The sequence below is a fragment of the Chroicocephalus ridibundus genome, chromosome 5 (assembly GCF_963924245.1).
Source record: "Chroicocephalus ridibundus chromosome 5, bChrRid1.1, whole genome shotgun sequence".
NCBI lineage: Eukaryota > Metazoa > Chordata > Aves > Charadriiformes > Laridae > Chroicocephalus > Chroicocephalus ridibundus.
The window spans coordinates 17,451,067-17,595,245 of record NC_086288.1 but is presented as its reverse complement, the minus strand read 5'-3'; the positions used below and the strand labels follow the sequence as shown (position 1 = coordinate 17,595,245).

Below are 144,179 nucleotides of genomic sequence, written 5' to 3'. Positions count from 1 at the left end.
CCAAACTAGCCTAAGTTGTTTTAAGGCAAAGTCTAATTCCTTTACTTACTCGTCAACAGAATAGCACCTCATGAGGTTTTCTGCCTGCATAGTATGAATGTTTCTCCCCAGCACAAAGACCAACAAGTTATCTTAAGATATATGTGCTTTAATCTGATGCATTTAATTCTGAAGTGAAACAGAGTAAAAACCAGGCATTTCTCTCAGATTTTGTGTCCAGTTCACTGGTCATACTGCAGGTAGAATTGCTCAGGCTTCCCCAGGACTGCTGTCCCTAACATTCCCCTCACAGGTTGATACCTAGAGCTAGAAAGTTTGTCTGAATGATATGCAAGTTAGAACTCAAATACGAGGTCCGAGGGTGCTTTATGCATTGAGACCTAATGTGTAAGATAGGAACTTTTTTGAGAAGGATGAAGTTCAATTTCTTTGAAGTTGACATCACTTCAGTCTCTCAGCTTGAGCCTACTACCACTGAACTCAAGAGAAGGATGATGGCCCTAGTGATACAAAATTGTTGGTCATGATATTGTTAGCATCATCTCCAAAGACTTAGATTTAAAATATTTCTAGTAGTGATGGATGAAAGCCACTGACTTTAATGTAATTTTGAATTTATTCTACACTTGATTTTTTTACTTGCTACTAATAATAAGAAGCAAAAAGGGGAGAATTACCACAGAATACGTCACCACACTAACATAAGAAGGAATATTTACTAAGACATTGTGGCGCACTTGTAGAGTGTCTAATTTATAAATTTAAAATAAATTTGTAATCTGAAAATAATACAAAAAAGTAAAGTAAGAATCGTTAGTTATTTATTATATATATATAATCATTAGTTATTTATTATATATTAATCGTTAGTTATATTATTGTTATAAAGTTTGTTTTCACCAACAGGTGGAGCCATCAATTCTGAATTCATTATCTGTTTGTGATCTAAAACAACATAAACATTTACTAAACAGTAAAAGAAAATACATTTCATACCCTGGCTGACGCGAAAACAAGAAAAGCTACGCAGAGTAAAAAGGACTAAGTATTACGCCAAAACAGAGACATTAGTTTAAATAAGGGACTGTGCCAAATAGAAATAGTGTTTCAGTATCATCATAACTACTTGAAAATATAGACTATTTTTAATCTAAGCCGGCCTAAAAGACTCTTTCTTTATTAAAGATTTTCTGGTGCAAAATTTTCTCTAGCTAGTATGAGCAACTTTTAAAAATGGCTAAATTATCATAAAGTTTAATTACAGAAAAGGTAAACAAGACAGACACATTTCAGAAGTTTAGACATAGGGATCACACTGGAAGAAGCTTTTGTTTATTCTCAACTACAGCACTATAATTTCTAAATTTTGGACAAATTATTAAAGTTTAGCGATGAATTCTACTTCTGGATAAGTGTGACTTCCATTAACTTCTTAGAATAACCACTCCCCAAATGTTACAGAAAATAACATTCACAGGGAACTTCAAATTCATCATGCCATTATTTTCAGTCTACTTAATAACAAACTTTCTCTCTGCTGAAGTATCAAATTAAGACTTCCGTACTGGAATACATTAAGCCTGAATGATACTTCACATACAAATAAGCAGAAACCACTTACTTGCTGAGGTTTTGGTTTTACTTCTGTTTATAAATTGAGTAAAATAACATACTTTCAGGCAACATGTGAGGGGAAAAATAGAAATAATTACTCATTACAGTATTGCATAGGTCAAAATATTATCGCACCATTTATAGTGTGATATATATTGCAAGGAGCAAAATACTGAAGTAATATCAGTTAATGTTCACTGGGAAACTATGTATACAATCCAACATAGAACCAGCTGTTCACACTGGCCAATGCCTAGTTAATTAATAAGCTAGCAGGTTGAGGCAAGTAATTCTTCCCATCTGGATCAAAAAACACTTTTTGCATGGTATCACTGTATGGCAAGCCATGTGACAGTATAGTCATGACACTATTGGGTAGATCATAGTGAAAATAAGAATTTGGTTGGTACTAAGGTTCACTGAGATAGTATCTTTACAGAACCTATTTTTAAAAGCACTTTGGGAATTCAAAAAACACTCAGAGAAGGGGAGTATAAGGATACAGGCAGGATACAACTTATCACATAATTTGTGTTAAAAGCAGATGAATGGAATGATGACAATATAAGCTGAACAATAGAAATATACTCCCAAATCTCTTTCCCAAGTGATAAAGCAAAAGTCAAACCCTTTGATGATCTTATATGTGACTTAAGAATGGGGATATTTTAACAGTCCATTCTACTCCCCCCTGAAAATGGCATCTATGACAGTTTCTTTTAGTGTCTTGTGAGTGAAGAAACCCACCCTGAAAAAAATCCAAATACAGTATAAGCATTTTTGCAGTCAGTGGCATGCCAGCAAGAGGTTTTCCTGAATCTGCTATTGTTGAGGTCTGTGTTCTTAAGTAACAGATGCCAGAAAAAACAAAATTTAATAAATGAGCTGAGACGACAAAGCTAAATTTAAGTGAGGAAATGAACTGGCAAAACCTTTCATTGACATATGATTCTGAACATAGTGTAATTTATTTTTACTTTGTTAATTATCCCAATCTATTTAATTTGCTATTTTATCTGCCTCTATTATACATTACGTATTCCTGAAGAGAAACATTTACAAATTTTTAAAGACAACTTTGAAATTCATTTCTCTTGCTCATAAGCCCTGTTTAAATGCTAGTGATAAAATATTTATTAAATTTCAGGAGTATAATGAACGCATAATAAAATCTGTTGCATGATAGGAGAAAAAAAGGGGAACGAATTTATGAAGGTCAGATATACAAAAGCTTGGGAGGAGATTAAAGTCATGCTGATGATATTTTGTTGGTTCTTAAGCAGAATCTTCTACAAACATTTAATTAACAATACTTTCAACATGCTGCACATAAATTACTGGGAAAATTTACTATTTAAATCAGAAGAGTTGAAATCAAAGAGAAATCCAACTATTCCCATCAGGTTTGTAATGTTTGAAATTCAAGACGCTATCTTCAGTGCTATGCAGACTGATCCAGGGAATACACTTTAATTCTCAAGTTCAGCAGATGGAAAGAGCTGTAGTACAAACTAATATTAATTCAATTAATGACATTGTTAATCTGTGATAAAAATATGAATACTACACCAACGAATACTATACCAATTTTCAGTAGGCTACCTAAAGCAAAATGACTGAACTGGATAAATGATAGGTGAGCAGATCCTTGAGCACACAGCTACCCATTTCCTATTGAATTTTCCTATAGAATTATATTTGTAAGATATTTGTGTATCATGCAGTGATATTAGAAAACTGTATGGCATCAGAAAAGCCATGGGATCAGAACTTGTTCTAGATAAGGGAGGGACACTACCTGGTTTGTCAGGCTATTGAGAAGCTTAAAGGAGCTCTCCTCTAATTCAAAGGAACAAATTGAAATAAAACCGATCTGCATGAATGGTGACTAGTAGCTAGGCATTATTTTGCTGAACAACCCTCAGAATTTTGCTGACAGAGATATCTAATAATTTCATACAGTAGATACCTCTTCTGTCACTTGGTTTGTCTTTATTTTATTGGTTATGTTCATCAACGTCTTTCAATATCCAAAACCACCTTCTCTGCCTTTCAAGCTGATAACTGAAAATAATCCCCCATCAAGACCTGGCAGGTCACAAGCGCTGGACAAATTCCTCTCACAGACCCTTGACCAAAGCAATCAGATTTTTTATAAAACTGCTGTAATGTAATTTTTTTTAACTTTTAATTTTCTGATTTGCATTCTGTGAATCACATTACCAGGAAAGAGAGGCTACAACATAGCAGCAGTCTCCTGAGTGTTGCAGAGGCTGCAAATAGTTGCTGGAGTAGAGTTTTGGCTTGTGCCATGTGCTCTGATGCCTGATTAGAAACAGTTTTATTGCTGGGGATTCATGTGCTCTTTGGGATATTTGTTTTATGGTAGACATTTCACTGGCTTCTAGTTCACCAAAAAAGAATTTTGATGGTCTCTGTTGACAAACAATTTTGTTTAACACAAACAGAACAAGAACCTTTCATAAGTACATCAATTTTTTCTTTAATATGAAATACTGCGATATAAAAATTCTACAGGAGTACAGAAAACTACTTAGTTTCAAAGCATTTGATATGTCAAAAAAAGTTATACTTAGCTTGCAGACTGAGACTTAAAATGCAGAAGCTACCGTATTACTTTGGAGTAGAGTGAATGTGTATTACTGGCTCTGCTGTCAGTTCAAGTGTCTGTGTGTATCTTGGATGCGCCACATGGCAGGGAACTCACTCTTCTGGTTATTACCTGTGGAGGCGGGAAACCCGAACCTTCAACTGGAAATAACTGTAATTGTGATCCACCTTGGCAGCAAGCCTGGACCGTATATTGTCTCTCTGTGGGCTTCTGTCCACTCCCACAGATGCCATAGTGGTTTGTCAATACAGACAAGGAAGGAAGAATGAGACTATAAAATTAAAGGCAGTCTGAGAAAGGAATATATAAATAAATGACATTCAGTCCATTACGCATGGCTGTAGGCCAATACTTAGCACTTGAGTGTAAAGTGAGTGCAAACATACTTAAGTTCCCTGGTTATGCTTCCCTACACTTATTTGCTTATGCCCTCAGCTACTTCATTACCTCCTGAAGATGACTGCCTTCCACATAGCTGGCTTAAGAGGCAAAAATATTATTTTTAAAATGTCAAGAGGATACCATTAGTGTGTTGAGTGTCAGTTCTCTGTGTTTCCTATTCATTTTGTGCAAGTCAAGTTGTCCAAAAGGCAGAAAAGAGACAGAAACATTGTTGAAGGGACTTCTCTGGTAGATGGGAATCTTCAAGAGATAGAGATGGAGTTCCTACCCCTAATTTCACACCAGTTCAAGCACATACTAAAAGGAGAATGGAGCTGTTTATTCTTGGAAAAAATATGACTGGAGCACAAGAAAAGGCACATAAATGAAATTGTTGCAAGTGACAACAATGGTTTAAATCACGTTGAATAAAGGTGAGAAGGCAAGGATAAGTACACAGAAATAAAAGGAGAACATGAGGCTTTCCAGTGTCAGCCTAAATTATGCTTCAAAAGCAATCCAGCACTATAGCAATTCCCTGATGGTTCACACAGCCTGGCATTTCTTTACTTTTTTCTCTAAGTAGAACACACTGATAAGCAAAAAGCAGCAGTGAACATTGACTTTTACATTTCCATTTGGACATATTATCTATTTTTCTACAGAAATGTAACTTATTTACTTATTGCCCTAATAATTTATTATGTAAAATAAAGTAATCCTTGCCTCTCAAGCAATATAAGTTTTAGGTTTTCTGTTCCTTTTTTTTTTCCCCTGGTGAATTTTTTTAGTGAATAGATACACTGATGAAAAGCAACCAGAAAAATCACAGCTAATAATAGGGTCAGCAGATACTGTAAACTGTTATATGCAAAATAAGGGCAAATCTATTAACATTTGTTTCAGCAACAACAAAACTGAAAACACTTTAATATTTCCCAGTATTATATTTAGGATACACACTGCCTCTACATCGAGAGGTTTATCTTGAAGGAATCTGAGTACAGACCACAGAAGTCTCAATATTTTTCATATCCTAATTCTTAAAAATATATGCAAACTGCTCAAACATAAACACCAAAAGCTGAATATGTAACAGAAATTAGCACCTTTCAAGTCCTAGTAATTTCAGTAAATGAACATATAAGCAAGCAGGGTCATTTTGTTAAGATGAAATTGTAAAAATAAAACGGGAAAACATGACTTCTTCTCAGTGTACAGTCAGTATATGTGGACTACTCTACAAAGACCTCTAAGTTGACACACAAGCGATACTACCCTTTAAACATAAATCTTGGTCTTTGATGAACACCTTTTGATTAACATGAGTGAAGCTTCAAATTCTTATGCAAAATCTGTTCCAGTGATATCAGTGCACAGAACAATGAAGAATAAGCCATAGTGACTGCAACATCATTAGTTTGGAGAAGGAAACAAGGGGAATGGAGCTGTCAGAACACAATGTATGCTTGGAGTTTAAATAATTAAATGAACTGAAGTTTAAAATCAGCATAAAAATGCTTTATGATTCACTGCAGCTCTGAGGCTTGCAGAAAAAAATAATAGTAACTATATAATTTGCAAGTAAAACAGTAAGTAGTGAAAGTAACCCAAATGTTATCAGCTTATCCTCTAAGAGCTAAATTCTTCCTACCTACGAAAATTCCATAGTAATTCTAAAGATTACCCTTCATTTAAATTGCTCTGTATTAAAGGCCAAATGGCTTTCTAATTTGTGATCTCAACTTTCAACAATCTGCCAGTGTATGCTATGTTACTACACTGAATTCAGATGGCATTGATATAAAACAACAAAGTCTCTAGTTCATCAATGCACTTCAGTAAATCAACTGGTTCAACGAACACCTTGATGGAGTCTTTTTTTTAAGAAGTACATTCGACACGATAACAATATTTCAAAGCAAATAGGCACGTTCCTTCTTCTGACTGGATCAAAACCAGTTACAAAGATTTAAATTTTTTTCCCAAAAATGGTCTAAAGAGTCCATTGTGGCAGTATTTTTGCTGGAGTCACCAAAGTTGAATGAAATCTGGAAGGTTAATTAAGGAATACTGACAGAATCGATCTGTGATTCTAAGTTCTTTTTAGGAGATTTAGGTAGTATACATGCCTTTATTCAGTGTGATCTAAAGTCCCCTGTACAGGTATGCATCTCTAGAATTTCAACTGATAAGCAGTTCTCCAGAGCACTTATAAATAATATTCTCTAGAACAGTGGCTTGGATCAAATTCTGCTCCCCTCTAACCCTTGATTCAGTTTCTGCAATCCAGTATTACTCACAGGCAAGGTAGGCAGTTCTCTTGCTGCTGAAGAAGGCAGTCTGCAGCCTTGTTCCTCACTTAACCTGCATTGGAGCCCTAGAAAGCCAGACTTGATGCTATTGACACCATTACAGGAGGGACTTGTTTCCTATGGGACAACAATTATTACAGTGAAGGGCTGCTTCTCCTAGTAGTAGCAGCAACTGATCTCCCTTTCTGTCGCCCTTCCTCAATCCCAGGGGTAGCAGAAGCAACTGTGGCTTTCTGGCCTTCCCTCATCCTCACAGGTACAAGAAACTCTGTAGAGCAGGAATGAAGTACAGTGGAGAAAAGGGAATTCTGGGTTTTGGGAAGAAAACGGATTGTGGAACACCCAAAAAAAGGAGCATGAATGCAAGGGGCAGGGAAGGCTGCATACTTTCAGGAAGGCAGGAGAGGGAAAAAAAAACGATTACACAGCCTTTCACAACCCCTTAAAACACCTCTGATTTCTTAGCCAGTTCAAATTCTTTACCAGTCCTCCCTCTCTCTCTCCCTCCCTCTTTCTCAAGTTCCCTGTTCTCTTTGGCACTCTTCTTATTTGCACCCTCCTTATCTGCTCCAGCTTCCATTGATCTTGATCCCATCCAACTGCTTTTCATCCAACAGGTTTTCACCACTCCTGCCAGAACCACATCTCCACAAAACTGAACTTTCCTTGCACTGTTCAGGAACCCTAACCCAGTTTTGCTTGTGCTATTGAGGTCTAACCCAGTTTTGCCTGTGCTATTGAGGATCTTTAATCTAGTTTTCAGTCTCCCAAATTTGGAAATGTTTAGCTGGTCTAGACTAGAATCACTCTGCTCCATACAAAAATATTTCTACCCAAATAGAAGTCTAAAGCCAGGCATTAGTATAGAGATTCACCCTAACAGAAAGCAGGTGAAGTTATAGATACCAGCTGGTTCCATAAGCCTTGCATTCCTTACTTTATTCTGTGTTTTTAAAATTTATCTTTGACCCTTCTGAATTTCTTTCTCGCATGGACACATATTTAGTCAAACCACTTAGTGGTTTACTTCGTTAAATAAACAAAAATAATAAATTGCTTTTAATTTAAATAAAATGCAGAAAGTTGATGCAGCATCTCTTTTTACCAGTTTTCAGACTACATATGAAATCATGTGCTTTCCCCTATCCCCAGTGACAATACTAGAGAGAAAACTTAATTTGCATTTTTCTTTTCATAAATGTATATGTAGATATTTAGACATTGATCAAACCTAGTGCTGTACAACAGATGTTACGAAGAATGAAAGCCAAAACACTGAAACTTTTGCATTCCTAATGAGCAAACTGTTCCCTTTTTATTGTCTTAGTTATGGTGTATTGCTAGATTCAGATAGCTCTGATAAATGTAATGATACAGAGATCCATGTAATAGTCAAACACTGTGCAGGTGTACCTCATTAATGTCAGATATGGAAAGATGGTTCCTTGGAGACTAAAGATTTATATAGCCGAATGCTTTGCATATTCTGTGCTGAAACAAGTTAGATTCTATGACTCTAGGCCAAAGCAAAGCCAAAGTTCACAGCTAGAATCTACAACATAACTAGCAATCAACTCTCTTAAAATGGAAAGCAGAACTTTTGCTTTAAAAGTATCATGGGACATAAACTCACATTTACTTTCAAGTTCTTCCGAAGCTTGAGGCAGAATCTTTTTTTTTTCATGTTTCTCACAGAAAAGGGTAAAAATATTATTGCAAGAAGAAAAAATGTAGTGCTTTCTCAGAGGAGGACATAATATGCCCTCTTCAGCTTTATTTGAACACCAGTTCACTGGAAGAGGGCAATGGGAGCTTTAGCCTCCCGTTGGTGCCAACTGGTATGGCCTGCAATTCCACATCACACGGTACAGTCCCAACCCCATGGTTTCCTCAGTCCTAGGGGTAATGGGTCCCAGTGTATGTGTATTTGCCTGTGTTCCTTTCCATTTAAATTGTAAAAGAAACATAAGAACAAGTTGCGCTTTTGAACTCGGACATTATGATTGTTCCTTCCATTATGGACGAGAATTCGCTGGTCTTACTCCTAAATTTTCCCATATGCTTCAAATCTGATGACTCGTGTATAAAGTGAATAGATCTGACAATGATTTAATAGAAATTACTTCATACATCACACATCATTAGTTCAATTTCTAAGTCACACACTAGTTCAATAGAACTTTCTTTTTAAAATTCTCTCACCTTCTCAAAGTCTTTAGCATATTTCAGTTTAAGAAAAACAAAATTTCCAAAAATTATTTCAGTTACTGCAAATAATTCAGTTGGACTCTTGGTGTTTAAAATATTCCTTATTCATTTTTGCATCCAATTTTTCGGCTTCCTATCAAACTTCCTCTTCTGTTTTTGAACTGACAGAAGTAACGGGCTAAGTCCCATGGAAATGAATGTTTCAGCAAGACATAAGCCAGTAAGAACTTTCATGGGCTGTCAGTACACAAAAGTATCAGCATATGTCCACATATTCTTCACTGCAGCAAGTGGGACACAGCAGAAAGGGAATGTGAGAGGTTTTGTGTACCATTTAATGTGGTACTGAGTGCTGAGGAACCTGTGAAAAAGTGGTATTAATCTGCAGCTGCTGCCAATCGAGTTACCACTTGTCTAGTGTAAGGGAGGGAATTGAGGATTCTTAAGCACTTCTGTGCAATTCTCTCCCTTCCCTGTCACAGGATATGACTTTTGACATAATCTAGCTGTTAGTATGAACTGAATTATTATGGATTATATTTTAATGCAAGCATCTGTAAGTACTCCTGTAAATATTAGAAATTTCACTGTACACATGTTCTAAAGTCTGACCTCTTCAAGGAGGAAAAAAGGGAGGCTAGATTCCAAATATAGAAGGTGTTTGTCAAAAATATGCAGTTTTTCACTTGAATGCATATGCATCCATTATGGCTATTTCAAGACACGCAGCAATGTGAATCACAAGTCCAACTTAAGGAGTAGACTGCAAGACTGAAATGTTATTGGTAATATAGAAGGACTCTTCCCCACTTAAAGAACAAAGCCCAGCAATTTTTCTGAAGTGTCGCTACATAAATTACAGAAGCCAGGCTCGTGCAAAGTCAACCAATTTAGGAAAGATGCCAGAGATTCATATAATTTTTAATTCACAGATTGATAAAATAATTCCTATAACAGTGTTCACAATCTGTTGGCTGTGTGACTTAGAACTATGACAGGCTCAAAGGAATCTGGGAGAAATGAATGGCGGATATGTTTCTCCAGGTCCACTTAAACCCTCAGGCCAAATGTTCAGTAGGGATTATAAATTGGTACATAGATCCTTGAAAATTACTGTGGACGAATCTGTTTTTGTTCACAGTTACTGTATGCTGTGTTACTTTCGAAGGCCGAGGCTGAGCAGCAGGAGAAAAGCTCCCTGTTCCCGTTGTACGGGCTCCTGCCCTTTTGGGTCAAGGAGAGACAGGAATGTCTCCCCCCCAGAGCAGATAAATCTGCTCAGCACAGAAAAGGTTCTGGAGTGCAGTCTGGGGCAGCCATAGAGAGGAAGTAACACACGCACAGTAAGTGAGAAGCCTGCTGCAAGAGCAAACGGTTGCTTCACTGTTACAAGCCTCAGAGGTGATGAAATCCTCCCATGCACTTTTTCCAACGACACACAGGATGCTCTGCAGAGGTCTCTGCAGCACAACAGGCCACGGCACTCTACTGGAAATAAGAGCAAACCTGCAGACACTTCATGCAAGGATAAAACATGCAGAGAAGATGACTCATATGTGTTACTCTGCAGATAGAGGTTTTTTTCTTCTTGGTAGAAGCTCATAGTTCTAGTTTGTGCTGCAATAAAATTAATTTATAGTTCAATGCCCTTTTTATATCTGAGGGGAGAGCTTCTTAACAAGAAAATGGATCACAGAGCCACCTTTAAATTCTAGATGCACTGGAGTCTCGTCCCAACCTTTCCTCCTTCTTTGCTTTGCTGTGTTTTTATGAGCTGCTAATACAGAAATAGAACCTTTGTACAAGAGTGCTGGCTCTAACACAACCTGAGAAACTATGCTGTATAATTATTTTCTGTTCACACCAAGACCAGCAACATTTCAAGAGTATTGGCATCAGCAGATCTTTGCCCATGTCAGGAAGCATGCAGCTTTGAAGTGAGAAGAAAGTGGAAGCAGATCAGTTAAAGGAAGAAAAATAACACAAGAAAGTAAAAGAAGAAAAGCAAAGGATAGAAGAAGAAAGTAACAGGCAAAAAAGAATTAGCTGGATATGCCACTAAAGAAAGAAAAAGACAGAGGGAAATTAATTAACTTGTCAACACCCTTCAGAACAAAAAGACTAGCAACCAGCATCCTGAAGAATAACACAGGTCTTCCCTACTGGTACCATCATCCAGTCATGTGGAAACCAGTCATGGATGTGGAAACCATGGGGGTATTGATACATTCAGTGATGTGGATCCATAAAGGAAACTGAAATTAATCTGATGATAAATACAGAGTGAGATTTTCAAAAGTGTTTATCTCAAGCCACAATAACTCTAGTGGGCATTTTACTACTTGTGTTCAGAGCAAATTACACCAAGATTTTCTGCAAGTCCCACATATAGGGCTTAACTTGGAACTCATTTACACTTATGTAAACCAGACATCCACTCAAGACAGCTAAATGATATTAAAACAGATTCGGATTCTTACAGCTTTGACTTCTGCCAAACATACCAGGTTCATTTGATAACAGAATCCATAGTAGATTGGGAACTTGGGAGCCTGTTTGATCCACCCCATTGCCAGCAGGCAGGATCAGATACACATAAACCATCACTCAGACATGTTTTTCTAACCTGTTCTTAAAAACTTCAGGCAGGCTCTCTCTGAGACCTGCTCCGTATTTATCTATCTTAGGTGCAGATTACCACTGAATATTTCATCTCATAAGAACATGGCCTCCAATTATTCCTACCTAAATGCAGTGGGTTTTACACATTGTGAGGGAATTGTATTTTTAAATGCTTCAAAACGTTGCTGTCATTGGTCAAGATACTCTAAAATTCTAATATTATCAGCTAATTCTAATATGAAATTATTAAATCTAAGATTACTTTCTCCACAGGAACTTTAATGAAATATTCTATTCCATCATTCAAGTTATTAATGAAACTATGAACGATAATGAACACTTAATTACCTGTTAGGTAACTGCAATTACCTAACAGTTGATTAGTTGATTCTTTGTTCTTTTATTTTTCTGAGAGTTTTAACTTGGGATGACTTGTGTATAATTTTTTTTTAACAATTTCATTGTAAAGACAGGCGAGTTTACCTTCCACAAATCTCATGTCTTCTTTATAAGTCCTCAAATACAGCCGCCAAAACTTTAATATTTATCCATTGATGTTGTATTTCTAAAACAATTTTATATTCAGAGAGAAACCATGAAGAGCTAAGGTACAGCTATATGAATAACGAAAGTCATGAGCTGTCATTTCTTAGCATAAAAAAATAGAATAAAAGCATATCTGACAGTGCATATTACAACTTGATGAACCCCTTTAAAATCTTCACTTTTACATGTCAGAAGATCTGTTGGGGTAGGATACTTATTTTTATGATGAGGAAATATAGGTTGCTCGTTTTTAATCTTTAGTTTTGTACACTGAAAGCGTCATACATATAATGATTCTGTCTAGTAATGTTTTACTTAGAGTGTATGTTATAGAATGACTGACAAGTATAAAACTCGGTACAAAAGTGGGTTTTAATCTTCTTTGCAAGCTGGAGTGTAGCTATTAGCCAAGCAACACAGCCTTTTAAGAAAACATGGAAAAACAATGTTCCAGGTGAAAGTCTCTCCATATCCCTGAAGTCTCACTCTATTTCTAAAACGAACTCCAAATGAAAACACATTAAGTCAAACTGGTGTGCTATAGCCACTTGCCAGATTTCAACGGAGAAGAGAATCCCGGGTCTTTACCCTGCGAGCCGCAGGCATCCTTACCCCACGGCACATTTGCTACAGCAAGGGCAAACACCAGAATGCCTCCTCTTTCTCCATGCCTTTTTGTATTTTGTACTAGACAAACAATTAGTCTAAAACTTAATAAAATGGCTTTTTGTCCCTTGGCTTGTAGATCAAACCCTCAAACTGCAGTCATCTTAATTTCAATTAAACAAACAATAGTAACGACAGTGAACACAAAAGTACTGCCAGTATCCTATAAAAGATTATCTGCCACAGCCTTTTGTGGGAACACAAGAAAAGAGTGTGGCTATTCTCTCAGTGCAATAACTTTGATCAAGAAAGTTAATAAATTATCTTTAATTGCAAAATTCTGCGCATTTATAACCTATTTTTGAATAAAGGGTGGGGACATGGACAATGAAGTTGAGTGTTACGGACAAACTTAGCCAGTCTCAAAATCAGAGTGTGGAAAGCCTGGCAAAACTGCTTTTAGGTTTCGTAACTAGTGAAAAGCCATTCCACCCAAAAGCACTATCAAAAAATTGAAATAAAAAGCATTAGTGCAGCAATTTCAAATTAAACTGGAGAGCAAATTTCAGGTATTATGTGACCTGAGTCCATCACAAGGCATCATGAATATGTCATTGTCTTTTTTGTGTGGCAATATCATAAGCATGATATAATTGCAGCTGGCTCCCAGAGAAATAAACCTACAGACCTGCTAAGAGACACTATGTGGGACTCTGTTAAAAAAAAACAAAACATGCCAAAGCAAGCATCAGTGCTTCAGATGCCTTTTTTCCTGGATAAAAATCAGAGAAAAAAATCGGTATAAAAGAAAGGACAGGGCAGTAAAAAATGGAGGTAAAAAGGCAAGAGGAAGTACGTGGATAATATTGCCAAAGAAGTTGAAGTGGTTGCTGAAAGAAGTAATAGTAAATCACTTAATCAGCTCAAAAAGGTTCCAGCTAGCCAGTTTACACTATCTGGAAAGGTTGCCAAGGATAAACAGAAAAAAACTTCAACACAGAGAAAAAACAAGAAGTGTCACTTTCCAAGGACTAACTCAACTAGCATCACAGGACACTTCAACAAAGAAAATACATTCCCAGAACTAAACGTTAAACATGTCACATCACAAAGGGAGGCCTGGAAGACCTACAAACAGTTAAAATTTTTGAAAGTGAAGGCAGTGGGGGAATGATACAGGACCAAAAAAACCCTTTAGAATAACAACACCTGAAATTGAGATACCAAAAAAAGTGTCTTACATGAATGTGACGTAGTGTTACCGTGATTGAGGCGATCAAAACTACTATGGACGTAAGTCAAATCATTGTAAGCACTTTTTTTCTTTTCTTCTTCTTTTTTTTTTTTAGAGCTGAAGTAAAGCAAGAACAAGCTGCATTTCATGTGCTGCCCAGATTTTTACCCTAAGTATAATCATCAAAGAGTGCATCAAATACTATTTACCGCTCAGCACAAATTTCATAGATTTCCCCAGCACATGGAGAGCTTCTATCACAAACCACTACAGAACATCTTGAATTGTTATTATATTCTAACAAAAATTATTTCCATCATTATAGTGGAGCTTGCATAGTTAAAGATAGGCTTGAAAGAATGGTTAATCATATAGACTGATATTAAATAATGATGTATTCTCTAAGCTATCATGTTTGGTATTGCTGTTAACTTCAGTATTAGAAAATATAGACATACAATATATGCATTCTATTCCACAGCAACATTAGATTTTGAATATCTAGACTTTGTTGATGACATAGCTTTACGCACTAGCTCAACAAAAGGACAAAGAAAAAAAGGAGTCTAATATTACCCAAAAAAAAAGATTTTTCTGTTATGACAAAAACCAAAATTAATGAAAATCAAAGTAAACTGCAACTCAAACACTTAATTAGAAAGACGAAGTACAACAGGAAGTCAGTCAATTTCCATACACTGTCAGTGATGAAAAAATCTACAGGATTTTCAGAAGGAAATCATTAATAAATGGGCAAGGTGGCAGGTGCATTTACCAATTTAAGCAAGATTTGATCACTAAAAATCTCTAACTTCAAGCCAAACCTGTAATGCACGTTATTTCCAGATGGATCTGCAAGTTAGACATCAACCAGGGGTACAGACATGTACACCTCACCTTTAAACTTATCAATAAAGAAAATGGAAATATTCAGGACATGTTAAAAGATGGTCAATCAAAATGATCAGAACTACCTTTTCATAAAACTCCCTGGAGGAAATAGAGTATGGGAACTAGGCCTCTCTTTCCATTGTAAGACATAATGCTGAAGCCCTTTTACAGCCAAACAAAACTCTGATATAACAAGAAGAATTGAGACTTTGCATAATCTAAAAAAGGTATAAACCAGGCATATTTGAAAAATATTTGTTTGGATTACATCCTATTTATAGTTCTTGCAAGAGAATCACTTGCTGAGAATTCAACATAATAAGAAAGTGCAGAAGTACAACATACTATATCATAAAGAGCGGGAGTCCATCTGGCAACCATGTTAACAGATATTAAAAGACTATTTATAAATGGAACTTAATTTAAAGTGTTTCTCAGATTTGAGCCTTCAAAAATTTTCAGTTTATTTCAATTGGGCCAAGTCAGCTTTATAGCATGTATGAAAATATGTAGAACTGCTTCAGGTTATTGCCCAGACATGCTGCCAAAGCCATGCATACTGTATCTGGGATTAAATTTTCCAATCATAGTAGGAAGCTCAGCTAACAAAAAAATCTTGACTTAAAATCCTTTTCTACTAACCTGCCGTGCCAGCAAGAGATACTGGAACAATCCAGGTGTCTGAAGCATGGCAACCAGTGGCATTTTGGGTATCTTACGACATCCAGGACTTTTGCCTGGCTAGGTCTGACACATGACAAATGGAAGAGCTGGAAAAGCTGCCCTTCTATAGCAGCAGCTGGAAATCAGATGAGATATCTCAAAGCACCTAAAATAACACTAGGTACCTACACTTGAGGTATCTGACTCATACTTATTGTTTTATTATTGTTTGTTTTATTAAAGTACCAAAAAAGGAATCTCAATCTGATTAGAATATCTGCACAAGAATGAGGTACAAATTATAGGCATAATTTAGTAACTTATGAGTTTAGCCCATGCACACATATCAAACAAACAAACTGATGAAGGGAGATAGTTTCATTTTCGTGTTGTTGCTGTTAATCAGTGTATCTGACTAATATTAGTTTATCTGCATTCATGGCACATAACATTGTTTAGATAAAAATATTTCATTTGGAGGAATATGCTTTTGAATAATTTTATCCAGATGTTGGTCAAAAGCTTCCAAAATAAAATAAGTGCCAGATCTTATGCCCCTTATTTATTATCACAGCTGAGAAGCAGGATGCTGTCACCCAAATACCCAGTGTGGGACCACCTGGTTTGACACAGAGAGATATGGAAGTACCAAGTTCTGTTATTGAAGAAGTACACACAAATGGGATTTAAAGTACAGTTCATCTTGTAGCCAAGATACTATTAGGCAAATAATGTGTATGAGCAGAGAATGACAACAAAAGCAAAGCATAAGGGCAAACAATCACATCATCTCCTGTGATTCTGACTTCTGTTAATACTTACGGGAACCCATTCATTCTTCAAGAATCTTCTATCCATCCTAAAAAATCCAAACTGTATTTCAGTCAACAAGCAACACAAAAGACTTCACAAAAATTATCATGCAATGTCTGATCAACAGTTTTGAAGCAAACTAAGCAAGATGCAAGGAGAAAACAGTGTTCACCTCTTCCCGTTTCCAGTATTCTCTTTGTCAAGTTGGCACTGTATTGCAATGACTCTCGCTGACAGTTTTGTATCAGTAGGGTAATCTGTATTTAGCCCATGGACTTTCCTATAACAGTTTATGCTGTCCATCAGAAAATGCTCTCGATGAATCTAAGCAATGACATGACCTTTTACAATCCAAGCCTTTCCTCTTCTGCCAAACCTCATAGTTTTTTATAGAACAACTGCCTCTCCAGCTTTGTGCCATCATGCCCTACAATTTCACAAGGCTTAGCACTGTACTGTAAAATCCTCAACAAAAATTTAATTAAACAAACAAGTAACTGTAACTAATTATTAAGAAAATCATAATGAACATCTGAGGAGAATCAGATACAATGCTTATTGCTCTTTACACATATGGTTGCTGGTCTGAGCACACATAAACAGTGCTGGAGCTGCTTTCCCACTTTCAAATCAGGAAAGACTCTCTTACCATATCATATAAGGATACAAAAACTCATTCATGAGGAATATATGCAAAGGTAAGTCAGTCCCCTCAGCCAGTATATACTACCATATCACAATGCAGTTTTAATAATATATATTCTTTTTATCAGTTCCACTTACACCAGCTTTGAAAATATTGTATAGCAAATGTATAATCTGATACACTATACCAAATAAACTAATAGAAGAAATGTAATTTTTCTGTACCTCTTTACTCCTACGACTCTGTAATTCTTCTAAAGATTCTAATTTTTTGAAGTCATAAAGACAAAGGCAGACTCCATTTCTGAAATTAATTCGTCTCTGTCTTGTCAGGTGACCGGTGAGGTGTTTTCAGAGTATTCAGTAATGTAAAATCTGGGAGTATTCTTAGCATCACATATGTATTTTACTTGCATATTGCATCCCAAGCTATCTTCACTGCAGAATTTGAGTCCAACTTTTTCTTCCTTAGGAGGACAGTAGCAAGATAAAATCACAGATAAGCACTACTCAGAATTTCCTTCTTATTACCACTGTCCACTCCTTCAGATTTTATATATTAAATACGATGATTTGGGGGAAAAATAGTATCTCATGTATCATCTTAAAATCTTCAGTAGAAATCGTGCTGCAAACTAAGACCACTGTATGTGAAGGATCGGGAAAGATACCTGTGAACAGCGTGGCAGAAATATCCAAAATCTACATTGGAGATTATAAAATAATTTACTGCACTCTTCTGATGGAAGTTAGATATCGTGTTTGTGCTTGCCAGATAAGGTTAAATCATAAGGTATACAGTTATAATAATTAGCTGTTGATGATAGTTCTATGAAGATGTGTGTCACTTGCTCCTACAACACAAGTTTACTTCTCAATGTCTTTTCCAGTTTGATGTAAAACAATGTGTTCTCATTTCTACCATTATAAATACCTGTGAATACTGCTTTGGCAATGGTGAAATTACAGCCCTAGGGTAAATGGCAAATTCTCATTAAAATACACCACTATTTCTTTAGTGTTAACTGAATCGCTCTATAGCCTTGCATTCCTCCTTCCTGCAACCTTCTGGATGTGTTGCTGGTCATTGCACTTGCATGTGGGAACAGTGTGGCCCCTGCTTGGCAGACATAGGTCCCACATAAGCAACTATACCAGCTCTCCAGTATCCTCTGTGTTCTGTGAAGTGGGACTAGATACAGGAACAATTAAAGCTTTTACAGGAGACCAGTCCAAAAAATTAAGATGCTGCGTGATAGCAGACACACAAAGGACACAATCAGACACATATATGTTACAGAAAAATCCTCAGAAATCTTTGTGCTCCAAGATAATTTTTCTTACTATCTTAATGACAAAAGACCATCTTTCCCTCTCAGTTACACACCTGCAGTCCCAGTGAAGCCACTGGTGTTAAAAAGGAGCGCACTTGACCTACTCTATTGAAAGAAACAATTAGCATGATCGTTATAAGAGCAAATGGACTAGGCTAAGGTGCTATGGGGAAATGGGAAAGGGGAGAGTGCCCTGGAATCAGCAGAGGGGGAAGCAGTGACTGAGGTGAGCCAGCTGTGCTGTTACACTGGAAGAGCTGCAAATGGGCTTAAAAACAACAGGTGCCCTTTGTCACACTCAGAGGCACTCCAGACACACAGTTGAGGGTGAATTTTAAGATGTATTATCAATATGTGATACATATATGTATGCTAAGAAGGCAAATTCTTATGAAAACTTGTTAAATGTGGTTTCTTTAAATAATTATTTCTGTAACTTCATGATGCTTTTCTTTTAAAAAATAAAAGTGAATGTTGCTATTCTTACATTTAATGCATTTCAAATAAAAATGGCATTGTTACTGACTTTTCTGTGTGCTACAAGGATGATGCAAATTGGCCTGCATATAAAAGAGACTCACTTCTGCTTTGTTGTACTTTTTAAAAGGAATTTCTCCAACAATGCTATTCAAAGAAAGAAACCTGTTTTTTTCCCCTGTTGTTGCAATTCAAATAGTTATAAAACCTGGTAAAGAGAATGCCTTGGAGTCTCTCATTTCGTCTCAGTCTGAAACAGGATTGCTGATTTTTAAATAGTTTCTTTCAGCTGCTTGTTCAGAATCCCTTACAGAACTAAATGTGCCAGCTTGTCTCTCACTAATCTGCTTGAGGCAGATCACTATGTTTTTAGAAAAAACAAATATTAAAATACATGTAGAATTCAGGTGAATGTTAAAAACAAGGCAGTGGACTCTGTTCACAGCTCATTGCAATGTTTTCACAACAAAAGGGACATTTTATTTCATTAAATTAATTTAAAGCTCTGTTTATCAGAGAATTTCTATTGTTGCCTTCTATCCAAAAGATGTAATCAAACCATCCTTAACTGATACAATGATAGTGTTAAAAGTCATATTTTAGCATTATCTTCTCCTGATATAAATCAATCTCATTTCTGGACTATGAAGGGACGTGTAGTACCATTTCACTGTATTTGCAAGAACGAGAATTGTGACGGAGTGTTTGACAGAGCAAAGCTGCGGCTCTGGTGCTTATAGCTTTTGTATACAAATCCATTTAGCAAAGAAGTGTGTATCTTTGAAAAGGGGAACATTTAATGTTAGGTAATTATTTTTTTTCTGCCCTGCATTTGAGCTGTTGGATACTAACCATTCTCAAGTTTTACTTTATTTTCTAAAAATATAAAAATCCATAAAAATATATATATTAATACACATATAATGCATAGAACAATTTTTCTGCTGATATTTGATAGGGTATTTGGTGCAGCACCCATTGTAGAGAAATTTGCAGGGAACACTAAAATTAGTCATGTTTTGCGCTTTCTTCAATAATAATTATTGACAGCTCAGTGATTCTTCCTATGAAATAGACCATTTATCAAAAAAAAGGTTTAGTCATTCTGAATTTCTCTATTGCCTATTTTTGCCAGAACACCTCACCTGGAAGTTTTTTAGGGGTAGGTGGAGAAAATGAAGAAGGATCCCTGAAAAACAAGGGGCCACAATAGTGTATTTTTACCCTCTTTCCCACTTGCCAGACTTCCCTGGGGGATTTCACTTCCTAAGGGGATTCTCCAGCTGCTGTTTCTTACAATATTCTAGATCTCCCTTGCCTCCTATTGAAATAGCTAACTGTATCAAATAGGGTTTAAAGAATCATTGGAACAGGAACTGGTTTGCTCATAAACCAAGGGTTCTAGTCACCAAGCCAGAGAATCATTCTCTCTCAGTCGTTCTGACTCAATGCACATTTAAGTATCTGACAAAAAATTACACATCTTCTACAGCAGTACTTTTACAGAGGTACAAGACTGCCACACTCAAGTGTAGTGCATGAGACATGATCTTGGGAGACAGATCATTCAGAGTCAAATACAGAGAGGGATAGAAATGTCTTCCATTTCTATTTGTATACTCCATTTGCTTCACTTCTAAGCTCCCTAGCCACAGGACTACTAATAAATATCACAAAATTCCTTGATCTGCAATACTTACAAGCTTCTACTCAAATGTTACTTGATACCATGTGATTGGGTCTTGAACAAGCAGTGACAAGTGAAGAGAGATGCTCTAAGTACATCAAAAGAGAGATTATTGTTAACTATAAATTTCAACAGAAAAACTGCTATTCCCATCCCTTTCACATCCTATTATTTCCTGATATAGACTTCCTGAAATGTAAACAGGTCATAGTAAGCAAACTAATGTGTTGGTGCCTATGTCATTCCTCTGAAACAGGCAGCTCTGGAAGAGTCAACTGAACTGACTGATTTCTTCTGGAGAACATTAAATGATCTCCACAATGTCAAATTAGGCCAAGCTAAATTGCAGGCCTTTCCTATTGGCAACAGTTAGTAAGAACATTGTCATTCTGGGCTTGTTGCTGAAGAAATACTTGAAAGAGAAAAAGATTAAAACCTCTGAGTTCTTTTTCTCCACAAGGGCACAGTACACTGTCACTTAAGTGGTGAAAGAACAAGACCCAAGGTTGCAGCTCTGAACAGGATAATGAGTTACAGCAGTTGACATTTTAAAGTCAATACAATTTTAGAGGTATACTTACATTTCTTTTTTTTAAGCCTGTTTAATATGATCAATTAATCTCTAAACTCGTAGGACTGATCTCAGGATTGACAGAGTCTCTTCAAAGGAACGTCTTTTGTTGTCTTGAGACACATTTGATAGATTTTTTACGCATCATGGCATAATAAAAGTAAGATATGTGCTGAAAATATTTTCCGAAGAGCGTAACTGAAAAGCAGTTATTTGAATGACCACTTTGCAGAGTTATTCTGAGTGAATGCTTTGTCTTCAGTCAGTAAACTGAAAACATCCATTGTTGCCATCACCCTTTGGGAATGCAGCTTGGTATTTAAAGCCCAGCAAGTTACAGTACTTTTATTTCTGGGTACTAACACAATGTAGTGGTGGTAGTATGGAGCTTTAAACAAGCTTTTAAAATTTGCTTCTCAGGAGGTCCAGTTCAGCATGGTTAGATCACTGCTAGTCTAGATTTGTTTTCTGCATATTGTAACAAAGTATGCATAACTGCATAACTAATATAAGCAGGTATATACATAAATGTAAATAATCGGTACAATAAGTACAGGATGTCTCAAACACTACATTTGGTATGTAGTTACACTAGTCTTACTCTTCCAATGCAGCTCAGTAAGAACTACCTTGTAGGATCCAGCACAGGTTTTATTCAAGACTTGCTGCATCTGAGCAAGGCCTTCAGAATTTGCTAGTCATAGCATATGTAAACATGATAGCCTGATAGGATTTGACTGAGAAAGCTGCTGGTTCTTTGCAACAATATCAAGCTTTAGTATGTTAATTCAAGGTTCTCAAATATCTAAGACAAGTTGTTTTTTCCTTAAACTTCCTTTTTGACCTCTTCACTGGCGTATCCTTTCACCTTACACTCTTTTGCAAATAATCTCAACTTTTTCTTGACTTGCATCCAAAATATTCTTTTTGAACTCTCTCAGCAACAATCCATTCTCTGCACAGTTTTGTGTTATCTGTGCAGTTTTTCTTGTTTTCTTTGACATTCAGTAATCAGCAGGCCTGGCCTGCGATCAAATAAGTGTTAGAGCTGAACACATGGAGTGGCTGCTGACATCATAGGGTCAACTGCAGGATAGATTTTTCTGGAGCCTTTGGTACAGGGTATCAAACAAATTGTTAGTTGCTGCTGTTCTGATAAGATATGTCCATTTTTGTGCTAGTAAATTCTCATAAGGTCCTGGAAAATTTTGTGGGCTGAAATTGATGGAGCAAAAATATTTACCAATGGAAGAAGTCACATTACTGAAAATTTAATTCCCTGATTCTTCATACTGGAGATGTTAGCAGGACAGATTGTGACTAGTTTTTATGCAATGGACAATATAGGGTCTTGACCCTTTATCCTCCACACCTGCCAACACCTGTACAGGCATAGTATTCATCATATAAATCTCTCGTTCACATTTCCTCTTAAGACTTGTCCCTGTCCAATTTTAAATATTCAAGAATCAGAAGGTATGATCAGTTCTAATTAGGAACAACTTGTATCTTAAAGTTATTTAAGGTCTCATTACTCTATATATACAAATCCAATAGCTCTCCGTGGTCAGTTTAGGAATGTCCAGAAAATCATCCAACCCAAACAGTCTGAGAGCCTAAAAATTTGTGAGCTAATGGTTTTCTCCTTTGTTTATCAGGAAATTAGGCTTATTTATACAATTTAAATTCAGACATGATCAGTCATTCTGTATACATAAAGAATTAGATCTGATATCCCAGTAGACCCCAAAGAGATCACATACATTTTGGAAAATAAATACACAGCCATTATATTTCCCTAATAATACAATTATGACAAGGTTTTTCTTTTACATATGCAGTAACCATAGCTCTTGGAGCTGCTTTCATGACAGTTCTATCATAAAAATAGTCTGACAAATTGAGAACTAAGGATATTGCCCTACAAGGAACATCACTGGGAAAGATTTTTTAAAAAAAAAAAAGTATTAAAAATAGTATTTAGAGTTTGGACAGATGTCTATGCATCCGTATTAGATACTGTAAACATCAAGGAAGGATAGGAATAGTTTAGCTTAATACAGGACACTATAAATTGGGGCAATGGGATTATTATTCTTTGTTTTATGTAATAGCACCTAACTGCCTTGAACTGTAGGAAGCTGAATTGCTACACATTATCCAAACACAGCAGGTCCTTGCCTTATTGAATCAGATTGGATGTTTGAAGAGGAGACAAAACAACTGAGAATAGCATGTGGTGGATGCTGGCAAAGAAAGGCAAGGGAAATGTTACAATAAGGCATGCTCCTGTGTTGGCTATATAGACATGCTTCTAAATCACATACAAATTCAGTGAAACACTGTCCCTTTTGTTAATAAATCTGGGTAGTAGCAACCCGCACTGACTCCTTCATCTTTTGAAACCAAAGAAGAGAAATGGGGATGGGATAGAGGAAATATTTTCCAACTGTGAGTTCTATTGGGCGATTAAATGCTCAAGGAAACAAAGCTGAGGATATTTTTATTCCTCTGGTCATTTTACAGAAACACTGTAAAATATTTAGCAGTGGACAATTGGGAAGAACACAGACCAAAATATTTAATCGGACCTGTTAATAGCCTGGTACTCTTAAACAGTCATCTTAACATGCAAGAAAGGGGAGCTCTAATGAAAGGTAAGATGAGAAGTGGGAAGAGCAAATACTGAATTTAGAGCAGCAACAAGGAATGAACGTGCCAGTATAGTACAAGAAGGGAACAGAATGGTTGCAGACGAGCTGTTAAAAACTCTGCGAGGGAAGTGACAGAAGACATAGAATCAATACCAAATCAATACCAAGCCTGGAAGAAGGGTCAAAAGAGAGAAAAAACAAAGGTAGCTTCTTTTTTTTTTTTTTTTTTTTTTTTTTTAGAAAGAAATATGTTCAAGGTTTGGGGAGGAGGGAATAATCTAGAATAGAAAGCTATAAAATTATTATTTATGGCTTGGAATTTCATCCGAGGTTTTGTGACTTGAGTTTCACTGTTAATAAATTAACTTAATAGACCCACCCACTATTCTGATAGAAAAATGGCCCCTCAGTTTATACTGAACTGTTTATTCTATATATTGAATACTCCCTGTAGGTGATGGAACACTTGAGACTGCTGACTGTCAACAGAGCAATCTGACACTTGGTATTAATGAGTCAATAAATATGCCCTTTTTGTTATGTATAAAGGTCCAAGATGTTTTTCTGTCTTTGATTTTTCCTATTCATTAAAAATACACGCCTTTCAAAGCATTCCCTGTCAAACAGAGATAATGGAGATTTCATTGGCCATTGCCTTACACATGCTGATATATCTTCTAAAAAAAAGTGCCAGAATGTTTACACAGGAGGAATCTGGCCAGCTGGAGGGCTTTCTTGAATAATAAAATATAAAATTAAAGCATTTGTAACTGTTGTATTTAATATAAAAATCTGCAAAAGGTAATGACCGGATGGGCAATTTAAAATAAAATCACCAGCAGTCAGAGAAACATAACTAAAAGTTAGCAAGGGGAATTATGTTCCAGATCTCTAGAGAGCACAGTTGGAATATGGCATGTATTTTTTTTCAATACAAAGCAATTATGGGCATCTCCAAATAACAAAAATCCATAAAATGTTCTGGTGTTCTTATTCAATTTTTTTTATTAGATAATGTTGAAAAGTTACAGGATCCCATTGCATGCTGACAGCTCTGCACATCTGATAGGAACACTGGGGGGATATAAATGCTTACGTAATCAAATGCTGTATATCTTTTTAAACATGTTTAGTACAGCATCATGAAAATGAATATATGAACCTGTAAAAATTGAGAACTGTATTTGTCCCTTAAAGAATCAAATTCAGTGCCTGTGTATATGCTGAAACAACTCAAAGTGAAGCCAGTACAAGATGTGAAACATCATGAAATACAATTTAGCCTGTAATAAATCATCTAAATTGACTTTTGCAACCTACTGCTGATGGTGACCATATCGCCACTGTGAGAAACTCATCAACCTTCTCATCAATCATCAATTTTCTTTGCATGCTGATGAAAATTTTAAATACTTAAAAGGATTTCCAGTTATTTTGAAAACCAGGATGTCCTGCTTCCAGACTCACTCTATAGAAGCTAATCCACAGGAAACTCTATTTTAAATTTTAAAAAGTTTCTTCCCATTCAAGTTAATCAAGATGGGTTAAGCTGTTCCTAATAAGAAATTATAAACATAAATGAGAAGTTGGTATCAGACTCAATTAATAAAAATTTCAAGTTATAAAGAATAGTACAGTAAAGAACATTTCTTTGGTTTACATTTGGCTTTGGACCACATTATAAATTGAATGGCAATATGTTTAGATTTTTAACTATAACTGAAAAAATTATTCTTTAAAATATTAGTAAAGCACATGTTAACTAGCTTAAAAATGGTTTATTTCTAGATCTCAAGGTAGATATCCATTAGAAATCTTCATTCAGTAAGACTGCCCCTGATAGGGTTTTCCTGGCATTAGTACTAAGGTTATTGGTATTCAACGTTTTTATCGATGATCTGGAAGTGAATATAAAATTACAATTGATAAAATGTGTGGAATCCATGAAGAGTGTCAGACTGGAAGGAAGAAAGCGATGTGATCTGAATCATTTAGCAAGCTTGGATCATTAAAATTTTATTTCACCATTGCCAAATTCAGAGCTATGTGTTTTATAGTAAAGAATACAGATTTTATTTATGAAATAGAGGTTTCATCCTGCAGAGTAATGATTAAAAAAGGTTCAGAGTCAGAATGGAGGGAACACTTGCATTCCTTCTGCTGTCAAGCTATGGCTAACAGAGAGAATATGACCTTTAGGTCTACAAATAAGGAGGACTGAATAGAAATAAATGGGTGTTATTATTTTGTGTAACATTAGTGAGACCAGGCATGCAATACTGCATACAGTTTTGATGCCAGTAGTTTCACTGTATTTGCAAATCTGCAGAAGGTAATGCAACAGACATTAAGATGATACAAAGAGAGGAGAACATGCCTTAGACTGAAAGACTGCACGTAGGTCAACCTGTTTATATATATTAAAAAAAAAAAGACTGAAAAGATGCTGTCTTCAGAAAAGCCAAAATTCTGTTTAACAAAAAAGGTGTGATATGGACAACAGCTGAAGCTGAATAAAGACAAAATTAAACTGGAAATAGCACACAGATTTTTAACTACGCTTAGCTACTTGAAGTGATTATCCAGGGAAATGGTGGGTTTTCTGTCCCCTGATATATTTACCCTAAGGCTGGAAGTGATGGTTTGGACAAACAAGTTATTTGGCTTGGCATAGCAGTGAGAGAAGTGAAAAGGACAGTGGTATACAAAGCAGACTAAAAGATGCAGAGATTTCTTCTAGCATTTAAAAAATATATAAATCCATTCCTCTGTCTGTACTTGTATTGAGAATGACTAAAACAATGAAAGATCATAACCAACATAGGGTATACAACCGCAGTCACTGCTAAATCACTGTGGGCCCAGGCTGTCCAATGTTCTCCAGGGTCTCAGTAGGGGTGAAATTACTAGAAGTATGGAGCTTAGGGGATATCCATCCAGGGAATTCCCTGCTCTAGCAGGGCTCCCTCAGCTCCTTTAGAGTACACAGCCGTTTTAAAAATCATTCCTGTGCAGTCAGAGATGTGTTGTTCTTCTCTCTGGCTGCTCCACATCCCAATACACAAACCAGTGTTGGGAGGAAATGGCTTAGCATGCCTCGACTTCAAAATAGAACTGCATCTGTTCCTCTCTGCCTTTCATCAGGTTTATTTCAGTGTTTTAATTTTTAATGGCTTCAGTAGTAAGTGCCAAAATACTTTTGTAGATTAGACTTTACTGCCTATCTCTGATCAGAAAGATATCTAGACCAAGGGAAAGGAGAACTTTCACAGTTCCTTAGGAAAAAATGGGGGAAAGGTTGAACATCTTAAAATATCTATAAAACCCTCACTGCAAGGAGGAATTAAAACACATGGCATAATGTAAGAGTTTGTCATTCTGCCCCACTGCTGTCTTTTTAATTTTTTTTTATATTTTGCTGGCTAACAATATCTCACATGCCTTGATTACAACATTTTGACTCTAATAGCTAAAGGAATATTTTATTACGATCTCATGATATTGAGCGAGCTGAACATAAAGGATGTCTGGGAGCAGTGAGATGCCATTCCTTAAAATTACTTGCTACATAATATGCAATCAGTTCTTCATCTGTACAGTTTGTATCATTTGTTCTGCCTCACTCAGCTTGTACCTCATTAGTTCAAAGAATTCGGATATAACTCTTCCCACTGGAAAAAGAAAGATTTTAATCATTTACTAGTATAAAATGTAATGCTTTCTATTTCCTTTGGTGGACAAAATACAGAAATTTTTATATGCACATCTGAGAACTTCTGCAGTCAATTATTTCATAAACACCTGACAGTACCCCTGCAACTTTCTAGTTTAAGAAAAAAGTACACGTATCATTCTTTCATAGAAAAAACTGAAAATAAATGTGAAAACAAATCAAATTATTTAAAATGGAAGTACAGATACCAATCACACACATAAATTGCACTAATTAATTGCAACTGTTAGTCCACTGATATCCCAAATATGGTCTGTATACCTAAAGTAATTAAAAAATTCATAATTTATTACTTTTCTGTATATTTTCTATTATCTTAAGTATCAAACACTTGAAGCTCCAATACACATTTTTGCATGCTAATTGATAACTCTTCTCTGATTAGACTACCAGTTAAATCATGTTTTCTTCATCCTTTTAGTTCTCAAGGAATTTTCTCATTGAGTTTAATGGAAATGATACATTTTCACTTTATTAGACAGACATTTACCCAAAAGGCCTAAGTGATTGGAGTTATGTATTTTATGTATGTATATTATGGAGGTATGTATTTTATGTTTTACCAAGGAAAAAGAGAGTATCTAAGCCCATGACTTAAAGGGGAAAGAGAACAAATTAAGAGGAGGCTGCCATATATGTTGCTTTCTCTAGTTACATTTTCATAAAATTAATTAAATTTCATAAGGTTACAGGTATGCATGTCAGTAGGAAAAGAAAAGGGGCTGCAAGCACTTTGCAGGATAGATTCAGAATCAAGAACTATCTCGTAAAATTTGAGTTATAATTCAAAATTATAGTAACAAAGGCAAATGCCAAGTGTCACAAATTAAAATAAATTAAAAAATGGGGAATAACTAGCAGATAGCAGATTGGGAAGTGAAGTGAATCCCAAATCATACCAGTCATACACAATGCTGCTGCAAAAAAGGGTCATTCAGTATAGAATATATTAACGTAACTGTCATGTCAAAATAATAAAAAATTGCTCTGTGATGAAACCTCAACTGAGTGCATGCACAGTTTCAGGCACTGTCGTGCAGGAAAGATATAGGCATGGGGGAAAGCATGTGGAGGAGAACAAAAAGGGAACACATTTAGAAAACATATCTCAGGGAAACTTGTAGGAATTTATTCTAGAAAAAAGGGTAAGAAATGTCTTTCAGTCTGTAAAGAGTGTTTGTAAAGAGTATAGCATTCAGCTATTCATCATGCTAACAGGAAAGTTCAACTTGCAAAAAAAAAACAAAAGTAAATTAAAATCCAGTTGGATATTAGGAAAAACCTTCCAAAACTGCCACCATCAGGAAATTCTGGAGCAGTTTACTACGAGACATCGTGTTTAGTTTATTAAGACCTGGTTAGACCAGCTGCTCCCTAATTAGGAGCCATGACCCCAGCTGGAGTCAGAGCTTTTCTTATCCGGTATGAAGAAGCCCAATGGGCGGTCAGCTGCCGCAGGGGAAGGCAAGGCAGAAGTCACACAGGGAAGCAGACTTACCAGCACAGAGCTCTGAGAACTGCTGTGTTAGACAAACATCTGCATTTTTAAGGATCTATCTGATTGCCTAAAGTACACTCTAGTCTGCTTCAATGAAGTGAGTTAGATTAGATCTGCAATATCTCCAAACAGATACTCCGTGAAACAGATGTCCTTGAGACCTCTGGTCACCCTACATGTTTAGGATTTTAAAAGTTCATGTGCATCAGTTATATTAGATTAGACAAAAAAGATAACTCTGCTAGCCTTTACAATGATGGTAGATTATATTTTTACATAATTGTGCAGAAAGAATATCTGAGCTGTAAAGTCAGTGGAAAGTACACCATGTTCTTTTCTAGTTTTGCTGAGGAGGAGAAACGTTGTCCTGTTGTATCATAGTAAAGAACCTTCTATTTTATCATTGCACCATTTATGAGCTTTGAAAATACCATTTCACCATACACAAAAAAAGCATCTGTGGCTAGAACTATAACATGTCCAACAGAAAATCTGAATCTTCCAAAATATAATTGCAAAGCTTCCTAGCTGCTTGTCCAGGTTTGTAAGCTTGTTTTTCTATTCCGCAGGCTGCCCATAGCCATTTACTAGTAGACAAAAATACTTGGGAATCTGCAAAATGACAAGTGTTATCACCAAATCATAGAATAAACCAGGTTGCAAAGGACTGCAGGACGTTAGCTGGTACAACACCTTGGTCAAAGCAAGGCTAACTACTCAGAGTCACATCCATTGAAGTTTTTAATATCTCTAGGAATGGAGAATCCACAGCCTCTTTATCTCTCTGTTCTACTGTCTCTAAAAAGTCCCTCTTCTAGAATAATGTCTCATTAAAATAAGGACACTGAACAATTACCAGTGTGTTTTACATGGGCTTTTTTTTTTTCCTTTTGCAGGGCTTGGATATTTGGTTCATCAGGAAGGTCGAAGAGATCCAACCTTGGTTTTTACAGTCATTCACTCCTGTGGGTTTACCCAACATATGTTTTTTGGGTATGATAATTAACAATCAAACAACTAAGGCATCTCCACAGGGCTGCTCATAATGATAATGGAGGAAGACCTTCATGACTCGACATAGTTAAGTCTATCCTTTTGTATTGTTGGGTTTAAATAAACCCAAATTCCTTAAAGGTAAAGCAGTGAATAAGCTGTGAATTTTGGATTAAGTGATATTCAGATATTAAAGGGAATCTTTTAAGTACTTTTTTTTTTTAATTATGTGCCACTAAATGCTATCAACCGCATTGTTATTATTTGTGAACCACATTGACCTTAATATGGCCATATATCAGAGTGATACAAATTGCAAATTTTGTCCAATTTGGAAGTCAAGCCACAATTGTACTAGATTTCATAAACTCAGGGTTGCTGTCCTAAAAATTTTCTACATGCCCTATTTCTAGGGTCCTGTTTTTGTAAATAATAATGGCACACACTGAGCTGTGTACTGAGTCAGCAGGAATATTCACATTGTACAAAGCTAAGCATGTGTCTTATAATTCACCATAGCATCTGGACCTAATTCAAAACAATGCACTGCATTTACTATATAATAGGGAAAGAGAGGGAGAGAGAAGAATCGTGCATGTTCTCAGAGTTTTAAGTGTCCACAATTCAATAGTTCAAAAAATAAATGTTTTTGTCTATGACTGTAAATAATTGTCTCTCACTTTTTTCTAATATATCCATTTTTGTTTGTCTAATAGATAGGTAGCATCGGATATGCACCTTGAGGAAGGATTTCAGAGATGGTAGTATTCCTGAACAATGAAATAGTTAGAATAAGAAACTATGTATCAGAGTTAGCTTTAAAAAAAAAAAGAAAAAGAAAAATTGAGGAAGAAATAAATGAGAAAAGTAGGTGCAGGGTGATTAACAGAGGAACAGACAGTGAAATACAGCGACTTAGAACAGGAAAGGCACTGTAACTGTTTTTTCATCTTAGGGAGCTTCTCAGTGAAACACAAGACAGAAAGGTATTGAACTGATACTGAAGTTTCTGCAAAATTGTGCTCACAGATTTCAACCCCGGATTTCCCTGAGAGAAAATGTGCTTGTGAAACAAGCAGATGGTCTGAGCCTGTGAAGTGGATCTGAAACGTTAGTGATGTTTCAAAAGTTACTGCATATGTGTAAAACAATAGTAGGACACAATAAAATGCATCCATGGCCTCCCAGACAAAATGTTGGAGAAACAGAAAATATCTTCAAAAGCTGGTCAGAATTTCTAATGGGAAAAAGTGAACCTATCCAGATATGGTAGCCATAACTAATGGCGAGAACATGAGAGTGGGAATCAGATCTCCTGCACTGTATTCCCTGGTATTTATCAGCATAAGCAAACATTTTTTTTCCTATAACTTCATTTATAGATCTGAAAACTGTGGAGATGGACCGTTTAATACAACTGAGGTATTTAAATAAAGGGAGCCCTATTCCAATTGCTTTCATCTGCAAATTTATTCTTTCTGTCCTATGTAGCACAAATGGCTTTTGATATATTAGGCATATTCCATTACTGAGGTCTGTGCTTGTGCTCCCAACACGTCACTGAAATAATAAAATACTAAATGATATGGGATTAGTCTACATCGTGTGACAGAAGTATTACACAGGCATTTTCCCTACTAACAAGCAGTCTGCTCTTCCAGGATGCTTATAATTTTTCATTCCAACCATGCTGGCATGAAGAGTCTTTGAAATAAGTGGATTTAGTTTGAAAAAACCTTCTCATTTTTAATTCACTGGTAGGCAAGAAAGACATATCTTCAGGTCATTTTACTAAAGTAAAATAATCTAGAGGTGAGAAGGAGGGTTAGGATATTTTAGGAGGGTTAAGATAGTTTTACATAATTACATAAAAAGACACGTCTTTTATGTTCTTTCAGAGGATACTGTCTTAGTACTGCTACCAGGCAGATAATTATTTCGTTTGCACAAAAAAAAACGGTCCATGCGACAGCGGTGAAAGTTGCTGTTTCAAAACTTGCTTAATGACCCATGGTATAGAGAAAAGGTTATCAGGAACTTGCTACTGTCATTTAGGGGAAGTATTGCAAAAATATACTATAACATATGAAGTGTAAAATAATTCCAGGCAATTCTTGCTGGATAATAATGTACAAAGTAATTTGCAGTCAGCTGTTACTTTGCCTCTCTCCTGGGCTCAGTACTTGAGCAAAGTTCCCATGATTTCTGGGGAAGAACTAGCTGGGACTGTTTTCAATGGTATCTGCAGATTAAGCGGAATTTACTCCATTAAATCCTGTACTTCACAAAAAACTTTAATATAGAGCATAAAGCATAAGCTAGAACTATTTCAGATAAAACCAGAAAAGCTTTCAAATACAGAAATATTATTTAAAGGTTAGCTATCCTGTAAATTGTCATTAGGTATAAAAATTTGTAAAATTAAAAATAATTTATTTCAATTGATGAAATAACTACTGGTTTTAAATGTTTGCTTTAATATATTTTCAAATTGTACAATATGAATTTTTTCCTTAGTCCTTTGTAAAATGGTATTTTCTGCATTTTCCAGCCTTTAATCAATAACACCCTGCTGTTACTGTTGGCCTCTTTTGTGGAGGAGATCAAATTGGGATTCCCTCCAGAAATATAATTCCTTAACCTTTACAGAATTCCTTAAATGTCAAGAGGGCAATTCTCAGTGTTCTCCCTTCACAGAGCTGAAAGAGCTGCCTCTGCTGCCCTGCAGAATGATGAAAGTCATCAGGGCACAACCACACCTCAAAAGGATTCCAAAAAGTAACGTGTTAGTATTTTTATGCTCTTCTAGGGGGCCAAAAGAACATCCTGCACTTGCTGTCTCACTCCGTTCCTCAATGCTTAGGATGAAATCGGAGAAATTGTTCTGTAAGTCCTGTTTCCTAGTCAGATTCTGACCTACTGATTAAAAAGAACTGAAGAAATATAAATTACAAAGTTTTATTTCTTTGTTCGTGGCAGACCTTAAAGCTGAGAATCCAATTTTTCAAGTTTAAGAATGTCTTTTTAATTGCACTGAGAGCTGCTGCTTTCATACATGGTTAGCTATTCCTCTCTGTTCCGAACATTCATAGTCAGAGAGATAAATAAAATAGGATATTTTAACACAAAATATCCAAAGGTATGCACAGCACCACTGTGGTACTTGTCAATGTAATAAAAGGTGCTAAAGCTGGTCTGATCAGTGAGCTATTAAATGACTTTTTTTTTAGAAATATTTTTTTTTAAATGTCCACATGTAATACAAGCAGAAATATTATAAATGCTTCAAAAATACTTCAGAAAAAATAGGTGTACTTTATATTTTACTATAAAATGGAAACTAGTCCATAATCTAAACAATGTGATTACACCTTACCCTTCCAGCAGTCTCCAGTAAGTTCATAGAATGACTTCATCAGTTACCAATCAGAAAACATACCCCTAAGCTACAGTATGAGTTTTATTCTATACCTTGCCACTGATTTATTATAATCATAAAGGCCTGTTATGCATCTTGACATAACTGGGCATTAATAAAAACAGAGCTGCATAAGTTCTGCCTTTATAGATGTTTCTGGAATGCATTGGTATTATTTTGGCATGCGGTTTTAAATTGAAGGTATGTGCTCTGCTGTAATGCAGTTGAATTTTTCTTCATCTAAACCACTTGTGCTTAAGAGAGCTCTAGGTAAACATAAGTTGAAGTGGTTTGTGCAGCAGGTACCAGATACTACAGACAGTTTTAAGTTAGTCTCTTTTATGTTCCAAATTAACAGAAAAAGATTTTTCTTTTTCACTGTATAGATCATGCCATTCTTCTTCAACACCCTGTGGAGTTTTGATATTGCTTTCCTGTTTGGCAATATGTTGATGTGGTTTCTCTCCTTAAAAGCTTCTGGATGAATCCTGGTTTTCTTCTTCAATAAACTACTGAATGCTACCAGGCAATCATTGAAGTATTTTGTGCACATTAAAGATGTACAAATAATTTGCAGATTCCAGCGTTAAAAGTCCTGTCTTAAGATTCTCCTGAGAAAGAAATGAGGCTTTATCTTAACCTACAAATGTTATTACATCTACTTTAAGTATACTATGATTTTAACGTTCAACTCATTATACATCTTTTCCTAGTGAAGACAAAGCTCTTATAATCAGGTTAGCAGCAAGAGTCAATATAAAAGGCTTTACTGTAATTCATTTTGGCTAGGTTCTGGTTATGCAACTGACTCTTCAACCTGGCTACAAATACTTGTTCCATGTTTTACTTGATGTGTGCCTGTAACACGCTAGAAACCCCACCACCAGTGTGGCATAGAGAGAGTAATGGTACATCTCAACTTACCACAATAGACCCTGAATGACAGTTACACTGTCTCCTGTTTTCCAGTGGTACAGTAGCTATTAAAATTTATGTTGTTTGGAATCTGGAAGTTGTAGATTAAGACAGGGGTCATTGTGGCAAATCCACTGCCAGAAGAAACCAAAATATTTTTCTGATTAACCATAGCTAGAAAAAAGGTTGTATCATTCATGACTACCTGAGATGGACAACAATTATGCACTAATAAGATGCACAAGTTCTTAACTACAGTTGATTATGAACCGAAAAATATTTAATTGGTAAAGCAAACAAGCTTTAAAGATAAATATAATGACAAAATGCAAGGTATTTCTGGTGCAGAAGGTGCAGATAATGTGTTTCAGTTCCTGAAGACCTCTCATTTAGTAACTTTGATCTCATCAGTTTGGGGCTTTAGCTCACGTGCCTGCATCTAAATTCCCAATTGTAAAAGCTGCTAGCAAAAATCAGAATCCACAGCATCTGAGACTCTGAACGGAAACATTTTCAAATCCCATGGTGTAATTGTTCTGGTGAAAACTATAGCTAGTGGCAACTCCAGCAGTTTGTCATAATGAAAAAAAAAAAAAGCTATTCACAAAAGCCTGAACTGACAGACACAAATCTGATGCTGCTCCACTGGGAAACACAACGGGAGTTCTGGTCATCATTTTGTAAGCTTCCTGCAGATTTTCTGTAATTTCTCAAAACATTTCTGTGTGACCTCAAGCCTTACAAATTTTTATTGATAACTTCTGAAGGATGCAATAAGATGTCTGTTATTTTTGTAAGCCCTAGAGCTTATGACAGGTAAAGAAAGTCCATTTAATGTTCTCCCTTGCTAAAAGTTGTTCTTTATTCTTGTTGTTACCTGATAAATCTACAATATAGCATAACCTTGCCACCAGCGTTCTCAGAAGTGGTTATATTTCACTTTGTGTTTATCTTTAATTTGGTCAGATTTTTTGAAAGTGAATGTGAAACACTAATCCAGTGATGAAAAAACTTCATTTCCCTTTCTTTTCCCCTACAAAACATACTTTTTTGAAAGCATCATCTGTGTTGTAGCCATAGTACATAATTCAAATCTTCAAATAATTTATTTGCTATTTGTTAAAGCACAATTTTAGTCACTGTTACTTTATATGCAACTCAAATACTGCATTCTACATTGGATTTCACACAAAAGCTTTAAAATAGCAATAAACAATGATTCCCACTTGAAAAAGAGGCGTGGTCTGCTTGTTTTCTTCTCGCAGAACATACTTCATATGATTCCTATCTAGTATGTGTCTTCATTCTCTAAAGGGAATACGCCTTTGTTGGGACTGGTTTAAAGTCATGGGATGCAACAGTTTCATTGGAGTTGGCTTTCTGTTTCTCCGCTTCACTGCAGTGATATCCCAGATAATGACATCAATGTGTGTATATATCATAGCTCTGTATAAAATATGCTTCATTTCCTCTGATTTTTCCAAAAGAAAACTCAGAGTCATAAAAATGAGTAACGTCTTTTTCTTGATCTGGAAATCTCTAAAATCCCTAAGAACAGTTCAGTTGTGACAGATGTTGTTAAATAGCTACATGGGCTGGGTAATTTAGCAGTATGCAAAACGACTAAGGAAAAAACATCCAGACTTAAACATTTTTTATTAAACACAGAACTCCATGCAAGAAAAACAGCAATAAATTCTGGTATTTTGGACCCCAGACTGTCATGGTGCACAACTTTGTGCAGGTTTGCAAAACTGATAGGAATCAGAGAAGCAGGAGGAGGCTGCCTTTCCTTGCACCACTTTGCATCACTCCCTCTGGCACTGGGGCAGCATTTGCACTTTTCAAAATAATACCCTCTTTGAAGTCTGCCATCTACAGACATATCAGACACGCATCTAAAGCAGATAGAGATAAGGGAAGGTCAGCAACCTTTTTCCTCAAAGGAAGACCTTCCCCTTTTATGTCCTGTATGTGCAGTTCTGTCTCAAGAACTCTTTGCATCCTTAGAATTTCTCCCCTGCATGATTATTTCCAGGAAAGAAGATCAGTGACGTATTATAGGACACAGAAGTTTCTGCATTTTTTTTGCAGGAAAATCAAAGAACCATCTTGCAAGTTCCACTCCTATCACTGAGAAATGACTTCTAAGCTACTAAAATCCCCTCTTTGTATATACTTGCTTTGTCTTTAATTTCCTTCTCTCTTTATGAGAACACATGCAGTTAGAACTCACTTAAAATAGACCCTAGTGAAGTTATCAGTATTTTTGTTAAATTTTGAACAGAATTTATACAACGCATGCAGGGGAAAAAATAATTCTATTTCTCAGACCAGAGATAGGCTGGAATATATAACTCTACCAGCTGCCGGTCACAAGTTATACAATTCCATTTTCAGAAATGGCTGTACCTAATATTGTTTTGCTTCCATTTTCAGAAAAATCCATGTGCAATTTCAATTATGTTGGTTTGCATTGCGTGTGCTACATGTGCTTGCTGACCAAAGCAATCATTGTACTTGTCATTTAAGTGCCAGAAGTTTGGGGTTTTTTCAGTCTGCACATGGCCTCCACAGCTTTTTCCATCATGTTAGTAATCTTTTATTTGTTAATCACATTGAGAAGACTGCTGTTAAAGTAGAGCACTGTGGAGTCACCAGATGTATGTGCACAGAACTTCCAATGCCCTCTAGTGTTTCTTGCTTGCAAATTAAAATTTATAGTCTGAAAATTTGTTAGCATGGTTGGTTAGTTGGATTTTTAAATCCCTCTGTGGATACTGAAAACAAACCCATTGTAAATACAGCCACATCATGAAACATAGAAGATTCAGAAAAACTGTCCTCAACTGAGATAGGCTGTAGAATGTTTTCAGTGTTTGAAATTAGAACAGTGAAAAGCAGGATTCTCAACATCTCTTGCAAACTGTAAGACCCCGTTTATTGGTAAACCCACGCATGCAGGACATGCCTGCACAAGAAACGTGATTTATCTACAGTGACACAGTAAGAAAGAAGCCATGACACTTGCTATAGCTAAGGAGTGAATCTTCCAGAGGTTTGGGACACAGGATTAGATAGCTCTGTCCCTGCAGTGCCACGGTCTCCTTTCAGCTGTGTGATCCTATGCACTAGATCAAAATCACCAAGTGCATCTGCTATAGGGAAGACATTGAGGAAGCTGGAGACTATGTCAGATCAAAGTGCCTTGATAAGATGGAAGGCAAACAAATACCTGAGATTTCAGAGACCAGAACAAAATAAAGTTGCATGATAGTTTGATTAGAATTGCATTATCTCAGTAAGAGAGAGCATCCTGTCCTAAATAACTCCATGGTTGTCCTGATTTTTATGTGTGTACACAGTGAGAAATAGCATGGATGCTGGAAGACAAGAGGAAATCAAGCCAAGACATGACACAATGTATTTACAAAGTTCTCTCACAAATTACAGAAACCATAAAGACTACATTAACATCAAGATTTCATCATCTAGCTAGCAGCTATCTAAGAAATAACAACTATTTTTAGAACTGTGAATACTTTGATTTCCTGATAGGTAGCACAGCAGTAGTAATGTATCATTACAGCACTGTGCCCAAGCTAACCAGCTTTGATCACACCTTTGATAGTTGCATCAAGCAACTATCTCATACCATATTACTCTTACTGTCTACGTTTTTGGCTTGGTAGTTGATAGATCTCTACCCTCCTGCTGTGTGCACTCATGAAGATATGCCCTTTGAATCTCTTTACATTAGCTTCCTGGTCAGCAATTTCTGAATATAAAGGTGCTTAGTTCTGCCTCATTTATCTGAAAAATACTATTTTTAGTGGTTTTTAATACTTCAAACATATAAAATTAAACAAAACAAAAATTCCAAAACAATGTTGTGACAAAACATCCCCTAATCATTTATGACAGTTTACCTAGTTATTGGCTTGTTTATTTTATGAGCATATTGGTGTTTATTGTATAAATGTATTGGGTTTATAAAAATAATTTTCTTACTTCACAAAAAATTATACACAAGTCATCTTTAAAAAGTAATGATCAAAACAGAGGCACACAAAGTGGTATTTATGGGACAAAGTGATCATAATGTTACTATCAGTCACTGAGGAAGAATGAATGGTAAACTGCAACACAGAAAAACAAAACATCAAGTAGAAATAAACCACCTTATTCTTTCGTGGTGTTCACAGTAAGTAACAGTCAACACCAGTTAATCCTTTTACCAATATATAAAGTTTTATGGCAGTTTGTCGTCTAATAGCTTCAGCATTCAGTAGTTTCAGCAGGGACAAAACTAGGCTCAGAGTTTTTTCCAAGTGGTTCTATTTACTTTTTAAGGGCAAGGTAGGTTAGGGGAGAGGCAGCTAAGCGTTGGAAGAAAGGTTTTCTTTTCAGTTTTAATGTTGAGGTGTTGGTTTCCTTTTATTGTTTCTGCAGTCTTCAGAATCAGAAAGCCTTAAGAGTGGCAGCACAGCTGGAGACTGAAATCTAAGCTATAATTCTAGGTAGCTTCAAAATGTAGCTGGAATTTAAGGTTCCTGCTGGGATGTGACATACAAATGATTTTTTTATACTTTTCATGGTCTTCAATTGAGGACTGTGTAAATATCAAGCAGGAAATAGATGACTTAAAAACAAGACGCTATCTTTAATTCTCTTATTTGCAGAAATAAATATATAATGCTGAGAAATTTAATTTTTAGGGATACATCCTCAGGCACTTAACTTCCCATTAATTTTGACAGGTTTGAGGAATTTGAAGTCCTTTGAGGATGTAGGTCTTAACCTCAATTATGCTTATAATTCTGCGCACCATGAGGAAGCCCAGAAATAACTAGAAACAACGAAAAAGAGTGGTGAAGTTCACTTTTAGCTGTAGTTCTTCATCATCCTCAAATCTACACCAGTTGAAGAAAAGCCTAGAAATCAGATTTTAATCAATAACTTTTTACACGTCCAGAATGTTTAAGCTATGAGAAGAACTTTTTTTAAAAGTCCCTAAAAGCTGGTAAGTAATGGATAACAATTTAGAGAAAAAAAAAAAAGGTGACTATAAGAAAGATGGGTCAGGACACGTTAAAATAGAGATAGTAATAAAGTTATGTCCCTAATCATTTTACCTGAAATTGTGACTGTGAAAGGCAGTAGTTTATCTGTACAGCAATAATCTCAAAAAAAGTAATTGGAATTGATCGTAAAAACTTTGATCAGCACCAGGTGGTGCTATTCTGCTTTTTTTAAAAATCTTGTGAGCTACTAAAATATTTACATTGTAAAAGAATAGCCTCCGATTAAAACTAAATGAGTGAGAAAAGTATTTGTTTTCTCAAGCTATACATCAGTTGTGTTTGCTTTCAGTGTTATGCATTTATATATTTAAGAAGCAGAGAATTCTACGTATTTGCTTGGAAATTTTTAAATTACAGACAGGGTGTCTAGTCAATATTCCGTAATTTTCCTTTCCTTCTCAGTTAAATAAGTTTAATACACAAACTTAACATTGCTGTTGTATGAATATATGACAGAATGCTTTTTGCTGTGGGTTACTGTCAACGATTGTGACATATACTGCATTGCCAGCCCCAAATATTAATTAGCATAAGTCAAATCATTAATCATTAATTTCTTTTTAATTATGAGATCTGAAAATAATAAAAGTATGGGGTTTTCTTCTTACTTAGTACCAATAAAGCTGAATTTTCACATTCTACTTTGAAACCACTAGGATTAGGTATAGGAATAATTTTCTTCAAAATAAAAACTAAATTTTCACAGGTGTCTGGAAGCTGGACTCAGAAAAAAAGTGCTTATTTTTGTAAAAACAAAAAAAATCAAGAACAAACACTCAAGAAAAGTTTTTGCAAACAAAACCATAATGCAACAACATCATGCTGTTCACCTTGGATGAGACTAGCTGAACAGAAAAGTCTTTGACTCCAGAAACTCAGACAAGTCCAGAAGGTGGGGATAAGAGGGAGAGAGAGCCTTAAAATCAATTCTAGAAAATAAATCTGGGTTCAAAGTTCAAGAATATTTTTTTTTAATTTAGCATGTTTGCCAGATATTCTTATACTTTGCCCAGATGTTCATATAAAACATAAGTTGCCCCTTTTTATGGTTCTCGTCTATTTCTCAGAAGACCAGATGGTCACAAATCATGTTTACAGACAAATTTACAAGAACTTTATCAGCTTCAGTTTAACAAAATCTAATTATGTTTTATCAGTCTTTGCAATATATCAATAATCTAATAATTTTTAGGATAGCTTTTTCAGATAGATTTAGGCTCCTCATTAGTACAAAAAACTGTCTTAGAGGAAGTAATAAGAATCCAGCAAATTATCTTAAAGGTCATGAGGTAGCCACCCTATTCCCACTATTCTACAAACTGAAAAGTCCTTGCAGAGGGGAACTGATAGATTGATATGAAATGAGTGACATCATCCTACGCTGCTCTTCACTTTATCGCTTACTCCTTAGACTAATGGTTTACTCGTGGACTATTAATTCTTATTTCCAGGGGTTCTTGTATTGCTGACTTTGCCAGTTTGTCAAAAGCATTGCGTTTGTGGCTGGTTTTGAAGAGATGCTAGAATTACAGGAAATTTGTTTGACAAATAAACTGGATTTTCCCTCTTGCTGCTGGAAGGCTGAACTGAAGGCAGACACAGTAACGCACACAGTATTTAGCGCCCCTGCACTCTGACAAGGACAGATCATTAAACTCAGCGTAGCAGAGCTAAACCTTCTGCTCTCTGCAGTGCAGTGCTGATAGAATACAAGTGAGTTAACAAGACAACTCGGGGAACACAGCTTTTTCCATACAGACAGAAAAGAAGGAGCTATTCTTTAAGTGATGCAATAACAGCAAAATCTCCATGTGTTGTTTTTTTTTAATATGCATCTAGCCTTGATTAGAATAAAAAGCAAATCCAGAAGTGGAAGTCCATATTTCGTCCTATCAGAAGTGAAAAGTATAGTGTTGCCTGTGCTTCCTGGAATCTTGATAGCTGGTTATGGAAAGGAAGCAGAGCCTGGAAACATCTCCTTGGCACAAATACCCTACCAACCCCACCTCTCAATCTTTTAAAACATGGCAACAGATAGGCAGTAGCGCCTGAGTATGCATGTTCGGATGAGTGAGAGCATATCTTGTTATCTGACAACAAATATCCTCTCCACAAAATTACTATCGCTAGCCACCATTAATCAGCAGAAGATCAAGTAATAATAGAAATAAACCAGTATAGGCTTGAAGAATGTTTCTATACAGAATGGCAGAATTTATGCATATTTGTTCTTTATGGGTCATGATTCTGAAGAACTATATTCACTAATGCAAATCACTACTTTTTACTAATTTTTGCAGTTATTCTTAAGCTTTTAAGATAGTAGAAGCATATTTGTTAATGAACCCACTTACCAGATAAGGCAATATAACACAACACAGAACAATCTAGTGCTAATTGATCAGTTTCCTTTATGGGTTTTCATCCCTTATGGTAATGTAGAGCCCCTGCTTGCCTACTACATCCAAAGATAAACATTCTCCTATTTAAAAGGTAAAATATATATGAGCCAGTGAGATGGAAAAAAAAAAATAAAATCCTTTGGCTGTCAAACCTCAAATCAGTGTTTTCAGATGAGTGGAAAATGTGGTCTCCGGTTCATCATTGCTGGATGCCTTCAGTTACCACAGCTTAATGCAATAGATATGTGAACTTGACACTCAGCTGCCACAGTTTATAGCTTGGCATAACAAAATAAATGGACGTAGACAGGGGCTTAAGTTAATATGCTGGACTATGAATCGCAGCTAGTAAGATGCATTCTCAGTGCCTGTTCTGCTGCCTGTTACTGGGATAGTTTCATAAGCAAAGAGGTGAGGAAGGATAGAATAGCCAGGAAAGTAACCTCGTGGTCAAAGAAAAATTTGCCATAGCCCTTCCTTTGGGAACTGAGTACAGTAAGGTACAGTCTCCCTTACTCATAGGTATTATTAAGCAGAAAAAAATAGCTTTTTCTATTAATTTATCACCATGTTATGAGGAAAAATTGTCTAAAAGAGACAAATCCTCCAAATCCTCCCTGCTCAGTTCTCCTAATTTCCATTAAATTCTTACAGTCTTGTCACAACTTTTGTCTTACCCAGATTGAGTCACAGTCAACCACTTTCACTCAAGCCTCATACTTCACCCATCCTGGGGCCGCAGCCAACAATAGCCTACAGTTGGCTACTGCCAGGACATCAGACTAGGAAGTATGTGTTGCCTCAAGAGGAGAGGACTGATTAATAATTACCTAATATTTCCCCCTCCAAATTCAATGGAAGGAATGGTGTCTCCTCCAAAAGATTTCAACTATCCTCAGACTGCTAATATCACACAGCTAATGATATAAATGACAAATCATACCTCTGAAGTAATGATAACCTGATTTCCGTCTTGTGCAGCTAATGAAAGCAGGTTAGTCTTTGATCCCTAGGCACACTAAAACTTACTAGACAAGTCAAGGAAGTCAAAGGTCTTCAAATATAGCAAAAGTAGCTTTACTACCTCTTTTAGTCTTTTCCAAAAGGGGATTATGATTCAAAAACTTCTGAGCCTGTCAGTATAGGAAATAGTTTCAAGAGTACCAAGAGCCTAACAACTGTTTCTTTAAGAAAAAAAACACACTACAATCTCAGATCTCCATCATAAGCATAGCATCATAATAGTTTGCTGTGTCTTTCTTTTTTTCCTTTTATATCAGAAGCACCAGAAATGCTCTTTAACAAAGCAGAAGGGCTTTCATAAGGCAGTTCCACAGGCAGTAAAAGTACCACAAATGGAAGGGGAGCCCAAGCATGCTACAATTATTTTGTATGCAGGGTGCCTGTTAAAATTCTTTTTGTTGTCATTGCTCTGGTTTTAACCTGGTTAAATTTCTTCCCCAATCCCTAATGGTTCTGTTTCTCTGCATTGCAGAACTTTTTATGAGCAAAAAATGATCTAAAATGCAACTCCAGTTGCATGTGTTTCATTGGATTCAGGAAATATGCTGTAATGCCATGTTCTCTATATGTACTTAGAGTTAAATACAAAAGCTGACAGACTTCAAATGGAATGGTGACCTTCCTTTTTCTGTGGCCTACTATGCTCATGCTAAAATATTGCAGAAAATACAATGAAATGGCACTTGGTATTTTAGCGAAACTTCAATATATAAGACTCAACTAAAATAATTCTTGTAAATCTCAAGGGCTGGAGGATTTGCAGAAGTTGTATTAGAGGATTAATCCTAGCTCAGAACTCCCTCCTTAAGAAACTTATGTGCAGCTAAGGTAAGATAAATATATTCAGAAAAAAAATATATGTCTCAGAAAGTATCCACTGTTATCACTTTCAAATTTCTGATCCTCTTTAATTTTCCAGTTGTGTCATCCATAAATATTGAGCCTAGGCACACCAACAGTGGTAAAAGTTGTAATTCATATCTAGAAAACATTCTATTTTATTTTAAAATTAATAATTTTGTTTATCAGCAGCATGGTGCTGGATCTGTTGTTTCATAAGCTACATAAAACCTACGTCACCTTTTTTAATGTTGGCACGTTTTGAGGCTCTCTTTATTTACATTTACATCTTCTAGTTTTGCTGAGTTGTAAGCAATTCTAATAAAGATCTTCACAATCCATTTTAAGCCTGTGTAAAAGTACAATATTAGTAGCAGATGATGTTATTATTAAGCTCAGCATTAGGTCAGTAGTTGTAAGAAACACAAAAAATGGTCTCCCGTGAGAAGGAACCCAGGGACAAAGAGAAGCTGACAAGCATCTTGGAAAGGCCTTCTGGCAACATAGTGTGATTTTGATGGTAATATTTGGGAGTTTTGTTGTCTTCTACCAGTAAATGCCAGACCTAGAAGAGGGTTTTGTGCTGTCCTAAGCAAATTGGGAAAACACACCACTGTTGTGTACAAAATTAAACATCTCTGCTCCCTCAGGGAATAAAAATAACACTAGTGTGAAAAAAATATAGCAAAGTAAATCTCTGCAACTTTTTCTCTGCTGCTGTTACATAATGCTGTTCTGAAAACCACATTATACAGGACTGATGGGAATCCAACGCTGCAGATAAGCTGCTGAAGTCCCACATCTACATGAAATTCTAGCCTAAAATTTATAGCCTCACTATCTATGTGTAGGGACTTTTGCCTCTCATTTGCTTGAGGAAAATACACACAAGCGCTGGCAGCTCTGGATCCTAATCACGCTGCTGTCAGATGCTGAGCTGCCAAAGGCTGATTAGTTCAAAGAGGAGTTACAAAATATTTTTGCATTAATCGATGCTACTTTAAGCATAATCAGATAATTTTTGTGGGTGTTTTTTCCAATTCTACATGTAGACAAGAGTGAACACACAGTTTAAAATTACCTACACTGTCTCTTCCCTGCTTTCACAGGGCTCAATTACCATAGCAGACACACTGTGAAGACACAAAAGTAGTTATGATTAGGAGGAAAAACTCTAACCTTGCCATCTGATCCATACTTCCAAGAACATTTGTATGTGAAATATTTTAAGCTTCAGACCACACATTGCCCACTGGTGCAGTCACCTAGAAACATGGATTGTGCCTAAATGGTTTCTTAGAGCAATGGGTATACGACAACCATGCAATTTCACCAGCTTTCTGAAATCAAGGTGTGGGTACTGCAAGTTCTCACAGTGCCCACTGTGGAAGCATTATGCTTATTTTGATACTTAACATCCCAAACTCCTCCAGCCACTGCTAGTTAGATCCAAAATCGTGGTATACCTCCAGCTTCCCTAGCACCATAGCCTTGGTGCTGAAGATCATGACAAAGGTTTTATGGTCATAATCCTAAATAGTACCACTGATGTTGCTCACCTCAGAGGATGACGGTGGTTTCCACGTCTTTGACAGTAGTAGAATTCAGATGAGATTGTCCTTGTCTTAAAATTTCTACCTGGTATTAAAGAAAGAAAGCAAGCAGAATTTTAAAAAGCAGAAAAAGGTATGATACCTAAATTTTAGAGCCACACTACTTGGTGAGAATCCCAGACACAGTCTCACTGTGATCCTGCATTCACCTTCTCCAAACTGAGCTGTTGACACTGTCTACTCAAGCCAAAGTCTTCACGAAAGCTAAAGCTGTTACTCCATGTAGTGGCCAGCATCCCATGGAGCTGGATGCTAAAATATTAAATGGCTTCCAATTTGTTATTCATTCTGTATCATGCTAATGTTCCTCCTCTTAATGATACTTCTGGGAAACAACTTCATTGTTGTGTTGCTATAATTATCTCAGACACAATAAATGAGAGAAACTAAAACCGATGCTCTAAATAACTGACTGCAAGACCGTAATAGCTCTTGATCTTAAATCAGCTATGGAAGAAAATACGGACATGACCACATCTTCAAAAATTCTAAACATTAGAGAAAACTGATCACTTTGTAGAAGGGAGCAGAGAACATAAATGGTGTAAATTCATGGGTAAGAAATAAAAATGTCGAAGATACGGGTCTCACCACTTTTACACATTTGCCTCCCTGTTCATTCAGTATATTGTGTCAGAATTTTGCAGATGGGAAACACGTAAGGAGTCCTTACTTGTAACTCAGTAATCATCCGAAACCACTTGTCATTACTGTTTGTGAAAGAGAGAAACAAAGACTGGATTCGAATTTGTGGGATTGATAATTTTTCATATTAATACTTAAGGAAATAGAATCAGCTGGCAGTTCCATTATTTTAACCAACAGGAAAATATGTGAGGAAAAGCTATTTTCTCACATAATGGGAGCTGTGGATGCAGCTCCAGCGAAAAAAAAATCTATGGCTGCAGTTAGGAATGATTTTACTGCATTTATATGGAACTTGTGTTTTCAGAGTTTGCTAGCTCCTGAAAGTAACAATACCGTGCAGCAGCGTGAGGCAGCCCCCCTCGGCGGCCGGTCAGAGGTCTGGGACAGACCTCCCGGCAGGAGCAGGCGGCAGCAGACCACCGGCTCGTCAGGACCAGTCACACAATCTCCCCAGCTCAGCCGCGTGGGACGCGTTTCCCCCGTGCCCCGCGGCGTGGCGCCGGCGGGCTCTAGGACCGCGCGGGAGGCGCGGCGGAGGCGGGCGGGTTGAAGGGCTCCCACCTGCCCACGGCCGCCCGTAGTACCCGGTGCCGTGGAGCAGGCAGCGGCGGCAGCGACGGGGCGGGCGATGAAGGGCCCGCGGGCGGCCGCAATGTTCGGGGCGGGCAGGTACAGCATCCCGCGGCCCGTCACCAGGAACCTGGAGGACCTGGACTCGGTGCAGAGCGTCCTGCTGCACAGGTCAGTGGCGGGGACGGGGAGGCGGCTGCGGCAGCGCCCCGGACGGGGGGACCGGTGGCGAGGCCCGCGGGGCCGATGCGATCCCCCGGCTCTCCGGAGAGTTTCCCCGCGTCAGCCTTTTGTTGTGGAGGCAGGAAGCGAGAAAGGCCGCCGCTGCCTCTCCTCACCTTCCCCGGGCAGGGGAGGCTGTGCCCACTACCGCGGGGGTAGGGGCGGCCGGGCGGCAGGAGCCGGGGTTGGCCCGGGGCTCACGGGGAGGGAAGGGGCGGCTGCCCGCGGGCCATCGACTTGCCCCCGGGGTTCTCCCTCCTCCTTCAGAAGCGGTGGACCTGCAGGTGAGGGGAGCTCCCCCGATGCGCTTTTGAAGGGCGTCCCGCAGCCCGTGCGGGACTGCACGGGAGCCCAGGGGCTCCGTCTGGGTTTCCCACACGTGGAAGAAAACGGGCTGACAGAGGGAAACGCTGTCGCATCGATTCCATAAGCATTTTGGACTCTTCCTTAAGAGAAGGAAAAGAAAAATATCTTAACTCGCATGCAAATCCAAGATAGGCACTCCTTAAGAGGATGTGCAGGAGGCACGCTGCACGAGAAGAAGCTGCTTTTTCCCCTGCCTTCACCATCCCTAACTTGCAATTCTCCACGGTATCCCCCCACAAAGAAATCTCGACAATAAGATCTTACCCAATAGGCCAGTGCAGGACTTTTAAAGCTACCATCAATGCCATTTTCTTTGCACTGGCTGAGAGACGCTTAAACTTTACAAGGAAAACACCACCACCCCATTCAGCAGTGTCCAAGAGAGGCTCATCTCCAGTTGTTCTGTGAAGTGCCTATTTCCTAACATGTTTTCTCGGCTACATTGATTTATTTCCTACTGCAGAGAAAAAATACACTCTCTCTGACTGACAACTCCAAACAACTCTCTCTATAGAAACTAATTATTAACTCAGCTTCTATCTAGCTCAAGGCATAAAGCTGAATAGTTGTTTAAAATCTATTCCTATGAACACTGAGGATGAAAACAGAGTGCAGCAAGAAGGGCACACCATAATCAGCCTGTTCCTACATTGCACTCTGAAGCTGCTTGATAAGCAATAAATGTGCCCATGTGCTACCAGGGGACCCTCTGGTATCTGACACCCTATGCATGCATTTGTCAGTGCCTTCACAGCAAATGTTCCCTTTCAAAGTTGGATTAAAAACATACTGACCCATGGTATTGCATATATAAGTATACTTTCAGTGTAATAAGGTACTATTCATACTTGAAACATTTGCATGTTGACTGACTGCAAATAATGGTTTTCTTTCATGCTTGACATGCCTGCTATGCATAGCAGGTGATCCTAAAAAAAAGTCTGGAGATTTAAAGGGAAGTAAAAACAGTATGAAAAATCTTATTTGAAATTACAGCTGTTTTTCATGCTAGAGGGAACTCTTAACTCTGTAAGACTGTTTTCCAAAAGAATGAGATGGGCTGAACTAGTCTTCCTGAACTCTTCATGGCTGTCTTCTGTTGGGTTTATGTTTTTCTTCTAAAATACTTTCTATGATCCAGTTGCATAGAAGGAAGTTGATACAGAAAGGTTAAAAAGTCAAAGAATGGGCTATTTCATTTATTGAGCACTAGAGAGCTTTCTCACAAAATTTCTGTTCTTTTGGTCACAAAGGCAGCTTTCATTCTCCATTTAGTCTGTTTATATGTAAATATCCCAATTAAAATGACGGTCCAGTATAACTGTTGAATTCATGTCACTTTGCTATGGATGGCCTCTATGCAGTAATGGCAGAAAAGCTGTGAACAGAAGATTTTGTAACCGCAGTCTTATTCATGTAGTTTTATGTAAACCTTGTAATCACAAAATCATATTTATAAAGGAGGGCCTGTGAAGTGTGCCTTTTGTCTCATAAGTAAAGAAAGAATTTGGCGGGGTAGGGGAAAGCTGTATTGTTGTCATTAATCTTGAAAAAAGAACTTATTTCTGTCTCATTTTTGCTGATGCTGTGCTCTGGAGGAATGAAAAATCAATAGGAATCAATAGCTGGAAATTCTGAAATGTCACTCTTTAGCAATCCAGATTTTCTGTTAGTTTTTCTTCAGATGTTTGAGTAAAGCAGGTGTTAGCAGCAAGAAACAGAACTGTCAAACAAAAATGAAAATATTTTCCTCTTAAGTTTTATCTGCTTGTAATGTATCATGTTATATCTCTACTAGATCATGTTAAGTCTGTCCAGTTGTTGATAGAGCCTTCCTGGAAATATTATCTGATTTGAAAACAAGCAGAAAGGAAAAAAAATGAAACAATAAAAGTCACTTAGGCCTTCTTATTTCTTTATCAATAATGTAGAGCTATAATTTGAAGTATGGAAGGACCGGGGGAAAGCAGAGAGACACTTAAAATGCTGTTGATACACATAGGCAGTGTAAGAAAGACAGATTCAACTATAGTCCAGGTATATCCCAGTGAGATTTGTCTCACAGTATTATTGTGGCCTGTTTATAGTGCTTACGCTGTACAAAAGAGCCAGAAAGCTGGCAGATCCAGTTGTTAGAGAATTCTCCCAGTTTAGATAGTACAGAGACAGCACCACAGTCTGTGCTCTTCCTTACCCACGCTGGAATCTAGGAGGGGGAATGACCCTGAAGAGGGGAGATTGCTGAAAAATCAGGGCTCTGATACAATTCCTGGATAGCACATTGGCACCTCACAGGTATAAACTGGGAAGTCCTAAATATCAGGTAGCATTCACTGATAGCAGAGGGAGCGTTAGTTTGCCCCAGTGTACCAGAGTCATAACACTGTCCCAGTTCTCAGCACTGTGTTGAAAAGAGCTCAGCTACATCCACGATTCAGGCCAAACATGCCTGCTGAATCTGAATCGGTGACATCAGTCTGGCACATCAGGAGTGATCATAGGTCCTGGTAAAATTTTTAAGATCAGGCACGACAATACAAAACCAAACAGGACAAGTTAGAATAGCCATAAACACTAATCCTAAAATTCCCTGTGCTCTTCCATGTAGCTGCTAGGAAAGACTATAACTCCAGCCTCATTTCTTCATCATCGGGTTGAAAAAGTCAGCTGTCAGTATGGAACAATGAAAAAAGGTTAGTAGTTTAAACCGGACAGTGGTTGGAGTAGGGGTTCATAAGCATTGATGCAACAGTACCAAAAAATAGAGTTACACCCCAGTTATTTTCCTCCTTTATTAGAAAGGACCAGTATATCTCTTCGGTGTGTCCTACACACTGTCCTCTTTTAACTACGATCTACTCCTAAATATAAATGTGGATCAAGGTAGACTGTTATTTTTAAAGCACAACAGCTTTTGAAGCACGTTAAGCCAAAAAACTAACAAGGAACTCTTGTTCTGAAATGAATTTCCACACATGGATTTAGTTCCCTGCAGGAACAGCTAATCAGAACAACCTTAAGGCGAAAGAGAATGCTTTTTAATTATCCACTTTTAAATGCTCATTAACCAGTTGTCCAGTAAGGGTGAGTAGTATTGATGCCAGTGATGCCCTGTGGCAAATTTTTACCATCTGCTTGTTAATAACAGCAACCTGGCATAGAAGGCTTGCGGGTTCCTTAGTGAGAAGCATCAGCCCAACTACTTGGACTAAGTGTAAAGGATCTGCCAGAAGACAAATTATTTCAAGTCTTTTCCTAATATTTATGCACAAGAAATGAGAGGCTTTCCTCTCAAGAGGGATTGTGTGGGAAAATCTGTGTCTTCACTAAAATAAAATCCTGCTGTGTGAGATATATTATGTCTTGCGATCTTCATTGTTCCCACAGCAGCAAAAACTCTACATTTATTTCAGAAAAATACTTAGGTGACTCCCAACTACCTCTCTCAGCGGACCAAAATCTTCCATCATCCTTTCCTTCATGATATGGTTATCCCTATAAAATAGCAAGTAGTGTAAGACTGCTGCCTCCTTTTTAGAGAGTCTGTATTTCTCACTTATTGAGCAAACAACTGGAAACAATTAACCAACTCTTGAACTCAGTGAAATTTAACATAACTAATACAGAACCATCTGGCATAGACTATCACTTCTCTACAGAAACACTTCAGTGTGCTGTTTGGTGTATTTAAAGTGCTTGCAAATATAAGCAGAATTAGGGAGGGCGGGACAGTGTATCTCACCTACCTCTATTAAAATTCTAACTCCTGCAGCATTCCTCTTAGAAAATCATAACTCATGAGCCTCTTTGGAAAACGTTGTTTATGCAAACTATTTTGTTTTCACAGGGTAAATTGTTTGGGAGGTGGTGTACTTTTGAAATATTTTTTCCACCTGTTGTTCTGGAAGTGATAGAAAGAATGAAAGTTGTTGCATATCTTGCATTCTGGCAATTGGAAACAACCAAAGATCTGATTCTTTTGTTTTTTCAAAGAATTGTCTACCGTGCATGGATTATATACTTTGTGTGAAGTGGTTGTTGCCAGCTCAGATAGGAAAAAAACTTAAATTATCTACCATATTCTGTCCTAAACTGGATGAAACCATATTAGAACAATATTTTTTTTTCTTTAGATAGGGAATGTTTCTGTTGCCTCCTTTGGATGGGTTTGTAGTTGTAAAATCCACGCAACAGTGACTTATCTGTAAAATCAGGTCTTGAACAAGCACTCCAGAATGGCCACAAAATTTAATATAGGTATCTTTAACTGCTCCAGTTGAAGCTTAATTAGAAGGATCTGAGTCCAAAATATTTCTGACTGACAGTTCACTTGAAATCACACTTATTAACAAACACTTCCCTAAACCAGTTTCAAGCACAGGAATTTCATACCAGAATTCTGTGACTCCTACATAGTGCTCCAGCACCATAAAACCTCACTGCTGAAGCTGTGCAAATATCCCACTGAGCAGAGATTAAATCCAACGCATTAAAAATGTTCCAACAATTATTCTCCATCCCTCTCCTTATTCACCATGCGTGTCCTGATAGGTTTACTGACATAGCTACACAGCAAGTTGTCTGCGGGGTTGCCATGGGTCTTGTTTTTCATGGATGTGAATAATTTAAGTCCTGAAAACTGAGTAGGTTTTTTTTTTTCTCTGTCTCTTAACTGTGCATGATTTTGCATTTGTAGACTGCATTGACTGCTTTAAGGTGCCAAGTCATCTAGCTTGTGTCTGTCTCGCATCCTTGCCTCTCCTTCTTAACCTAACTGCTTTTCTGACTAACCTAAAGAGAAGTTATCTTAGTTTCTCACAACTCTTTAAATGATTATAATAACATAAAGCACAAAAGTATTCCACTGCTAGCCATTTGACTTGATGAAAATTACTATTTACCTCATGTTTCTTTCTCCAAATCAACTTTTGATTATAGGCAATGCTTTGAGGCTCGCCCCAGGACTGAGTTTCATTAATAGTCCCTTTTATGGGACTGTTGCTGAGACCTTGATATCAGACCACTAAATAAATAGTCTGTTCTTCATTATGTGTTCTATATTGACCCACTGAAACACTTTCAAGCGCCTGCTGAGATTCGGCTGTTTGTTTTGAAGAAGTAAACAGCGAGGTTGGGCTCTTTGAAACGTTAGTTATTATTCTTGCCAGCCAAAGGAGGCAGGCAAAACTTTAATTTACCTCCTTCCCGAGACGGGCAGCGTAACTACTGCTTGTCGAAGCCCAGTGCTCCGAGGCCCGTTGCCGGTGGCGGGATTCTCCTCACAGGCGGCACCGCGACCATTAACGTTCAGTGCACGCGGCAACCCAGCAACCGTTAACCTTCAGCGCGCGCGACAACCCCGCCCCTTCAGGCTTCCCCCCGCCGTTTCCATGGCGCCGGGCCGGGCCCGCCAATGGGAAGAGTCAGAGGCGGGTCACGTGCCGTCCCGGCGCGCTGGGGTGCGGGTGTCATGGCGTCCGGGGGGGACCGTGGGAGCTCGGTGGCTGAGGGGATGGAGGCGCTGAGGGGAGAAGGCGTTGAGAGTGCAGGCACCGGCGGCAGCAGCAGCAGCAGCGAGACCGGCTCCTGTGCCACCTCGCTGTCCGCCAGCTCCGAGTAAGGAGCGGGTCGGCGGAGGGAGGGGACCGGGGTGGGGGGTGTTTTCCCTCTCGTCAGGCTGCCCCGCCGAGGAGGCGGTGGGTGGGCCGTGGCCGAGCGGGGTCCCCCGCCCGTTACTGTGTGTGGCGTCGTGCTGGTTTTAGTAGCAGAGAACGCGTTGTGCTTTGTGAGGCTGAAACCCCAAAGCGAGGTGGGAGGCGACAGCGTTAGTTCAGCCGCCGGGTTGATCCCTCTGGCCCGGCTGGGCACTGCCTGAGACGGAGAAGGGAAAGAAGGGCTTCCCTCATGTATTTATAAATGTTTTAGCATCGGGGATGCAGCCTTACTATTCTAGTGAGCCTTACTATTCTAGTGCCTTTTGGGAAATGGTAGGTGAGGAGACAGCTCTGTAATACCAATACGTATTTTAAAGTCATATATGCAACCACTGGGGTTTTCTTTTATTTCTTTTTTTTCAGTGTGTACAAAAATTTACTCTTTGCCCCCTGTATTAAAGCAACTCTGCTTGACAGTTCAAATGTGTATTTCCAGATCTAATCAATGGCATTTTATTTGGCATGTTATTTTCGTTATGTAATGCAGCGAAGAAGACGAGGGAGAGGTCTGAAGTGTGTTTAAGTATATTTTGTTTTGTAGTTGTCCCATATCTCTGGCTCAGTGAAAGACATAGCTGTTGGATGTATAGCTACCTAAATTTGTTCCTGTGTTTATAAGCCAGAACTCAGCTGTAACACATTTCTGTTTGAAGCCATGCTTGTTTATTTATTTATTGTGTTTGGTGTTCTTTTTCTTTTCTAATTCTTTCATCTAAAATGCTTATTTGCTGGCATTCTTTATATGTGTTCAAGGGATAAAGCTGTGTTACACAGTTTTCAATACAAAACTTAATGTATGGTACCGTTGGATAAATTGAAATGCATCTTTCCAATCACTGCATCAACAGAACTGTGAAGCTTTAATTTTAGGTGCAGATGGTTTCTGCTGTTGGACCTCTAAAACTCCAGCCTTCTGAGCACAGAAACAGGAGGCTAAGATGTGACTTGTAATGAAAAGGGAGGGAAGAAACAGTAGAGTTTTGCAAAGTAACAGGTACAAAGAAAGGTCTCTCAGCTATTTTAATATAATGGCATTTGTTCCTCTGTAGATGATCTGCATGTGTTATAATCAGCCATATTTGATTAAATTAAAGAAGGAAAAATTTTGGGAATGGTTTTCTGAATTCAAAGTTACAGACTTACAGAATAAACTCCTGACAGTTGAAACTGCGCTGCTTGATACCACAGCTAACGTGGACACACCAAGATACACCAAGGAGCATTCACGCGAGGGTAGAAGTAAGGGTGATACGAGTGGTTCTTTGTCAGACCCCTGTCATTTTGTGCAAGGCCTATTTTCAGACAGAGCTGTGAAGTGAAAGCTTACATATGCCATTGTGAAAGAAGTGTTGGTTTGGGGTTTTTTTATAATTTTGTCTATTTTAAGAGTTTAACTTTTCCTGTCACATTTGCTAATTGCAATGGATCAGAATGCCTCTAGGCAGCTGTAGCTATTAAGAGGATGGCAGCTTTGCATGTACCAAATTGATACCGCAGTATGAAGCTATACTTTGTTGTTGCATAGGCAAAGGTTGGGAAACTAAAGATGATGATGATCTTAACTTCTGCAAAGTATTGTATGGTGGAATTTAAAAATACTTAACCCTTGATTTGTTGTTTTCTTTAATTGCTTGAAAACAAGGCTCATAGATGTAAACTGTTTATTGTTTGTCAGTTTCCATGAGTGAGAAGAGTCTTCTCTTGCTTTAGAATCAGAACTTGGATCCTTCATTTCTAGTATATGTTTGTTCTACTCATGGACTCTTTCAATTGGCACAGTTTTTCAGACATTTCTCCCAAAGAAGAAATATGTGTGGGGGATCAGTGAAACCGCTCTTCAAGGAATGTGGGTCTTCCAGACTTTTAGATCCTTGACTGAAGCTTCCAGATGTGTATAGAAGCTCAGGTTATTGTGTAAGTGCTTGCTTTGGCACAAGGGAAGAGAGATGGAAATGAGATATTTATTTGTCGGGTAATGGTAGGACTAGAGGGAATGGATTAAAACTAGAGATGGGACGATTCAGACTGGATGTTAGGAAGAAGTTCTTCACCGTGAGGGTGGTGAGACACTGGAACAGGTTAGCCAGAGAGGTGGTGGAAGCCCCATCCCTGGAAGTTTTTAAGGCCAGGCTGGATGGGGCTCTGAGCAACCTGATCTAGTGGGAGATGTCCCTGCCCATGGCAGGGGGGTTGGAAATAGATGATCTTTAAGGTCCGTTCCAACCCTAACAATTCTATGATTTATTTTTTTTTTTAGCTTGGTTTAAATAAATTGTGAAACTACAGCATTAGGGAAAAAAACTGTTGTCACAGGTCTAGATTTCTTGTTTCAGACTTTGCTTTTTTAGATGTCTGTATGGATCTTTATTCAGAAAGCGATAGTTCCCTTACAGTACACTCATGAAAATGTCTTCAGAGAGAGCAATTCATGCCATTGTGATGCTTCTTCAGTCTTCTGTCTTCATCAGCTTACGTGCACAGAGTGGCTTTGCCATATGTGCTCCTCCTTGACAGCCCTTCTCTCTGGAGTGCTTCTGTTTGAGTGGACCCAGTGTAAACACCACACACAAGCCTTTTTTTTTTTTTTCTTGGTCCATATAGTAGGTTCTAATAAAAATACATGATGAAGCTGGAGAACATGAGTGTATGCATCTGAGCTGAAATTTTGACATCTACCCCAAAGAAGAAAGAGCTTTTCCAAAGAGTGCAATCCCTTTTTAAGAGGGAATAAAAAGGCTATCATCCATCACAGGAGTTTCTGCTAATGCAAAGGTTATTTTTTGTAAATTTCTAATGTTTCCTTTATCAATTTTTGGTTTTTCCCAGTTTTGCTTGCATGTATCGGAATGCAGGAGTACTTTTTTTAAAAATAAAAAAATAATCAAGGAAAAAGTCTATCATATTATTTCTTACATACCACCTTTTGTGAGATGTTGGATCAAATAACTGTCTGGCCTGAACAGCCTTTAGGTGGTGTTATCATTCTGATACTTTTTTGAGTAAGATACTCAAGATCTTGATTAAAACTCTGTAGAAGATGCAAACTTTGACTTACCCATGACCATCAGGAATAGCCAAATTATCACAAGTGGTAGTTCTTCTTTTAGAACTATCAACTTGGGCAAAATAATTAATAAATTCAGAGGAAGTATGTGATGTTTCTTCCTGTCTGCAACATCCATAGACTTCTCTTAAGTCGCTGGGGTTCCAGGAAGAAAATGCCAATGTTTTCTATATTCTTAGTCCAGCCAGATCCTCTCTGAGCCCTTAAAGGTGCTGTGGTGCAGTGTTTGTATAATGTTAGCTGTTCAGCTAAACTTTGAAGCTGTATCATTTATCTGTGTATTCAAGTTAATGCTCTATTTGAATTATATAATTCTAGTTTTAAACAAAACTTGCATCCTCTATTTGTTAAAATTAGCTAGTTCTAGTATGAAGTACATGAATGTAAGCAACTTTAAACAATTATCTAAGTTTCCATTCTAGCTTTTCCTTATTTGATTTTTATCAATGCAATCTCAGATTCAGAGCAAGAAGTCAGGGAGAATGAACTGGTCTTGTCTGTTCCTGAAAATCTTCCATACAGAACATCCCAGGTGTCCCTTACATCACCTGCTAATGCTGATTTGTGTGTGTGTGATCAAAAACCTCTCTTAATATTTAGCTTAAATACTCTGATAAATGAAATCACTGAGTACTCCTACTTTGACGATAACTGATCCTCATCCTTAATACTCTGGGGTTCATTTTGGGGTGGGGGAATGGACCATTTGACTTGTTGCCTCTCAGCTATCATTTTCTGTTTGTTTGTTTGGTTTTTTTTCTCAGCCAAAAGAGTATGATTTCCTTCAGTCTCTTTCCCTTTAAAACATGTTTATTAACTACTTACTATTTGTCTCTTTGCTTTGGGCTTTTTCCAGTTATTACATCTTTCTTAAAATGTACTATGCAAAACTGGACATGGTTGACACATCGCCATTGCCAAATTAGGACAAAAAATTTTTTGCACTGTGCAGATGGTGATACTGTTGATACATCCTGTAGTCGCCTTGCCTTTTCTTTGCAGCAGCTTGTTGCTAGTAACTTGAAGTGATCCACTCCAGCTGCTAGAACTTTTTCTAGTTCTACCTTTTTACATTTTTGTTGTGTGTTTTTGCATGGGAGCTTGAATATGCTATTTTGAATTTGTCTTAAAAAGTGTTACCTAGGTTTTGTCTTAAGATTTTTTGTGTATTGAGGTGATTGTAAAATGTTATTCTTATCTTTCCAAAGGGCTTGCAGTACGATCCTCCTTATAATTGCATAAGGGAAAAAATGAGAGAACAAATAGGGTGGTTTGGTTTTTTTCCTAAGAGAAAGCCCCCTCGTGCCCTTGAATGTAATTACTACTTAAAACTTGTATATGAAATAAATCATTTGGGGGTGGTTTTTTTGGTTTGCTTTCAGAAAAGGGAATACTGCTTTTTGCAATGGTTGTTTTCTTGTAAGGCATTCGAAGAAACTCTTTTAACATCTGGGAGGGATGCCTTTCCTTGCCATATCCATCACTTGTCTGAGAAGAGCTCTTACCCTCATGGCAAATTTAAAGCAGTAGAGCTTTCAATATTCAGGAGGCAACTTTATTTTTTTCCTTTTTTTTCTTGCACCCTCCTTATCCCTTCCCTACTTGAAGTAATCGCTTGCATAGCAGTCTTTCTTATCAGAGCTGTCACTGATCATTCTTCTTTCTTTCCCAGTGACCTTGAGCCTGAGTGGTTGGATGGTGTGCAGAAAAATGGGGAATTATTTTATTTAGAATTGAGTGAAAGCGAAGAAGAAACTCTGCTTCAGAACAGCTGTCCAGAAATGCCGGCAGTGAATCATGTTAGGTTTCGTGAAAATGAAGCTGAAGTTATTCAAGAGGGAACACGAAAAGAAAAAAAGTATGAACTGAAGAAATTGACCAAAATATTAAAAAAGAAGAATCTTTTACCAAAGCATTCTGGTAAGAAAGGCAGTGGAAGCTGTAATGTGCACGCCGCTGGTCCTACTTCCATATTGAAACACCAGTCTGCTCAGAAAATGGGTGTCACTGTTCAGCAAAAATACAAAGATGTATATGTTTATGTAAATCCCAGAAAACTGTACAGTGCTGGAGAAGATGAACAGCACAGGCTACTGGAGACCTTAGTAGGGATTGTCCATCAGTCTTCATGGAGCAGCAGAAGAGCAGAAAAAAAAGGCAGGAAGGATAAAGTCATCAGAGGAATTGGTGAAGAGAGGCTTGTAGTACATGGCTTGGTGCCAGGTAGTTCAGCAATGAAGACGGGTCAAATCTTGATCGGTAAGTAATTGAATGAATAGTTAAGTTCTGCACTCTTCCTTTAAAATTATGATTTTTAAATATTTTTTTCTTTTTTGAGGCAGCTGACTTGAATGCTCCTGAGACATAAGCAATTACAACAACTATTTTGTCAGTTCTTGAGGGATTATTTTAAATAAATGTAATCGCATCTCGTGCTTCGTTACCTATTCAGTTTTACTATATTAGTGGTTTTAAGAACATGCGAAATAAAGTTGGAGGTGTTAATATAGTAAGGAGATGACTATCCTTTAAGTGTACAGGGAGTGAGCAGCTTGAACTTGGAGCAACAAATACCCCACCACCACCACCTTTAATTTAATGTGGTATTTGCTCAGTAGATAAGTGGGACTGGGGAAAAGCTATCGTCAGCCAAATATTGTATTTTATTTTTATTCTTTTCCACACCATCCCCCCTTAGATAAAGAGCTTTACTGTATATGCTTTAAATGGATTTTGTACCATAAAAATGAGGAAAAAATACGGAGTAAGATATATTCATATGTTACAAACTTTCTGCACAGCCTTGTTTGGATATTCTTCTGCTTAGCAAGTAGAACAGCTGCTTCTTCAGCAGTTGTGATCAGGCGGCCTCCAAAATACATAGTGGGGCTGCAGTTTGAGGAGGCAGCGAGCCAGAATAGCAGCTCTCCTTTGTGTTGGTTTGGCTCTTGTCAGACACTTCCATGAGCTGATGCAACTAAATAACCTGGCAGAAAACTAACCCAGAAGAAAAATTGCCAGTCTAGTTTTTGCTGGTGTAGTAAGTTAAACTTGGGTCACAGAAGGGCTGACAAGCACCGGAGCAGGAAGAACGGAGGGGAATGAACTTCTGTGGCCAGAAGTGAAGGAGCAGAAACACTCCCACTTCCAGCATCAAAAGTCCATAACAAGGACTCAGCACTCACAAGACCCAAAGCTCAGTGACAGTTAATGTGAGACAGCTCTAGCCTACATCTGTAACGGGTGGAAAGTTGTTTAATTACCCTTCAAGTTGGTCCCTTGGATGGAGAGAGCAAGGATGTGATGTTGGTTAGACGATCGTGAAAATCTTAATAGTAGAGTAGCACAAATCCCACAAAGTCAGCATGAGTGCTTTTGAAATTCCGATGTTGTGTGTGTAAAAAGGCAAATCGTGCTTTGACTAGCTGATTCTTCTAGCACGTGTTTTTGGTAGGGATGCTAAAGAATACTCCAGAGGGAGAATTGGAAAACTTTCAGATTTTACCAGAAAGAACTGATTAGTCAAGAAGTGGGGGACGCAGAATGAGGGGGAGGAGGGAGTGAGTTTCAGCTTGATCTGCTTAATGGTATTTAATCTAATTAGTGTAAGAGTGGGTATTTATAACCTGTAACTTAATTTTGGAACACAAATTTGTGTTTGTGTCCCAAATACGTACATGTAACTGCATGTTTGTAAGAGCAGGTGTGAAGTCAGAACAGCGCAGGCAAATACTAGATCCAGGAGATAAAGCTAACCTTCTAAACGGAGATGGTACTTCATCTGCAGCACTTAATGCTTCCCAGAGCTAGTGAGGACAAAAACTGTAGGGGTTTTTGTTTTGTTTTAAATAGAAGAACATTTAAATTAATCTAAAGAGTCTAGCAGTTTAATATGTCCTAGGCTATCATCAACCAATATTGCCTTGTTTTTGCACATTGGAAACAAATACTTTCAAGCATACTGTAGTTATTCAGCTCTTAACTGGGAAAATGAGCTGTATTCTGTGCCAGCAGTATAACATGTATAATTTTCATATAAAAATACTTTCAAATTATATATCTATAGTGAACACTGAGTACTCTGGAATTTTTATGTGGTGTCTAGAAATAGGGATGCTTTGCATAAATTAGATGCTCAGGTTTCAGTGCTGTCTGCATAAAGAATATACAGTAAAAAAATGTTTGTTACGGTCAAAACTCTCTGGTTTACTGCATCTGCATTGCACATCACAAGATGGGATAGCCATGGTATACATCCAAAGCCTGATTTGGAAGCAACTGTGTTTCAGCAGACAGCCTCTTCAGGTCCTCACAGGATCCGAAGTTTCACAGAAAGTTCGAGAAGAATGCAGTAGAACTTTGCTTTTTGTTGTTAAAAGTAAGTTTTAGGAATCCTGTTGTGAATTGTGGAAACAATCAGTAAAGAATATTTCTGTGGTCAGTCTAAAATTGCAGTAGTTGCACAGAAGTTAGAAGCTTCTTGAGCCATCACAAATGAGGAATACCTGATCAGGATAGCATGGTGCCTGCTGGCTGGTTTGGTTAGAACTTTGTTCATCTTCATTGACCTGCATGTGCATAGATATGAACCTGTTCTTGGTTTGCTTTCTAATATTTTAATAGACCATTTTTTGTAGTAGTCTTTTGTGAAGCAAACACTAAGTATATTTTCCTTTTAAAATACATGCTTTAAAACTACATGCTATGTTCTTCCTGATGATCAATTTGCAACACGTGTTGCAGGCTAACAGTCTTGACTCAGGGAGTTATTACTGAATTTAATTTTTTGCCAATTAACATAAAACTTTGTATTACTGTTTTGGGTAGTGAGAAGATCAAAACAAGGCTCTAAACAAGAAAATGCCTTTTTCCCTGCCTTTTCCAGGCTCAGCTTTGATCAAAGACCTCTCCTCTCCCCCTTCCTAGTCTCAGCTACCCTTGTTTTCACTGCACGTTAACATCGTGTGTCCCAATCCCTTTGGTGAGGTGGCACAGGAGGGTGGGATTGTGTGTGGGATGTTTTCCTTCTGCTGCTCCTGGCATCTTGTTTCCTTCAGCTGCACTGTGATGACTCTGCAGGCCACAGCCCTTCAAGGATGGGTCCCCTCTGTCGGCTACAACCCTCCTCCTAGTGACTGCTGCTCTTCCTTAAATATGTTTGGGCAGAGGTGCCATGGCTCCCCTGGCTAGGCAATGTTTTGGTATGTGGTGAGCTGCTTACAGCAGCTTCAGAACTGGCTATGAGCAGCACAGGGTGGCTCATGACCTCCTGCCACACGAGTCACTCCTGCAGCACCACACTACCAAATTCCTGCTGGTTATGCCCAGCTGAGAGTTCTCACTCCCATCTTATTTAAAATTTGACCTGTCTAGATTATTTTTCCCAAGACTTGGGTTTGTAATATGTTAAATAATAACCAAGTTACTGATTACTTCATATTTTCATTGGCAAATTAGTTAATTTGTCAGTGATAAGTATGGTTGCCACTTAAATGGCTACTAAGGTTGAATCATAAGGGAGACTAAACTATCTTGATTTTTTTTCACTCTGAACAAAGTTACAAAGTGGTTATTGATTTAACATTTTTAGTAGAAATATCTGCTTTTCCCGCCCTAAACAATCACTTTCCTCAGGTGGCTTCTTCAATTTATTCTGAAATGTGTATCCCTTATAGCTTTGAACAGTTAAAACATCTGTTTATTATTTGTGCACTACACTTTAATTTTTTTTAAGATTGCATATGGAAGTCGTAAGTCTTCTTGCTGTACTTTATTAACCAAGTAGAATGCAGGCGCTGACCATATGAAAGTAAATACAACAGTTTTGCGAGCTAAAAAAACCCTGCTGCTTTGTAACTCTGTAGAAAGATGCCATTCTCTACATGTGTTGTTTATCAGTTCATTTATCTTTTTTTTTTATATTTAGCAGTCAGCATCCATCTTAAATTTCCAAAACAAAAAAGCCCTCATTGATTTTTAAATTCTTGCTGTCACTTTCATTTTGGTTAAGATGAAATACAGTTGCTTTTATCTCATGTTTTTTAAGTGTCTTTTGTATTTTTGGCAAAATTTTTTTCTTGACTGAGTTTATTATTAAGAACAATATGCAAAGCTTGGTCTGCTGTGTAGAACTTACTAGCCTTATCTTTGAGTGTATCTTCAAAGATAAAAAGCTCCACTAAATATTTGCTTTTTGATCCAGGCAAATAAGGGTTGTGATAGGAAATGCCATTATAATTTGGTGTTTACTTTTTTTCCCCCTCTTCAAATTGAAACCTATCCAATTCACAGCAGGGGATCTCTCTTATAAATGCTTATGATCATAATTTTTACTACAGTACAAATGGAAAAGTAATTCCAATGGGACTGAAAACACAGGAAAGCTCTTTTCACTAGAAACTAGTACTATTGTTACCCTCTTTGTAATTATCTTTTGTTCTTACTGCACTCATCACTGAATATCTGAAGGGTTTGTGTGAATTCTCTCACCTGATCAGTAGGCACAATTTAAAAAAAAAAAAAGTGTGAAAACTACCTAGGGACAGGGATTCATCTTGGATGATATGAAAGATGGGCCATAATAATCCAGATTTGAACAAGTATGCAAAAGGTGCAGGCTGCTGTTGGAAGCTTCTGTTACAAGGTCCAGATCCCAAACCCATTTACTGACAAATGGCTTTCTATGAGTTTCTAATACAATAATTCTGTTGATGTTATGGGGGAGGGTTATTTGTTTGTTTTTTCCAAATAAATGTTTACGTACTGATCTTTGCTCATTTTAATAGTAAAAACGCAGATATTGCTGTTGGATTTATGAAGTTCTGCTAAAACAGGCCATCATTGCTATAAAGCCAACTATATGTTAAATTTCTGTACCATAGACTAGCTGTTTAAAACAGTGATCCATTTCCATAAAAATAAGCAACTTGCAGTCATCTTCCAACAGTCAAAGTAAGTGCTAGTTTTGTCATTTGCAGACCATGTAACTAAGAGTCCTGTCAGAAAAATGTCCTTGAAAGGACCAAAATACTGTAAGAGTTTGAGATTTTCATGAGGAATTACCATATATGGTGTACTTCTCGAAAAGCCTCGCCAAAGTAGAGATGTTGGGCACGCAAGATTGAAATACAGAGCTTGCGTAAGCTTTGCAATGTTCTCACTGTGGAGTTTGGGATGTCGTTTATGTTCTTTTAATCTCCTCTTGAAGCATAACAGCGTTGGTTTGGGTAAAAGCAGCCTGCTAACATATAAAGCAAGTAATTGATCTGGCTTTCTTCAGTAGAATGTGTTCCACGCTTTGCCTTATTTGGAAAGGAGTATGTGAACATTTATAAGTACTTCCACCAAGTCATTACTAAGAACAGAGGCAACGAAATATCAGGATTTGATGAAAAAAAGTGTCCTCAGTCCTCTCTCATGTGAACAACATGGTTCTGATTTTAATTCAACCAAAAATGTTCATTTCCTATTACAGTATGGAAGTGGTATTCACTTACCCATCAGCGTCCCCTGGCTACATGCAAAGATCCACTTTTAGAAATGGCACTTGCAGGTTTATCTCTAGGAAATGGGTATTTAACAAAAGTAATAGACTGGTGCCTCATGTGGCAAAGTGAAAGACAGTTCTGAAATAAACATTTTAGGGATGCCAGCAGTTCTAAAGACCTTTCTAAACTTTGTCTTTAAAAATGCAGGAATAATTTCATCAGCTGCGTGCAAACTAGGTGTTTGAGATCAATATACACTGTTCTTAACTAATACTGACTTTATGCGAGAAGTTTTTTTTCTAATGAGAAGATGGAAAGATAGAACAAAGAAAATAGGAAAGAATTTCTGCCTCTCTTCTCTCTCTGTTCCATCACTCTAGTAAAATTCAGTTCTGCTTGGCATTGTGTGGAGAACGTATATGGACATCTTACAGTTTTGCGGACTGAGAATCTTTTTATAAGTGATAGAACTCAAAAGGTTGATTATTCATTATTATGGGATTAAAAAAAAAAAAAGCTTAATTTATTCCTTAAAGAGGACACGTATTTTTCTAACGATAAATTTACTGACTCGAGGTCTGATATCCTGGAGGTGCCTGAAGAAAATGTATTTCCTCTATTGCAGCTGCTCACTGCGTCTCTAAAAACGGAACTGAGTGAGACTTTGTTCTTATGTCCTTATCTTTTTAACATATGGGCTGACGACTTTTGTGACAGACAGTAGTGATCTTGCTGTTAGAAATGCAAGCCAGTAAGAGCAGGTCAAGTGCTATTCTCTGTGGTGTTATACAGTAATATTTTTGTGTACAACCATATAGTTGAAAAAGCTAAAAGGAAAAAAAAGCAAAATTTTACATTATTTTATGCCAGGTTTGAAAACAACATTTCATGCAATGTCTGCTTCTTGTTTATATAAGTATATACATTTACTTCAGCAAAAAGGAAAGAGTTCACTCTGATCTCTGTACCTAAGAGAAGTCAGTTGGAGGGGGTTTTTCACCCACTTCACAGAGCATAAGAATGACTGAAAAAATGTATTTGTAGTACCATCCGTACAGCTTCTATCTCTCTGCTATTGAAAAGTGTCTCTGCATCTGAAATTCAGCAATGTTTTAGTTGGGAAAAATTTGACTTAACTCTGCAAACCATCAAGTTAGATCAACTTAAGCAATTGCAAACACCATTTACCCATTTATTTCATTTGACCTAAATTGATTAAGCATTAAGTAAGTGAAATTAGATTAAACTTTATACATTTGTGTTATTTTTTTGATGGACTTAATGTCTGAAGTCCTAAGTCAGTCTCACTGTCTGTAAGTTTTTCACACTGCTACAGGAGAGGAAATAATTCTCAAAGAACGTGTAGATGTGAAACTCTAATAAAGGAACACTTGCATATATAAACTCTTTTCGCTGGCATTAATTATCACACTGGGTAGGTCCTGTGGTTGTGTTCTGCTTTAAGATATTCTGTGTTCATAATTTTACATACTTCCTATTGTGCCAGCGATGTCTTTCATTCTGTTACTTCATAGTCTCTATTCTTTGAATGCTGTTGTGTTTGACAAAAAGAAAAGAAGGAAAAAACGCAAGCACCCCATCACACACCCCCAATTCTGGATCAGTCCACACCGATCAATGTGGATTTTCTCAGTTGTACATCAGTTGCAGTTCTTCAGTAGTGATAGAGCATTTTCTGGGAAAATGAAGGCAGTCTTACAGGACTGCTTTAGCTGTGTCTTCTGGAAAGCTGTACTGTTTATGGTACATGGTTACATTTTTACCAGTTGAATGGTATAAATATTTACTGATGCAATGAAAGTTTTACATATGTACCTTTGGTGTTGAATAAATAAAACACTTTGAGTATACAACAAGTAAACACTGATGGATCTTCTCCTTTCAAAGTTTCTTGTATATTCCACCCTGGGAGACGTGGTTCAAAAATATTCCCTTAAGTGCTAAGGTGCACATGTCTCCACAAAATGTGTGCAGCTGGTTTAAACGCCTTTGTGGATTAGAGACTCTACTGTTGTCTTTACAACAGAATTTGTAATGTCTCTAGTAAAACAAGAACAAGACAAACAGAACACAAACAACTTTTGTTTAAACAGTGTTCCAGATTAGTACAAGAGCAATTTATGCTTTCTCTCGTATTTATGGATGATGATCTTTAATACATGGTACTACAGCGCTCTTCAACAAAGAGCGTAGTAATTCTGTTTATAATTTCTTGTTACATTAGAATAGCCTGAATGCTCTGCTTTTGATTACTAATTTTTAAGTCCCGGGGATCTGGCATGGATTTACTGAGTTGCTTTTAAATGCTGTTTAACTTTCAGCTTTCCTGTCTTTGAATTATTGTTGCGTTGAAGATAGATTTGATAGGCTAAATGTTTACTGTGCTGCACATCAAGAAACAGAGAGGTTAGGGAGAGAGGTACTATTACTTGAAATAGAAAAAACCAATTAATTCTTGGTTTTGCTGTAAGAAAGAGTAGGAATAAATTTTGTTAGTTGTTGTCTAGTATATTAAAGAGGAATATTGCTTGCATTTTGGCGGGATTCTGTATTTCCTTACTGATGGTTAGTTAAGAGGAATGTTCTTTCTCCCATTGGCCTTAATTATGTTTTGCACTGATTTTGAGCAAAATCAACCTAGTACCTGGGGAGAATTCCAGTTGTATTTGATGGTGTTTAACAACAAGACAGAAGACAGAAATAACGATAAAATATCAGAATTCTTCTAAACTTTCAGATTCTGTTGACTTTACTAGATTCTCAGGAAATGGAGAGACCTTAGAGACAGATTCTGCTTTTCCTCAGTATGCATGTCATTATCATCACTACGTTAGTTTGAGCTGAGCAAGTCTTCTCCCTAGAAACCTTGAAATATGCACTGATCCTTACAGTTGTTCAGTGCTATATTTCTGCAGTTGAGCACGTTTTTCTTGCCAAGTCAAGGCTTAAAAAAATATAGTTATACTAACATGCACATTTGCTGTGAATCCATATCCTTTTTCTAATCTCTTTACACTGCCTGCAAGAGCGATGAGCACTGGGGCTACTCGCTGGCTGAGGTTTTCTCTTTTGCAGGTGTAGTTGAACCCTGCTGTAAGGCTGCCTCTGGCTTGTCACATGTCTTGGCGCAGTAGAAAAAGATGGTTGTCACGATTGCAGCTTCTGGCCTGCTCAGGGTGTTCTTGAATTCAGATTGCAATCCCTGAACGTTGCAAGTGGAGCGACAGTAGTTGTGAGGGACATGCTGGTTTGTTTCACCATATTCAATAAGGCTCACGTTAAGTGTGAGGAGAGATAAATGTAGATACAAATAATAATAAAAAACTGAACAGAGGAAATAATGAACTGTCCCACTGTCTTTGGATTTACATTATATCCACATCCTTTGCTATGCCTGTCCCAGAACCCCTCCCCTCATGCCTTTCCCCGCACATGGGGATACCTCATACTGCTCTTATAATACCATTCCCTCTCCTGCCTCTCTAACAGCTTTTTGGACAAGTCAATGTTTGCGGTGTCTGATTCTGAACTGCCGTTGTGCAGACTGGCCAGCCTGGAGCACAAACAGGGCAGCTGATGAGCCTGTCCTCACCTGGGGCAGGAGAGGGAAGAAAACGGAGGAGGCTTCTCTATCCAGCAGTCCGTTAAGAGAACTCCTGACATGTAACACGGCTTGTGCCTTCTCTTACGGCTTTGGCTGAAATTTAGTAATGGTAATTTAGTAATGGTTTCTACTCTAGTTGCTTTCACACCTAGCCTTTACTCACCTCATCTTTAACCAACATAAATGGGTTCTCCATTTCCCACGGTCACTGCAGTATTACTTTTATGCATCTGATCTCATTTGATTTAGTTTTTCTTGAGCTCGGGTACATGGAGTTGTAAGGGATCCTGTCAAGTCCTATTAATACTCACCTACATTCAAAGGACATGCCTTTCCTAACACACCTGGGTGTTGTGTTTGTCTTAATGCGTTTTGTGTTACTTGGCTGCCTTCTTGAGAATGAATATACTATTTACACCATTATATTTCTGTTATTCCAGTTATATTGATTGGTTTCTTCCTCTGTGATATAGTTTCTTTTATACTGAAAAGTGTTTCTAACTTTGGTTGTTGATGTTAGAGAAACCATGAAGGACTATCCATTTAGTGAGCGTTTTACTGACTTCGGTTCAACCTAAATCACACCTTAAATGTTGGACTGATGATCAAGTAATCAAATCTTTTGGTTGAGTTAGTCTCCCACTACCATACCTGAAGTATCTTTGATATGTATCCTTTTCTTACTGATGCTTTTTTTTTTTTTGAAAGTAGATGAATGGCCAAAAAACCTTCTGTTTTTACTTTTCAATTTCTATTTGTTTTGACAGGTCTAAATAGTTTTCTCTTTTGATGTTATTTTAGTTTTATGTTTTCTATTTCACAGGTGTTTTTCTCTCATTGTTCTTACTCCATGCTTAAGCGTGCATCTTTTTGAGGGGGATGAGGCAGAGATTATTGACTAATTATTACTGGGATACTTCTCTAGAGTATTTTCCCTCACTTCAGATAGAACCCCCAGTTTGATTTTTCTACTTTAAACTTGAATGGGGATTTTAAGTTTGTAAGCTCTAATTCAGTTCTATTTGCTTTTGTAACTAGTGCCATTACTTTTTCAAACCCTTTCCATTTGCAGTTTAAGACTTTTTCTTTGGGATTTTGGGGTTTTTCTCCCCGTTTCCAGTAATGAGGAGAGAGTCAGATTTAGAAAACACGAGATGTTGTTAGGTGGGAAGAACTGGTGGATAAAAGCATGAAGAGGGCAGAATAAGAAGCCACAACAGTGGGCAAGGCACAGAAAAGAAGAGGAAGGACTAAATCTTGTGGCTTGAGAGACAAAGGAAGTGTAGGAATGAAATGAGGTAGCTGTGATTTAAAAATAAATAACAATTTAAGAAGTGACATTTCACAAGATGCTAAGCCAAACTCACTGCTCGATACCACAAAATAAGGGTGGCCGACGTCTATCACATCCTGTCTACATACTCCCTGTCTCACTTTTGTCACTTCTAGTGCTCATTTAAGCATGCATCTACATTACAAAAATAAATCACCTGCCAGAAGAGTGAGTGGTTTTCTGCCAGTTTAGTGAACTAAGCTGAGTTACTAAGGTGGCTGGGTAGCTGCCAGGACTGCTTCAAAGAGGGGGGTGGTGGGTTCTCCTATAGTTAGGTTCAGCCGACGCTTGAAACCTCTGGTCTAAGTGATGGCCTAGAACTTGTAAGCTGCTACAGGAGGAGTGAGTTTTGCAGCGCTTTTGGAAACAGTAGTGTTTCTATCAATAGACGTAGCAGTATAGAAGACTGGCAAGTGAACAGAGGTGTTTTCAGAGGGAAAAAAATACTTCTTGGGCATAACTTGATTGGTGAAGTTGTTGGGTTTTCTGATTGAGTAACAAAAGCGATATAATCCTGGATGGAGGGGAGAAGCTTTAACAGTTGTTTATGTAAAATGATACAAGTGTGGCAGTAAGGCATTAAGAACGTTGAGGTAATAAACTGTTTCTAAACACAGTAAATGCTGCATGTAGAAACCATCTACTTAAATGTAACAAAAAGACATTTATGATTGTTTTGAATGTCCTATTCGTTTTTAAAACAAAACACTGTTTGGCTTTGTGCTGTGGTGTAATACCATCTAACTTGCTCATGCCTTTGTCTGTTTTATCTCCAGGAGATGCTCTAGTTGCTGTAAATGATGTTGATGTGAATTCTGAAAACATAGAAAGGGTTTTGTCTTGTATTCCAGGTCCTATGCAGGTACAGTAGTTGAACATTTATTCCCAATGTCCTCTGTAAAAATTAATATTGTTTCTAGCCTTTTTTCCTCAGGAAATAAAACTTAGGTGATCTTTTTCTTAGAACTTCCCCATCTAATTTTTGAACACATTGGTTGACTTCAGTGAAACTTAGAGTAGAAATTTCAGAGTTTAAATCTGGTAAGTTTTGTGAAAATAGGCAGGTGCAAGTAAGTGGCTCAAGCCAATGTCCCGTTAAGGGACGTTAGGCACAATCCAGCTGTTACACATTCTGTTTTTCATCAGTAAGAGTTAGAAAGCATGTGCAACATAGTGCAAGAGGTAGCAGCATCCTTGTAGGTTTAGACTAACCATAACACCTGATTTTTTTGCCCAGTTTGAGAATCAAGGTATTCTATGCTTGCAGAATTCTGAGTATTCATGTTTCCCTATGAGAACTAGTACATACATATGTGGAAAATCAAGTTTCATTACTTTTCCTGCTCAGAAAATAACTTTATTATTACGTTACCACTGGCATCAAAATTAGCCATCGATAGTTGTAGTTATGGGCAAAGATGGCAACTATGGTTGCTCTGAGAGTTGTTAGTTTGAATGCTCTGATCTCAGCAAATGAAGGACAAGGCATGTAATGTTGTGGTGCCTTGTTCCTGGTGGGTAATAGGGCTGGAGATGTGCAATTTGGCAATAGCAGGTATGAAGCAAGGTATTGATGTCAGCCTAAAAATAAGTATGTCAACCGCAGAATGGTAGTAGCTTTTTTTGTCAGTTACTGTTCTTAAAGTGGTAATAATTGCTATGGAAATACTTAAATAAAATAGTTATCTCCTCATCAATATAAAGGACTGACAAACCACAAGAGAATTAAAAGAAGCCTGAATTAACAAGTAGTGCTATTAAAGATATTTTAAACCATTCAAATGGAGAAATTGATACTGCTTTCACATTTAAATAGAAAAATATATTCTTGAGTATTTAAGAGCTTTTAAATACCTTGAAGATCTTTCAAAACTGAATAGTGATGAAGATTGATAGAAGTCAGTAATAAAAATTGATACAAAATAAAACCCCAAAACTGACCTGATGAACAATGTCTCTTCCCCCTAAAATCTACTGCAGGTATCTTCTCTTCTAGCTGAATGATAATTTTGGAGCTATAATGAAGAATTAAATAACTAATAAAGAATTAGATATTTCAGAATTAAGCCAGGAGAGTGTTCATTACCTAGGCTGTTAGTAGCATAAAATTAAGTATTTTGAGTTATTCTGCTTAAATACATTTACTGGTGGACCAGAACACAAAGTAAAAGTTGCAACTTATGAGATGGAGCAGGTTAAAATTATAGTGTCTCTTACAGTGTGTCTGTAACCTCTTGGTAGTTTTTCTTCAGGTAGAATATACGAGGTGATAATAATAGAAATGTTTTACTGTCTAGAGATAAAAAGAAGTGGAAATTTTAGGTTTTGTTAAACATGCTTCTGTTGGCAACTTATGTAGTGTAAGCGCCTGTAGAGCTACATCTGCAACTGCAGTAAGATTGAGCACTAGTATGTCAGTTTAGGAACCTTTCCAAGATACTTGACAGTATGAAGCTTGCCTAAGCTACCAGAGTTGTGGTCAGGTTTTGGCAGGGCTCCATGGTAGAAAAACCTTGTCTTGCCTGTCTTTGACCAAATACGGAGTTGCTGTAACTGTTATTAAATACAGAATGATTAAAAAAGAAGAGATTATGTAGTTTATTTAATTGCACCCTTGCTAGATTATACATATCACTTGTTGCTAAAATGCAATGCAACCCTTTATATAGTAGTTACTTTTAATGCAACATTAAAGTTTACTTTGTCAGTAAATCTGTCATGTAGACAGTGATTACTTGAAATGTATAACTGTTTGTCATGTTGGCTTTCTAAAACCTTTTATTAAAGTGCAATTATTCCTTTTTTACTGTGCAGTTTGAGTCAAGCCAGAAGAGTGATCGCTGAAATAGCCCAGTGGAGAATTTAAATACAGAGTTCTGGGGTTTTTGCTGTGTTCATGCTGCTGAAGAAACAGAGGGTTGTTGTTTCTGAGATTTAGTAATAAAGACAGCTGTTAAACAAGCAAAATTGTTAACGTATTCTCATTCATCTAAACTGCATCATGCAGTTTAAAGCCGTTTTATCATAGTTATAAGTAATTTACATAAGCAAAGTCACTGCTTTTCTGGGTTCAGTGTTAAAAATTACTGGAAGTAATTTCAAAACCTAATTACCTAGATTCTCTCAGTTGCGGCATGTGGCATAAAATTTCTCATTATTATATTTCCAGAATTTTGTTTTCCTTACCTCCGTTTAGGCAAACTGCTTCTAGGCATGTAAGGGCCAGATTAGTGTCTTTATTGAGCAATACAAGTCCAAACGCTACATCAGCATTGGATACCCCGTTTAGAAGTTCTATAGCAGTCACTGAATGTGACAGGACAAAGCATAGCTCTCAATGAAAGCTTGAGATCATACAATAAAGCTATATTCTGCAGTTTATACAATTTCACATTTCTGTAATCAAAACAGCTGCTGTTTCCTATCACCACAAGATGGAGAAGACAGAATAGGAAATGGAAGATAAGTTAAAAGTACATACTTATCCCGATACTCGGAAGTTGCAGAACCATTTTACCTGAAACTTTCTAAAAATATCAGCCTGAAGCAGACATTCAGAATCAGAAATTTCAGCGTGAATTTTTGAGTTACAGTTGTGCAAACCATAAGCACGTGGAAAACGGAGACTTAGAACAGGAAATGGCAGTCAATCTGAAAAGGCAGGCAATGCCACCAGCTCTGTCTATAATAAAATCCATATTCTAAGACATACAGCTTTTTTGCAGATGAAAAGAAAGTATGCCTTTCTGGGACAGACTAACCGTGTAACAGATACATTTTCTGTTTCTTACACTGACAAATGTTTAAGAGTATTAAGAAACAAATTAAATGCAGAGCGACCTTCCCATCATACTTTTCCAGCTTCCAGCAGTCAATAGTTAGGGACTTGTTAGATCGCTTACAGGTTTGTACCACCTTCTTTTTTAATCTAGTTCATAAAATTCCTTTGACCTCCACAGCACCTGGTAGTGGTGATTTACATAACTCATCTGTGTCTTATGTTCATTTTTGTTGGTTTTCAAATGCTATCTAATTAGGTGCGTTTCATACCCCTAGGTTCCTGTCTTATGAGGAGCAGTTAACTGTTCACGTCTTATTCTTCGTATCATCGCATGACTTTGGAGAGCTCTGTCATGTTCCCCTTCTGTCACATCTTTCCTAAGCAGAAAAATCCCCATCCGTGTACCTCATAGCTTGCTGTACTGTCTCCTTCATCAGTGCCTTCTTGCAGTTTGATTAAATTCTTTTTGAGAACTGTTCTAAATATTGAGAATGTGTGCATGCTTTATAGAGTGGAATACTAATATTTTCTGTGCTTTTACAATCCTTAATTTAATTTCCTTTTCTGTTTTCTGCTGTGCATTGAACTGATTTTCTTTAGGAGGAATGGTATCAAAGTTGTGAAAGACTTCATAGGCAGTATTTACAAAAGGGGACTTCAGTATTCACATATTGAATCAGGTCCTGCGCACTGCTCAGGATGAAGATTCGCTTCTCCTCCACGAAAAAAATAATAGTTTTTTAGGGTATGTACAAATGTAGTCTCTTGGTCATTTTTTATTACACCATTTTCCAGCCTAGAGAGTCACATTAATTTTTCTTTAAAGGCAGGGAATAGATTAGAACCTGGACAAAAGTAGAGAGGAACCAAAAATATCACGTTTCAAGCTGTTAGACAGAATTGAGAAGACTTGTAAAGGAACTTGTAGTCAAATTGTGCAGAGAGTCCTTTCTCAAAATACAGCGACTTCCCATCTGAGCAGTGTGGTATTGCCCACAGTGACATGGGAGGCAGCATGGATACCTACAGGAGGAGGGAGAGTTAAAGTTGTTTGGCCCAATTTGTTTTGAGCCCTTGCTTGGAGGGCTCTATGGTTGTGTCTCTAAGACAAGACAAACTGAGTTGTTTTAGGGTTTTTTATTTGTTTGTTATTTTTAAATTGAGAGACTAAAGGCTGCAGCAAGAATTACATCTGTGCATCATTAGCGTAGAGACTGTAGCCTCAGTGTCATGAATAAGTGTCCACAGACAAGACGTAGTAGAAATTAAGAGAAATAACTATTAAGCCTTGAGGAAATCTGCAAGTTAAACAGGGTATGAGGAAAATCCTCTGAAATACATGCAGATGGTGTGACAAAGAAAGAGAATGGACTCACAGAATGCCAGAGAAGAAAACATGCATCTATAAAACTGTGAACGATTAAGTTACTGAGTCTTAAAAAGCCACTGCTTCTTAGCTGGATGTTTCTGCTCCTCGAGTCCCGTTAATATGCAGTGTAATGAACCAAAACTGAAACGATGAAGAGAGAGCGAGGGATGATTACTGTCAGAAAAGAAAGCGGTAGCGCATGCCAGGAGAGCAGGATTAAGCGCAATGCTGTTCCAGAGAATGGGAAGAGAAAAGTGAAAAAGAGCTGATAGCAGCCAAAATTGGAGAGGAAAAGATTAATGAGAAGTGTTGGGAGGGAGTAGAGTGGAATGGGAAGGGGGCAGCTAGTGACATAAATGTTGTAGCTGGAAGAGCCGCTGATGGCACTTCTTTATGATCTAGCTTGACAGGCAGTGGGTGTTCTAAAGCATCGTTATTTCTTGCTGGCGCTCCTCTCTTTAACTATGTGTATATACATACACAAATATGATAATGTAAATTATCAATATTTAAATGTATAAATTATCTCTGGTTGGGCTTTTCAAATTTATTGTAACTGGGAAAATATAAACCTTTTTTGTTGCATCGATCATTAGGCTAAGCTGTCACTGACTTTAAAGGGAAGCAGGATTTGGTCTGATATATTATGTTTAAAATTTCCCAGTCAACAGGCGTGTTAAGGATACTTTAAGGCAGACAAACAATCTTGAGTAAAAACATGTGAAAGAGGGAACTGACAACGTGCCTACTTAGTCCAAATAGACGTATTTTCAGTCACTTCGAACAATGATGAAAACTAAGGTATCAACCAAGAAAATAAATCAATTTATTCTCCTCAGAAATGACAATTTTATGCTCAAACAAGAGCTAGGTATTTCTCACGTATCCTTCTTTCATACTTAGGATGAAGTGTTCATTCACAAAAAAAATATTACTCTTTCATCACTGGCAGTGATCACACTGGCAGTGCTTGTAAAAAGGAGGTCTATAAAGCAAATTGTAAAACGTATTTCCACACCAAATTTGGATTTTGTGTTGCTTCTGAGCCCGGAAACATGCATTTATTCTAAGATTCCTGGGTTTTACTTTATTTGGGAAATAACGAACAGTAAGCGTCATGTAATTTTTTGACAAAGTAAGCTTGATCATCTAAACTTCAAATTATTTTTTGAGAGAATGCTCTGTTTGTGCTTTTAAATTTTTTTCTTCTGAAGACAGTGCAGCAAGTGACGTAAACAACTTTTATGCTTCTTTCTAGTTGTGTATAGTTTTAAATACAGCAACAAAACCCTTATTTGCTGACTCTACAGTTTAAAAAAAAAGAAAAGTTAACAAAGTGAAAATGGTGGCAGATTGAAAGAATTGCTGCTGAGTGTTACAAATTAACAGACTTGTAAATTGATTTTCCTGTGCAAATGTACCTGTCAGTGCACTCAAAATGGCAAAGAAATGCTCATGAAAGAGCCTCGAGGATATATACTTATGAAAGTGCTGACATTCTGGAAGAAGTCAAATACTCTGTGTGTTTCCAAAGCATGGTAATAGGTTTTGTGTTCAAACAAACCCAGAGCAGTAAGTATATTTTTCCAGTCTCAAAACCGTAAGAATTAAGTATGAAAACACACCAAACCGCATGCTTACTCACATGGTTCACAGAGCATGTAATAGCTGGCTTTGTCCTTAATAATAGATGGTTGTGTAATGCTGAATATATAATTGGTTTTCTGAAACAGCAGGAATTTTGGAATGCTTATGCCTTTGTCAGTAAAGCTAAGAAAACTTAATCTCTTAAAGGGCTGAAACTGCATCTGTTTGATTCGATATTATAAGTACAGCCTCATTTTCACAATAATTCATTATCTTACTAGGTTAAACTTACATTTGAAACATCAATATTTGAGCCTGAAGGAACTTCTCAGCAAAGGTGTAAACAGGCGCAGTCAAGTATGAACAATCTGGTTCGGCTCTTGTGGGGAGAAGACAGTACAGACCTTCAACAGGCTGTACAAGACGTGCCTCATATCGTTATGTTCCTCGCAACGAAACTGGACTCTGAAACGTCTAAGGACGAGGTACGTGGCTAAATAAAACCGAAGATTAAAGGTAACAACTGACAACAGCAACTGCTATGCCTTTTGATGTAAGAAAAAGAATAGAAAACCTTGCTAATGACTTTAAGTGGTCCGTAAAATGTCCATTTTGACAGAAATAAGGCCTGAAATTCCAGGGAAAAAAAGTTAGCATCACTGCTGACAAACTGTAATTGGACTTGAAATCACTTCAGCGCTGCTGAATGTCTGTACGTAAAGAGCAGGCTAGGGGCGTTAACGGACAAAGCAGAGAGAAATTCAGCAGTTGGTTATTGTCTCTCCAATGCTCACTGTGATGTTTTCAGTGCACCTCTCAAACTTGAACTAGGAGATCTCCCAAGTCAAAATAATTTTCCCGAGTAGGAGCTGTTGTCAGTCCACACGCAGAAGTACCTCTCCTTTGTCCCGTAAAGCTTCCTTTCACATCTTTTTCAGTTTTCTGTTCCTCAGAAAAATTTTGCCAGTGTACGCATAGCCCGTTGTAAGTTTGTGGAGATGTTGTTCGTGGTGTAGCCATGGCTACAAATGCTTCACTCGGAACACAGGGAAGCCGCGGAATACTTCGGAGGGCTGAGTTTGGCCTCTTGTCTGATCTAAAAAATGACAAATGGACAAAGTGGACTTTTTAGGAACAGACATTTGGAAAAAGACTCTTCTCCCCTTCTGTAAATTCTCCTTATATTTAGTGTAGTGCCCCAATGATCTGTATTTTCTGTCATGTGGAGACATCAAGCGAAGCACAAGTTTTGCCAGTCCCCAGGGACTGGGATGGGGGACAGTGATGGAGTGGGAAGCAGAATGAGGACGTTTTGCTTTCTCTCCCCTGGAATTAATCCTTAGATCCAGTCAGTGCTCCATCCCTTCTCTGAGACATCTTTATTTCTTTGATACTATTTTTCAACTGATAGAAGTCTGTATCGCTCTGTGGTGATGTGTAATAGAGAAAAAGTGTTACAACTACACATAATGGAGTTTAATTTTATTTTCTAGAGATAGGGCTGGGAAGGAGAACCCCAGAAAATTACATGATGTCATAATGCCATGTAAAAAGTGTGAAGTTTGCAGAGTCGATTTCTTGAAAGCTAGGAAATAACTTTAATTCCGCCCTTTTGTACATATGCAGCATGACATTGTCTTTGACTATTTCATTTTTTCTGAAAGATGCCTGTCTTGTGCAGAGGACAAAATGGAAAGATGATAGTGTATAATTAATCCTTATTAGGCAACCATAAATCCAGTACTTCATAATTCTGGAGTACTTGACTTTGCAATATAAATCATGCTCTTCTAACATAATATTTTTAGGGTAATGTACGCTTCATTGTGTATTACAACAAGATACTTACACTGTAAGATTTGGTTTGCAGTTCTTTCCAATCTGGTTTAAGAGACTACATTTTTTTCACGGGAGATACCTTCAGAAGAAATTCAGTTTATATAAGTGTCTCTTGTAATTTTTAAATTTTTTTAATGGTATTGCAACTAGGCAAGGTCATTCTGTGTTCTTTTTCCCACCTAGAGACTACTTCGATTAAAACACATGATGCTGGAGTGTTTTTCTGCTTTGGTATTTCCCAGTAATAAAAAAGAAAAGAGCTCATTTAACTGTGAATTAAATAAACTTAAGATGCTTTATCAAAGTTCAGTTACATATTGCAAATAACTTTTTTCCTTCAGTTCTATGTTTGTAGTCCAAGACAGCTCTGTTATGTGGATAGAGCAGCTACAGACACTTGCAGTAGGCTTAAAGACCGGCGTTTTCTTGGTCACTTACATACATTTTATGAAATACTAAAATGAAAACTTATTTCAGGGCCTCTGGCTCCTCCGTTGGTAGTGAATAGATATGCAAATGCCTAATTGCAATTCCTGCACTTCAGAGTAAATGGAGTACTGCTTTCTTGCCCCATTATTTCTTTACATTCTCCCAAGAAACAGGATTAACCCTGAATGTTGAGCAGAGGTAAAAGAGGGATTGTAATGCACTTGTTCGCCCTTCAGACCATGGAAGAATTGTTTCCTAGAAGTCTTGGCAGCTGTGCGGCCCCAGATAGTCTCTAATGTTGAGACATGCTTTGCTGGTGTAATCGAGATCTTTATAACATTCCCAAACAAAAGAATGTAGCCTTCAAGGCGTTTGTCTTTAATTTAATTTGGTGAACAGTAAGTGACGTTTATCCTGTAGATGTACTGTTCCAGATGTAGTTCCCATTAGCACTTCAAATTAGCACTGCCGTTACTATACACCTATGCCATATTGCACAATAAAAATATAATGACCTTTTCCTTGGCTGCTTTACCCATAGCCAAAGGAGGCGTGGTACACAGCTCACATCCATGTAAACTATGGCAACTAGAACTAGTAACTAATTCTTCCATTTGTGAGCTTTTGGCACCCAAAAATAGTATTAATGAGCTCTAAGACGTGTATGCTCTATCTACTCAATTAAAAAGGAAAGTAGTATTAGAAACAATGCAGCATGTATGCATGCATGTGGGGAGCGTCCCATATGATTATGGTTTCAGTGAGTGAGGTTGATCATGTCTTTTTTATGGTTTAGTATTTATTTGTACTTATTTGTACCAGCTTACACTCTAACATCTTGATGTGACTGAACTCCTTTTGGTGATACCATGTTTCAAAAGGAGTCACGTTCCTATTCCTCCTCCACGATAGCGTTACTGGGAGCGCGTGTTTAGCATACCTGCAGAGTAGGTGTCACTCAGCAGCTGGTGAGTAGCTTGGTTCATACAGACACTGACTTGTGCTTCCTGGAGCATTTCTCTCTCTTTATAATTTCCGATTCAGTCTTTAAGTATTCATAGTTCATCTTTGCGTATATTGTTTCTTTGTTAATCTTACGTAAGATGCAACTTAAAGCATCTATTGTCAGTGCACTGTGTTTGAAGATTACAGGAGGTTTTTAGCTGGTCGGCTCCGTTTTGACAAAATTTCTTTTAGCCCTTTCTTATGTTGTCAAGACTGCACTAATTTTTATTTATTTTAAATGTTATTTAGGCTCAGTCTGAGAAATTAGTAAAATAAAAATAAAAAAGGGAAGCTGTTTGATAAGCCATTAGTTTAGATACTCTGCCCAGGTCTGGGGGTTTTGGGTTGAGGGAGGGTTTACACTTTTTAAGAACTGAGCTACTTCTCATTTATTAATTCCATTGTCATTGGCCTATGAACTTTCACCTTGCTTTGAAGACAGCTGATCTTGTATGGCAGTATGTGTCGAACCTTGCTAACTCATTAATATATACAGAAAATGCAGCTATGACCTTTTGTTACAGTTGTCTTTTCTTTCCCTGGGAAAGGGTACAGATAATTCTCAAATGAATTTTGTGTAAAGGCCCTGGTTCACAGTGAGGAGGGGAAAAAAAGGCTCTTTCTACCCTTTGTAGTGCAGTAATTAGAAAATGGCAGGTTTTTTCCAGCTGAGAGATTGATTCAAGGAGGAAAAAATCCTTGTCACTAATGAGTATTTGAAAATAGAGCTAATTAAATTGGATAAGAATGAAAAGTTTGCCAGGTCCTTCTGTAATGAAACTTTACATTCTTTTAATCTTGATGGAAGGAAAATTTTCTAATGGGTATTGGCACTGGCTGGATGTGCTTAGCGACACAAATAGGGAAGTTAATCATGTCTGTGCTTCTTTTGTTTGTGTAGAAAGATAATTTAGTACGCTCTTTACATTGGATATGCTTAATATTACCCGCATTATTTCTGGCCCATCATGATTTGGCAGAAAGCAATAAATGTGGGGAATCATAGGTTTGCTTATTACTATATTGTTATGGCTATAATAAATTATTTTTTTTTTAAATTGCTTACGTAAAAAGTTCATTTTAAAGAACTGGTTAGAAAAATAATTGTCACAAATACTTACCTCTACTGATCTTGAGTTTCAAGATGACTTCTTTAAGAGTATGCTGACACAGATGGTCAGAGGTTTGGTGATAAAATTGCTAATGGTGTACAAGTTATTGGAATATATTTGTTATATTTGAGTCTATCAGTTCTGTTTTGTGCTATACATGTAAACCAATTAGGTAGGGTTATATAGAGGGACTGGAGTTTCCATATTCTTGTTGGTTTTAAAGAACTACGTTTGATGACTTAAATCACAATTTAAATATTGAAAGAACCATACAAAGAATAGCTATCTCTTGGAATCAGATTTGTTAACACTGTACTGGAAGCTGTAAAATGCAGTGGGCATACTGTTTGTCATTTTATATTTCTCCATATAATAATGATTGTAAATAAGTCCTCCTTTTCTATAAAATAGAAAAGTTAAAACTGTCAGAAACGTTCAGGTGCATTTTAGAACTTTCCAATATGCCTTTGCAGGCAACTGCTTGTTTTGATACCACATGGAAGTATATCATAAAAGCTTTCATATTTAAAAAAAAACCAAACTGATGCCAGGAAAAGAATTTGTTATCTTGTTTTCTGTGGGTGGGCTTCTTTTTGTGATTTTGGTTTTGCTTTGCTTAACTAACAGCTAACTTTCTTCACAGCAAGAAATTCTTTATCAGTATCCCATATCAGAAGCATCCCAAAAACTGAAAAGTGTGAGAGGAATATTTCTCACGCTGTCTGACATACTGGAAAGTGTTACTGGTACCCAGATTATCAGGTAAAAATATTTGACGTGTAATGTATTAATACTTTTATTATTTTATACATATGTGTACAGAGAAACACACATAAAGTCTGGACAAAACAAGAGTGACTCTACCTGTTACAGTAATGTTTAATTAGAACAGTGTGCTTGAAGTTGAAAGGCTCAGCCTGGATGTACGTTGGTTTGGGGGAATTTCTTTGTCATGGATGGCAATGACTAGGATTTTTGCTTCAGTAAAATTGTTTTTAGATCCCTTAGATCTCTTAAAGCATCCTTATCTAAACTGGGATTCTGTGGCACTGTACTGTGGCAGACTGGAAATTCTACAACAGCTTCGTTCAAATTTTTAAAAATTAAAAAAAAAGAAGTAATTCAGTTAAATTCATGAGTTACTGCTACTCTTAAATTAATTTTATTTCACGTTCAACTTGCAACAGCTGAAAGATTTTTGTATCCACAGACCAGGACTCTAGTAAGAAGTCTAATAAAAATGACTTCTGAGTTTTTGGAGTGGCATAGGGGTGCTGGAGATATGTCAAGAGCTTATTGAATATTTAAGGATAGATGAATTTTCTGATGGAATAATTAGAAGTGAGATAGCAGGTGCCACTTCTCAGTTTCACATTTATTCCCATTGAGAGTTTACATCTCTTTGGGGGTCTTGGGCAAGATTCTCTTCTGCGCATCAATGCCTGGTGTGTCAGATACAAGACCTGGATTGATATAAAAAAGCCAAATATAAGTGGGATTTCAGGCCTGAGAATAGAGAGTGCAAGCAGTAGTGAACAGCATTGGCAATAATAAGGAATTCCTCAAAAGGCAAAAAGCTTGCTTAATATATTTAAGTTGGATTTACCACTGATAAATTTTTCCTTAAAAGGAGTTCTTGATGTCCTTTTGAATATTTTTGCTTAACAGAAAATTAATACTGGTTAATTGACTTTTGTTTGCATTTGTTTCTCTTAATTTTTTCTCAGACTTGTTGGTATCCTGCTATTTTGAGTAAGAAGTTCTAACACTGTGCTTTAAGCATGCTTATAACTTTCTAGTTATTAAGTTACTAAAACTCAGGATACTGATGTCGTGAAGAATAGGAATGTGGATTGACTCCTTTAGCAGCAGGTATCCAACACAGGTTTTTGATCTTTTGCGTGTACCAGTATTCTAATGCAATGGCACTTTAATTAGCACTGAGGTGTGTTAACTCCTCTTAAATGCTTATGCATTCTTCATGAAAATTCTCCCATCTAGAAGCATTTTCAGACATGTCCAGATTTTCAAACGAATTCAGAAGACAAATCAATCTGTTGTTTGATGACCTATACCTATGGTATCATCAGAAAAACAACACAGAAATCCATGATAATGTGGATTCACCTTTCCTGTTAAGGGTCTCAATTTCCCATTTTTGAGTTCTAAAAACAGAAAAGCATTTCTGCTGGTCTCTGTGGACTGTCTCATCTCTTAAAAAAAAAAGAATAGATAATTCCCAGCTCTCCTATGAAGCTTTTTCTGTCAGAAGAGTAAATTGTCATTACTGTGTCTGCACATGTATTGTGTATGTTTCAGGATGGGGATGTTTATTTCTTCGTAGTTGACTGCTTTATAAATATATAACTTGTTTTGTTTGGAAAGCACTTTTGGTTACATGAAGGATGAAAATTACAGTGTAAGTGAATCTGTGAAGCAAGTTGATCATGGAGACATATCCTTAAAATTAAATTCCCGAATCTTTCAAGCTAAAACTTAAATTACCCTTTTTTGATTTTGCAGCAGTGTTATATTGTTACTTAAAATTTGTAATGTGATTTTAAGAAAGGTGGGGTTATGCTATAAATTTAGTGTTCAAGATACTTACAGATCTTGGTTTTAGAAGCAGCCAGTACATTTAATCTGATCATCTGGTGCGTAATGTATGGTTTACTGCTAATTAGAACATTGGGTCTAATTCTGTTTCATGTTCTAACCCATTTTATGGTTCAAATGAGATTTCTCTGTGTCTTTCTGGGATTGCTGAGCTTCATAGAGCAATCTCCTATACAAGGAGATAGCATGAGAGTTCAAGCTTATGTTTAACACCAAGGTAATACATTCAAATACCTCTTGGGCTTGTTTTCGAAACATGTGTGGGGTCTTTTTCAATGATTTTGTGAGTGACTACTGTGTTCAGAACCTTCATTAGTACCTCCGGTTACCTCACTGTGATCTGAAACGGCATTCATTTTCTACGTTGACTGCATTAAAAGCTAGGCAGATACATGCCAGGAAGACCTTTAAAGAGCATCTGAATCATTCAGAAGATGACTGTGGCGCTTCAGTAGCGGTTGTTGATCCTTTATATTTGTATACTTGAAAGCGTTGTTACTACTGGTGTGATCTGTTTGGAACAGAAATATAATTATCTAGCCCAGCTGCATGCATGTGACTCTATATGAGCATAAGACTTTGCATATAAATTGCATATAAATCATTCTGGCTTATAATGGTGGTCTTTTATAACATCATAGTATTAACAGAAGTGCTTCATTTTTCTAGTTCCTCCCTTTTTTTATGTGGAAAACTGGTTCAAGTCGTTTACTGGAAGGAATCTGACAAGTTGCTTGTAATTGGCCTTCCTGAAGAAAAGTGAGTTTCAAATAAAATGTTTTGTTTTCCTTCTAATTTTATTTTGATTCCTGTTATGTGTCCTCAAATTGTACTATCCTATCAAAAAAAGCAAGAAAGGGAGGACTTACAATGTATTCTCTTTACTATCACTAGTTTCTATACGTGTGATTCCACTTTTTTGATTGACTTTGTTCACATCTTGTATATATCAGTTGTTACAGCTTCTTTTTCATTTCCTCTAAAGGGAATAAGATCTCGTTAAATCTCAGAAATACTTGTAGGCTGTAAAACAGTAATTTTCAGTGTTTGGTAAAGTCAAGTCCTGATTAGAGGCTACTGAATAACAGCAGTAATATTACATATTTATGTGTTGTAGCAGGACTTCCTCTCCCCCCTCACACACTCCCTCCCCGGCCTTTACTACTGTCTGTCTTTGCGGGCAAGTCACTCAAAGGAACTACCTCATACAGTCCGATGAAGAATTTTTTTTGTTTGCAATACATCGAGTAAAGATGCTATAAGTGTGCATTTGAATTTTATTTTTTAGTGTGCCACTTTCTCAGCTGAGGAACATGATCGAAGATGTTGTCAGGACCTTGAAATTTATGTACGGTTCTTTAGACAGGTCAGTTCTTTCAAACGTGTTTTCTTCTCAGTCACTAATATTTTCATTGATGCTCACTGAAAACGACAACTAGTAGCATTCATTTTTAATCCTTACATGGAATTTCTTTGCATGTCTTTTATACTTGCACAATAAAACAGGAATCTGTTCTTCTTGCCTTTTTGTTTCACTAGCAAAACTCTTTTTAAACAGTCTTTGTTACTTCAGAAAGTTTTGTCCTTGATTAGGTTAAATCATTAGAATCATAGAATCTTCATGGTTGGAAAGGACCTTTGAGATCATCAAGTCCAACCAAACAACCTACAATCTCTGCCAGTAGAGCATGCCCTGAAGTGCCCCATCTAGACCTTTCTTAAACACCTCTAGGGATGGTGACTCAACCACCTTCCCTGGGCAAGCTGTTCCAGTGCCTGACCACTCTTTCAGTAAAGTAATTCCTCCTAATACCTAATCTAAACCTCCCCTGCCACAACTTCAGACCGTTTCCTCTGGTCCTGTCATTATTCACTTGGGAGAAGAGGCCAACACCCACCTCTCTGCAACCTCCTTTCAGGCAGTTGTAGAGGGCAGTGAGGTCTCCCCTCAGCCTCCTCTTCTCCAAGCTAAACATGCCCAGCTCCCTCAGCCTCTCCTCATATGACCTGGGCTCCAGAGCCCTCACCAGCCTGGGAGCTCTCCTCTGGCCACGCTCCAGCACCTCAATGTCCCTCTTGTACAGCGGGGCCCGGAACTGAACACAGTACTCCAGGTGAGGCCTCACCAGTGCCGAGTACAGAGGCGCGATCACTTCCCTGCTCCTGCTGGCCACGCTATTCCTGATACAAGCCAGAATGCTGTTGGCCTTCTTGGCCACCTGGGCACACTGCTGGCTCATGTTAAGCTGGCCGTCCACCAGCACCCCCAGGTCCTTTACTGCCGGGCAGCTTTCCAGCCACTCTTCCCCAAGCCTGTAGTGTTGCTTGGGGTTGTTGTGACCGAAATGCAGGACCTGGCACTTGGCCTTCTTAAACCTCATACAGTTGGCCTTGGCCCATCGATCCAGCCTGTCCAGGTCCCTCTGTAGAGCCTTCCTACCCTCAAGCAGATCAACACTCCCACCTAGTTTGGTGTCATCTGCAAACTTACTGAGGGTGCACTCAATCCCCTCATCCAGATCAGTGATAAAGATATTAAACAAATCCGGCCCCAAAACTGAGCCCTGAGGGACACCACTGGTGACCGCCTGCCAAGAGGGTTTCACCCCATTAATCACAACTCTCTGGGCACAGCCATCCAGCCAGTTTTTAACCCAGCGAAGAGTACACTTGTCTATGCCATGATTCGCCAGCTTCTCCAGGAGAATGCTGTGGGGGACGGTGTCAAAGGCCTTACCAAAGTCCAGACAGACAACGTCCACAGCCTTCCCCGCATCCAGAAGGTGGGTCACATGGTCATAGAAAGAGATCAGGTTGGTTAAGCAGGACCTCCCTTTCCTAAACCCGTGCTGGCTGGCCCTGATCCCTTGGCCGCCCTGCATTTGCTGTGAGAGCTCGCTCAAGATGATCCTCTCCACGATCTTTCCTGGTACCGAGGTCAGGCTGACAGGCCTGTAGTTTCCCAGATCCTCCTTCTGACCCTTCTTGTAGATGGGTGTCACATTAGCCACCCTCCAGTTGTCTGGTACCTGCCCTGTTGACCGAGACTGTTGATAAATGATGGAGAGAGGCTCGGTGAGCTCTCACGCCAGCTCCCCGAGTAGTCTTGGGTGAATCCCGTCCAGCCCCATAGACTTATGTACCTCTAGGTGCAGAAGCAGATCACTGACTACTTCCTCCTGGATTATGGGTGGGTTGTTCTGCTCTCCATCCTTATCTTCCAGCTCAGGAGGCTGAGCACCCTGGGGATAGCTGGTCTGACTATTGAAGATGGAGGCAAAGAAGGCATTAAGTATCTCAGCCTTCCCCTTGTCTTTAGTTGCAACTTTCCCCCCCGCATCCAGTAAGGGATGGAGATTCTCCCTGGCTCTCTTTTTGTTGATGTATTTATAAAAGCTTTTTTTGTTGTCCTTAATGTTAGTGGCCAAGTTGAGCTCCAGCTGGGCTTTTGCCTCCCTAATTTTCGCTCTGTATAACCTAACGAGATCTCTGTACTCCTCCTGAGTTGCCTGTCCCTTCTTCCAAAGGTGGTAAACCCTCCTTTTATTCCTATATTCCTAAGTTCCATCAGAAGTTCCTTATTCATCCAGACTGGCCATATTCCTCACCCTTTAGACTTGCGACACTTGGGGACAGCCTGCTCCTGGGCCTTTAAGATTTCCTTCTTGAAGAGCGTCCAGCCTTCCTGGACCCCTTTGCCCTTCGGGACTGTCTCCTAAGGGACTCTCTCAACCAGTGTCCTGAACAAGCCAAAGTCCGCCTTCTGCAAGTCCAAGGTGGAGGTTTTGCTAACCCCCCTCCTTATATCGCTACGAATTGAAAACTTGACCATTTCATGATCACTAAACCCAAGACAACACATTCACGTAATCTAAGTCACTGTGGATGTCAACAGCACTCTGCAAATGTTATCCTTTGCGTTAAAGCACTGTTTGTAAAACATACATATGAATCAGTGTTACATTTTTAACAAAGTAAACGCTCCAGACTTTTCAACTTTATTGGGCAGAGTGACTGTCTTTCTCTGCATTTAGAAATGACCCAGAAAATTTTCAATCTGACTGTAACCCAAATGAAAACGCCAAGCTAGGCTCTGCATATGCTTGCGTTCAATTCAGGGTTAAAGTGTGTATGTCATAGAGAAAAGCCAAATATTTCTATTCATTTTTCTCTGTTGAACAGCATAGAAGTTTCTAGAAAGAACAATCTCGCACAGTGTCAGGCTTCCTCTTTTTCTTAGGACGTTTTTTATGTCACTTCATGACAAGGAGCAACTTCTAATACCTGCAGCTGTTTAAATGCATCTCAGAAAAAGCTTAGCTTTGAATGTGAGGTGTAAAGTACTCAATTTGATAGAAGTATTGGAGACCATTTGGAATAGTAGAATGCTTTTTTGAATTGTCTGAAGAAAATAAGATGATCTTTAACACACCAAAAATAGTAAAATAAATTACTAAAATAAAGAAAAATAATAATCTTAATTTCCAAAAGGATGAAGCTGCTCATTGTCTCATCTTAAGTTGCTCTAAAACACCTACTATGATACTATACTGCTTTCAGCAAGGCAGTTTTTTCTTTGTAGGTACTGCGTAGATATTAGCCTAGTGGGTTTTTTTCATGTGAAAAATTAATGTTAAAAAAAAAATCCAAAAGTAGTATCATGCTGTGAAGACACTTCTATAGTGCAGAGGGTTATATAAACAAGCTACAAGTTTCTCAGTGTTATTCTAACTTGAAGTTTGTGTTTGTTCAGTGCTTTTTGCCAGGTGGAAAATGTTTCTCGCCTGGATCATTTCTTCAACCTGTTCTTCCAGCGCGCGCTTCAGCCTGCAAGACTCAAGTCAAACACCAGCCCCAGCACTCAGCACTACGACACCTGCAGTGCCTTATTCTTAGACAATCTCCCGGGCTTGCGCTGGCTGACGCTGCCTCAGGAAATCAAGGTAATTTCATTTTCAGATCGCTCTAGGAAAACTTGGGTATGAGAAGCCAGAAAATGGATGCCAGTATCTTCTGCTGTTACTGTGTGATTTATGTCAAGTGCTTTGCCCATCCCAGACCGCTCATTTTCCTACAGGATCCTTTATTTAAGTTTGGAACTACACAGTTATTCCCACAGGAAACATTGCTATTATGAATGTATTTTGATGACTTCAGAGTTATCTAGGAAGAGAAGTTGATGACAAAGGAATTAAACTTTATTTAAAATATATATATATATACACATGCACACACACACCTCTAACAACTAGCATATGCAGTAGGGAAAGCAGCCCCTGCTATGTAGCTTGATGTTTGATTTTAACTATTCAAGTATTTTTCCAGGTAGAAAATATTACTCCAGAAGCCCACGCGTAATTTGTAATTTAGGAGAGTTATAAATGGCTGTTGCAGAATCAAAATAAATGCCCATACATCATTTGTTTGACACCATACAGGTACAGCTTTTCTGCACTGTTTCACTGTGTCTGATTACCTCCCAATTAGAAACTGGGTTGTGCTTTTAGCCATAATAAGACAAAAGTAAATAGCATTATAGCTTTCAGTCTTCAATCTCATTTTAATGACTTTACAGAGTTAAAATTGGGATCATTAGGATAATTATTGGTAAAGTTGTTTTTTTTAGAAATTAAAATAATAGATTTTATATATGTGTGATGCATTGTCCCTGCCAAGTCTTCTCTGAAGTGGATTTTCATATACGCTGTAGAACTGATGTTATTAGACCAAAATAAAAAAAAGGTATTATTTCTCCAATTTAAAACAATTTTAACAATTTTTGTACAAGAGAGAACAATCCCAAGGAGGTTTCTGCAGTAGAGTTGCAAGACCAACACATACTGCATTTATTCAGAAATTTATGGTATTATTTGGAATTACATATTCTTTTGAATTACACAAAAAGAAAACTGAATTCAGCTTGAATTATGCAAAATGAAGTCTGCAACAGGGGTTGCAACTAGCAAACCTTTGCCTTACAGGGTGGCAGATTCTGTAACACAGTTCCAGCCCAGTTTGGCTCTGCACAGATAAGCAAGTCTGAGCTGCGTTGTACAGCAGTTGGCAGGCAACATGCTCCATAACTGAAGGGAATAAAACGTTTATGCAACATGTAGTTGTAAAATGTGGTCAGTCAGCAACCTAATATATATTTGAAATGCAACTTAGTGCACTAACTGTTGTCAAACTTTTTTTTTTTTCCTATCCAGGAAATGACACTTTTTTTTTTCCCCTTGGACTAGTTGGTGATCTTTTTTTTTTTCCCTCCATGCTTTTTTCTTTTCTCTCCAGTTTCTGTGGAGAGACTCTGTTACGGTTTGTTCTCTAGTTTAGCGTTCAGGTTGGTTGTTTCTTGTAAAATTGTAGGCTTTAAAGGGATTTAGAAAGTAACTTAGTTTATATTTATGATATAGACATCGTTTTCCAAAATTGTGTGGGATCATCCACATTTTCCAGAAAAAAAATTTTGTTGCAGAAGATGAAATTTCCAGTTAAGCTTTGGTGAAGATCTTTATATGCTGTAGGGAATATAAAACTAAAAATGTCAGTTCTTTGTTGGGCAGAAAGCCATTTAAATTTTAACTGGGGAAAAGCTGAGAGACTGGTTAGTTGTCGACTGCCAGCAGCCTTGCTGACACTTCTCTGTTTGAAAAACTGGCTCTATTTCAATTAGAGGCAGCCTCTTAATACAGCCCAAGAAATTTGTAATGATGGTTTTTAGGTTCTTTTCATTAAGTAGCACATTTATGTCATGAACTTCAGTACCATTTTCTTTAAAGGAAAGTATTTTTAGTAAAACTTACATTAACCAACAGCTCTTGTAGTTGGAGAAATAAGCAAGCTTAAAAGCGGTTTCAGTAGAACAAAGATAATGTGTGAGAAAGTTTTGGCAATTTCCATAGAGACAAAAACTAAATCCATTGTGAAAAAGATTTTTCTAATAACTCAGTTGGATACAATAGCTTGCCAGATTTCAGAGCTGTCTCTAGCCTTCAAGGGGTAGCCTCTAGACCTCCTGTTTTAAAGCACGCTGAGAGCAAGAGTGACATCTCCTTTATACCAAACAGTGGGTTCAGCAGGCACACATGCAGAGAAATTTTACAGTTTCAAAGAAGGGGGAAATACACAGCAATTAAGAAGGATTTTTCTTTAATCTGATGAATTGAGCTGTTATTGATATTTGATATTACTACTGAAAAGTATGTGCCAATTTTTATTCATTCTCTTTGTACCTGTGAATCCTAATCTTCTGAGACTAGCAAAATAGAGCGAATTATGCTGTTATTCTAAGTTAATGTGTTGGAAATCTCTGTTAAAATGTACCGTTTAAATATTTCAGATGGAAATTGACACAGCGCTGAGCGATCTGGAAGCAGCTGACTTTGCAGAGCTGGTAAACGTTTTATTTCTGTTGTTTGCATCGCACACTATCTCTTTACCTTGCTGTCATATTAAGTCGTTTAAAAAAGCACCAATTCCAAACTCACCCACTTTTTTTAATCAAGTGGAAGTCAAAGCAAAGTTATACTGTACTGTTCTTGTTTTAAGATAGCTCAATTGTACCATTCTGTTTATTTTGAATTTCTCTCCATGGTTAACATTATAACCGTATTAGAAACCCATAGCACTAGTCACTGAATGATTTACTATAATTTAAGTCCATGGGATGTCTACAAGGAGACTATAATTTTAACATGGCTGATTGTTGTTACATGTCATGTTTCATATAGATAATTGTCTCCTTCCCAAGCAATTGTGAATAAGCCTGAAAACTTCTATGGGGCACTAAGAACTTAATTTTCCAGTTTACAGAATGCAGCTACATGTTATGCATAGTTTTAATATTGTTAAAGGAGGAGACAGTAATTTACTTAAGTATCACTTGCTGTGCGTGCTCTTTACTGCGCTGTATAGGGCGGTGAGGTGTAAACATACTGAAATTCCATTTTTATTTTCTAATCTTTGTGATCTGAACTTTCTTAAACTCATGTCCCAGAACAGTTACTTTAAAATTATTTTCCTCATAGGTATATTATAATTGAGCATAAAGATAACTTGTTTGATCACATATTTAGCATATTTTGGGACACACATATTCTTAATTGCAAAAGATACTTAATTCTTAAAACCTAAAATACAAGGTAGGCAGACATATAGTCTATCTTGCAAAAGAAAAAAAAAAAAAGAATCACTGTACTAAACAACCTGATGATTATTTAGAGAAAACAATATTTATAAGTTGTAGCTTATTGCACAGAACTTTATAACACCCATTTAAACTAATACACACTCTGTCCACCTAAAGATAGTGTTACTAATTTGAGGGCCCTGAGCATCTAGATTAAAAGATCAATGAACTGGTACATTTTTGGTAAAATGTCAAATACTGGGAAAAAATGCTTTGACTTGGAACTTTTACTCTAGGATGGCCTCTGGTGTCAATAGTTATGCCTCTGCTACTCGTTGTTAAGAACTTTGAGAATTAGCATATCCTAACAAAAACAGTTTATGGACAGGTAAGAACTAAATAGGAAACCGGTTATTTTTAACTGAAAATTGCTAGAGAAAATTGTAGTGACAGGAAAATCAATAAAAACTTGGTATTTCACTTAACAGTTCAGTGTTAACTGCCGTACTGATGATAAGAAGTGGTCAAAAAAGAAAATATTAAATAAGATATTGATTACAATTGACTGGAATTAGTTGACTTGCATTTGGTAACTAAAATAAAAATTCTGAATTAAAAATTATACCATGCTTTTTTTTTCCACAGTCTGAAGATTATTACGACATGAGAAGATTATATATGATTATGGGCTCTTGTCTCTTCTACAAGGTAGTATTAGTGAGTGATTAAGGCCAAAAGATTAGGAAAATTCATCTGGAAATCTCACTCAGTCATGGAGTAACTCTTTTCAGAACCTCACAAATATGAAAAAAATGTATGATTCCTTTAAGTGTGAATTTCTAATAACAGACCTAAAACTCAAACACCATAAAAAAAAAAAAATTGACGTCGGGCTGTGATATGTACTATACGACCAGGAAGAACAAAATACTTGTTTGAAACTGTCTTAAAGGAATTTTGCAGTGTATAAAGCAAGGATTGGAGACAATAGTAAGAGTCAATTCAAGGGATGCTGTATGATATTGTAATAGGATTTTTTTTTGTTCATTGCCATTTTTTAATAAAGATAACAGGTGATCTATCTTTAATCTGTCTTTAAATCCAAGACTTTAGTCATTGGATTGACAGCTTTTTCCACTCTGGCCTCATTTGTAAATTTATTTCTTTTTATTAAACGTAGACAGTGTATTCAACAGTATAGAGAGGAAGATAACAGTCTTTGCTTTAAGGAAACTTATATTTTAAATATTTTATCATACAATTGTTCTTTACGCTGGTAGTATTATGAGACTAAACTGTTAGCACAAATGGAACTGCACGGTATCTACCATGACAGCGCTTTAACTGTAATGCCCTTAGTGATAGAAATACTGTTGTACTATGTATCTTCTTTGGAAATTTTATTAATTCCACAAATACTGAGCTTTCACCGGAGAGAGAATTAAATGAGAATTAAAGCACCTTAACTCTGTAGGTGTTTAGCAAGCCGTTAAAGCCATACATTTTCCAGCTCCCCTTTGATAACTTACATATATACTGATGTTTTCTTTGTTTATATTTCAGTACTTGTATTCTTCAGATGCGGTGCAAAAGCTCGGTGTTATCTGTTGTACAACTGTGTACCAAAAAGAGTGTCTTTGGCGAGAAACTGACAACCTCAGTGCATGTGGAGCATGGATAACTCTAGCTGAAAAGTACTATTAAGTGATAAGCGGTGGTGGTGTATTTCTTACTGAATATACTTCCTTTTCTGTGTTTAATTAAGGGTTACTTGATTGGTAATCACTTGCCAAAGGAAGATCTTATTGATATAGGTTTATATTGTCGGCACTATTGTCTGTTACCCTTGGCAGCAGAACAGAAGATTGGTCAGTTAGTGATATGGAGGGAAGTATTTCCACATCATCATATCCAGCCATGGGAAGTTTCAAGCTTCACAGGATACAGGGAACCTGAAGCAAGGTACTTCTTACTGATAGTTGGCTTGGTAAGTTAACATTTGCAGTGTGCCTGTTCTCTGATGCTCTGTTTTGCTGTTGTGTGTTGTCTATTGTTCAACAAGATCAACACTTTTTATGTGTTTTATTTAGTAATATTACAAAATATTCATATTATAGCTGTTTCATGGGATAGAATTTCTCAGAGAGCAGCATTTTTTATGCATGTGTAAAACTTGCAAGTTTTAAGTATGAATTTTCATTATTTTTATACCCTTTCACTTCGGTTGAAAATGTTTTTGCTTTCATGATTTTGTATTTTCAGACAAGTCTTTTCAGAAATGTGGTGGTTTTTTAAATGTGGACTTTTTTAAAGCAAACAACTGAGTATATAAATGATAGCTTTTTTAACTCAAATAACATGATAACAGATCTCCATGGACATGATTTGATTATAAAAAAATAAGTCTGGAAATGAGGAAGAAGTGTTAAATATAGTGCTGTATTTGGCTGAAGTAACAGATGAGATGTAAATATAATACAGCATGTACTGTATATTAAACCAAAGGCTAATGTTGCTACCTCCATGTTAACAGAGACACTTCATGCTGTGCGTCCTGCTCGAGGCAGGAGGCTGTGCATCCAAAGCTATCGGGAATCCAGGACCAGACTGTATATACGTAGATCAGGTCAAAGCCACTATACTTCAACTGGAAGGAATAGACGCCAGCATAGAGGAACGGCTAGATTCTCCGTCCATCCCACCTTTATCTTGTGCTGACTGGTTCCTTCCTGCAACACGTGACAAACCGGAGAGCTTGACCACCTCACCCATCCTAAGTAAGCTACAAAATACTTCCAAATCAGTAACCACTCCAGCGAGCAAAAGGACCCTGTTTGGTGACTCTTCTATAATGACACGTAAGCCGAGCCCTACGAGAAACAGTGGAGGACCTGACCGTGGAAATGAAGGTCCTGCAGAAGATGAAAGCAGTAATCCACAATCTGCAGTGGATCAGGTCTGAGAACAAAGACAGAGGGAATTTATAAGGTTCTGGTGGGCTTGGGGGAGGTGGCAGTTCTCTGAAAAACTCACTCAAGTAACTTCCTTTTTAAAAAAGCACACTATAAAAGAATAAATCTAAGATCCCCTGCAAATACGTCTGTTGCCTTGGGAAGCTTTGGGTCAGCCCCAGAGCCATCACATTTATTTATCATTGCTTGCAAATATTTGGGGTTTTCCCATGACTGAAGTGGGCACAGATGCATTGGAATCAGCAGAAATAATTGGAGAATATTCCCAAAATAATAATGGTGTAAACATAAATTATCAGAACAAATTACTGCACAGTTGTACAACTGCTTCTAACCCATTTCAGTCTTAAAAAGGCTATAAAATGCATTTATGTAAGTTGATGCAACCATTTGGGCCTTTTAAAAAATGCTACATGATTTTCTTCTAAGTAGGTGATTTCTTGATTTGATTCTGTTCTTTTGTTAGTTGTGGTTTTTCACATTTATCTCCTTGTTGAGTTCATTTATCTCCTTGTTTTTTAGACCACTAGAAAAAAACATACCCTACCAAATCCATTTCATTTAGGAAACCTCAAAAAGAACCTCTCAGAGAAAGATACAGAACTTCTTAACGCTATCAAGTAAGAAAACATTTTTAATTCATCATTTCAGACCTAAGGCCGTGCTTGGATCGTTTTTTGACTACGCACAGATCACAGAAGCTCCTGCATCACTTTATTCTAACCAAAACTTTGCTATGCAAGGATTCTCAAAAGTGAAGCTCTTAAATGGAGAGCTTAATTAGAAAAGACAGCTGTTTCTCAAGAGTATGTCAGTAGAATGTATGCGGATGTCCCACATATATGTGACCTTGAAAGTTCAAATAAAAGAGTTTTTGGACCACACACAAATCCTGCGCCTCCCTGGTGTCTAGGTAGCTGTACAAAGGACAAAGAAGCCAGGATCTTCACAGTTCCTGCCTGATGCTTGTGCCGGCACAGTCTGATCTGGTGTTTTAGTTGAGCTCTAACGAAAGCTTTCCTTTTTTCTTTTTTTTTCTGTTGCCCCCAAAGCTTTTACTTCTCTGTTCCTTTTTCTTTTTTTTGGTGAGAATTTTTGAGAACACAGTGCAATACCTAACTAGTTCCATAGTTTTTTGCGTTTGTTTGGTTTTGAGTGGCTTGTTTTGTTTTGTTTTTTAAATTGAGTGTTAACAGTCTAAATTAGCAGGATTTCCTTGGTGTAGGAATAGAAACCTTTTGAATGTCTGTATCCACTTTTGTATTCTATTGTAGTTACCAGAAAACAATTCTGTCTTAAGAAACAAAAGTATATGCTGTTTAACTGAAATTTATTTCAAAGTTATTTGAATATTAAATGAATTCTCCTGTTTTTGAAGGTTGACATCTGGTCCTGAGAATACCCTCTTCCACTATCTATCTTTGGAAACGATGCAAGGAATCTTTATTACTCCAACTCACAAAGAAGTAGCACAGCTCGGTGGCTCCATCCACCCTCAGTTAATTGAGAATTTCTATCGATGCTGTCTTTCAATTCGTTCCGTTTTTCAGCAGTCCATGAGGAAAGAAGTATGGAAGCTTTGTTTTCCATTTTTCTATTTACATTCTCAACTCTGTATTTCAAGATTGTTTTCACTTAATTATTTAAATAGTTCACTAGCAGATGTATTTGCATGTGTGTGGTTGTTTTTAAAACTCCTGATATTTTACTGTTATGGGCAGGTTCTTTCTCTGACCATCCAACCAAGTATGCGTGCAATGATGGCTCGCTCTCCCACCAAAAATGCCCTCAAAATAAATACTCAATGTCTCCAGTATAGTACTTTCTTACTCTGTTTCATATTAGGACTTGTTTGTAGCTCAGCAAAGAGTTTCACGCCCTGGGTTCAAGAACTGTTAAGTAGCAAAAGAGTGGGGTTTTAGCCATTTGAACGCTAGGGGGGGATTTCAGATTGGCAGCAAAAGGAAATGTAGGCCCTCTTTTTTCACAGAAAATGTTTTCGTATGAGCAGTGACAGTGCGGTCTCCCTTCACTGTGTCTGAACAGTGACCTGGGGAGGGCCTCTGACCATGAGAGGGTCGTTCTTTGCTTCCTGTGCTACCCAAGATTGCTTATATGTCTGCCATCAACTACTGTCTGTAATTGTTCACATGGATATCTCTCTAGAATAAGACTGGCTATAATGATTGATTCCATTTAATTATGCTGCCAGCTCTCTTGGAGTTTAGATTAGGTGGGATGCCAGAACAGGTGAGGCTTCTTCCCTTTACAAAGATACCAATTCAAGCCTTGCGCTAGATGTGGGCTGAAGCCTGATCCCAGCTGCCAGAATGTATGTGGGTACGCAATATTTAGATTAGCCTTAAAAATGGACAGATCTGATGTCAGCAACTGTACCACCTCCTGTTTGACTAAAAATTTCTGTTTATTCCAAATGATCCATCTGGAGAAAGATGGTAGTAGTAATGCAGATATCTAAATAATAGGTATAAGAATCCATTTATGAGATACTCTGTTCAGATCAGACACTTTGTGTTCAATGCACACTTTATTTTGCTGAAAGTCTGGTTTGTTAACTGCACAGTTGATTTTTATTGACATGAACCAAATAAAGATAACATTAATCTCTGCTAATTTTGTGACCTGTTTAGTTCTTTTGGAAAAGAGAAATAATTAACTATAAACCTAAGTGGAATACTGTCTGAGTTGCATTTTTTTAGATCCTAAAGTGACAATCCAAGTGAATTAAATGAGAAATGGGAAATAACAGTACAAATTGAATGAACAGAGTTTGTAAGTAGCAGTATAATTTTTCTTAATCATTTCTTGAAGTTACTGAAGAAGTCACTTCTGGTTAGACCTATGTGCCTTGTTAAATCATCTGGGAACTTTTAAGTGCAAAAAATAGGTTAATTTGGTGGATTGTTCTGTCAACTTCATATGACGCTGAGGTTTGGCTGAGTAGGACTTTGGCATTGAGTCATGTATTTTGGGCACTTCTGTTGGGAGATGTAGAAACCCAAAAGCAAGCAGAGAGAATACACAAACATTTCTTATCATCGAATTGCCTCTGGTTACAACTGTTAAATAGACATTTTATAGTTCAAACAAACAAACAAACAAAAGAATAAAGAAACTATTCAGCTACTAGGTGAAGCTCGTAAAAAGCGAAAAACTCACGGTTGAAAGTCAAAACTTCTGTTTTGGCCACCGCTACCTCAGCACATGATTTTCTGGCTTCTTCAGACGTGAGTAGACTAGGCAGCAGCAGGGTTCATTCTGCTCTGAAAATCAGAAATAATTGATGAACATGTGCTGCAGAACAAAGTTTCTCTTTAAGAGAAATGTGGGGTAGTTTTTGCATGTTGGCTCCAATAATTAATGCTGAAATTAGCAGTTTGTTCATGGCATGAAGAAAATGTAAAAGAATGAGTGGAAGTTTTTTCTTGTTCATAGTGCACGACAAAAAACTCAAATACAGAAATTAATATTATACTGCTTATTCTTTGTCATCAACTAAATATTGTTACAGCTTAGGATTCAGAGAATTGCACCAATAATGCAAAATTATTTAAACTGATCAATCACTAATTTTTGCCTCACTTTTAGAGAACTGAAAATTCACAATTTAACTTCTAAATGTGTACAGAAATTTTGAATAAATTTTAAATTGAGAAAAAATAAGCTCTGTGTTTTTAAACCCTACAATATATGCCACTGTATGTAAGAAGCAGCCCTGGCCTCATTTTCTTTATCATCATCTTAGTATTTTCTTAAATAAAATCAGAAGGAAAGAAGTTTTAATGCATATGGAAGTACAGACCCTTGTAGTTCTATCAAATATCCCCTCTTAGTACTTAATTTTTTCTTTAGTATTTTCAGTATGAATATCATGGTGTAAGATGTGCTAAAATATAAACAAATGTCAGCTTGGAAATTGCGTAATAACGACCCCATTTTTTTGGTGGGGAAGACTATTAAACTGAGTACAAACATATTCCTTAAGTTTTTTTCAGTAGCAGTATTAGCAAGAACAGGGTTTGAAACAATTTTGTGTACTAAGAAGAGAGATAGGAAGGGTAAAGTCATCTATTGTGTCATTTCTTCCACTCTGTGAACTATTAATTTAGAATATGCTTTATGAATTTAATCCAAAGCATGTTTAGGGAAACTGAAAAGACATTTTCGCAGGCAAATATAAGCCATTTTTTTTCTCAAATGCTCACTTTTTCTTCTACCATTTTTGAGAAATTAAGATGTTTGTGATAATGTGACCACCTTTTTTCTTCTAGACCTTCAGCCCCCACATCTTCAATATTGTAGGCCAATTGAAAGATGTGGTTTATGCTCCTACATATGGCAGACAGAATTCCCATGAAAAGTTTTTTTTCAAGGAAACCTTTTCTTTCACCTCCTCAGATCTTGTCATTGGAACATAAGTTTAATTGGTAGATCCAGAGATGCCCTGGCCTTAAGACAGATTTGTTTCAAAGGGACTTCCACTCCTGTTTCCATAATCTCATCTCACTTCTTATGCTTCAAAAAAAAAAAAAAAAAAAAGGTTTTAAAGCTTGTTTTTCCTTCACTACTATATAGACATTTATAAAAGAGTACTAAACTTCCTTTGACTTCAATGGGAAAAGAGTTGAAGTAGTGACAAACCCTTTCAAAATTCCTCGTGTGTTTAACTCCATGTTCATTCCAGTCTTTTTCCCACTTGCGTTTCTGGTGAAAAATACCGTGGCATTATTGGACTCACGGGACTGTTAAGCACCAAGACAGAGCAATGAGAGAAAGTAGATTTTGTTCCTACAATTTGATCCTCACCAAACAGGTACCAGGAGTTCAGTCAGAAACACCTGGAACTTTTACAAGGTTTATTCAAAAGCTCTTCACAAAACATAGCCCTAAAACCAACAGAATACAAAAACGTCTTTATTTTCTATACATCTTACACGTTCATGCTGAGTAGGAGCAAGAAAACGCTCTGAGCAAAGTGCTTCGACTGTTTATTTACAAAAAGAAATTCCTGCCTGGCCAAGTTTATTCAATAGGCTTTTACTATCACAGTTCTTAATTAGGGAGGCACACAGAGAAGGAAAGATGAGAGCTTTAGCTGTTGTAACGTGCTTGTTTAGAGAAGCTGTATTATCTCAGATGTCTTATGAGAGAAATAGTGTTCAGCTAGAAGGGGAAAAAAAAATCCAAAAAGGGAGCATTTGTCTAAGTTGTACAACAATGGAAAGGCCTCTTGATGCCAAAGTAACAAAACTGTGGAAAAAAAGAATCGTGTAAGCAAGTTAGTTATATCTCCTAAGTCTGCCTTTTTTGACAGCAATATCGTTCATCAGAGATTCCTGAAGAAATCATATGCTTATATTTGCTAGTGTTTATGTAAAAAGATTTCATTCTGTACTAACATTTCACCAATTGTTTTACAGAAAAAGAAAAACGCAGGCAGTGGGGCTTCGGAATTGAGTAAGGAAGCTGAGGACCTAGATCTGGTAACAGAACATGGAGTTTTGTTTGAGTGCTCTCCTGATAACTGGACTGATCAGAAGAAACCACCACCAACAATGAATTACTGGGTTGTGGGGTGAGTTTAAGGACAAATGAATGTGTTTCTGCTAGTGTTTCCCATTTTGAATATGCCACTGTACTCATTACGAATAAATTTAATTGTGGCACATCATGGAAATATTTGAGCTGACTGACTGATGTGGCTTTAACTTGGGATCTGGGAACACATTGGTGTGATGTTCCAAATCTTCTGTTTCAAATCTTGTAATTGTTTTAAGTCCAGGCCAGTAAGCCCCATTCTGTAGCCACTACTTCTCACTATATTTCTCACTTATATATCTCACTATATTTTGTGCTGTCTACATTTTAACTGTAGTAAGCAGACAGTCATGTTAGCAGCAGGAAGTCAACAAGGGTGTTTCCTTCTTTTCTACATTCGTCTTCTCTATTTGGTATTCTTACTAGATAAATAGAAAGAAAAATGTAAATGCCCAGTTAAATGGAAGCATATGTTTTTCACCATATGAAAAACAAATTCAGTATAGGCAGGGGGCGAAAGGAAGACAAATAATTATGTTTGATTAATTCATTAAGTTATAATTGACTAGTTCAATTATTGCGCAGATAGGAAATTCAGAAAACAGCAAAATACATTTCTGAATATGGCATAAGAACCTTTTTTCTGATACAATGAGGGGAAACGTCATCCACAGGTAATTTTATTGGCCAGGAATAATAATGTAGAAATTCTCTTAACGCAGCTTTTGTTCAACCTGTTTGCCTTCAAGTCATATGTTCAAAGAGAAAAAAAGAAAAACAATTGTTTCCCACCAAGAACATACATAACTGCAGTTTGTGTGCTATCCGTGGGGTTGGAAAAATTAAAATCTTTAGTTTAAACATTTTAGAATGTTTATGCTGCTGTTGATATCTTTTAAAAAACATTTTTTCAGTAAACAACGTGTTAAATCAGGGGCAGTCCATTAGTATTTGCAGAGCTATATGGTATGCTATAATGCTGCACACGCTTGCGCCAGGTTTTAACAGCTTTCCTACTTTAGCTCTTTCCCTAAAAGAGCGTAATGTGACCTGTGGGAACGTACCTACCCAGATCTACTAAGTTTAAAAATTAGTAAATATGTGAATACTGGCGCTTGCTCCCAAGTTCCAGCTTGTAGCCTGGAAACCTGCATTAGTGCAAAACACACCACTACCATGCAAACAGATCCTGAAAAACTGAAGAGTTTTTTCTATACACAGTCATGAGAAAGCTGAACAGAGAACTTGATTTGAAAATCTAACGTGTTGAAAGAAGTAAGATAACGCAGGAGAGCCACAGAAGTTTGCTAGCTGTCTTACACAGCAGTTGTTTTTAACATCTTACTGAAACCTCAGAGTACAACCAAAATATATCGCGCTGCTGAGGAGAAAAAGCTAACACCTATGATAACTTTTTTTTTTTTCTTTTTTTTTTTTTTCCTCCAGGAGGCTCATTCTGCATCCAAAACCTCAGGAGTGTTATGTCTGTTTCCATGACTCAGTCACAGAAGCTGCTGTTGAACTGGCCTTTAAACTGTCCTTCGGCTTAGCTACATAGATGAGCTTCCTGAGCATTCAGCCAGCCTGCGGGGTGTTGTCACCTCTTTGGAGTACTTCAATATCAAGAGAAATTAACTCAACTGTGGTGCTGACCCGTGGCATATCTTTGAAATGCTTTTAAAAAAGAATAAATCTACCTTGTGGTAATGACACAGGTAAAACTTCAGTGATGATTTTAATGAGCTCATCGATTGAATACTTAAAATTATTTCAGAGAAACAAAGTTCTTATTTTTATATACTGTCAAATTACTTATCCTGGTCATAACTTTATTATATTAAAACATCGCATAATTTGTACGTTCACTGCTGTTCAGTGTATAATACACAATGTAAAATGACAAGCTGATATCCTCACAGTACTCTCTGAATATCTGGCAATTTGGTGATGGAGGGGGAAAAAAAATATTTCCAATTAATTAAAATTTTTCACCTCTAAGGGCATGAAAAATAGTGCGTGTTTTCAGTAACGTTGTATTAATCAAACCAGAAAGAAATCTTTTAGACAATTCACGGCATTTAGCCACACAAAACTAATGGTTTACCATTTTTGCCAGTATGGTCTCCTGCACACTTGAGCACTACAGTATGGTTGATGTTTTACTTGACTTCATGATTTTTAACTATAAATAATACTTATATTTGTTAAAACGCAATTTTGAAGGCACAAAAGAAGATGGGGGGAGGGAGGTGATAGTTTTAAGACTTATGCATGGGCACAGCTAATTTTTTATTATATTCATAATAAAACCATGTATATTTGGAAAAGACCAGTAAAGCGTTATTCTACTGTTTTTTTACTTAACATATTTTCTCTTTTGTTTATTTAAACAATATTTGTTTAGCTAGGCCTTCTACACTTTACAGCTGGATATTACAAAAAATGTTAGATTATATCCATATAAGGCAAAAGAAGGCAAGATGTTTGCAAAATCAGAATTCTTCTACAAAATTCAGCCTTCCTACAAATTGTTAAAATGTTCATAATCTGCAAACCAGCTGCTCCTACAGGTTTTTTAACTAAAGTTTAGTTTCAAATGTAAGATTTTTGGGGCTTTTTTTACCCACAGCCAGCACGCTTACATCTGGTCATCTGCATAGCATTTCTTCATGTTCCACGTCAAAAATGCATTTTTATTATTTTTTTTTTTATTTCCGCTATTTCTATTTGCTTTTCATGAGTGCTTTTCATAAAATGCATGACTAAAGTTGCATTTTAAACAATGGGATCAAAAAGTTTAAGTATTCAGGAAAGTGAATTCAGTTCCGTAGGCTGCCATGATCAAATCTTCAGCGCTTGTTTTCACTAGTAAATTACACTGTTTAGAGTAGTTCTAAAATAGGCAATCAAATGCTTATAACTGCCCACTCTCACAGAGCGATTCACAGCTTGTCTTGAATCACTCAACAGTTGCTTTAATTCAAGCAGTAGAAGTCTTAGGCCTGAATTTTAAGCATACGATTGAAGATTTTGTTAATCAGCCTTCTCCAGAATTTATGGTTCCTAGAAGATGAGAAATAGAGTGTTTCAGTTTGAGACATAACAAAACTGAGTTATATCAGTAGTGCTTTAGATTTGTTCTCCGTCAATGAAGTGGTGTGAGATTTACTCTGAAGAATAAAAATATGTATTAGTATGGATAACATCTGAACAGCACCTTTTGAGAGTCTAAAATATGTGGGGTTTGAATATGAGATTTTGTTGTATGGGAGGAAGGAACAGAGAAGCAAGCAGTCTTTGCTGCATGGCTTCTAGCAGGTTTAAGAGCTTTCACAGAACCTGTACGTCTGTGTGTGTGTGCACATAAGTATGTATCTGCACGGTAAAGGGTAATTTTGCTGATGTTTGTCTCGTTTCAGTCTCTTAAAGGCTGGGCTATATGGTTTGAATGCTAAAAAAGAAGGTATTTGAATGCTTTAAAAAGAGGACAGCTAACTTTTATCAAGCTCCTTGTGTTTAATCAGACCTAGCTGGGCCAAACACGCACCTGAGCCCAGGCAGAAGAAACAGTGAATCTGAAGGTGGGTGCGGAGAAAAGCAGCGACGGAGGTGGGACTCCTCCAGCACCAATCAGCTATTTAGACTGGCTTGCTCCTTCACAAGACACCCTACCTTAAACAGAATTAAGGGCATCCGAGTATGGTACACCTTTTATACTCCAAGCAGTGTAGTTCGGCAGCAAAACGTTGCAAAATTTGCATTAATTATGTGGATACTACGGGATTTTTATTGGTTGTTCGTCAACTGAGCAGAGACTGTATTTTGCAGATTTTTAAGAGTATGTTTAAAAAGAGCCCCAAAGGATGACAGGATTTCATTTCCTACAGAACACAGAGTTTTATCAAGTATCTTTGATACAAATCTTGTAGCTTTGTAATTTTCAAAGATTGTGAATCAGCGTATAAAATTATATTAAAAGGAATAGATGCAGAGAAGCTACGAAAGGACTTGAAATGGTAGCATTAAGGCACTAAATGAATTAATTTCTTTTGCCTTTAAATTATTATTTTTAAAAAATACAGCAAAGCAGTGTGGCGCACAACAAATCAATGGAGTACCAGCGTTAAAATTACTAATGTCAAGGGAATGCAAGAAACAGAAGTTAGCATTTAAAAACATCAACAATTAAAACATTTTGACTGAGCAAATAGCGTTTCATGCCTTCATTAATCATAAAGTCAGGAGATGCAGGGGACGGAAAGCAATTAAAAAAAAAAATGCTATCAGCAATCTAGAAGGAATTGATATTTCTGCCCTGCACTGGAATGGGTATAAACAACACGACTAAAATTCATTTACTTGCCATATATAATGTTTATTAACTCATAACTCAATATGATCAACAACTACCCTTTGTTACCTGGGGTTTTTATTCTCTAGTTCCTACTCGGGGGAGAGGGGCCAGTTCTCGCAGCTGACAGAAGCTCCTGGAAAGTTCCAGAGGTCTCTGGAAGCAGCTCAGGGAGGGTGGCGCTCCCTGGAAGCTCCGTTTCCGGGCCCGGCCGCCCCTTGCAGATGGTAATAGCGGGAGCCAGAGGCAGCTCAGCTCCTGCATACCCCCAGACCATCAGCTTTTGAGGAAAAAGAAGCCAGTTTAGTGCCCGCTGGCTGTGTGCTTTTTTGGGTAGAGGAGGAAAAGGCCAGGGCGGTGCCATGCGCCATGTTGGCCCTGCAGGGCAAGGACCTCTGCGACCCCGTATCTCCTTTGGGAAGGACCTGAGGGCCAGCAGCGTGGTGGCTGCCATCTCCAAGAGGGCGGTGGAGACCCTCGAGAGGGTGAAGCTGTTTCTGCAGGTGCCGTCCCCCTCCACGCAGATCCAGGCACAGTGGGCTGCTTTGTGCGCGTCCCCAGGGAGCGAGGTAGGGACCCTGAGCCGCTCCCCTGTCCCAGCGCCTTTCCCTTGCTCTCCCAAACCTTGTAGAAACAAAAGCTTTTAGAAACGCTTTCAAAGTGATGGCGATGGAGCCTCCATCGTGGGCCATGGCATTCGGAGGAGCACGGGCTGTGGCGGAGGAGGTGGTGAGGAAGGGGTGGCTGCTGGGTACATCCCCACAGGATTTTTTTTGGTTTATTTGGTAGTTGTTGGTATTTGTGGACGGTGTAAAATACCCGTAACGTTTTCCTTGTGATAGTTTTACAAAAGCAGCCTTTATTTGGCATCCTCGTGTTAATGTATAGGAAAGCAGGATCAAAATAGGAAACAAAACCACAATTTTGAGGGTTTTGTCTTAGAGAGTCTTTGAAGAGTCTTTGCCTTCATCCAGGGTAACACAAGAAAATTAAGTCGTCTGAATGAAGAGCACGGCTACACGTCACAGAGATGACTGGGCTGTCACTGCTTAGCGAAGTCTAACACGGCCAGCCAGTCCCATGTCTGAGAACATCCGCACGTACGTTTGGTTTCTCCCCCATGATCCACATAAGGTTTGCTCCTGCAGTACCCTCCCCAGCTCCATTTAGCTTCTTATGCATTTATCTTAGTGTCCAAAGGGATCCTTTCTTCAATTTAGAATAATATAACGTCAAAAGCGGTACCAAGTTTGTGATACCTGTATAAGCGGTTCATCATTGCTCTAATGTGGAGTGTGAGCACCCCCTATGGAAGCGAAAATGCACAGGCAGGCTACTTCAGGAACACAATTTATACACAGTCCTGTGAAATATTCTTCTGTTCTGCAGTTCCAGACTGCATTTTACAAAGGTACCCCTCGTCTAAGAAATGTATGAAGTAAGGAAGTTGAAAACCTTACCTGTTTCTCAGCATTACTGATGTTTCACTTGCAGTTTCAAATTTTCTTGTGCGAACACCGACTGCGTACATCTGTCGGTAAGTGTCACAATAAATCCAGATTTTAAATTCCAAATGCTTGAAAAATAAAGGACCTGCAAAAAGAACAATTTTGGCCTTTGTTACAGCTCATACCAAAGTAGAAACAATAAAAGGAATATTGTATAATATACTTGGTGTAGTATAAACTTTGGAAATGTTATTTTAAAGATCCATTTATTTTTCTGTAGGATGTTTCAGTTTTTGGCGTGGCAATTTGGCAAATGTTATATGGTATTTCCCAACACAGGCTCTAAACTTTGCTTTTAAGGACAAATACAAACAGATTTTCATGTCCAAACTGGATAAAGAAAAACAGGTAAATAATCTTCCATATTAGTTCTGTTTAATAAACAAACTACATCCACCTAAGAGCTGTGCAGTTCCTTCTCTCAGCATGGTTCGTAATTAGTGGTGGCATATTGATAAGATTTTGTAATCAGCTTATTTTATAACAAGAGGAACAGTGAGCATGCTTACTCTGTAGTTTATTGTTGAAAGTAATGAAATCTGAGTTTTGATCTTTGATGATTAATAACTTTGTGAGGTACATGTAAATAAATGCTTATAAATATAAGTCAGAATTTTCAAAGTTTTGTTCAGGACATGTAATTATTTTGGAGTTATATGATGCAAGTATTACAATGGATCTTAAAAATCTTGGACTCAGACACGTATGTTTCTGGGCCAATTACATTCTCATGGTTAAGACTGCATTAACCTGTACTTTAGTCTCAAATCTTTATGTTCATGATTTCACTCACGTGAAATTACAGCTGCTTTTATTCTAACGTGTGAAGTTCTTGGGTTGTGTCCCTCAAGCAGGAGTCTCTAATTTTGAATTTTTTCACACTATTTTCTTAATAATTATTAGTATATGAGTGCCAGAAAGACCTTACAGATAGGAAAGTGCGTATTACTACTGTACATAAGTAATACTTCACACTGAAAACTGATTTCTTGCTACGTGTAAAGCTAGAAACATACTTATTAATAGTTAAAGCATTTTTAAAACTTAGTTTTGTACAATGCACCAGAAAAGGAGCAGTTTTAGGTTATAGCTCAAAAAGGCAAATAAACATTTGGGCTATGCTGCTTTACCTTGCAATTCTGTGTACTTGGGAAAAGTCCCTTAACTTGGATGGATTCGTGAAAGACACAGAGGTCTACAGCCACAGAATTAATTACAAGAAACCTCGCCCTTGGAAAGTGAAATGTTGATATTGGTATTTGACAAATTACATAAGATTCATTCATATCAGCCGAACGGAACATAAGTTCTTCATATCCAATTTGTTTAAAGCTGGAAAATCTGCTTTATTTGTGTCTGTCTTCGGTTATCTGTTTTAGGATTTCTTTGGTTGGGTTTTGATAATTTAAACAAAAATCCAATGTTCTGTGCTTTCTCTTGTTGACAGTTTTTTATCGCAGTGCCAGAAACTTTCCTTGCCACAGGCCTTTCTGGTGGTGCTGACCAGGAGGAACGCTGTCAGTCATTAAAGTTCGATTAATCTCGTATTGCACGCAAATTCTTAAGCAGTCCTTTTCTAATTACAGTCATTTTGATTGCAAAGAGTTTAAGGTTGCTGTTTTCCTTCTTCTCTTAAAGTGGAAAAAGTAAAATGTCCATGATGTAAATAAGGCAGCGTTTATAGTTCTTCAAATCTCCTTTCCGTCTCCTAGAAGTGTTTCCAGATGGCTTACATGTGTACGAGCTTGTGACTCAAATTTTAGAAACATTCCATGAATAGCACTCAAGATTAATTTCTTCAGAAGTAAAGTATTTAGCAAAGCAGCATATTCATGGTTGAAATCGGGGTCTTTGGATGCTTTCTTATGTGTTTTGGGCAGGATAGGAAGTGGGGAAGAAAATATGGTTGACAGGCATTAGGTTTTGCTTAGTGGGATTATCTTTGAAAACAAAAAATAACTACTAAAACATTTAGATTGTAAAGTGCCAAGGAGCTCCTGTTAAAGACAACAGACTATATCTATGTGCCAGATACGAACCAACAAATAAAAAGTGATTTTTGGGTGCATCTACATGGTCTGCATTTACTACACAAGATGTGATGCTGTTTAAGGCAACAGAGCTATGTCAGATATCATCACCTAAAAATGTTACGCAAAACGTTTCTTGTACTGTGATTAGCTTTTTCGTATTTGGTAAACACTATGGGCCACAGTGAAAGTAAGTACATTGGGTTTTATTTTTCCCTGTTCCACCATCATAGAATTGGTCATTGCTGAAGCGGGGGGATCCACGGGCCGGTTGTTACGGAGGACGGGGTGATTATAGATGAGAAAGATGTTATCTGCTATCTGGGTCACAAGAGCACCATATAATTCGGAGCTGAAAAAGAAAACTGAATTAGTATTTTCATGATCCCTTCAATAAATGAAGGCATATGTTTTGAAGTTCTTCCTTCAAAGATGGGTTTATTGCTTGCTGTGTTTTCACCTGTAGAGAATCCTAAGAGCTTGGGTGTAGTTACTGGTGGAATGTTGAAACAGATGAAGAATCTACAGATATAAAAAGTGGCTTTTTTTAACTTTGTCACAGCTTCTGGCTAGTGTTCCACTATAGGGAAAAGCTGAAACTAGTAACATTTCTAATAAGTTTGAGTATGAATGTGTGGGCAGGAAGTGAAAGGATGGTATTATGTCGAAAAAATCCTTTTCAGAGAGGGTAAGAGAATTCATACGTAAGCATTGTGCTGAATGAGGACAAAATTGGAATGGAAGTTATATGACCTGAAAGTGTTTCAGCAACTGGATGCCACTATCTGAACAAACTGTCTTCATCCATCCATGTGTCTCAATTTCTTCTTTATGCTTCGTTCGTAAGAGGAGGAAACAATGTTTTTCATATAATTTTGATAATGTTAAATGCTTCAGTCATGCAGAGTAGTTTGTACTAAAGAGAAGGGCTTCTGTAAAGCATAACAATGTCCATAAATTTATTTTCTATTAGGTGCTGCTGAGCAGCAGTTCCATGGACTTGGTGACTGTATTATTCAAATTGCAAAGACTTCCTGGCCTGTATCAGGGTTTTGGTGTTTCAGTGCAGGGAATCCTTGTATACTGAGCCTCCTATTTTGGATGTTACAACACCATTAAGGTAGCTTTTACAAACAAAAAAGCAGATGTTTTAAACCTTTAACGTGATATTTTAAATATTTATTATGAACTAATGAGGATGTTAGTTACAGCTTTTGTCCTTACAGTTATTTGTGCTCAATAGAGTTTATTACTGAAGAGCAAAGTAATTTTACAGTAGGATTAACAACAGAAATGATAGAAATTAGACTTGATAGCTGCTGGATTTGACATACGTTTTACAGAATTTGTCCAGGCTTCCATTTGTGTTTTACTTTGCAGGGATTATTGCCAAATCCAAAACAAACTCCATTCTTTCCTTTTTCATTGCACAAGTTGTGACTACGTTCTCAGGAATGCTGTCTTAGCCTTTTGACACTGTCAGGAAATACACAATTATGCAGGTACAGTCTAGCTTGAAATCCTTTTCTGAAAATTACTTACTAGATTTTTGAAGTTTGTGCTAACTAAAGTGCTGTATAGCTTTACAGCAGGTGAGACTCTATTCAGAAAAAAAAAAAAAAACTGGAAACATCTCCAGAAAGACAAGAAGGAAAATGAAATAATAGTATTGTGGGAGCGTGGTAAAAGTTCACAGGTTGGTGAGAGCTTTTAATAGAAAAACAGGATCTCTTCTTTTTCCTACTCAGAAGCCAGATGTTTGGAGTAATACAGGTTTGTGGCTAGAATAACATCCTTTATTAGTCCAGCTAAGGCAGTTAGAAAAATAGTCTTTGTGGCACACAGCTGTTCTTCAGGTGTGAGGCAGAATCAGTAACCTTCAAAGCTCAGTACGAGCTGAGAATTATTCCTCAGCATGTGATGGGTATCATAGTGTATAATTACCAATTAATGTTGGATCTTGGTGCTAGCTATTAGGTAATTTTACTAGGTAGTTCAGTAGCATTTGAAGTACATATAATAATATAAATTCCTGCTGTGAAGATCATCCTCAAACACTAAATAAAAAACCACAAAAATGCTCTTGAAAAATCAGGACCTTGCTCCCTGCATCCCTGAGGAAGTTTTGCCAGCTGACAATAGAAAAGGAGTTGTTAGTTCTAAAGAAGGGTCTCTACATTTTATTTCAAGAGTATCCTTTTCTCTCAGCATTCTAAAAGTCAAAAGAACATAAGAATAAATGTTGGCATAGAACTTGCTTGGGTGCTCTCAAGAAATCCCAGGGGATACTTCGATTCTTAGGTCATGCCTGCATACCTCTGGTAATCTCTCCTAAATAACAGAAATCCTTGAAGCTTACAGTGGGCAAACACCATTAGCACTACTGGCTTCTTCCTTTCAGACTAAATACAATTTCACTGCCTTCAGATTCTGCTTTATCTGCTTAATCGGCAGTAAATCTACAGTTAATGCTGCCTTTATTCCTAATTACTGTGCTTCTTGAGGCTTTACCGAAAAATTGCCTGTATTTCTGGTAATTAACTTACCACTAGGATAGAGAATAGTATCAAGATTAAAAACACAAATTACAATCATATGAAGTAAGTTAATAGGTTTACCAGCATAAAAGAGTATGAGAGGACATATATAATATATGTTATGGAGGTATAAATATATTTCACGTGGTATCCTTGTTTCATTCATGTAGTTTTGAAGCTCCAGGTACAAATAAAGCTGATTGATTCCTACAATTTTTATCCATTTCTTATCATGACATTTATTCTGATCCAAGAGGAAGCCTTGAATTAAATACAGCACCTTTTAATCCTTCAGTTAAATTATATTTGCCAGATGGGATAACTTCCTGAAACAATGAGCACAGTACAGTTACTGCTTTCAGCAAAGTTGATTTCTGTCAGGTAATCAGTAATAACCATTACCAAATATCCTTTCATTTGCATATATTCACATCAATTCAAACAGAAATATTTTAAATGTTTTTTAGCTATGATACTATGTTTATTTAATGGATGTATGTGAATATTTATCATAGATCTATTTCCTGCATTTATTATGTTCAGGAAACGCATAGTGATCTCCTACCTTGATTCCTAACAGAACATGTAACAAAATGTAACACTGTCTCCATCAGAAAATTAATTCAAATATCACTAAATTAGCTGCAGAGTGTATCACAAAGGCTTAAAGTAGGCAACAAAGACGGCAACTCTTTCTGCCACTATAGTCTAGAACCTTACCTTGATACTGCAAGTGGATTTAACTAAAGATGTAGCTAACTCAAGTCAAATCTTCAACATCAAGTAAAAAACCTGGTGTCTTCTTTCCAGTAAAATTTCATATAAAGATAGGGATTTGGGGATTAATCTTGCCAAAAGAAAGTGTACTTGTTTTTTTGCTAGTGAAGACAAAAACCAGTGTCAGTTCCTAACACAGTCCCCAAATCCTGAAGAGAATGCAGTTCCGAAACAGGAATTGTTTGACAGCTCACCAAGCACATCTACAAAAAACGGCTTTGTCAGGGCCGTGCTGTTACTCAGAGTATCTGAGAGATGGCTGTCGTCACCCTCCCGAGTTCCAGAGCGGGCAAGACTATTTCCCAAGTGCTCTGCTGTGCAGAGAACGGCTACACAACGTTCCTCTGGGCTGTCTCCACTCCGCTGTTGAAATTTTCAAACCTTAAAGGAGCTGGCGTGATTTTCAGCCATGCTGCGCTCGGAAAAAGCTGCAGGGAGAGTTCAGTACTTCAGCTGTGACTGCTGCAGAAATGGTCGTATGCCGGCACGTGAACATTCACTGCTTGTCATCCTTTATTTCCTTCACCCCTAAGCACCTGAAGCAAGTTTTAGTGAACAGGGTGGAGGTCTGCAACTAACAAGTCCTCCTTTTTGCTTTGTTTTCATTTGTCAAGCAAATTAATGCTCACAAACAAGGCAGGCTAGATGAAAACTGCACTGCCCTCCTTCTTAGCCTTCCTATGCTTTTACATTATCGTGCTAGTCAAGACCTTAATATTTTTTAGAGGACTCTATCGATCACTAATGAACTGAAACCTACTTGCTATAAAAATAGTCCAGTGGTACTAAAGAAGGAGAAAAAAAAAAGAAGAGCTGTGGAAGTTTTAATAGCACTGAAACAATTCAGAGCACCCTTAGGACTGGAGTGACCTCATTTAATTCCTAAGCCTTCTACTTGCCCAGTAAAGCTTAAAAGAAGCATCAGAAGAAGGATCACAGCCTTTCTAAATTTAGCTATTGGAACAAGCTAACAGAGCATTACATCAGATAAATATTCATTAGTTAAAAGATCTCTCCTTCACAGTTAAGTGAAACATTAGGAAGAAGTTCCTTAGTGTCCTTTACTAAAGGAAGACAAATTTTGCTGGGCATCTAAGTTTCTTTCTCAGTGCAGTGCAATAATGATCTGTCCGTATTATTTTGTGTGCAGAGTGGGGAGATGGAACACCAATATAAAGGAAGCGTTGGCTGCCTTATGAAAATATACAAGCGAGAGGGACTTGATGCATTCTTCCATGGAGCGTTCTCCAACATCTTCTGTGGAACAGGAGGAGCCTTAGTAATAGTTCTTTAGGACAAAATTAAGGACATTTTTAATCTTGACGTTTCAGAGAGTTCGGGATCTGATTAAAATAGTAAGTGAACATCTATTGTGTTTGAAAAGTGCTCATGACAGAACTCTCATTGTTTGCATAGCCTATTTTTAATGTTATATAAATAGTTTAAATGTTATACAAACAACGCTTTTAAGAAATTATTTGGATGTTTTTGTGACTAAGTATGTACTAAATGAAATAATTTGCTTTCAGGGAACTAAAGAGTACTGTTTACATTTTGTTCAAGGAATGAATCCAAGAAAACGCTCGCCTCCTGTTTAAAATTCTCAATGTTTCCGTTTTGTTCACGCTAAATGCTACAGATCTTGACTACTGAATTACAGCATGTACCTGAATATATTCTGGTAACGGCAGCTTCCCTCACCTGTCAGCAGAGCCCACTGGAAGTATGTGTACCTATCAGCCTGTTACAGCTTCTACGTGAACCACAGTAAAAGAAAAACCTGTTTCTAACCTATTGATGAGTTTTCACAGTATTTCAAAGCACAAGTCAAGACAGTGAAGGAGTTTACATTTGGGTTTTTTTAATCGGCATTAAGAAATACAGCGCCTCACTCTTCTCTCTGTCCCATCCCTCAAACAACAGCAAGACGACTACAGTCTGGCTGGCAGCATTTCAAGCCAAAACGCAGCCCAAAGACTTGGAGATCCAAGCACCTCAAAACTTAGAACACCGAATACATTCTTTCTTGAGGAAATCTAAAATGGCTGAGGATTCTTCTCAGTATTGAGGATAAATCTTACAGTGCAATTAAGTGAGAAGATTCTGAGGTAATAATTTTCAATAGGGAAAGGAAGAAGAAACGAAACCTTGTGGAATATTCATAATTTAAGGAATCAAGAAAGTATTTAGGAGGCCATTATTTAAATGTTTGGTTTCAAAGAAACAAAGGCTAGCAGTGTTCCTAATATTTCTCCACAACCCTTAAATGCCACATAAAAACCTTTAGCTCCTTGAGTTAGTACAAATAGTACTGCAGTGATAGGACGAGCGGTAATGACTTCAAACCGGAAGATGGCAGATTTAGATTAGAAATCGGGAAGAAATTTTTCATGATGAGGGCGGTGAAACACTGGAACAGGTTGCCCAGGGAAGCTGTGGCTGCCCCATCCCTGGAGGTGTTCAAGACCAGGTTTTATGGGATTTTGAGTGATATGGTCTAGTGGGAGGTGTCCCTCCCCATGGCAGGGGGGCTGGAACTAGGTGATCTTTAAGGTCCCTTTGCAACCCAAACCATTCGAGGATTCTGTGATAAATATTCTTTTAGCTGCTAAAAGTCAGTTGTGATCCACAGGCCAAGAACAGGAAAGTCTCGGACAACAGCAGTTCCAAGATTGCTGCGGTGCCAGTAGCTGACGGGGGGTATGTGCCCAGGCAGGCCCGTGGCTAATCTGACTTGGCTGAACGCTGTTCACATTTGCAGAGCTGGCAAGCGGCATGACACTGAAGCACACAAACAAGACTTTTATGAAATACTTGCAGAGTTTGGCTTATCCTGCGTGCGATCTCATCTGCAACTCGCCAAAGTCTTAACTCTTGACAAGGCAAATAAAAAGTCCGTTGGCAGTTTCTTGTTGCTATCACGAATGTCTGTGCATGCCTGGGCCTTGACGCCAGCTGCTGTGGCTGCCGGAAACAACAGGGCAGCGGCAGCACGGGGGTGTGAGATCCAAGCCGAGACGTGCCCGTGCTCCTGCAGTGGGGGCTCGTCCCCTGGCTGCGAGGTGGCACGACTTATTCTGGGATGGCTCGGCGGTGTCGCCCCGCTCCACGGGACCGTTCGCGTATCCTCCCTTGTCCCAGGGAGCCCTGGGTGGGGCTGCGGAGGAGGATGTGCAACGCTTTGAGTCACCCAGAACTGGAACAGGGAGCGGAGCTGGGATGTGTCTCCCTGGCTACTGCGGGGGAGCAGGACCTGCTCTGCGTTCCCCATCCTGATACCAGCAAGGAAAATGCGGTGGTTAATTACTTGTACTAATAAATACTAGTTGTGTTACATGTAACTGTGTTTAACAGGGGCGCTTCTGGGGGTTTTGGAGAAAAACGGCGTCTGTCACCTTCAGGAGAAGAGTTCTAGTTGAAAAAACAGTAAACGGGGAAAGAATCAAATCAAAGATCCTGATGGATGTGAGTCTGGTTTAGTGGATTTGCACTTTATTTTTAGCCTCTCCGGTGGAACACAACCGTGCAGCGCCGTGTCCCCTGTTGTGTCAGAGAGACGTCACGCTGCTGTGTGAAACGGGGACGTCATTTTTAGAAGCGAATGAATGAATGAATACATAATGAATGAATACTTACCGTGCTTCTCCAGCTGTAGAGTTCCAGCCTTCCGCACTCAAAGCGACGCCAACAGAGAATGAGGTGCCTGCGGGAGAGAGACTCAGGTTTCGAGACCTCTTCGAGGACGAGCGCCTTAATTGGCCTAATTGCTATAATCACATTAAATCACCCTGCGTTGCAACCAACGTTTAAATTGCGCTTCTCCCCGCCAGCTCCTTTAAGGGGGGGGGCATGGGCGTGGCCCGCCGCCGCTCTGACGTAAGCTAACATCCTGACGTTCTCGATAACGCCACCCCGCCGCGTGCCGTTCCAGATCTTTCTGGAAGGCGCCGCCCGCCGCCGCTCGTCCCGAGCCCTTCCGGACCGTTCCGGAAAGTGCCGAAGCCGGCGCCGGCGCCTGTCGCGTTGCCGGCCGGCGGGCGCAGCGCGCCTGCGCAGAGGGCAGCAGCTGCCGGTTGGTGCCCGGCGCTCCGCAGTAGGGGGGGAGAGAAGAGAGAGAGACGCGGGCGAGGAGCCGGGTGCTAGCAGTAGCCCAGACGGTCGCCGCTGTTGACTTGTAAGGCCGGCGCGGCGGGGGGAGCAGCCATGTCGGTGGTCGGCATTGACCTCGGCTTCCTCAACTGCTACATCGGCGTGGCGCGGAGCGGCGGTATCGAGACCATCGCCAATGAGTACAGCGACCGCTGCACCCCGTGAGTACCGGCCGCCGGGCACCCCCCTGCCCCCGGCGTTCCACCTCCGAGCGCGGCCGCCTTCTCCTCCTCCTCCCCCGCAGTGGGCTCCCCGAGGCGGGCGGCTCCCCGCCGGGCCTGCTGTGAGTGCCCGGCCGCTCCTGCGGCTCCCTCAGCGGAGCGGCGCGGGGCCCTGCCGGCCGGACCCCCACCGGAGCCCGGCGGCCGGTCTCTTGCCGGGACGGGACACGAGAGGGATGTTTTAAGTGGGAGCCGAAACGCGTGTGTCGGGGCGAGAAACGCTTGGGATCCCCCCCGCGGCTTTTGACTCTTGGTGTCCTTGGAGGTGCCGCGCCGTGCGGGCGTCCCACCCGCGGCCGCGGCGGGGCTTTTCTCTGCTTGTACCGCTCCGGTTTCGTGCAGTGAAGATTTGGGCTAATTGCACGTATTTCCCCAACTCCAGAAGGGTTGGCAGGGCTGGAAGCGTTTTCCTTAACGATTTTAGGAGGGAGCGGTGGTGGGTTCCCCGGGGTCACGGGGATGAGCTCCCTCTGCCCGGGCCCGCTCTCACTCGCACCGCGGCCGCGGAGCGGCGAGGTCTTGCTCGGGCGGGGGGGGTTGCAGCGGGCAGCGGCCGTGATGATGGGATACGCAGGAGGAGGTGGAGATTTTCCTCTTCTGTTTCTATGGGATACGTCTAGGGCTGCTCGAGCTCCATCTGTGCGTGATTTTCAAGGAGGATTCAGGAATTCGTATAATACTCATAAACATCGGGGTTTGGATGCTGCTTCCTTTTATAAAAGGAATTTGTAGCCAAGAGCAGAAAGCTGTTCCTGCTACGTGAGGCCATAGTAACTTTAGCATCGCTATCTCTTTGATCTCGGAGAAATGTAGGGTTTGTTTTGCTTTCTCAAAAGTTGTTTTTTTTAAAGTCCAAAGAAGTTAAGTGCTAAAATCCACCTCTCTGTGTTAATGGGAATATTCTTTAAATTTCTTCTTAATACTTAGAAAAATATACTTCTCCTGTTAACCCTCAAGAAGGCATTATCTTTGCACACGTTTTAGGAGAACTGAAATTCTGAGACCTTTCAAATTCTGTGCAAGGAAGGCCCTGAAATCGTTGCCCAAAGAATTCTCAGACAGCTCAGTTTCCTTCCCCTGTATGACAAAGACCGCTTCCAGGTCTTAGCTATTCTTGGAGTGTGTTCTTGTCAGATAGGCTTCACATGGGTTTCCCTATGCTTAATATTTTTCACATTAATGGCCGAGTAACTGTCCTTCCAAGACACTTGGAAAGTGATTATGAAAGGGGTTAAAGTACAGTTAGCAAGAGAGCATCTGGAGTGCACAGATATTTAAAGGCAGTAGTTATCTTACTTACAGTGACATTTTTCCTGGTTTTTTTTCTTCTCTTTCTCCAAAATGTAATATTGGAGAACATGGGGAACTTCTTTTTAAATACTGTTGTCTTGAGGCAAACCTAAAAAGTAAATAGAAATACAACAGGCTTACTATTGTTATGGAAGTTTATCATAGTAACCAAACCTTACCTCAAACAGGATTTGAGTGATATAGGCAGATCTAACTCTTATATCATCAAAACTTTTCTGCTTATTACACATAGCAACACAGTAAACTCTTCTATGTTTCTATAGAGGCATTTACATAATTTAGATACTTGAAGTTAGCTAATAGTTAACATTGATTGGATATGTCCCAAGTACTTGGGACTTACTCCCAGAAATACAAAGTTTTAATGTTTGTTGTGTCTGTATAGTGCGGTGTAAAAATATCTGGACAAGCTGGTACACTTTCATGCTCAGTGTGTTGTTATTAAGCCATGTAAAGATAATGGGCTAGGTCCTAAAGATAGGACAGTCCTGGCTGTGCTCAGCAGGGCTAATTGCTCTTTCTGGGCAAGGCTAATTAATGCAGCCAGCTTCCAGTTTTGGAGCTGGTTCAGGTATCTGTGCAATACTGCTGTTGGTGTAAGCACACTTCAGCGCTGCAGACAAAAGCAGCGTAGGCTTATGGAAGATGTGTATTATCACAATTTAATACAGTGCTCTTAAGTCAAATCCAGTGTTCCAGTTGTTAAAACATTCAGGTGATCCTTTAGTAATATTGTTTGCCAAAAACCTATGTCCTCTAATCTAAGGCATGGGATTGTTAGTTTTTGTAAAAACCTGTATCATCTTCGAAGCTGTAGCACAAGCATTTTAGAAAGAAAGGAAAAAGCTTCTGCTAGTAAACCATCCATTTCAGTAGAACTTGTACTTTTTAAGGCTTTGGGCAATAAGGTTCTCCTTGGGTGTTAACTAACGCTTTGCTTTTTCTCCAGCAAGTGTGTGGTACGTGTTTCTAGTGAGCCGGGCTTATAAAACTCATGGCAAATGGCCCTTCCAAGTGCTGTGCCTCACCGCTGTGGTTCTGTGGAAAACCAGTTGATTGTTGATAGCTTGTGATTTTTCGGTAATTAGTGTAATCACAAACTGTAATTAAAATGATGAGGTAGCATTTTCTTCAAAACAATGCAGGAAAGAATTGAAACGCCCTTCTGGTGAAGGGGGTTGGTACCTTTAGAAAAGTGTGTGTTGTGTTCAGAAGCTCCCTTCCAAGCCAGCTGAGGGTAGCGGTGGGGGAGGCAGTTCGGTTGTCGCACTTGTTGTATCCTTATGGTGGATGTGCTTTCAAAAGGGCTGTCTTGGATACAACTGAAATGTTTGGAGCCAAAAAGAGCATAGTTTACTTTTTGATATCTCTGCTTGGCAGCCAAGGGAGGGAGAAACCATCCATCCTCTTGTGCTGGAACTGAGTAATTGAAGTAAACCATGGCAGGAACTCTGGTGGCCTGAGTAGCTTCTGACTACTCAACAGAGTCAAATTCCAGCACGGAAAAGCTATGATATAATAGCATGTTATTATCCATAAAATAAATGTCTTGTAAACCATTTGTGCCCTTTCTAAATTACTCTTTTATCTGACTTTTCTTAGTCATTATAAAGTACAATTGGGATCTCTAGTGTTAAGCGACGCCAAATATTCTAGAAGCTGTTTGTGGAAGCTGAACTACATATTTGAAAATGTAGGGCAATGCATTGTCTGTTTGCAGCAGTTAAATCTGGAGGAGGTTTTGCATGTTCGGTGCAGTCTTACAGCAGAAGAGGTTGCTAGATAATAACTATCAAATTACATACGGTGCCCTCATTGTAGTGATGATGGAGAGGAGACAGGAAGCAATCGACTATAGTGACCTTTATGCATTCATTAAACAATTAAATTTGAACCGCATGAAATCTGGGTTGTATCTGTTAGTTACTACTGAATGGTTTCAGCCAGATCCGTTCCCTTTTGGGGAAAAAGTTCTATTTCAAATCTGTAAAGCGAAGGTGTGGTCATAGTAACCTCCAACAAAAAAGTTTCCGAAGGCAGTCGGTATGAGGTGGCTAAGTGGTGGCTGGGGACCTGGGGCAGCCTTTGCTAGAGGCTGAGGGGGTTGCTCAGTGAAAACCTGGGAAGCAGCAGCAAGAGGCCGTGGACTGCTCTAGAGCTTCCCAAGCCCTTGGTGGTGGGGAGCTGTTCCCAGATGTCTCTCTTTCTGCCTGTTCCCTGTCTGTACCTGGTAGCACTCACTCGCGGGGAGTGCTCTGCAGTTTGTAGAACTGGGCGGTTCAGCTACCTTGGGCTTAGGTGTTCTCTTTATTGTTCTCTACAATTATTGTTGCTAATGGCTGCTGCAGTGTGACTGTGGTACTGTCAGACTTCAGGGGTGTTGAGTCAAGACAACCTGACTGGTAAAGTTCAGTGTTTTAAATTAAATGTCACAGGCTTCTTTGGTTTTAAGCTGGGACCCAAAAGTAGCAATTAATTCCTTACCTACACGATAAGATCTGTAGAATGCATAAGCTTTTAAAGAATTCCTTAAATGCAATTATAATGAATACAATTGCGGTTGCTTGCAGTTTCTAAACTAATTTGCAAAGAACAAAATAACAGGAATTTCACTGCAAGTTCTGGTGCTTCATGCAATAATGCTGTTAAATACCACATCCATGTTCTGCTACTTTAATTTTTGTGGGTGTTTTAAAGTACCATGGGAATATTCTATGGTGTTTTCTTTTAAAGCTGAATTTATTTATTTTTTTCTGTTTTTGCTTAGAGCATGTATATCTTTAGGATCTAAGACCCGGGCCATTGGGAATGCAGCGAAGAGCCAGGTAAATGGATCAAAAACTCTGGTATTACTTACCTGACTTGTCTCCTATTGAATTGTGGAAAGAAAAGTAATGAATAATTGGATATTTTTCTGTTTTAAAGTAAATTTTCTACAATAAGTGTACATTTCACAGTAATAGTTACTGCTTCAACAATATATTCCCTGTATTAAAATGGAAATGATGTTTCTGCATTATTTGTCATTCAGAGTAAAAAATGGGAAGAAACAGAAAACGTTGTTTCTTTCCCAGTAAAAAATTATTATTTTTTCTTGCTTACTTGTGACGGTGAGAATAGAGTTCATAATTAAATGTCCATTGGGGGTGAGGAGGAATACTGTGCTTATGTTTTAGAAAAGTGGAAGCTGAAGTTGAACAATGGAAGTTTGGTATAGATAGATACCAGTTGTTGCTTATAGTGTGAAATGAACACATCTTAGTAATTTACTGTCTCAATTTGGAACTTTGAACAGAAGTTAAATTTCTCTAATCCTGTGTAAATTCACTTCCAACCTAGGACAACCTTCCTTAAGTACCATGAACGGTCAGTATGTGCAGAGGCTGTATCGCTTTCATTCTAAGAAACTTCACACTTTTTATCTGAGCTCAACCCCTGGACTTTGCTGGTGAGAAGGTGTCCTGTGAGCACTCTTCCCTGGCTACTAAGTGTGCTATTTACACTAGTAAACTAAACTAGTTTATCTTGGAGAAGATTACCCTGGAGTAGTTTCTTTTGATAGCTTAAATATTGTGTTGGTTAGGATTTATTTCTTCTGGTCCTTTCTTTACTTAGAAGTATGTCCTTAAAGTAATTAGATTGAAATACTGGTGAGAGTATAGGTGTGAGAAGGCTTTATTTGTGTCCAGATGGGATCTGAATTAGAGGAGAACTTTAAAGAAAGTGAAATGCATTGATTTGTTGAAGCTTCATTTAAGGTTAATATGGGTAATAACTTCATTTGTTCATGCAGACAGCCATTGCAACAATATGTAGTAATACGATCTCAAATACTGCATAGTGTATTAGAAAGCTCCCCTAAAATAAAAGGTACAGTGAAAATTGACAGCAGCAAGCTAATGGATATTAAAGAGGGAAGTAAATGTTAATTTTTTTAATGGAGACCATAGATTCAAAAATAGATGCCTCCTCCTTTCCCCTCAGCCATTGCTTTCCAGTAAATATGGAGGGCTTGACATGATGGGTCTTCGGTATGTCCATTGAGCCCAACAAGAGATCCTTTCTGGCTGGTCTTCTGTAGTCTGTGTATCATGGGTAATTAAAGTATCTTTTCCACAGATTGTCACAAATGTAAAGAATACAGTACATGGCTTCAAAAAACTGCATGGAAGAGCATTTGAAGACCCTCACATACAAGCTGAAAGGGCCAAACTTCCCTATGAACTGCAGAAGATGCCAAATGGCTCCGTAGGAGTAAAGGTGAGTTAGAGCTTTGTGCGGAATATCTTTAGTGGTAGAGATGAGCACTTCAGACCTCTGTTTCTTAAATTCCTACGTGAATTGACTTGTATTTTCCTTAAGAAAACTCTAAATATATTCTTACTCATTTTGAAAAGAAATTTCGTGTGATAATCAGTACAATAGCACCTTTTATTTTTTACAAAGCCTGTCTTAGCATAGTTTTGCTACGTTTCTCATTTCTCCTTTGTAATTCGTTCACTTCTTTAAATGTTCAGAAAGATCCAGAGTACTTACTCTCTGTTACATACTCATGTCTTCTAGTAATCACGCAGTGTAAAAAAGGTATTGTGTTGTCTCCCATACAGGTCTGCTATAAACTGTTAATGACTCTCACCCCAAAAAAGGTTGTTTCATTCACCTTCAATAAAACTGACTGTGCAATAAATCTGCTGTTAGCAAGAACAGCTGCTCAAGTACCGTACTTTCTCCGAGATAGCCATTGAGGTTTCTCATCAATTGTATTAGCTTTCTGTAGTTGCATTAGTAGCTTTTCACCTTCTCTTACTAGATTTGCCTGCAAATACACATAATTACAGTGTGTGATTATTAGTCTCATCTGAGTTTAGGTCTTGCAGACATGCAGAGACCAAGTTTCAGGAAAACAAGATAAGGCTCTGAAGATGTAATCTGTACAAGTTATTTTTAATTCCCTTCTAAACTAAGTTGGTAGAAACTGCTCTTCTCAAAGATCAGCCTTTCTGTCTTTTGTCTCTGAATGTGTCTATCTTTTACTATTTTCATGTGGATTGGGAGTGCATTTCTGAAGCAAATCTCCCAATTATCCTCATGTAGTACACTTTGAATTGCTTTCTGGTGGGGCTTTATACCTCACAAACAAAAAGTTTCTTTTGTTCTGTATAGTTGCTCATATCATACTCATTGCCAGTGTAAATATAGCTGCTGTTCACCCTTCTGTATTTCCCTGCACAGGAGTGTTTGGGATTGCTAGAGAGATGGCAGCCCGTCAGGAACTGAGGATGTAGAACCTCATGTGAAGGCTGAAGACTCAGAGGTGTTTCCTGAGCAGGGCAAGACTGTTAGAATTGCCTCGTTTGCCCTTTCCCCGCCCCATGTACTTGAGTGACCCTTGCAGGAAGCAAATGTTCCTTGGGTTTGCTCCAAAATTCTTGGGTTTAGCTCAGGTTAGGACAAGTCTAATGCTATGTTCATTATGTATTTTCTGTTTGTTTTTTTTATTATTTAAAAAAATCCCAAATAAACAGCAAAAATACTGTAGCTTTGTGAATAGCCCCTTGAGATAACACAAGTGTTAAGGTTTCCCAGAAAACAATTTTCAACTGAACTGTTATGATTTGTTGTAGGTAGCTCAAATCTATAGCATCAATTGATACGGAGAGTTATTTGTGTCCAGAGTCTGGTGTTAAACTTGGGTATCAGTGCTCAAAATTACAAAAAATGTCCGAGTCACATATCTTAGAGAAAAGTTGAGATGATTTATTACAGAATTACAATTCTCTGTTTCAGGTGAGATACCTAGATGAAGAGAGACTGTTTGCAGTTGAACAGATTACAGGAATGCTACTGGCCAAGCTTAAAGAGACTTCAGAAAATGCTTTGAAGAAACCAGTGGCAGACTGTGTGATTTCAGTAAGTTGTAATATATTTATTGCAATTCTTCCTATAGATAACTTTAAGCTAGTACTATTTATGCCACGGTGTAATGGTAAGAGATGCAAGTGGTGGCTAGAAATCACATTCCCCCCAAAATGGGCCATTGTTATAGGATTTTTCAAATGAGAATACTTTTGTAATCATGTATGAGAAGATGGGAAATCTGTTAAAGCAAGAGTGTGTTTTTAGAAAGAACATACTACTAAAGTTGATCCAGACTGGCTAACTCCAAGTGCTCTGTATAGTAATCCTGATTACTGTAGTTACTGTTACAAAGGGGAACGTGCCTATGTGTAAGCATTATCTTCCTTGGTTCCAAAGAGCCTTCCCAAATTCAGGTTGAATTGAGTGTTGTGTAGTTGAACGCTGTTGGGTTTCAGCGTAGTTGAGAGTTGCCTGAACTTTATGGCTCTGAGGGTCATACTCGCGATTTGAGAAGCCTAAACTACCTGCATTTGTTTGAAAAGGTCTTTTTATTTAGCTGGTTTGCTTGTGTTGGGTTTTTCTAGCTAGTGTCCTCACCTGCAGCAGGGGAATGGCGGGGGGGGCAGTTTGAAGAGGAGAGGTTTTGTTCCTGATACAAAGTCCTAAATGTCTGCTGTTGATACTGTCTTTGTTTACTGCTTCACTTCTGCTCTTGCGCTGGTGAGAAGTCTGGGCATGAAGTATTGGGGTTATCCCCTCTGTCAGACAGAGGCATGGGAACTGGAAAGCTGCGTACTTTAGCTGCTAGAAGTCTGCTTTGATCTCTTTTCTTGCTTCCTTATGGTATACAAAGACACTTGGAGAGAATACCTCCCACACAAACAAGGATCCTTGGTAATGCATCACAAAGGTAGCTAATGAAATACATTATGAACGTAGTTTTATTTCTTCAGCTTAACTGAAGTTGAAGATACACCAGCTGATTGCAGCCAGGTTCTAAATGCGCTCTGATTGTGCTTCCGCTATTTTTGGTGGAACTGAGTATTTGTAGCGCACTGTGAGCTGGCGCTGTGGCATAGGTGATAACTGAAAAACGGATACAGATTCAGTTGTAAGTTTAGTTCAACACTAAGTTTAGTTCCAGCACCACTGTAGTGCTTCTGCAGTAACTTACTTTGGGGCTATGTATGAATATTTATCGTGTTGACTTTGTGCTGCACAAATGCTTTCAACAACTGGTAATGATTTTAAGATCAAAGACTCATCAGAAGAATCTGAGAAGACATTTTCAGGGTTTTTTTGGTGCTTAAATCTACTTTGTTTAAAACTACTCTGGATGTCCTTTCATTTTTGTCATATTTTGAAATTTTAATAGAAATATGCACTAAAATGAATTACCTAGCTGTTTTATTCAGACTGCCTTATTAATCTGAGGTTAGTTTATAACAGCTTCTTGTGGTATTGAAATTTATAGCGTTGCTTAATGGGTAAGTCTGACTTTTTTAAATTAAAAGTCCATACTTCATAATATTCTATGTAATTATTTTTTGGAAATAGGTACCCAGTTTTTTCACTGATGCTGAGAGAAGGTCTGTAATGGCAGCTGCACAGATTGCAGGATTGAATTGTCTGAAGCTGATGAATGAAACTACAGCAGGTAAAGGGTGGCAACACATTTTTTCTTTCTTTTTGTGTTTTTTTTTTTTTTTTTTTTTTTTGTTACCCATTCAGGCTACTGAATCCAAGGGCGATGACACACTCTGTTAGACAATTAAGAACTTGCAGAAAAAGTGATCCAGTCTAGTACTGCCCAATCCGGCTTGGGAACTGGAAGCACAGCAGCTCTTTTGGTGGGGTGGTGTTCAGCACTTATGAGACATAATGAGAGTTTGGGTTTGCGAACTTGAATACAGTGCCACGTGAAAATAGCTACTCTGCTTCTGAAATAAAGCTGGTGACCGTGCTTACTGCTCTGCTGTACTGTGGAGCTACAGCTGCTGCATCGGGAGGGTCTGAGTTAGCTTCAGAGTCTCTTAATAATCTAGCTGAGGTGTGCACCTGACCAAAATTCTCAATTGTTGTATTAAATAATAGTATAGTACAGTATTATCAGATGTAACCTGCATTTGTCTGAAAGATTACAGTAAATACATTATTTAACATAGGTGTGTAGTGGGGTCTTCTAACTTTCTTTCCAGCTTACTGGAAGATGGGTGTGCTGGAGTAAAAATACATCTCATGGAAGAAGTAGAGAAATACTTTCTAATCATAAGCTAATATATATTAGAAGTGAAAGACATTGAAGGGAAATTCTAAAATGTGTAATCCAAAGATTTTTCATATGTATGCTTTAAAACCTGTTTCTACACAAACTGTACTTTTATAGAGCTTTTTCTGAAAGCAGACTTGCTGATCATATTTAAAAACAACTTGAACTGTATGACTTTTCAAAATACACAAATTTAATCAAGTGTTAAGTCTGGTGTAATGACAGTTTCAACTTGTGGCAATCCTGTCAGTTGTGGCATCAGCACAGCTGTTGGTTTTATTAGTTGTTTGCTGCCTTCCTCTGTTTTTGATGAATTCTAGGGTGTAGAAATGGATTACACGTCATGGGAACTAAAGTTGAAGACATTTAAACCAGTAATTTATTTTTTTCTTGATTTAAATTCCCTTTGCTTTTAGACAGTCTCAACCAACTTTCCAAATGAGTGCTGGTATTGAATTCTTAGATGCATTTAGTCTTCTAAAACATTATTTTTTTAATCTCTTGAGCATGCTTGAATTTTGCAAAGCAGAGCTAAAAAATACTGAAGGTAAGGCATTTCAAAGGAGAGGTGTAGGCATGAGACTTTATCTGTACCGTTTCACAAATTACAATGTTATTTTGGCTACAAGCAGAACTGAAATACAAGGTGATGCTTTAGTAGCGTTAAACCTTCATTTGACATCTCTTTTCTCCCTTGACAGTGAAAAATGTGTTTTCAACACGTTAACTTTCTTTGTGATGAGCTGCTTTACATCTGAACAGTAGTTCTTAAACAGAAACAAAAATAACCGATCTGATAAATCCTGCATCTAAAAATTTCAATTTATGATGGCACATATGCTACTGACTTTAAGTTAGTGCTTTGAAGTTGTACAGAATGCACTCGTTAATTGAAAAGAGATGTTAAGTTATACAGAACAATTAAATGTCAATTACATGAATGAACATGAGGTAATTTACTAGTAAAACTATAAATCAAACAAATGAAAATAAAGAACTTGGCAACTCAAAATGATCTAAAACTTGTGACCCTTTTGACCCTTATGTTCTGTTTGAGCAAAGTAATGGAGGTGTTTAGAAAGAGTAAACAGTAAGAAGCGTCTTTCTTTTGGTAGTGCTTTTAGTGCATGCTTTACAGTTGTGCACAGCTTTCCCTTAACTTCTGTGGGGTGGTGTTTTTCAGTTGCATTAGCCTATGGAATATACAAGCAAGATCTGCCAGCCTTGGAAGAGAAGCCAAGAAACGTGGTCTTTGTAGATATGGGGCATTCTGCGTATCAAGTTTCAATCTGTGCTTTTAACAAGGGAAAACTGAAGGTAATCTTTTAAGTCATACAGTAAAATCCCATATTCCCGAAGTATTTCATTGAACAGTACTCAAAATACTGTGCTGTGGAAAGATTATTTTTTTTAAACTAAATAAATGTCTATAGCATATATTTTTGAAATGCTGCATACAAAAACTTTGTTGGTTTTTTGGCTATTTCAGGAAACCAATTTTTATAAAATGCAGAAATGAAGTATCCCAAAGTGCTTGCGAAACATACTGCACTGTTCTTGTGCCGTGTTGTGTCACTGAAATATTTGCATGTTCTGGTAGTCTCATAAGCGTTGTAGTTGTGCAACTGACTTAAGGGAAATTGTTGAACTCCCTGAATTTCGCTGTGATGATTTTTTTTTCTGCCATCCATGATGGTTCAAAATTAAATTCAATATGGATGTGAAGTAAAACTGAACAGTCTTCAGTTCCTGGTTTGGAGATTTTTGTCTGTGAGCTACGGACAAAATGTAGCTGAATGTTTTTGTAAACTTGTCTTTGATAGCAAAATGTAGTCATCTGAAGCCATATGGAAGATGATAGCAAGTTTTTCTGTTTTGAGTAAATGACACGAAACTAGTAAGAGCATGACAAAGTACCTATCCTAGTCTGCCTTTTCTTTAGTGAGCTAGTAAGCTGAGTAGGGGCTGCAGCAGGGTAGGAAACAGCATAGTAAATGTGATTGATAGTATTTTATTTGGGGAGGGCAGAAACTAAGTAATTGAGGAGTGATCTTTTCCAGTTGTTCTATCTGACAGCTGCATAGAAGATGGCGAGCAAACCACAAAGAATATTCCCCATATCAAACTTGTTTTTAAAGGTCTTACCTTAGAAGGCTAGTGTCTGTATGAAAGCTATCCCTATATCCAAAAAACATTGTCTAACAACTTCTAATCTTTGTTCTTTCACTTCTGTGCAGGTCTTGGCTACTACCTTTGACCCTTTTGTAGGTGGTAGGAATTTTGATGAGGCTTTGGTAGACTACTTCTCTGAAGAATTTAAGACAAAATACAAACTGAACGTAAAAGAGAATCCCCGAGCGCTGCTACGATTGTATCAGGAGTGTGAAAAACTAAAGAAGCTTATGAGTGCAAATGCTTCTGACCTTCCACTCAATATTGAGTGCTTCATGAATGACCTTGACGTCTCCAGTAAGATGAACAGGTACTGGGTGTTATTTCCACTGAAGTGCAGTGAAGCGTGGTCTCTAAGCTGTCCTGTAACATGAAACACTTTCCCTGTTCCTGCAGAGCTCAGTTTGAGCAATTGTGTGCTGCCCTTCTGTCCAGAGTGGAACCTCCTCTAAGAGCAGCCATGGAACAAGCTAGTAAGTAGGAGTTAATTTAGGTACTGCTTTTGGTTCAAGAAAGTAACTAGTAATCCAGTTATCCTAGATCTCTTTAATGATTATCTTTTTAATATATTTTTGTATTTATTAGAATTGCAAAGCTAAGTACTGAAAAGTTAAATGTAAGTTCCATTCATATGCTTGTCATGTATGCATGATCCCATTCCTGCCTCATTTCATGCACATACCACTCTGCAGCCTTGGTTTATTGACCCTCATTCACCCTGTGTAATGGAAGAGGTTGGCGCTCTGAAAGATTACTGTGTTTTAAAAAAACAACGCAAAACCACCAAACCAAAACCATAATGGGAAAAAACTTATTATTCTCTACTGCAACTGTCTGGCCAGCCTGTTCCATATGTGATTCGTACATGTCCTCACTGACCTGAGAATTTGGCAGTATATTCTTAAAATAAATTATCTAAAGCATGTGCAAATAACAATTTAATTTTTTTTTGCCTAATGTAGTATAAAGTAGAGAATTAGACTTTCACAGGAAAAGGTTTTACCCCTAATTCCAGCATCTTCAACTAAAAGAAAGGGAAGAATTCTGCTTATCTTGTGACTTGGCTAGATAGCTAATACAGGAAGTAAGAACCTGAGTAACTGTTGGGCAGAGCTGTTCAAGGATTGACAGTTGTTTGAGATCACTTTATACACATATCTTGAATTCAGAATTAAAAAGTTACCCTGCAAGCACAGTCTAATATTTCTTATATATTTTAATTAAGGGTTTCCTTATTGGGAACCAAAATTGAACCAAATATAAAATGCAGTATATTTGGGTTTCATTTTGTTCCTGTTTGGGAGGGGTGAGGTATTGTCCAGTAGCGCAGGGCTGCCAAAGAAAACCCAATTGCGTTTGTGCATACCAGAAAGGGGGTGCACGTGGACAATGAGTTTTAACGAACAGCTGTCCTCATTGATGGTTGGCTTCTGCATTTTCCAGGATTACACAACTAGAAAACTCTGTATCCTGCAGGAGGGACAAAGAGTTTGAATAGGACACATCATGAAAAATCTGGTTTTAAAGATCTTGTAGGCCGGTGAATATATTCAGTACTTGTCACAGTGTCTAGATAATAAGAGAATGCTTTTATCTGGGTTTTTTTGGTTGTCCAAAGACAGCTTTTTGATATCTTGATGATAACTTAAGGCCATGTACTCTCTTTTCTAGAACTTCAGCGTGAAGATATCTACAGTATAGAAATAGTAGGTGGGGCCACTAGAATTCCAGCAGTGAAGGAACAGATCTCTAACTTTTTCTGTAAAGAGATAAGCACCACGCTAAATGCTGATGAAGCTGTTGCAAGAGGCTGTGCCTTGCAGGTATAGTTATTGAAATTAACTTCAGTATTGCTTCTTTAACATCAGGTACTAATGAAATGCAACTAACCGAAAGCAAAAGGTACTATAGTGGAAACAAGATGTAGAGTCTTACTTACTCATTCAGCAGGTGGTGACAGTGACCATGTCAGAAATGAGTGTATTGCATTCGGTAATTTGCTGCTGTGTCATGTTGTAAGGATGGACTTGTTAGAGACCTGTTAAATGAGATGACCCAAATTGCACTGTTCCACTTCTGTGTCATCATTTGGAAGCTCTGCTGGGTATCTTTTCTGATAATCACTGGGGAAGTAGCATCTGTTGCTATAATTTATTTAAGTCTTTCAGTTCAATTAGGTTTCTACTAAGCATAGGACGTTTCCGTTAAAAATTATGTGATAAGCAGGACCTCCATGTCCTGCTTATCATATATGATTTGTAGCCTTTTTGCACTTAGGTATTAATTACTGTGATTGCTGTTTATTTGACTACATGGATATAATAAAATTTTGGTCTTTGTTTTCTAGTGTGCAATTCTTTCCCCAGCTTTTAAAGTACGGGAATTTTCCATCACAGATGTTGTTCCTTATTCCATAACGTTAAGATGGAAATCATCTTATGAAGAAGGAACAGGGTAAGTTGCATGGTGCCTACAAAGAAGTGTCTGTTTGTGTATATAAACAAAAATGTTGAGCTATGGGAGTTTTTCAAGTTCTAATTTTCTTATTTTGCATTATACCTCTTGATTTCTGATTGCTGCTTAATAATTGGAAACACATTTAATTAAAAAACGTTGGTGTGAAGTTGCTTAATTTTTGAGAAGTGTGACTTGGAATGCATAGTGCAGCTTTGAAACCTACAGGCCTTCAACCTGCAACTCTTGTCATAAACTGACTTAAACTAAATTATTTAGCTGCTTGGTTAGCAGGGTTGCTGATCATTAATGCATGTTGAGTTTGATTATCCATTACGTTACGCTCAGTGGTTTAACCTTACTTAATATTTTACTGCTGTAGGGAGTGTGAAGTCTTCAGTAAGAACCATGCTGCTCCATTCTCAAAAGTAATTACTTTCCACAAGAAAGAGCCTTTTGACCTGGAAGCTTATTATACCCATCCACATGAAGTGCCTTATCCTGATTCCAGAATAGGTAAGGACATGTGAATAAAACCCCTATACCCAACTCCTGTTGATAATGGGGAAAGTGGTTCTCCTTTTTTTAAGGTATGTCACTTCCATATTTCCTGGGTTACAGAAGAGCCTAGGTTCAGAAAGGCTCAGCGCAGTCATCTTGGTTTAGCAGCAGTGATCAAACAGTATCGACATCTTTTGGCAGTTCCAAAAAAATAAAAAAACCACCGTACTTTCTATCTGTCTTCACTGTTTCTGAATGCTTAAAAAAACTTAGGTACAAAGACTTTAGTGCTCTATTGTCTGGTTCTTTCAACCTCTGTAATATGGATAAGGACCTTATGTGCCTGCCAGCCTGGATTTTTCAGAGAAATTGTATCAAAAGACCTGTGAGAACTGGACAGTTATCTGTCCAGACAGGTATCTGTCATGCCTTTTTCTGTTAATCTGAGAACATACAAGATACGCATTTCCTGAACTTAAGCATCTGTAGTAGATGGTATGACTAAGTTTCCTGGTAGCTTATACTACTTTACTTGCAGTTAGGAGACTCCTCAGGATCTTTAAACTAATTAACAATTTTATTTCCTGATTTACAAATCTGATATAAACCTGGTGCTACCTATTTAGCTGTCTATGCAAGAAGGCTGTCATCTCCAGGAAAGAATATTCTCCTTTACATGTGCACAGTCTGCATCGCTTACACTCAAATTTCCAGCAAGTTGGAAAATAAAGTATCAACCTCAATGCTTCCAGAAGCCTTGATAAGCGCTGTTCGTTCTCCAAAATTTCTAGTGCATTCACATTACCAAATTCAAATAGAATCTTTTATCTCTGTTAACATTTTATTTTTCAGTGTAAAGTTTGAGTTATGTGGATGAAAGAAACCATTCGAGATGAATCAGAGTAATTTCTCTAGTGTGATGGTTAGAGAAGGCAACAGAGAAGTAGAACACCTAATAATGTGTTATCTTGACTTGACAGATAAAGCAAAAACATCTTACGGGGGAAACTGGTTTTAGTTTATCTAGCTGCGGCTTACATTGTAGAATTGACAGCTAATTCTAATTGACAGTAGAATTGACAACTATTTACAAATAAAGTAAATAAAAAACTTTACTTAAATAAAGTTACATGAAGCTGCTATTTAAATTAACACCCTTCAAGGAATGTATTTTATATCTTTTTCTCTTTCGTTATTTTTTGGAACAACAATTAAAACCATCTTTGTTTTTTCAAGGGCGTTTCACTATTCAGAATGTTGGTCCCCAACATGATGGCGACAATTCCAAAGTGAAGGTTAAAGTGCGCGTCAATATTCATGGCCTTTTCAGCGTGGCTAATGCTTCTATAATAGAGAAGCAGAACATAGAGGGAGATCAGAACGACACACCCATGGACACTGAATCATCAAGTAAGAACCAAGGCAGAGATGATGAGCTGGTATGTAAACTTGTAAATATCTGCGCTCCTTGTAATTTTGACATAGTCGATAATTGGAGATTAAATCATAATGTATAGCTTTTGACAATTACTACTTCTCCACCCTTAAATGACTTCTTCAGTTATGTAACACATTTCTTCATGTCTGTCCACAGTGACATGTGGCACTAAGAAAGCAAAAAAGAATGTAAAACCAGATTCTAAAGAAAGCTTTAATTTTTTCATTGTTCTTTTACCATATCTCTACTAGTCTTAGCATTATCTAGTGTTGCTGTCAAATGGCAACATGTTTACAATTCATTTGTCAACAGATCTCATTAAAGTTTGGGGTTCTTTTCCTCAAGTACTACATTTTCATTGAGTAAGAGAGATATGGTATTTCTTTATATATGAAAAATTTGTTCTTCATAAACATTCTTTAACTAAGGGCACTTATTTATATACTTCAGTGTTGGCAGCTCGTACAAACTGGCTTGAAAGCCCATATGGGAAAATTACTGGAAATAAATGTGCAAAAGCTTTGTCATTAATACTGAGAAATTAATGAAATGATGTTCTCTCATTCTAGTGCAAGGAGGATCAACTTTTTTGGTAGTGCCCTGCATCCTGGAAGTAGATCACTGAGAGCAGTGAGGTGCAGCTATTACATTTGACGCTATGGAGTTGAGGAGTGGGTGCCAGGGAGCACTTTGCAGCTGGGAACGGCACACCAGCGCTGGTCTCGGCAGCCTTTCTTTTTTGCTTGTGCCCTTATGAAGCTTGGGATTTTGGTTATGTCACAGCTCACAGGGGAGAGAGATGATAGCGTAGAGGAAAAGAGGATAAAGGAGCGGGCAAGCTGTCACTTCAGACTCCTGCTCTTTCTGAGATTGCGAAGTGCTCGGCAGTGACAGGTCTCCCAGGCTGTCAGGCACACTGAGGGAGGGTTTCCTTAGGGAGTAAGGCTGGACAGAAAGCAAACAGCAGCTTTATTTAGAGGAAGGGGTGAATGCATTTCCTGTCATTATCTCTTCAAATTTGTCTTGGGCAGCTTGTCCCACTTTAGTTGAATATACTACAAGAATTGGAGCAAGTGGTTACACAGTGAGCATTACATAAATGATATAAGCAACTCCTTAAATATTATACTGCTTTCCAGGAATTTGAGCATATTTGAAATACCAAACATGACGCAGTTCCTTGTGGACAAGTGCTCTGCATCTGATGTTTGTGTGCAAGCAGAACCCAGTTGAAAGTGGCGTAGCTGGCACTTAGTGTAATAGGTGTGCTGCCTGAGGAGGGCAGGAAGATGAGTATGCTGTGTTCAGTATGAGAGTAACCACTTCCATCTTCAGGCTTTCAATTTGTAGTACTGCCATTCATCTAATGCATCTCCTGTTTTACAATGGTGCTTGTCAGCAATTACCTCTCACTATTGAGGATGATACCCTCGACTCTGAGGAGGAGGTTTGTGGTGTATATGTGTATTATTTCCCCGCCTCTAGCTTTTCTGTGTAGGCAAAACAGTTCCTTCCAGTTGTTGCCTTTTCTGTGTGAACAGTAAGAACAATAAATGAGGATTTTCTTTTTTTCTACTCTGAAGTGACAAAACTTAAATTAGGTAAAAGTAGCCTTCTTGATTTCAACTTCTATCATTAAAAACTGCTGAATCAATTAACATGCCTAAACTGCAATATACGCACCTGTGCTAGAGTTTGAAATCCTTAAATAACTTTTTCTTGTATTTCACAGAACTAACAGTAAATTATTTTATATGTGTATGTAGTTTGTGAATCCAGGAATCTTACTTCCTTGTAATGGAAGTAATCTTAGACCTTTCAGACCTCAGCTACAGCTTGTTACTTATTGGTGCTCTGGATGTCCAAGTATTGCAGTCACCCTGAAAGCTTTAGACTTATCCATTACTATGTTATTAAAAGTTTTTTTCAATTATGACAAGGAATTGTATTACTTAAACTAAATCAAGTGATCAGCACTAGTAATTAGTGGTGTCTTTAAGATACTTAAATTTAAAATAAGGCATAGGCGAACTTACAGATAAATTTAAGTGAAACTTTCTTAATTTCGGGTGGCAGGGAGGGAAGACAGTTGTTCACGTGCTCCAAGAGGCTACTACAGAAATTAATTTCTGTGGTCCTATGAGGCAGATGCAGGTAGCAATTACGATGACTAAATTACTTTGGAATACCAATTTTACAGTTTAGGTGAAAAATCATATGAGGTTGAAGTTCTGGCTGTTCCATAGAGAACCTGTCGTTATTGCCTGTGTTGGTGGTGTGTTTCTAGATAATGTTCTTCACATACTTTTTATATGTATTTATTTCTAATTTAAAATGAAGTGAGTATTCACAGGGGTTAGTGTAATTCTTTAATGGGGACCGATGGCAACATTATTTCAAGGGGGACAGGCAGAACAGAATGTCTATTTAATTTGAGCGAGATACGAATACAAGTACTGTATCAAATGCCTGTTTAAACATGGTGAATCAAAAATTCTTAAGAATGATTCATAAGTCCTTATAGTATCTGTATTCTGCTGTAATTGATGTCAGTCTTAAATCATACAGCAAACCTTTGCATTCAGATATGTAACTCTTTTCCTAGGATAAAATGCAGGTTGATCAAGATGAAGGTGTTCAGAAAAATCAAGCTGAACAACAGAATCAAGCAGATGAGGAAACTGAAAATGCAGGAACCGAAACAAAAGTTCGTATTCAGTATTGATAAGGAAATGTAATGTTGCTTCCCTTAGACTTTTTTTTTTTGCACAGTATTCTCAAAGTCATTAATGTTACTAGTTGCAAACATGGGACTGTAGTTAGGGGAGTGCAGCTATATTGAAATGGTTAAGTTAGGAATACAACTTTAGCATTTCCATTTTCAACATAGTATATGATTGAGACTTTGAAGTAAGTTTCTTTTAACATAGTTTTATAGTGAAGACGGAATCTAAGGAAAAACTTAGGAAGCATGATGAAGAAGAGTATGTTGTGCCTTTAGCTTTTGAACAGGTTTCCCCAGTAGTTCTTCACGTTGTGTTTAAAGAAATTAAATTGCACCGGTTCGGTTCAAAACTAAGGTAGTGGTGATTCTAAATAGCAGAGGAATAATTAGGTGCTTCATTTATGGATGATTTATTTGTAGCTGTCATACTATTCCATTCTTGCAAGTTACTTAATAGCGTAAATCTTTTTATAGGCTGCTTCTGGAGACAAGCAAGATCATCCAGCCCAGCCAAAGGCTAAAGCAAAAGTTAAGAGTATTGACCTACCTATACAGGCAAGCCTCTATAGACAACTGGGACAAGATCTTATCAATTGCTATATAGAAAATGAGGTAAGCAACGTAAGCAGATGACCACTCAAATTAATGTCACCGTAGATAATTATCCAGAAAGAACTTGCAACTATAAACTTCCTGTCTAATTTAGAATTCCTTGGAGGCTTGTCCTTAATTGTAAGGGGCTTTATTCTGGTGGGGTTTTTTTGAGAAATTAAACAGTTTCACTAGACTTAACTACCCAGTTGTCTGCATTTGACCTATCAGGCTGTCATTACCCAAAGCATCCATTCTGTTCTTAGACAGGAAATGGGAAAGATTGCCAGTAAAGGCTGCACAGAATGTTACAGGAATGCTAATTGTTACTGAGTGACCCAGTGCTGGTCAGGAGTGGCACGTTTTTTTGGTGCTTTGCAGAAGCTGTGTCCTTAGTTACATCACATTTTTTGCCCTTCAAGTCCTGTATCAGCAAGGGAGAATCACAACACACAGAAAACCTGCCATTCAGTGGGTCCCTTGGGAACTTTCTAGATACCATGTCTGTGAAGATCCCACCAACATAAGCTTCTCTCTAAACAATGATCAGCCTGAAGAATCAAGCGTGAAATAATTTTCGTAGGGCAGAATGATTCCTAGTGAATTCCAAACCAGTAAAGACTTGCTTTACTTCTAGTCCTGTCTCTGGTGGTCAGATCATAATTGATATCTGATCCATTTATGTTGAAGAACTCATTTTTCCCCTGTACCAGTTCTGCCTGCAGTGAAGATGACTTAAAAAGGTGAAAATTTTAATTAGTAATTGTGAATTAGCAGCCTTCTGCAAAGTTCTGTGGTACAGTTTCAAAGAAGTAATCATTAAGCTTGACACTTAAAATGCTTTGTTTTAAATAAGCTTTTCTGCACCATAGGGGAAGATGATGATGCAAGACAAGCTTGAAAAAGAAAGAAATGATGCTAAGAATGCTGTTGAAGAATACGTGTATGACTTCAGAGACAAACTGTGTGGAGTCTTTGAGAAATTTATCACTGAAGAAGTAAGACTCACCTGTGTGTTTCAACTGTTGTAAAAAATTCCTCTGTATTTATAAATTTTGACTGTGGGCTACGTGGAGGCTGCAGGGGTCTCTTGTACTTGTTTCAGAATATGAAATGGATTAACTTCACAGAAGTGTGGTTTGAACTTCACTTACATCTGACATGCAGACTTCTTTATTGTCTGAGAAGTTTCTCGGCAGCAAGGAAAGATTCAGGATGCAGGCAGAAAGTAAAAATCCTCTGGTGGGGGTAGGAAAGCAGGACAGGTCACCATGGGCTTCTAAATTGTGGGAGTGGGTAGGAATAACATCAAAATGAGCAAAAAAAAGTGTGTCTGTAGCTGTGTTTTATTGTCTAATTTCATTAATTTAGAAAAATGATTCTTTCCCCACTTAAAAGTCCAAGTAAATGTGATGAAGAAGGCTGTACGCTGGGCTTTTGCAGAGACAATATTGAAAAAACACTTGTCCTGTAGTCATTTCTCTGCAACAGCCATCTAAATAAAAGTGGGTGGTACACCAGCAACCAGTTGAAACAACAAATGTCCAGCAGCAGTTTTAAGGTTGTCTCTCTGGATTACCTGGCCATTAAGTCAGCAATGCAGTACAGATGCCCTTCCAGCATAAACTCAAGGGCTGTCTTTCCCATACCAATTTCAGAACAATCTCTTGCGTAAGTTGTGGAGATAGATAAGCACTTTACTTCTAAATAATTAAAGATAAAATCTTTGTTTATAGACAGTAGAGTCCAATTAAAACAATTTTAACTTCAACTATATAGAGATGTCCAGATTTGTCTGTTCTTCCATCCTGCTATCAGAGAACCTGAGAAGCAGAACTTCCCATGTAGAGATAATATGCAAGAATGTTAAGAGATGCATGTACTTTCTTACAAAACCAATCCTGAAGCTATATAACTCCCATAAACTTCACCTGCAAATCAGATCAGTAGGGCTGTCCTGCCTCTCTTATCATTCTGTAAAATCTTGGCTTTGAAGTCTGTTAATTACCATTCTCCTTCACTATCACTTTGAATATTTTCAACTGATAAAACTGTCTGTTTTGAGCAGGGAGGCTTCTTTGTGCCAGTGGTAGAAGTCTCATTTGTTGTGTTCCCTTCTGAACTAGAATATCCCTAACTTGCTTCACAGGATTCAAACAAGCTGACCTTGATGTTGGAGGACACAGAAAACTGGCTTTATGAAGATGGAGAGGACCAGCCAAAACAAGTATACATGGATAAGCTTCAGGAATTAAGAGTAAGATTTAAGTTACTTTTTTCTAGAAAAATCATGTGTGTATTTGGTGGTGGGAGCGTTTGTATAAATATATATGGCTAAGAAAGCAAAGCCTTAATGAGATGTGTGTATGTGCCTACCCATATGTGAGTGTTGTAAATCCATTAATTTAAGTATGGACATTCAGGTTGTATCTGGATGTAGTTCAGTTATGAAATGAACAGAATATTTAGAACTAGAAATAGTTTGGTTTCATGTCAGTTGTGCTCCTAATTTGAAAACAGTCAAAATGAAGCAGACTGTCACTACTGACAATAAAATTGCTATGGGAACTTTCTGTCAGTCTTGCTGCAATCTGGAAGAGACTGTTGAGTACTTTGACTGCTCTCCTGGGTATTCAGAAGTACATTCCAGAACAGATACTCTGTTTTTCCTGTTTTCAGTGATCTTCTATAGCTGTATCATAAAACTGATTTTTTTTGGTGTAATTTCTAATGGTAAAGGCTGAAGATTGCTTTAACAGTAGCTTACACTGTATTATTTGAGTAGTAACAACAAAAAAACCTGCTTAAATACTTCAGATTTTAAGAATCTCATGGGAAAATGTAAGTTCTGGTGAATGACTAGCTACTCTGTTTGTAGTAAACTTAAGTATGTCTCTAGCTCTTGAGCTCCAGCTTTTTTCTCTGAAGTCAGATTTCCTTTAGGGAGGGATAATTGATGGAAACAGAAGTGTAGATGCTGGCAGCGGCCTTCTTGCCTGGACACCAGTATTCAAGAGAAGGAAAAACCAGACAATGGATAAAACTAGGAGTTTTCAGATGAACTACTTTAAAATTAAAACATCCATGTAAATCCTGTCTCGTTTCTCTTCTAAATGCATTGTTCCAAATGCTCCTTTTTGCTGAAAATGACTGCAAAATACTAAGCCTAATAAGGACAGGCACTACTGCTGTGTTTAAACTCACAGGGTTTTTTTGGTTGCACTAAAGTGAAACACAAAGACTAAGCTCTTGAATGGATGAGAAAAGGAGTTAGAGGCAGCCTTCCTTCCAATGCCACATTTTATTCTTAGACCAGACTGAAGTAAACTTGTATTTTATCAAGATCTTTGTGCTTATGTTTCCAGAAATTTGGACAGCCTATTCAGGAAAGATACATGGAACATGAAGAGAGACCAAAAGTTTTAAATGAACTGGGAAAGAAGATTCAGCTCCTTATGAAAGCAGTAGAAGCATACAAAAATAAGGTAGAAGCAAATTATTTAGGGAATGAACTATTATTGGGTGCTTGAGATTGGCTGTAGAGTTTTTTGTGTTTAAAAAGAAATCCTATAGGATTACCTGTTAAGACGCTTTAAAATGGTTGTTGTGCTTCTGCTCCTGAGAACAACTTTTTTAAGACTATCTATTAGGGTTAGTTAAACTACAGGAAATCTCAGGTGCTTTTTTTTTTCCTTGCAGCTTCATTACTGATGTGCTTTTCAGCAGTGTGCACTTAAGATCAAAGTTTCAAATGTCTAAAAATAATGTCCTGTCTGTCTTGTTCTACACCATTCTTCATACTAAATGCTTGCTAAAAACTGGTTTTTATCGGGTTGTAGCAATGGTATCCTGTTTTGTTACGTGTCTATGAAATTCTTCATTGGGTGAGAAGCATATATTAATCGAGGATATAAATATCTCTCTCCTTAGGATGAAAAATATGATCACCTAGATCCTGCTGAGATGGAAAAAGTTGAAAAATACATTAACGAGGCTATGAATTGGTTGAACAGCAAAATGAATGCCCAGAACAAACTAAGTCTAACTCAGGATCCAGTTGTCAAAGTGGCAGAAATACTGACAAAATCTAAGGTAAAAAAAAAAAATCATTTTATGTGTTGCATTCTGAGTTTTTCTTTAACAAGATTTTGGCCTCTGGGTTGAGCTAGAATATTACACCTGCAGAGATTTTAAAGCTATGAAAAGATCCGTAGAGAGGGAGCAGCACTTTTATTGATGTTCATTTCTGACTTTTGATTTACAGCAGTACCTCTGAATAACCCTTTTTAAAATATCCTTTATATATTCTAACTTGCTAGAAAATGGATTACTATACAGGCGTTTAGCAGATTGGAAGCTCTTTAGCTAGTGAAAGATTTTATTTTAAGTTTCTAGACTCGATAGAATTGAAAAGTCCAGCCCTTGAAAATTAAATTCAAGGTTGTTCTGAACCTGAAACATTCTAGTTTAATGTAATCGCTGTGCCACCAAATGAACTTGCTCTCTCGCTTCTGTTACAACTAGGAATTGGATAGCTTCTGTAATCCCATTATATACAAGCCCAAACCGAAGATAGAACCTCCCAACGATGCGCAGTCAAAAGCTAATGGCGAACACAATGGACCAGTGAACGGACAGAGCGGTACTGAAACAAAACCCGAACCAGCGAAGGACAATTCTCAGCAGACCAAACCACCTGGAGAAATGGAAGTGGACTAAATCTTGCATTTCTTTCACTTAATTAAAATAGTGCGAGTAACCACAGGGTCCATTCTTTTTGTCTGGTACACACCTCAGATGTTCAGTTATTCTTAGCCAATCTTCTGTCATTTGTTGCTGAGTAGTTTTGAAAGTGTTTTATATTAAGTACAACTCTGATGTTCATTTCCACTGATGCTGCTTATGTGGAGCTTTAGCCAAATGTAGATTGTATAAGTCAGTTTAAGCTTTCCCAATATATTTTATATCAAACATACAGAATTGATATATAAATGGCAACAATCTACCTTATTTAAAGCTTTTATTGTGGATAAACCTCAGCTCCTTTATTCAGGAAAGGATACTGTATTGCACTACTGATGCTCAAGTGTAGATCTAATTGCATCTTTATTTTGGAAAAATATTGGAATTGAAGTGGCAAAACTTGTCACTTGAAGCACTGACCTTTTCTAGTTATTGTATTGTTATAATTTAAATATTAAAATAGAGGTTAGTTGGCATACTAGTCCATCTTGTTGATGTACCATGAGAATTGTACGGTCTTTTTCATATAAGCTGAATAATACAAGCTTAAACATTTTTTTAGAATCCCATACCACTAACAATCTTAGTTCCAAAATGGTAGCATAATGGCTCTGCCATTTGCTGAAATTAAGTGAGTGGTCTCAGTGCACATCGCTGTACAGAACGTACTGCGCTTACAATAGGATGATGCTAATGATAGTAGTATGAAGGGGTAGAATATACAAGGACTGTTGGATAACTTGCCTTTGAAAATGTCTTATTGCACATGTATTATTTCTTTTGTTTTGAATGAAGTCTACATCTTGATCACATACTATACTGGGGAGGAGAAACAATAGAAATTGTGCTGTGCGGGCTGGATATTAGCACCCTGATTTTGAATTTGCTTAAATGCTGTTTGTTGCAAGCTTGAAAGAAATACTGAGAGCTTTTTTTAAGCCTTGGTCCTCGGCACATAAACCTTTTGGTCAAGGATCTAAACAAAAGAGCTTACAAACTGGTTATTATTACCCTAAAGATGGAATCTACTTGATGAACTTGCATAGCTTACTATCTTTGGTCATTTACTTGATCTAATGAAAGTGTCTGTAATGTATTACACAGTTGAGTCGCTATTTTCTTTGATGCATCTTGGACATTGTCAAGGTCCAGAGTATGTTATTATATTTTAATGTTTCTGTTAGTCATGGAGGTACTGTAGCACTTGCTAGAGCAAGTCACTTCTCTTTTGACTCTCTCTAGTATAGACACCTCTTCCATTACCAGGATAGGAATGGGCTGCTCTATGAAAAGTGGTTTTGCATTCAGGACAGTGTAAGAAAGTGAGACTAGTTGCAGTGTAACACTTTGACTTAAATTCCATTGCAGAAATGCATTCAGGTGTTCATCAGGCATTCCTGCAGCAGTTCTCCTGTACAAGCCTGTGAACAAGGGTCATGCTCTTGTTTCTGGCTTTGGCAGACATTTTATCTCCAACCACGCCCTTCACGTTCCACCACTGCGCATGCTACAAAGAGAGTAAGTAGTCCATGACTCAGGCTGGAGTTGGTGGAGGTGAACTATGTTCTCAAGTATCTTCACAGAAAAAGAAAGCATCACTTACACCTGTATACAAACCTGCTAAACTAGTTCAAGTGCTAGAATTGTATCTTCATGACTGACATCAAATGACTGAGATGCACATTACTTTGCTCTACTGTTCCTCCTCTACACAATCGGTTGTGGATGGTTTGGCACCTTGAGTTTACATATTTAAAGCCCTTGAACAAAAACTGAGTGACCTTGAAGAGCTGCAGCTACTCTGCAACCTCAGTCTTGAATTCTGCCACTGTAGTCACACATCTTTGGCACTGAGGGGGTTCAGTTGTCCTAAGTTTACGTCAGTACGTGACTGAGCTAGCTTTGGTCCCGTAGGCTTTAACATCAGGAATATCTTAACAGCTTTACCACAGCAGTGTAACGAGTAGCATTCTTAAGTATTGGCTTCCTAAAAGCCATCTACACGTTAATTTGTCTAGTAGACTTCCTGATACCTGGTAGAAGAGCTCAAACAGTGCAAATCTCCAGTTGCTAAAAGGTCATGTGTAAGAACAGAAAGTCTTCTGCTCATGGTCATCAGATACTTAATATTACATTACAAATGTCTGAGGCAATTTTTATGTATAAAGGCTTAAAAGCAGATACAGTTAATACAAGCAATTGTAGTAAGGTTTTCTTACTAGAATAGGTTGGGTTTTTTGCTGTGCATCTGCTCTGTCTCTAGATCCCTGGTGCGGAGGAATGCTACCCCCAGGCTGCTGATAGCAACTAGTTGCTGATATGTACACGTTAGGAATCCCGTTTGGAAGGGCAAAATTGTTCTTTTCACAGTGAGCTTCACATTACGTGAGCATATGACTCTGTTCTCTGTTACAAAGAGGAAATTTTACCAGGATGCAGATTTAATGTTCTCAAGTGCTTATATAAACAATGCACAACTGGAAGATGAGGTTTTGTGCATTGGGCTCAACAAGTTACCCTGTGGCTACCAGAATTAGTATCTTGCAACAGAAAATAACAAGTTTTGTTAGGGAACCAACAGTAGTACACCACTCTGCATCTTGTATATTTTAAAAACAGGTATTTGTTGCTAATGTCTTATTTGAGACTTTCTGTGGAGGGCGAGATACATTTCTTATGTTTGAAAGTGTTCCATCCATTCCACAAAAAGAAAAAACAGGAAGCAACACTATATTTGTAAAGGCAGTAGAGTTTTGTTTTAAAAACAATAAAAAAGTTTTGTTAATCACAGTCTACAACTTCATGTAAAAGTTCAGTTACAGAACAGCATAAATAGTTCGTTCTATTTTACTAGTAACAGCTTTCTTCTTTTCTTTAAAGAGGACTGATTCTCCTGTCTTGAACATCAATGGACTTGCTCAAGAAATGGCTTTAAAGTTAATTTGCTTTATTAGACTACGTTGCTACTAGCAGTTTTACAACTGATCATGGCTTCCTTTCCATATCTCTTATTACAGTAGTTTAACCTTTGGGCTTTTCATGGAACTTCATTCAGATGTTACACAAAGAGATTTTTAACAATCCCTTTAAGTTAAACTTTCATACTCTTCCTTCTTTAAACTGAGAAGGATGCTACAGAATAAGATAACCTGGTACAGCTGCCTGCCTTGTTTGGTCTGAATTTGAATGAAGAATCCTCTCCCTTGTTTGCTTCTGGCAGTGTCTTCCTTTTACTATTTAAACACTGCCTTTGGGGCATCTTGCAAAACTTGCAGTAGGCGGTTGGATCCCAAATCCTCCAAGCCATTTGGGTGAAGTACCTAACCTGCGTAACCACTTGGTTTCACCAGACAAGGTGGTGGAATCAGGGGGAAGGTGCCCTTACTGGAGGGAGAACCGCAGTGACTGCGGTGCTACTTCTGAAGCATGCAGGTCTGCCCCTGCAGCATTCTGTGTGCCCGGTGGGCAGCCGGAGGGTACCGCTGCTCTCAGCTGTAGCGTGGAGTTCTTCATTCTTCTCTTAAAATTGTTGATCTAAAGCATCCAATCTCTCTGTTGATAAGATTCCTTTGTATCTTAAGCATTTTAAATTATTTAATATTTTTTGAAACATCTCAGTGCGTGAGCTCCAACCTCTGGTACAGATTATTCCTGTACTAACTGTTCTCAAATACTCCGTATCTGGGGGGAGTTCCCTGTAAGGATTATGTTTAAGTGTAACTTCAGAAAACAAGCATTTGCTGGTTCAAAGCACCTAACCAGCTGCTGTAGGAAAAGCAGCAAAATTCAATTCCCATAGATTAGTGTCCTCATGAACCTCATTTCTCAAAACAGGGCTTTCATTTTTGTGTTACCACATCTCAATATGCTGACTTCTGCGAGCCCTTCTAAAGTGAAGCCCAGATGCCCAGTTATGGGTCATGCTCTAAGGATGCTTACGTTAGCTACCGCTAGCTGTTTTCTTTAACTGGATGGAAGAATATTATGTTGCCTCTTAGACCTTTTTTGGTTTTGTTAGGCTAAGTTTTCTAATCTTTCAGGCACCAGAATACAGAAGCTGCCTGGCAAGAGAGAGAGTAAAAAACGCGTTGCTTAACAAAAGGCAGTTAATGTCTTGTAAATTTTCATTTCAACTCCCAAGATAACATTTGGAGTATAAATACAAACTTAGCACCCTAGTGAAAGTGTAGGGTAGCTGACTCTTAGCTGAATTCTTAATTTTCCACAGTTGAATTTGAAGACATCAAACGCTCATTACACATGTAAATAACAGTGAAAACAACTAAATGTGACTATTAGCATTGCAGAATACTAAACTGGGCACATGCTCATGTGACTTACCTGATACAGTTATTAAACCCTGTTTTCCATCTTCCTGGTCAGAAGGAAATAATTCAAGCCATGAAAAGCGGGAATCACTGCAATGTGATCTAAGAAGAATCATTTTAAACAAAAATGCAATTAGGAGCTATACCCACCGGCCACCTCTACAAAATGCTGAAATGGTTTAATTAAATTAATAAAAAAAGGTGGTAGTCCCTGAATGTTGCATAGTTGGAAAAGTTTGTTTACATAGTCGAAACATATCTCCACAGGATGGGGGGGGGAGCGGGAAGAGATGGGAGTGTTAGAATTTAAAGCAGTGTTTTAAGTATGCAAATTGTTTACTATGTATGTAAATGGGATTCTTACTAGTGACAGATCATGTGCAAATTGACAATACTTCAATTTATTTTTGAATGGCAATATAGATTGTCAAGGTTGTGTATAATTATAATAAATATATAAACTGCTACTTGAACCATAAATGAACACCCAAGACCTCATTTTTACATCCATGTTCTTAAAAGAAGCTTTGTCTGATGTCATGGCTTGATAGAATGTATGTTTGTCCAAAAGACCATAGGTAGAAAATAGGCATTTTTGGAGGCTCACCCTGTCCTGCTTCCTTAGTCAGGTGTGGTTTCTCTCATGCTTCTCTGTCCCAGGCAGCTGCGGCTTCTGCTGACAGACTTCACCAGCTGAGTTACCTGGGAACACCGTGACTCCTCACAGCTGCAGCCCAAACATAGTACTGCTTTGTCTCTCGGGAGCTGCAGTCATTTTCACATCTGCGGGCACATTTGTGCATTTGGCTGAGCACAAATTGCGAAATTTCAAGTTAATCTCTCACAAGTGATTTATTGCAACATACAAACAAGTTCAAAGTAGTTTTCCTGCGTCTTGAACTGCATGGGGAAGTTGATGGCTTTGGGCATTGTTGGTTCTCTGAGAAGATCCTGAAATGGAGCAGTAAAGCAGCGGTCCATGGGCTTACTCCAGGAGTTCTTCCATGTCTTAGCAGTGCACTGGGAATCCCTCCATCCTCCACCAGTATGGAGTGACTGCAGAATATCTCCATAACCTATACAAATGCACCAAAACACAGCATGACTCAACATGTTTATATCCATCTTCCTCAATACACTTTAAAAGCTTCACAAAGCTTGCATTTCTTCCAGCCTTTGCATACTTCAATCTCAACAAATAGAGTCTAATAAAATATTTCAATGATATCATTAATTTCATAGGCAAGGTTTGGGATTTAGGGGTGGGGAAAGGTCCTCCTATTAAAAAAAAAGTATATATACAAATGTATGTATACACATACATATGTGCATATGTAAAAACGTCCAATCTAAAAATCAACTCCATGTGCTTAACAA

The 144,179-nt window shown here is 37.9% G+C and overlaps 2 protein-coding genes and 1 long non-coding RNA gene across 8 annotated transcripts; 2 read left to right on the top strand and 1 right to left on the bottom strand.

Annotated features, from left to right (window-relative positions):
- Positions 1-46,689: 46,689 nt before the first annotated feature.
- On the top strand, positions 46,690-101,321 carry INTU (inturned planar cell polarity protein). 3 transcript variants are annotated; one of them, XM_063335753.1, is made up of 17 exons: positions 52,694-52,834; positions 55,534-55,704; positions 57,669-58,255; positions 69,218-69,303; positions 75,460-75,663; positions 80,207-80,325; positions 82,849-82,938; positions 83,468-83,545; positions 86,933-87,122; positions 89,519-89,572; positions 90,953-91,015; positions 92,073-92,294; positions 92,841-93,263; positions 93,802-93,899; positions 94,658-94,847; positions 98,721-98,875; positions 100,285-101,321. In XM_063335753.1, the coding sequence occupies exons 2-17, from the start codon at positions 55,697-55,699 to the stop codon at positions 100,394-100,396; spliced, it is 2,679 nt and encodes an 892-aa protein (XP_063191823.1). In that variant the 5' UTR covers positions 52,694-52,834; positions 55,534-55,696; the 3' UTR covers positions 100,397-101,321. The 3 variants fall into 3 exon arrangements, with proteins under 3 accessions (XP_063191822.1, XP_063191820.1, XP_063191823.1); XM_063335752.1 differs by lacking the exons at positions 52,694-52,834; positions 55,534-55,704 and adding an exon at positions 46,690-46,801; XM_063335750.1 differs by lacking the exon at positions 55,534-55,704 and having other exon boundaries at positions 52,689-52,834; positions 100,285-101,320.
- LOC134515997 (uncharacterized) lies at positions 75,660-113,891 on the bottom strand. Of its 2 annotated transcripts, XR_010071192.1 has the most exons (4): positions 113,678-113,891; positions 104,650-104,782; positions 96,460-96,563; positions 75,660-76,274 (listed from the first exon to the last, which is right to left on the bottom strand). It is a non-coding gene; the product is annotated as an uncharacterized LOC134515997 (long non-coding RNA). The 2 variants fall into 2 exon arrangements; XR_010071193.1 differs by lacking the exons at positions 75,660-76,274; positions 96,460-96,563 and adding an exon at positions 101,908-104,495 and having other exon boundaries at positions 113,678-113,834.
- Positions 113,892-114,217: 326 nt separating this feature from the next.
- HSPA4L (heat shock protein family A (Hsp70) member 4 like) lies at positions 114,218-139,575 on the top strand. 3 transcript variants are annotated; one of them, XM_063335755.1, is made up of 19 exons: positions 114,218-114,351; positions 118,490-118,547; positions 119,842-119,982; positions 121,510-121,632; positions 123,139-123,238; positions 125,034-125,167; positions 126,088-126,332; positions 126,419-126,495; positions 127,694-127,845; positions 128,370-128,476; positions 128,859-128,992; positions 130,214-130,416; positions 133,021-133,122; positions 133,615-133,752; positions 134,604-134,729; positions 135,881-135,988; positions 137,097-137,216; positions 137,662-137,823; positions 138,256-139,575. In XM_063335755.1, the coding sequence occupies exons 1-19, from the start codon at positions 114,245-114,247 to the stop codon at positions 138,448-138,450; spliced, it is 2,532 nt and encodes an 843-aa protein (XP_063191825.1). In that variant the 5' UTR covers positions 114,218-114,244; the 3' UTR covers positions 138,451-139,575. The 3 variants fall into 3 exon arrangements, with proteins under 3 accessions (XP_063191825.1, XP_063191826.1, XP_063191824.1); XM_063335756.1 differs by lacking the exon at positions 133,021-133,122; XM_063335754.1 differs by lacking the exon at positions 114,218-114,351 and having other exon boundaries at positions 118,347-118,547.
- The last annotated feature ends 4,604 nt before the right edge of the window (positions 139,576-144,179 follow it).

What these genes read in the sequence shown, in the direction of transcription:
- INTU (XM_063335750.1), top strand. Translation starts at nt 52,689, where the DNA reads ATGGCGTCCGGGGGGGACCGTGGGAGCTCGGTGGCTGAGGGGATGGAG. An exon ending in CGCTGCCTCAGGAAATCAAG is followed by an intron (nt 87,123 to 89,518) that starts GTAATTTCATTT and finishes TAAATATTTCAG; the next exon opens with ATGGAAATTGACACAGCGCT. An exon ending in ATGAATTACTGGGTTGTGGG is followed by an intron (nt 98,876 to 100,284) that starts GTGAGTTTAAGG and finishes TTTTTCCTCCAG; the next exon opens with GAGGCTCATTCTGCATCCAA.
- HSPA4L (XM_063335754.1), top strand. Translation starts at nt 118,362, where the DNA reads ATGCTGTTAAATACCACATCCATGTTCTGCTACTTTAATTTTTGTGGG. An exon ending in CAAGAGGCTGTGCCTTGCAG is followed by an intron (nt 127,846 to 128,369) that starts GTATAGTTATTG and finishes TTTGTTTTCTAG; the next exon opens with TGTGCAATTCTTTCCCCAGC. An exon ending in TTATCCTGATTCCAGAATAG is followed by an intron (nt 128,993 to 130,213) that starts GTAAGGACATGT and finishes TGTTTTTTCAAG; the next exon opens with GGCGTTTCACTATTCAGAAT.